We start from the raw sequence: 144,179 nt of genomic DNA on the forward strand, positions 1-144,179 counted from the left end.
TTATATTTTGTGATTAGCCGGGCATATTCTTTTTGCTCTGGTAGATAAAAGATTCTCATGCACATACCAAGTTGTGTGGCAAATGATGGAAAAGCAGTAATCAAACAACATCATTTTCAAGCAACTCAACCAAAAAGACAACCTTTGATACCCTAAAACATACAAGAGAAGATCTACTGTGCTGCAATACAGGCACTGCATTTAACAAGAAAAATGGAATCATTCACACAAAAGCAGAAAAGAAAAAATTGATGCTCTGTATATTCAACATGACTTCAATTTCTGTTTCAGAGGCAAAGAAAAAGAAGTCAACAATAAACACATTTGAATTGATGAGCAGTCTCTAAATAGCCAATATAATTTGGTAGGCAGAAAAAACCCCCAACAGAACAAAAACAAGGCAAAACAAAAACAATGTAAAGACAAAAGCAAAACCAAGCAAAACAAAGCAAGCAAACAAAACATGCCTAAAACAAGCCAAAGTATTGCCAGGTCACACATACACTCTGAGTCACTCATTTCACTGGGATCATCGTCACTTTATTCTGTATTTATTTTTCCTGTATTTGCCAAATCTTTCAAGAGGTATTTATTTTTGCGATTTTTGCAAGTGGGATGCTATTAGCAAACTTAAAAACACACACAAAAAATATTTTCTCTCATCGATGCGCACACATACATTTCTCCTTTCGGCACTGTACTCCACAATCACGAATGTAATCATTCATAAAATTGTAGGGGAGTACCGATTCGCGAAAAATCAGACTCGCTATTATATGACATGTACAGTAAATTCCACTCTTCCTCATTGTTGCCTCCATCTTCCAATGATCTTACCTGGCATGTTGGAGATATCCCATGAGACAAAGTCATCCAAGTCTGATCTACCAACATTCATTCATGATGACTTCACAGTGTGGTGAAACAGAGAGATCCTGCAATAATAGCAAAGCAAAGAAGAAATGAACAATGTGTGTATTCATTTACAACTACGCATCATCACAGATCCCATGGTAAAATGTGTGAAATCAAAACTTTGCTCTCTGAATCTATAGCCAACTTTTAATGTGACTTCAAAATGCTACATACATACATATATACATACATACAGTGTATGAATACCTGAATACAAGAATGACCCAAGTCCATATTTGGCTATCATCTTTGAAAGACCGTTGTGAAGAAATTATGTACTATTTTGAGATAATCGTTCAAATGTTTTGTATCATATACACATTCAATTTGTAAAAATTGTACATTGTATTACCTACAAACAATTCCCTTAACTGATATATTAAAAGCACAAGGGGAAGGGGGCTCAATATTTTCCATACAGACTTGGGTCTTTCTTACATTCTGATATTAATTTATTCATTATGCATCCCAACATCAAGATTTCAGCAGCTTTGAGAATGAGGGCTGCTGTGTCCTACTCAAGTGTTGATGTACAAATACATGTGTCTATCCATGCTTCTGGTGGGGGAAAAGGGGACAATAATGATTGCTGTAAGTTTATTTCCTTGGATGGTACAAAGCAGTGGAATAGTGTGTAACAGAAGAGAAAGAAAAAAAATCATGATGCCTGTTTGTTGAAATAAACCCTAAAACATGAACTTATCCACGACTTCAGGCCCTTGAAAAAGTGCATATTACATGCATCAAGAGATCTGTTTATTTTCTTTTTGTGACCAAAGCACACAGTCGAGAAATGTGAAAGTTTTGAAATCTCTTGACTGTTTGCTCAATGGCCAGTGACCTCAAACTGGCCAAATCTTTCCTCCTGCTCTTCAGAGCTTTGGCCAGATATTCACTAATCTGGCATTAGTCCGTGTATACTCGGGACTCGTCCTCAACGGGTTAAAGGGGATGGATAGTAACTAATCAGTGGGAATCAGTGGGAATGCTGGGGATGATTGTTCCAATCCTTGTGGGATTCATTTAAGAGTACATTATGTATCTATTGTTGTGTGAAAATTATTTGCTTCAGAATGGTCTCATATTTAAGTAATGTGCAGTTTAATCGCCCTGTCACTGTACAGGCATGTTAACCTGGAAACATTAAACTGCACATTATTGAATATGAGACCATTCTGAAGCAAATAATTTTCACACAATAGATACATAATGTACTCTTAAATGAATCCCACAAGGATTGGAACAATCACCCCCAGCATTCCAACTGATCCCCACTGATCAGGTACTAGCCATCCCCTTTAAATAATGAAAAGATAGCTTATTTAATGTGCCATTTATTTATCTTCATTAACATGACAAAGTATTTCACACATTAAAAAAAAAAATGGTTTGTAGCATAACTGATGTCATGTGAAAAATAGGAAATCCCTCATTCTCTTTACACAAATTCAATTTTCTGAAACGAGAAAGGCCAAAAGCTTTGAATAAACCCCATCATTCCTACTGACAACCTGTTTTGTGCATGACACCAATGACATTTTGAGCTGCCGCGGTGCCACAAGGGTTAAGGCAAAATGATACATCAATGTCCATTAAACACACATTATACACTTGGAATGATACATTACAGGTAGAGGAGGGAGCTAACAGCCTAAGGGTTCTGGGCTACTACACTTGGCTTACCCTACCACAATTCAGGCTCAGAGACAGGAAACCCACAAATTCCAAGGCTGCTACACTGATATTATGGAAGCAGGATATTCCGAGCCACGACTTGGGAGGTCCGACTTCCATTACAAAAGTGCGACTGGGAAAATTCCGCTGCCGTGACTGAAATTACCAAAATAAGGGGGATCGGACGCAGGAAATTTCCCTAATCTAGCACGAATTCGGAATGAATTCCTGAACACGTGTCAAGTTTGATTTCACAAAAGCTAAATCGATTTCAGAGGATTCACGCTACACCATGTGAAAGCTGATATGTGTGCAGCTACGTACAATAGCAACAATAATTGTACCTTACTATTTCTGCCAAACAATCCAGCAAGCTTCCAGAGTAGGCTGTCTGTAGTATTCGTAAAAGAACGACATTGCCTGTCATAATCACATTTCAAATTACCATTTATGCAACTTTGAAGCCAAAGATTGAATTAGAATACCTAATTACAAAATGAATGAGAGATGAGTCATCAGTTGTCAGCATTAATCATAGACAATATGATTTCAGAATCCCTGTCATCAAGAAATAATGAATCTGAAGGTTGCTGTACAGTCAACGTTTTAAGGCAAATTTGCTTCAAATTTTGCAGTCCACCAGATGAAGAAATGAGAGGATGTTGTCTATTTAGATTTGATCAAGGAGTAAATTACAGAAAGTTTTCTTCCCAGATCCTTCTACTTTCCAATAACTACAGTGCTGCTGCAAGTTTGTTTGTTTTTGGGTTGTTTTGTTTGTTTGTTTGTTTTTTGTCTATTTGTCTGTACATAAGGAGAATGATTGAATAGTACTGGAAGATACCAGGGCATATCTGCATGTCACTCTAGCTACAAGAAATGAAAATATCCAGAACTTAATTTCAGTGTTCATTGCAAGATCCCATTTCTGAGAAGGAACAGCACTTTATAACAGGTCTTTAAAGGACAAGTTCACCTTCATTAACATAAGGATTGAGAGAATGTAGCAATATTAGTAGAACACATCTTTGAAAGTTTGAGGAAAATTGGACAATCCGTTCAAAAGTTATGAATTTTTGAAGTTTTTGTGCAGTCACCACTGGATGAGAAGACTACTGCAGTGTATGATGTCACATGCGTACAACAATGTAAGGAAAATATAAAGAGAATTTCACAAAATTTCATCTTTTGAGAAAAGTGCACATTCCCTCGACTCGTTACTGACTTATATGTTATGGGTAATATTATTCCCATTGCCTTTAGAAAGAGGCAAGTCAAGTGCTCTTTTATTATGCGAAAAAAGTGAAAATATGTTGAATTTTCTTACATTTTCTTTATACTGTTGTACTCATATGACATCACGAGCCTCAGTAGTCTCCTCATCCAGCAATTCCAACACAAAAATTTAAAAAATTCATAACTTTTGCATCAATTGTCCAATTTTCCTCAAACTTTCACTGATGTGTTCTACTAATATTGCTGCATTCTCTCAATCCTTATGTTTAAGAAGGTGAACTTGTCCTTTAAAGGGAAGGTAAACCCAAAGAGCAATGTGGATTGAGTGAAAGCAGCAACATTAGTAGAACACATCAGTGAAAGTTTGAGGAAAATCAGACAATCGATGCAAAAGTTATGAATTTTTTAAGTTTTGGTGTTGGAACCGCTGGATGAGGAGACTACTAGAGGATATGACGTATGAGTGGACAACAATACAAAGAAAATAAAAAGGAAATTCAACAAAAATTCACTTTTCTAGAATTATGAAAGAGCAATGGACCAACCGCTTTCAGAAAGCAGGGGAATAATTGCTACCATTAACATATGTCAATATCAAGTTGATGGAATTTGTTATTTTCATGAAAAATGGAGTTTTGCAGAATTTTCTTTATATTTTCTTGGTATTGTTGTCCACTCACACGTCATACCCACTAGTAGTCTCCTCATCTAGCGGTTCCATCACCAAAAGTTTAAAAATTCATAACTTTTGCATCGATTGTCTGATTTTCTTCAAACTTTCACTGATGTGTTCTAAATTTGTTGCTGCTTTCACTCAATCCACATTGCTCTTGGGGTTTATCTTCCCTTTAAAGACATGATTCTTGATGATATAATCAAAATGCTAGGTGTTTAAAGAGGTTGAGCTGCTTTATCACTGATAGAAGCAGCTTGTGATACTTTAATATGACACCTCACTGAATGAACTTCTACAAATATTATGAAGTTTCCCTTCTAAAATCCATTGATTCTAGCTTCTGTCAGTGGCAGATGAGACCTTTAAGCAGCAAACTGTACTCTGATTTACTCGTCTCCAGGTTGAGAGAGAGATAGAGCATGTCACACAAGATCATATCTTAAAGGGAAGATAAACCCCAAGAACAATGTGGATTGAGTGAAAGCAGCAACATTAGTAGAACACATCAGTGAAAGTTTGAAGAAAATCGGATAATCGATGCAAAAGTTATGAATTTTTAAAGTTTTGGTGTTGGAACCGCTGGATGAGGAGACTACTAGAGGTTATGACGTATGAGTGGACTACAATATCAAGAAAATATAAAGAAAATACTACAAAAATCCATTTTTCATGAAAATTACAAATTCCATCAACTTGATATTGACATTATGTTAAGGGTAGCAATTATTCCCCCTGCTTTCTGAAAGCGGTTGGTCCACTGCTCTTTCATAATTCTAGAAAAGTGAATTTTTGTTGAATATCCTTTATATTTTCTTTGTATTGTTGTCCACTCATACGTCATATCCTCTAGTAGTCTCCTCATCCAGCGGTTCCAACACCAAAACTTTAAAAATTCATAACTTTTGCATCGATTGTCCGATTTTTCTCAAACTTTCACTGATGTGTTCTACTAATGTTGCTGCTTTCACTCAATCCACATTGCTCTTTGGGTTTACCTTCCCTTTAAAGATGATATTCAGCCCCCCCCCCCTTTTTTTTTTGGGGGGGGGGGGGCCTTTAACAGGAAGGATAAGAAAGGGGGATGGGGGAAGATAAGGGAGAAGAATCGTAGACACTGAAGCCAGCATGCCAGAAAGTCTGGAGTACACCATCTATATTGTAAGTTCCAATATGATAGGCACGTGTGCCAGTTGTTTGCAGTGCGCGACCTCGGGGGAGGGCTGACAAATTATGCAATTTGCATATGAAATCAGGCAGTAAATGAAGCAATTCTGCCCAAAAAACTGGCCAACGACAAGGAGCCAGTGGAAGTGGCAGGAGAACTGATGAAAAAAAAAAAAAGAGAAAGGGGAAAAAAAAAACAGTAATGACAGTAGCATGGACTCGGGAATCATTAAGATCAAGTCAACCGTATCGAAGGGAGGGAGACTGCTCCCACTCCCATGGCATACAAATGCAGTCCCACAAACGGAATGGCTCTCATCCCGTTTCACGACGGCTGAGGGAAATGAGCGTCCAGGGATTCATTCCACTCGAGACACGTTACTCCCTAGCGATGGTCGTTTGGGGAGAAGAGTCTGCGATGAAATGCACGACACCAACTTGCGGCGCCCACAATGGACTCATTTGGAGTTCTCAATTACAGATCATAAATTGAAGCAATTAGGGATGCACGCAACCAAGAACCCCCCCCCCCCCGTACCAAATCTCCCGAGTCCCCATGGCACCTCAAGGGAGCTCACTGTAAACCCATTGATATCCCTAAAGCTAATGTTGCTTGTAGTAACATCAGAAGAGTGGTTTCACACATATACTAAAGAACATGTTTGTTATCACACATCTGAAATATGTTTGCACGCAGATATTCATGCAGTTGAGTATCCACACTGACCACAATCTACAACCAGCATTCGTCCAAACAGCTGTATCATGACCCTTCAATCAAAGTCAATATATCCAACCCCCAACATGCTTTTCCATAACGAAAGCAGGTAGAAAGTCAAGACTACCTCATCATAAAAGCTGTTTCATAAAGCTGTTCATAAAGTTACGCACAACTTTTCGAATGACTTAAATATGGCAAGCCAAGTGGGTTTCTTCATCATTATTAATTTGCAGTATAGTGATTACTCTTACACATTGTAACACACACGTTTTTAGTTGAAAGAGTATTTTTGCCCCAAAATTGATGAAATATTGACATACACTCGTACTTTGTTAAAACGTAAGGGGAAAATGGGCACATAAATTATAGTGTATTGGCACTTCATATTCCAGTCATTCATAAAGTCATGCATAACTTTACAAACAGCTTTATGAAACAGGGCCCACGTGTCTCATCAAGCCATTCAGATCACATACAGCACACTAATATAGGTTTGAATCCTGCTCGAGTATGTACGCCCATGATTTTTTATCATCATGGCTACTACTAAAACACTGATCAATTCAGTGCTTATTTACGTCAATGTAGGGCAATTTGTCAATCAGTTGCAATGAAAAAATCTTGACGGAGGAATTTCATGAATTTGAATAAAACCTGATGTGTACAATTAATGATACCTCTACCAAGACAATCGTTTCTGTGAGAAACATCTTGATTTAAATTTGTTTCATACATATCAAAATATACCTGACCACAATTACTTCGAGATTAGAGATGCAAAAACATGTTTCAGCAGGTGCAAGAAAAAATTCTTCTCTCACTCTCGGTCTAAAACCCCCTTTGTGAGTCCAGGGTATCCAGACTCTCCTCCATACCGTTTTTTGTTTGTTTGTTTTAAATTCTCCTAAGCTTGTTTTTGTTTTATACTAGATTCATGAATATTTCATTCATGAAGGACAGAGGGAGGGTTTCACAGGTGAAGTATGGAGTCAGGATGCAAACAAGAAAACCCCAGAGAAACAAAAATGCTAGCTTAGACTGGAATGAGACCCTTGTGGCTAGTTATGGCCACAAAATGTGGCCATTCTCTGTCTAACAAGCCCAGATCATGTCACTTTCTCCCTCTCTCTTCACCTCTGTCTGTCCGTCTGTCTGTCCGTCTGTCTGTCTCTCTCTCTCTCTCTCTCTCTCTATACATATGGTGCATGTATACGTAAAGATGGTATAGATATAGGTACCTACAGATACAATAGATATTCAAATACATGATTACAGTGAAGAGGAAGGCAGACTTAAAGGGATGGGTATAGTTTCGGCTAGCTAAGGTTTGAGGTTTCCAACATTTTTCGATGATGATTTCCTTGAGATAATGAGAAACATCTTATGAAATATGAAAGAGCACATATGTAATCCTATAAAGAGAAATTCAAAGTTTATTTGATGAATATTGGTTTTGAAATGGCTGAGACATCCAAAATCCAAAAGTAATCCTAATAAAAGATGGGTCCAACCTTTTATTAGGATCACTTTGTTTTACTTTGTTTTTGGATGTCTCAGCCATTTCAAAACCAATTTTCATCACATAAATTTTTGAACTCCTCTTAGAATTGTATTAGTGGAAAAAAAATCATAAAGTGGTTTCTAAGTAGGCCTATCTCACAAACAAGAGACCTGCGGGTCTAGCGCTCACCTGAGTATTGCAAGTTCACCTTTCACGCAGTCACTAATCTAAATTTTTCACAGCTCTACTAAAATTTGACCAGGCATTCTCAAGTAGAAGATGAAAATGTAAAATAAGGGCCCATACTTTTTAAGATTCCTTAATTTGGGGGGATTGGAGCCCCCTGGGGCCCTCTGGGTGGGGCATGGTGCCCATTTTGAAAAATTGAGATCCTGACCCCCTAGGGATGCTACCTGCCAAGTTTGACGAAAATCCATCATGAGGTTTTCAGGAAGAAGATGAAAATGTACAATTCAGGCCCCCATTTGGACCTTCCCAACCCCAGCCCCCCCCCCCCCCCCCCCGCCCCCAAGAGGGGCACCCCTGGATCTGCTATGAACAAACTTGAAACTACAGTCATTAATGTACTCACTCATAGTATTATCTCAGCTCTATATCTTCTGATTCTAGAGAAGATTTTTAAAGATTCCTTCATTTTGGGGGATGGGGTTTTCAAGAAGAAGATGAAAATGTACAATTAAGGCCCCATTAGGACCCCTCCACACCCCCCTCCCCTGGGTCCCAAGGGGGGCACCCCTGATTCTGCCATGAACAAACTTGAAACTACAGTCATCAATGTACTAACTCATAGTATTAACTTAGCTCTATCACTTCTGGTTCTGGAGAAGAAGATTTTTACAGATTCCTTAATTTTGGGGGGTTTGGGCCCCCCCCCCCTTGGGGGCCCCCTGGGTGGGGCATGGTGCCCATTTTAACAAATTGAGTTCCTAACCCCCTAGGGATCCTACCTGCCAAATTTGATGAAAATCAGTCTTGGGGTTTTCAAGAAGAAGATGAAAATGTAAAAAGTTTACGGACGACGGACGACGCACGACGCACGACGCACGCCGGACGCCGGACGGAGGGCGATCGCAATAGCTCACTTGAGCCTTTGGCTCAGGTGAGCTAAAAAGTTAAAAGCTGAATTCTCATCTCAACCAATACTATGCCATCCCTCTAAATGAGACCTCCAGATGATTTTCAGACTTTTTTCATTTGAACAACTGTAAATTAGTTAAACTGAGTACAGAGATCAGAATTTATAGTGACTGGGATGAGGAATAAGAATGTTTTCAAAATGTACAATAATATACAAATGATGCACAGGATAGAGTGTGTTAGTGAAGGTGCGGCGCGCTCGAGAGTATTGACAATGGTGCGACATGCACGAGGCGCAGCCGAGTGCATGTTTGCAACTGTTGTCAATACTCGAGAGTGCGCCGCACCTTCACTAACGCCACGAAATAATCCTGTGCATCATTTGTTTTATAAAATGGGTCGAAAACTAACAGCATTATTCACGTACCTTTGTGGGTAAATACCAGTCAGCTACATGTAGCACTCGCTCAAAAGTCAAGATGTCCGAAGATGTTCGTCCCAAACATTTACGCACGTCACGCTCGGAAATCCCGCACATAAGTACTGTACGTACGTATAAGAGTATACGTACGCCACGTACTGTTATGCACAAGAAAGGCCGCCGGCTGTTGTGGCAGCCCGCGGCCCGAACTAGAAGTTGTTTACAGGATTGACAGCGCGTATAGTAGCGCGTGATGCACTTGTAACAACTGATTGAGTGCGCACTGCTAGTGTAAACATTGTGACGTACGTCAGGCCAGGGAGGTGGAAGAGAGACTCTTCTTAGTGCATACCTGAAGAAATCAATGCACGCACACGTGACTCATTTCAGCGCTTCCAATTGGCTACATTTTATAAATTGCAATGAACAATGATGATGACATGGCAGCCTCACCATAAGAATGCATGAGTTAGGGCTCAAGGAAGCAGAACAAAAGAAGAAGGCATGCATAGATTCTACACAGGTGAACTTGTTGTATTAAAAGCAAGTGGTATCATAATGGAATTACACTGCAACATTTCTGAAATATGTGAGCCTCCTATGTCATCAACATTGGTCAGTGTAATTTGTTAAAGGTTTTTCAGAGTATCAGTTCCTCTGCTCAAGGACCACAATAAATTTCACAAAACGTGGGGCTGTCAACTTGTGTATTACACAATGTGAAATTATGAAAATTGTCTGGAATGCCCTTTTAAAGAGCCATCTAACAACAATCTTCTTCTTCTCTCTCTTCTTCTCTGCCTATACCCCAATTCTACCTCTTCAATATTACAATCTTCAAAAGAGACGTGTTATGAATGACTCCCACACGTCCTCCCACATACTTGCCAGAATGTATTCTCCCCCTTGATGTGACACGTTTCACACGTCTGTCTTCTGATAGGATACTGAGAGTAGTCCACATGAGAATAAAATTTAAAAAAAACAGGACGCAAGGCCAAGGCCGCACTCGAGTTTCACACATTCAATGATTATCGGCATGCACTCACTTGCCAGTAAAACTTTGCTGTTTAGTTTACATGTACGTCTTTTGGATTGGTAACAGCCCCGTTTTATCGAAAGATATAATCAATTATAACTTTCCTTACCACACGGGCTGCCATAGACTTATGATAGAAATCAACTACATTTGTATATAATCAATTATAACTCTTTATAAAACAGGGCCAACATTTCACACAACTATAAATAATACCATGTAGTAGAGATATATTCATGTTTTACACTAATCCACATAATGCAGAAATTGCATTCTCACAACCTTGAAGAAGTGTGCACTTCTTTTACAAGTGTCTGTGATTGGATGGTGTAAATATTTCAAGCGAGACTCCTTCACGCAAACACATGGTGCACACCATGCCTGTAGGAGGTTTTTCTGTGACTTCAGGACCTGACTACATTACAGCAAGGAGCTTCAAATAGCTCCTTGATTACAGTATGTGGATATCTGCACAATCCTTGAAATGCGTTCATGTAATCCTGCCAGAAGAATACATTATTTGTGCGTTGATTTTATTCACATAATAGCAGCATGAAATAATATGGATAATTCTCGACAAACATGCTACAGTTGTACCAATGTTGTTGTGGTGCTCACATTTTATATGAATCCAGTTCTGCATTTCATCTTTCTTTCTTTCTTTTTTATTGGGGTGGGGGTGGGGAGGGGATTTATACCTATTAAGTTTCATCTAATTTGAAAATATACAGTGTATACCATAGAGCCTACATGTAGCTCCACTCTATTTGTTGTTGCTTATACAGAGTAACATGTATGGATTTCCTGTTTATGACATAACACCTGAGCAGCTACTTACAAATTTGTACTTGTGTTACAGAGAACCTGGGTTTATATGAAATATCCTGTCTCCTGGCCCATTCTAATACCAAGGACCTACCGAGTTCATAACCATACACTTGTATCATACAAGGTAGTATTCCCTCCTGAAGCTTTTACCAGGAATCATAAATCTTAACATGATTCTCCCCTGTAATAGGTATACCATGAACACAGCTGAGGACATGTAACCTGCCTTCTAGTCTTGATTATTTTCTGAATAATGTAATCCAATCCCTCTCTAGTCTAAAAATCATTTGAGTGCTAATATTGTAAGACTAATCACCCTTGACACACACATCCACACTCAAAGGCCCTGACATTGCACAAGAGGATCTTTAAATCCCTAGATTGTTTCAAGGTGTCATGTGGTTTTTTCTTTTCTTGTCAAATCTATTTATTCAATACACACAGACAGAAAAAAAAAAATGAATACAGAGCCTGGAATAGAAGACTAGTAAAACCATGGATACAAGACTCTCGGCTGGGTTTTGCTAAAGAATGTGAACATTCCCACTGTAATGCCAATAGGTCAAATAAATGTTAATTGAGCTCCTTGTGAACACATACCATGTGGTACCTGGGTATCCTAGATTTTATGACTTTGGAGTAGATTGAATGCCTGAGGGAAATTTGAAAGAAAGAAAGAAAGAAAGAAAAAAAAAAAAAGAAACTCTCATTCCCGCCTCCCAATAAAAATGTATCAAATGAGCAATATTGTTCAATCTACATAATACTGATTCCTTGGCCTACAGTGGAGTTTCCAATTCGTATTTAAGAGGTCTTTGTTTTGTTGTTGTTGTTGTTCACATTAATGCAAGCATAATAATGCAAAAACCTGTGATTTGGAAAAAAAAAGTCAGTGAGAATTTTTAGAGAAGTGTTCCCCTGTATATGCAATTACATTATTTTGGTTATCACTCAACATTTTCCACATATGATTAGGAAAAAAAAAATCAAATTAGATACAAGAAAATGGAATGAATACTGCCCGCATGATTCACTATGGTCTCTATCAATATTTAGTCAAAATATTACGCACATCACCTGAGACGCGCTGCCTTGACGCTTGATAAACAGCAGCAGCGGCTTCAGGGACAGCGCGTCTCAGGTGATGTGTGTCTTTTGCCTGAGACGCGCTGTCTTTGAAGATGTTGTTGTTGTTTATCAAGCGTTTTGATTATGAGATCATGTTGTTGCCAAATTTTTACCTCCACGAAATAATCCTTATTACTCTAAATCTCGTTCTTCAAAATAATCCCCTTAATCGAAAAAAAGCTACGACTATGGTTTTTAAATCTTTTTAAGATAATAAAGATACCACTACCTTTCGAAATGAATGATGTTCCTAGGTGTACTGAGTTTGTACTTAGCTCTCTTTTGTATCGTCATGTAGGGCAGCCATAATGTGTCCATTTTTATTGCGCGCCTTGGTATCTTGTTGTCTACTATCTTTGGTAGAAGTACAGATTTGCGGGCGCGCGCGCTCTGCAGTACTCGCGCGCTATCGGTAAAGGTACGGTAACAACGGTACGGTACGGTAAAAGTTGTGCCAACGGTAAGCCCTCTCTTTACGTGAGTATTTTCCCGGTAGTCATGTCAGCTTTGCAACGGTTTTCAAACGGTAATGCTTGAATGAAAGCAGATCGATGAGACAATATTTTACCTGTAAGGAACGGTTTTCCCGGTAGAGCATTAAGTTACTTCATAGCGGTAGTGTAGCATACTGTATTTGCTATATATGAATTACTGCTATATATGAATGACTATATATATATGAATGACTATATATGAATGACTATATATATGAATGTATATATGACTATATGAATGAATGAATATATATGACTATATATATGAATGACTATATATGAATGACTATATATAAATTTGCTATATATGAATGACTGCAGATCTGACACCGTAACAGAACGCCTGATCACATTTATATAATCATATATAATAATATATATATTCACATATATATTCATATAATCATATATTCATATATTTATATATTCATATATTCATAGTATGGACCTGTTGATCATTTGTGATTATTTGTAATTATTTGTAATTATACAGTTACAGACAAGCTTGATCTCACATAGACCATGTACAAAGTACAGCCGGGCCAAAGGCGGGGCCTAAGGCCGGACCCAAGGCCACGGGCCGAGGCCCAGAACCAGGGGCCCAGAGCCCAAGTGGGCCCAGTCCCGGGGGCCTGGTGGCCCAGGGGGCTCACGGGGCCCAAGGACGGGCCGAGGCCAGGAGCCAAAGTGCTGGCCCAAGGCAGGGGGCCCAGCCAGGGGCCACCAGACTGAGACCACTAAGAGTACCAGTCATGACTTGCTGTGATAATGATGTGACAGGCCTGTGCATACACATATTATGTAAATACACTGTACAGGGCTGTGCATATTAATGTAAATACACTGTACACTAACTATACACAGCCCAGTCGCTGTATAAATCGCAACAGGGCTGTACCTGAGCAGCCCACAACACAGAGCAAACACAAAGCAAATTCTACGATTGCATTTAGTTTTGATACTTGACATCATTTTTTGTCACCTCAAACGCATCAAAGACAATCTTTATTAATGAGACTTCATACCGTACCTGTTTTCCTGGGGTTATTTGTGGGAATTCTGCGATCTGGGTACTATTCGCAAATCTAACAACATGTGAAAATATCAACTCCTGATCATGTAACGGGCATGTGTACATTTCTGTGTTCACTGCTGTATTCCATGACCATGAATTCAACGACTACTGTTATATCCTGTAATATGAGCTGCCAGGACAAAACTCACATATGCTCTGATTCTGTATAGCAATCACTTTCAAAGCAATGTATTGATACATTGCTTTGAAAGTGATTATTTCATTTTTTATATACATTTTGTCTCTAAATAATTGTATTTTTTCAGGAAAAAAAGCTAAAAAAATGGAATTTATGTAAATTTATGCAAATTAAGCAAAAGGCATTAATTGTTTTTATTTCTAAATGTGTCCAATAATCTCATTACCCTTGAAAATATCAGGTTCAGCACTTAAATCACTTCAAATGGGTGCGCTAGCAGTTCCAAGACCTTTCTTTGGAGTATAATGCCTCTGTAAAACATGGAGCTATTGACCCCCTATTCATCGGATGTGCTGAAAATGTATTTTAGGACATTTCTGGAAGATTTCGCTGTAATTCTTCCCTTATTATCATTTCCTTGTGATTATTTCATTTTTTATATACATTTTGTCTCTAAATAATTGTATTTTTTAAGGAAAAAAGCTTAAGAAATGGAATTTATGTAAATTTATGCAAATTAAGCAAAAGGCATTAATTTTTTTTATTTCTAAATGTGTCCAATAATCTCATTTCCCTTGAAAATATCAGGTTCAGCACTTAAATCACTTCAAATGGAGAGTTTTATCCAATTTTTTGACAAAAGTCTAGAAGTTGGCGGCCATCTTGGATTTTGGCGGCCATTTTGAGTATTTCTTACTTGTGTGCTTGACACTCGAACCAAAATTGATCTATAGACAATTACCTTTACAATGGTACCAAAAATTAAACTTCTACATCAACTTGAACTGAAAATCAAAAATAACACATGCAAGGCCCCCCACTAAAATGGGTCATTCAACAAAAATGCCATGAACAGATGAATATACAGGTATGTGATTTGAAATGTTTTTATAACATCTTATAGTGAAAAGCCATTGCAAATAGTCTTTTTCAAAATCTGCCATGAATACATCTTTTCATGAAAACTTTGACTCTAGCTATTCATTTTAAATCAGGAATGATATTGAGGTTTGTTGAAAAAATCAGAAATCAAAATTTCAGGTGATTTTGATACATTGGAAAAGCAAAATGTGCATAGATTTGAGAAAAAAAAAAGAAATCTGAAATCAGATTCAAATCTACAGAATATCATGCCTGATTTATGAAATGATAAATAATCTGTGAGATACTTCATGTAAGGTTGCTGAGAGCAGGAGGAGGAGGAGGAAGGAGAGGAGGATCACAAACAAAAGGGTTGTGAAAACTCAATAAATCCAGCAGGGTGGACATGAGTTATCATTTGTTTCAAACATAATGCATAGAATGAATCACAGGTCATAAATTTACTGCAGTCAATAATTTCAATTTTGATTGAAAGGAAATATTTTTAACCTTACACTTTTTAATACTGCGCTTTGTTCACCGATTGGCATGCGTGGTGGAATGCTGTCTTCGTCAAATGACACAAACGTCCAGAAAATAATCAGCAATTAACAGAGATTATCTAATCCCCCTAATCATTATTGTGCTACAATGGTCTTATCCTGTTGGATTGTGGTATCATACCACAACACCTGACAGGACTTAATAATGGTACAATTACACATAATACAAATTGCAGGACAATTCTAAGATTGATATTTAACTGAATGAAGTGAAAAAGCTTCTTAACGCTAAGAGCCTGGTTACACTTACACAAAAGGACAAAATGTCTTAATCCCTTGATGAAGGCTCTGACCTGTACCAAGTGGACCCACAACCATCGAGTTTCAGTGTCATTACACTCCAGTAAAATTGTTCATTTTAATTTTTTACTGTACTCTACAGCTACACCAATATAAAGCTTTACAACCCTGCAGGCTGGATCTCTACTTTACCCTGAATCTATATTTCAATTTCTATATTCATCAAAAAACAAAAAACAATATGAGAGAATTGCTGCTTTATCCGAAATGTCCGTCTGTGACAAATGCCATATTTGAAACCAGCCATATTTGAAACCATTTTTTTTTCCTCCCAAGAAAAGAGCTCTCTTGTACCTCACAGACTCTATTGCAACAGAATGCCACTTTAGCTTTCCACTCTTTCTCCGCAGATCCAGCTCTTGAAATCTCAGTAGATTCTCTGCTTACGCGATTATACTTGTTGACCTTTTCCGCGATACTCTCCTTCTTCGCTGAAGAAGTAAGAATGGCCCTTCTTCTCAAGGGTGCCATATCCAACGTGCCGTCTGTAACCCCGCTTAAAATCGGTGACCATTGCCAGGGTAGGGAAACTCATACCCCTTTCAGACAGGAGGCTGATGATTGGGAGTATAAGAGGGGCCAGATTATAGTGGGAGGGTAGAGGCTCCGTAAAGCACTGGGGGTGGGGGTTCAGAACCAATTGAAGCTCCATACAACAATATCCGCGACTTAATTTGCTCGGTTCTTGGAGGTTTGGATGTTGCTTTACACACAAGCTCCCTGAATTTGATTTCTGTCAGTGCCAAATTAAAAAAAAATACTGCAAGATAGTGGCATGACTTTCCAAACCAAACCAATGCAAATACATACATGTAGGCCTATATCTGCAAGGTTTCAAACTGTGTGTGCCATGCATAGTTAGATCCAGAATATACAGACCAACACCCTGTACTCAGTGTGGAGCAAACATACAAAGTAAGTTATACATTATTCACCAAGGTCAGGAATTACAAAATATACAATATGTCTCCAATTTGCCCATGTGTGGGCATTACAATGTAGATCATTATTTTTCTTTAATACTACATGCATTTTAAACAGTCTCACTTTATACCACTTGGCCATTAGAAAGTCTTTTTGTTGCCCTGGGCAAAAGGGCCAACAGGTTTGCAGCACGATGGAAGGTATAGGCAGCTACCCATGAAAGAGACGTCTTTATGAGACATTCTCCAATAGCTAACTTCAACCACGGCATATTTTCATTGTATTCGAAACCCCCCCCCCCCCCTTGTTCTTGCACAATGTGTCAAATAAAATCAGAGCAAAAGGAGAACTTGTATGAAGAGTCCCTGTAGGCATGGACAAACTTCACATTGAAATGAATTTTGCACCTTTTTAGCTATGTAATCAACTTGTTACAATTTAACTAGAGACTTTACAACAAGCAGTCAAAAACAAACCTAGATTCACTATGTACAGAATTCAATTCATACTACATGTACCATAATCCTGACACAGGTTCATCCTGTGCACATGCTAAAACTACACCACTGGCAATCCCCAAATTTCAAATCTGAGTAAAAAAAAAAACCAACAACACTGCCAGAAAAAAACAACAACAAAAACGATCAATATGACATATATCGAGCAACATAATGTGGCACTGTGCATCCATCTACATTCACCATACAGTATTCTTGTTTACATAAAATGCACAACCTCTGCCCCCTATTACAAACATCCCTGGCGGTTGGGCGGGGCTGGCTATATCAGGAGTGAGAGACGTTTTGATTTGATGCTGTGTGTATACACAATACACTCTCCTGTGTGCTGATCCAACAGGTATCAATTTACAATACATAGTAATACAGTAGGCCTATATGTTCATGTGTTCAAACCATGCCATAAACCTACCCTGGGAAAAACTGCAATGCCTCCCAACTGCATTCCTCATTTCTTGGCAAATACTGTTTCAAAGACCTATTTTGTTCATCAGGTTTTGTTGTTGTTGTTGTTGTTGTTGTTATTGTCGTTGTTGTTGTTGTTGTTGTTTTTGTACATTTGTTTTTATGTATGTTTGTCTGTTCATTTTCAATGTACCAGTACATGACCAAGCAGGGAAGTGATTCTTTTATTATAGAAAGGAAAATCTGGGCTTAAAACTGATGACAGATTGGACACAGAAAAGGAAAAGGAAAAGAAAACTCGCATCAGACACAGCTCGGAGGAGCATCGATGATACTGGATCATGATGAATTATAAACAGTGAGACCATCTTGCCTCATATGATCGCTACTGTTATGGCAGATTCAATCAGTTCAGTGTGTCAAAATCAATATTGACCAAGTTATTTCTATACACTCAATACAAAGGAAGTATGATATGCAATTCTCCATGGCCTGGTTTTCACACTCGCCTTACATGCATCATAGCTACAAAGACATGTCTATGTCAAACACCTCTGCCCTTCATACATGTACCTGCGCAAGAACTGATTGTTTAAAGAAAGAAACAATATTGTCACACCGGTACCTCAGAAAACAATCATCAAGCTAGGCAGCCTTCTTTTATAGCCCTTAATGTCAATATTCATTCAATGCAATAAAAGAAAAAAGGCACGGTACGAATAGGATCCAGTGAGAAGGTGTATATTCAGATTTAATAAATGAAATCCCGCAATTACCTTCATCTTCTGAAATATAAGCAGTACTTTTAACTTCCCCACGATATTCCCTAACATCTTGTGCCAGTTTCTCTACTGCAGAGTACTATTAAATTATAGTACATGTTGCAGTTGTTTCTGTGTCATAATAAATGGTATGGAAAACAGGTCTTGCAAATAACAATACAATGTATGTCCATGAAACTCCAAGCACTGACCTGTTCTCACAGGCTCTGAGAGTTGTGGTCAAAATTTGTTTAAAACACAATAAACAAGTGAGTGTTTCCATGGTGGATCAGTCCATTACACAGAAAACTTTTGAACTATTTTGCCAACCAAATTTTCCAACTATAATGCAGTCCCCACTACTGGCTGTATCAAAGTTCCATCATGTATTATGTAGCATGTACTGTTAGTGCTGGTTGGAAATAATGTATCCAGTGACAGGGGTAATGACAGTCTGTAAAGCACATTGAGATACTAACAAGTGTGAAATGTGCTATATAATAAAAACCAGCTATTACCATTATTCACTTTACCCTGACTAATGACAGCAAGCATGGCCCAGCACTTTCTAGTAAATCCAAAATCAGATTGCACGGATTACCACAAGCCTCTAATCCCAACTGGTCTCAATCAGCTTCCCTTTTCCTTACCTCAAATTGGCACAAAAGTTGAGGACATGCAAATGCTTCAGCCCACAAGTACAGATGCCACCTCAGTCCCACAAATAACAGTCAGCCCCAGTTTGAACCTACACAGAAAGGTCTGTAGACTCAAGAAAGACTGGCACTTGCATAAAAGTGTACACGAACGATATCACACCCTGTGTATACAGGATCCCACTGAGTCACTGACTGTTGGAATGAATGGAAAGGATCCAAAGTTTGACTTTTTCTGCACTAATCCCCCTGGACAAATAGCAAACTTTCCGCAGTCTACCCAAGACCTTCCCATGCTTGTCAGCCTCAGTAGGCAAAAGCATGGAGAATTGTAGGGGTGGAGTGATGAATCACACAGTCCCACCTCAAATCCAGGCCACAAACTCCACTTTCAGTTCTCTTTAAAGGACAAGTCCACCTTCATACACATGGGGGTTGAGTGATTGCAGCAATATTAGTAGAACACATCAGTGAGAGTTTGAGGGAAATTGGACAATCCGTTCAAAAGTTATGAATTTTTTAAGTTTCTGCTCCGAGTCACAGCTGGATGAAAAGACTACTGTAGCTTGTGATGTCACATGTGTACAACGATATAAAGAAAGAATAAGAAAATTCAAAAAACAAAACAAAACCTGAGAATGTTTTCTCTCAATACTTTTCGGGAATTTGCATGTCAAATGTGCCTTTCATATGATGCTTGAGTAACAAAGAAAATTGTTTGTGGAATATTATGTCTACAGTTCATAGCAACATTCCAAATCTTGAATTGATACACAAGTATACAGAGAAGACCAACTCAAATTTTTATGTTGTGGACCACCCTGTAATCGTGTCCTTGATATAAATATTTCTTTGTTAATGCAGACAGAATGGATTTGTACATTTTCAGAGGTATAATATTGTTAGTTGATGTAATAATGGCACACTGAAGTGAAATGAAATCTGCATGATACAAGACCAGTACTCAATGCATGCAAATGTCATACAGTCCTTGAAAGCAAAGCTCATACTAGGATTATACAGGATTTACTGGAGACATACATTTATCATGCATTATACATTAAACGACAAACATCACATTTACAGAAACTGAGGATTTAACACATCTACAAATCGTTACCGGTATTTCCTATACAATTACACACCAAAATCTCCTTAATGAATTAAATTCAAAAGGGATAAAATGGCTTCATGCTAACATCACTAAATCCTCATGTCCAAAGAACATCAGATACCATCGATGACTCACTTACATTGGTCTTAGAGATAAAACAAAAGAGAGCAAAAGAAATGACTCAGTAACTTAATGAAATGGCCTGGCATTTTTAACATTTTTAATAACAAGATACAAATAAATACACAAGAGCACACACACAAACACTCACAATACAGTTTGTACTCTGAAACACAAAGAATCCAGAAGACTGCTTAAGTTTGAAGACATCTAATATCTGAAAGACTAATTTGAACAAAACCATACAGATTCTGTAGATTGATCTTTGCCTGGGGTGTTTGGGTTTTTGTTTTATTCGCCCCTCGGTTCTATCCAATCCAGACCCATTTATCAAGATTAGGCCAAGCATTAACTACTCTTGGACAAGCTAGGCATCAGTCATTCCACCTAATTCCAGTAAATCAATTAATGAAAGATGTCAAAAAACATCTAATCCATTTAACCGGTATGCATGTCCTGCTGTCACAGTGAACATACACTACAATGTAGGGGCTCAAAAGGCTTAGAGTGGGACTACAGGGAGGAGGGGTAGCTAGATGGTGGCAGAGAAGAAAATGAGAAGGGGGAGGGGTGGGGGGGTGGTGGGTGGGGTACTATAAGAACCCCTGATTCGTCTTGCAAAATCATTCGTCACTACAAAGTCCCCATCACAGCATCATGCTATTAAACAAAACCGCGGTGACAAAAAAGCACAAGAACGGGATAAAGACTGTTCTTGCCTCCCAGCATGGTGAGCTTCCACAAAGACACTGGTGTCGTCATCTTCGCAAAGTCACCCAAGACGTCATCCCAGCCTGCGGAGACTCTCTCTCTCTCTCTCAAGATCATCTCGCAGGGTATAATTGTGACAAATTGAAACCTGCTCTAGGCTGATGCCCAAGCGAGGGCAGACTCCTAAATTGGGGAGCAAATTAAGGGGTGCAATTGTCCCGCCATAAAGTTCTTTTCCACTGCAATACCAGTGATGAATATGGAAAGTGACTGCTAAATGGCCACATTCCCTTGATTGTGCAATGAGTAGAGATAGAGAGAATCCATGCAGTACCTCTACTCCATCGGCTGGCATAGACACATTTGATATTATTATAAGATGTTTTTAAAAGGTACATTGACAAATTAATGGCCTTCACAATGTTTCCACACATCACATCATGTTTATCTGTTGTCATACTGGTGAAGGAGTAGATAATAGACTATGCTAAAGCAACATTTCAGAACTTTTAAACTAAAATTTCCTTTGAATTTGATTCTGTTTAATCAGTTGACATTGTAGATATTCAGGAAGATCAACACCAGGGCCCCGTTTTATGAAAAGATAAAATCAATTTTAAATTTCCTTACCACACAGGCTGCCATAGACTTACAGCTGAAATCAACTATATAATCAATTTTAACTCTTCATAAAACAGGGCCGGTCTTAAAGATAAGAATGAGAACATTTGATCAAGAGTCGATGGTTCTTTCTTTTGCCACTTCAGGTAAAATGTCCACCATGAAATATAATTCCACTGTGCCTTAATAGCTGTAGACACTACTGTACAAACTAAGGTGGGCCTTGGTTCATACATATTGTACGTACGCAAGTGAATACAAATCTTGAGGTTTGCATCGCGATCGGAATCTCGAGATTTCTGCCCATGTGGACACAAAAATCCCACCAATTATCGCGATCAGCATCTCAATGCAAATTGCAAGAAATCTTGCGCTTATATCAAATTTATCCCGATAATTTGCCCCGCGGTGATGCCAGACCAAATAATCTTGAGATTTTATATCCCATCATTCAAAGCACACATCACCACAGCGTGTGCACCACACCACTGTGACGCGCAATGAACAAAGGGCAAAGAGAAGCACATGCAGTGAAATGCCAATTAGTGGGATATCTCTGTCTGTGTGAACGCTTGCAAAAAAAAAATCTCAAGATTTCAATAGTGATCGTTATCCCACTATTTCTGTCGGTGTGAACGCTTGCAAAAATCTTGAGATATGGATCGCGATCGTTATTCCACTATTCTGTATAGAATGTGGCTATTGTTATGCACTGTGTTGATGAGACATTCTTACTGTTCATGACATACATGTAGTCTTGCTTTCTGCTGGAATGCAGGACCCCAAAACTGCGACTGTACAAAATACTGACTGAATACAAATTCTACACATTCTGAAGGTAATTGCTCTCAAATTCCCACGTTATGGATTCACCGGTATTAACCTGACAATGGACTGGTATGTAGTGGGAAATCCCTGCAATGTGAAAATGACAAGAAGGAATGTCTCTGCTACTACACTACTGAGCTGACGCAAAAAAAAAAAGGGGGGGCGGGGAGATGGATGGTCACCATATTAAACAGACTATACTGTAAGCCCTAACACAATAGCCACGCTTTTTTGGAACACGCCATATTCAGGTTTAAGGAAGCTAAAATCTCTCATGAATATCTATTGACCTTGATGAAATTTCACATCACCTACGTTAACCTACACTTACATTGTCCATTTGATGGTAATATTCAATGTGCGATGAGTGACTTGAGAGTACAGTACATGGCAGATTACAGTACAAAAGTGATGCAAATGCTTCTTCGTTGTCACACAAGAAAATTTTTGTTACTTTTAAAATTGTTTGATAGCTACAGTTACTGATGACATCAAAATCATCTTCAACGACACCAAATTGCATTTTCTGGACAAAAACCTTGTATTATTCATTGCATCATCGATGCACTGTCTTGTTGTCCAGTGGAAAAACCGACTATGATGCAATTTGTCTGGAATATCATGACAACTCTTATTAGTCCTTACAACTGAGTTTAACAGCCAAGAAAAACACAAGATTACAATATCTATTCAGAGATTAGGGGATGCTTATGTTAATACTGTAAGTACAGTACTGGAATAACGGGTGCTGTTCGTTATTCCGAAGGTTCGTTATTCTGAAGGGTCGTTAATCCGAAACACGTAAATTCCCTATACCTACAGGTTCGTTAATCCGAAAATGAAAAAAGGGTTCTTTAATCCAAAAATTTGTGGCGTTATTCCGAAGGTTCGTTACTCCGAAGATTGGTTAATCCGAAAATGAAATTCGGAAAACAATGAACCTTTGGAATAACGAGCTGTAACTGGAATAACAAATGCACGTTTCACTAGGATGTTTTTTTAAAAAAAAGAAAGAATGTTGCCTTCCATCAAGATTTTAATGTAAAAAAAAAAAATCTTGTTTTCTAACATGGACCATTGGTAACAAAAATTTTTGGTAGCATGTCTTTTTTACTGCAGTAGAAGAAAAATCAAAATTTTGGAAACAAGATCTGATGATTTTCTGCAACTTACCCTTGCTACATTGAGATTTCCATGTGGTCATCAATATTAGCTGCTCCTTCATTAATTACATGCACATCACATTTAGGCCTACAGCAGGCCTAATGACTGCTGTACACTTCACTCTTTTAATACCTCGCAGTGAATCTTCTGAGATGCAGCTCTGGCAGTTTAAATGTCTCTTGAAAGAAGACATGTTATCATAGATGAACACATGCAGCCAGCCATACATAACAAATCACACGCAGTGGATATGACATCACGGCACCAATCTCATACATGTACATAACATTGTACTCCAGCCAGTATCCTTGACGAGGCAAGCATCATGATCGCAGACGATTTGTTTTCACAGCCATGTCGGCTGACCAAAAATGTGGAAAAGGACTTTGTGCCAGGCAGATCAGAGCCATGCTCATCAATGTTAAATATCACGATGCATCCCTCCCTATTTTATTGACATTTTTTATTATTTATTTATAAATGAAAATGTTTACTCACTGGATGGGATTCAGCATCTACCTAGTATCTTTCTTGACCCATAAATTACCAGAAACTACATTTCTCTGGCTTGGTGTTGTTCCTTTTTGTGATTATTCAGTAGAGTGAAATTTTTCTTTCACTTCAAAGCACTTTGTTACTCATACAATGTAGAAGGATGTTTGTTTCCATTGCAGAATTTTACAAGGACTCTTTAAAGGAAACCAAAGCCCAAATGTAAATGTAGATTGAGTGGAAGCAGCACTATAGAGTAGTACACATCAGTCAAAGTTTGAGAAAAATCGGACAATCAATTAAAAAGTTATGAATTTTGAAGTTTCGGTGCCATCATTGCTGGATAAGGAGACTTCTACACTCCATGATGTCATTATGGACAGCAATTTTTAAGAAAATAAATACAAAGAAAACTCAATATATTTTTACTTTTCTAGCATAATATTGAGCACTTTAATAATTATAAACCTCTTTCAGAAAGCAGGGGGAATCAATATTTATTACCACAAGTTGATGGAAAGTGTACTTTTCATGAAAAATGAAATTTTGTGGAATTCCTCTTATATTTTCTTTTTATTGTTGTCCAAAATGATGTCATGAAGTGCAGTAGTCTCCTTATCCGGTAATGACAGCACAGAAGCTTTAAAAAAATCATAACTTTTGAACGGATTGTCTGATTTCCCTCAATTTTTTTTTTCTTCAGAATCTTTCTGATTTTGTACAGTTTATTTGTTTATTTCATCCAATTCAATCTAATTTTTCCCCAATATATAATATCTACCATGCAGTAAACTTCAGAGCTGCCACTTTAGTAATGCCAAGATGAATGATATTTTCTGCAGCAAATTGCCCTAAGAACTTGATGTGGTAATTATGACATACTCTCTCATACATCTCTCATCTACCTATCTATCTATCTATCTATCTATCTATCTATCTATCTATCTATCTATCTATCTATCTATCTATCTATAGTACATGTACACTGTATCTCTTCATAACATTTTTTCCATGCTAGTCACTTGACTGTATGACAAGGCCATATTAAAAGAAATCTTTATGACACATAATGACTTCTTGTGCAACAACAATCAATTTCATTTGTAGGTGAAAGTTGTAAGTTCAATAAAGCAATAATATACTTTTCATTATTATCTGAACTTGTGGATGAATGTCACATTAGTGGTGGATTATGTAAGTATAAACTCATTACAGTCTTTAATACCCTTATGTTCAATAGGATACAGAACTGCTGAAAATGGAAAATATGGTGATTTGGCTTTGAAAAAAAAAAAACAAGATAATGTTTGATATTTTGACATTGAATACATTCTGTTTAAATTTCAAGTCTGTGTGTTTATGAAGAATGACACAATGGTGTTTTAAAGCAATATTGCTCCAATATTTACATCAGAAAATTTACACTTGACTGTCTAGAGTAAACATTACAGCTGACTTTTAATCAAAGAGTGTTTATCTTATTCCTGGCTTTCTTGTCATTTCTGTGACATTTTTTAATTGAAATGCCTTTAAAATGGATGATTTTAAGATACCAAAATCTGGATATTAATGTTTGTCAACTTTATTAGGCTTTTATGATAACAGTTCACATAAATATCTGCAAAAAAAAATGTGACCTTTATCTCCATCCATTCATCATGTTTTCATTCATATTGCATGCTGTGGTTTGTGTATGATTAGGTGAAAAATGAAAATAGAATAGACATACTGTAAAGCATTATATATTCGCAGCATGAAATTTTCATGAATTGCAGCCAATGGTCTTTTTTGCGTCATGAAATTTTTGCGAACTGCCACTGGCTTTAAATGCATATAGTGTAGACAACAATTTTCGCGTGCATCTTAATTTCGCGAATCTTGGCGCTCGCAAAATTCACGAAATTAAAATGCACACCAAAATTCCTTGTTTTACAGTAATGTCAAGGCTTCATATAATAAAACGATTGCAAAAAGACGACAGTATTTTTTGAAAATATCTTCGTCAGATACACAATGTTTTCCTGACAATATTGTGGGTTGTTGCTGTTTCTTTTTTACCTTTCTTTTAAAGTAACCTTTTGATTGCTCTGGCACGGCATGTTTCTGCATGCCTTGTTCAACTACAGTGTTCATCAAATAAATCCACACTTCAAAGCTGTCAGTGCAGAGTATACAGTAAGTATGGCCAGAGGTTATGGCATTCTAGGGAATTATCATATGACAAAAGAATTTTATACGCTTCTATTATAAGGCAATTTTCTGGTGCGCACTCTCATCAATCAAACCCTAAACAATCCCGGGGCAATACTGAATTATGCATGACAAATTACACTGCAAAAGTGTAAACAAAGACAACAACACAAAATCAAGTGAAGAAAGTAAACAAACTGGCATTGCTAGAATGCAGTACTATTCATTTGCCCTGTACAGAACTTTACATTGTACCAAAAGGTATGAAAGTCAAAGAACAGCAAAATTATACTAAATCTCTATCTATCTAGAACTTTAATAGTTTGCAATATTCCAACTTCCAACATCCAACATCTTTATCACTTATTCTCTTTGATACGAGTCACTGTGTTTTATAAAAAGCAATATTTTTTGCGATGGCATTATACATGTACATCATAATTCCTGGTATATTAGTACATGTGTACATGGTATTTAGAGAAAATTATTAAACCAGGAATCAGTCTTTGAAACAAACACTTGAAATGGACCAAATTCAGCAAATTCTGACAGTCAAAACAACACTTGCGTAGACATCGGAGATTCAAAGATTAAAGACATAAAGGTACCCGATGGGAAACTCTATAGTTCAAAGGTGATTCACTACAGGGATGTGGTCTGAGATGTCAAAGCCCTTCTACGATATTGAACCGAGAAACTTTGATGTAGATGAAGTGGTAGCACAGCATATTGTGAAAATCCCGTTATCAGTGGTAGCTGCGTACATGTACCTGTCTGACCAGACTCGTTTGCATCTTCACACGAGTGATTTGCATCAATTGCACTTTATCACTCTTTTGGTCTTTTGGACTGAAAGGAGAAAAATAATCCATGGTAACAGGTGGTGTAGTTGTTTGTTTGTTTGTCTGTTTATTTGTTTGTTTTTAAATTGAATCACATGGAGTTCAATGAGGAGGCAGAGCCTGAATTTGATGGGGTGGTATATGAAAGATACAAGACTGAGTGATGAGTAGTAATGGATCACCAACATCATGCAGCAAAGCACTGAAGACAGTGGTGAATGTACACTGGGTTTTATGCAAGAGACTACATTATAGTACAATTCATGCACTACTATGGCAGAATAAAAATGGCCTGGTATGGATGGCCAAGTGTTGTGCACTGGTGCGATTCGACGCTTCATGATCCCTTGATTTTTGTCTATTGTTTGTGCTTTGCATGAAAATGTGGTTTGCACAGAATATTACTAAAGCTTAGTATCATGAAATCAGGGACTTTACCTATAAAATGCTGCCATTGTCAACTTTGTATGTTATAAAAGCTCTCTGCCTACATTACAATTGTTCATTACACAACTGATGACCAAAAAGACAAAACACACACACACAAAAAAAAACAAAAAACATGAAGAACTAGACTCGGAATTTGTCAAGACTGACAAATTAGGTGATCCGATTTTTTTTTAAATCAATGATTCGAGTCCTGATCGCAATAGGCATGACCACATAGGTTTCATCTGTGTTTAGAGACATTGGCCGTGTGATATTTGGATTCTCATTTAGAAAAGAGAGTCAGGTCTGCCATCTTTGGTACCAAATTCGGTATACACTATAACGAAGATACAGAATGAAGTATATTTGACCATTGACCCAACTTTGCACAGCCAAGATGGCATCTGAGCAAAAAGTGGTTATTTTGCGAAATGATTCTTGTAACATGGTCTTTGCGTGTGCAAAATATGGGAAAGATAGAACATGTATTCACCAAGATACAGGTTGAAACATTTATGACCTTTGACCCTAAGTTACATACCCAAGATGGTGTCCGATCAAGTAGTTGTTATTTTATGAAACTAGAAATGTCGCTACGGCGACTGATGCCTCCGCCATAATGCATGATTCTCCCAATAGATGTATAGTACAATGTCTTGACAATGTGTGATGACAGTTTCACATAACTGGCAAAATATCGAAATAACAGGTTTGTCAGAAATATCTTGAATGTTCACTTTTCACGAACTGGGTTTGCTATAATTGTCTATTAAAGAGTGCAGGTACACATATTTGGGGAATTGAAAATTTTTACTTGACTTCTGACCGACCTTATTATAAGTTTATGCATTGAGTATAATTTTCAAGGTATGAAGAAAGAGTGTAATTACAGTACAAAATATTTTTTTTTCATTTAAACCTGACCTTTGACCCTTAACCTTTGACCTTTGACCTTCTGGCTGGAAATTTCCAAGAGAATCTCCATCAAGTAATACATGTACATATATTAAACACTTTTAAAACTAATAATGCAATCATTGCATGTAATATATACTAGTATACATGTATGAGGGAAATACAGTAGTAACATTTTGAGGAGTTGACCTTGACCTTTGAACCCCTGACTATTGACCCATGACCCCTAAATTCCCTAGATAATCCCTGCCAGTCAGTACATGCATATGTACCATGTTCCATGAAGATACATTGAACCATTTGCGAGAAAAGTGATATTGCAACATTTTCACCTAACCTTTGACCTTTTGACCTTTGACCTTATGACATGAAACTCTCTCTGGAGAATCCTTACGCAGTAGTACATGTCTACACTAAGTTTCAAGAAAATAACTGCGGGCATTGCATAGATATGGGGGAAATAGCAACATTTTTAGCATTTGACCTTGACCTTTTGACCTTTGACCTCTTGTCAATGTCACTAGAATCTACTCAACTAATTGTCCCATCATTCATCATCCTTGGACCAAGTTTGGTGAAAGCTGCTTCATCCAGTTTTGAGTTATCACATAAACAGATAAATTTTAGGATTTGACCTTGATCTTTGACCTTTGACCTCTGTCCGATTTCACTGAAAAACTAATCAAGTAATTGTCCCATCATACATCATCCTCCAACAAAGTTTGGTGAAATTTGCTCCATACAGTCTTGAGTTATCGCGTAAACAGATACAATTTCATGATTTGACCTTGACCTTTGACCTTTAGCCGATTTCACCCAAAATCTTATCAAATCGTTGCTCCATCATACTTCATACTTGGACCAAGTTTGGTAAAATTCCAGTAAATAATACTCAAGTTATCGCGTAAACGAAAGCGGACGGACGTACGGACGTACGGACGTACGGACGTACGTACGGACGTACGTACGGACGGACGTACGGACGGACGGACAACCCGAAAACATAATGCCTCCGGCACCACTTCGTGGCGGAGGCATAAAAATGTACGTAACGTGAACTAAACATGTTCAAAATATGAGGGTGATAGGGGTTGTCTTTCTTGAGTTATTGCAAAGAAAGTTGCAGAAAGAAAGAAATATCTCAATACATCGAAAATAAGCTTTAATTTCAACCAAATTTTTTGACGTGATGCCGACGTCGTATGAAGAAACGAAGGGCACATCAACGATAGCCCAAAGTCTCAGCTACCACATATTAAAATTTGGGAGAAATTCACCGAAGCATAAGTGAGCTAGTGCGCGAGAAAGATAGTCATGTCAATTTTCATTTCCAGAAAAACTGCACTCCCATAGAGATAACACGTAAACTGGTCAAATTTGACAAGATTACTTTCAATCCATTTTTACGAGATGATGCTGTCATCCAATCAAAATGTTGTTATTATATTACTGAAAGAGCATTTAATAAGCTACAACATACTGAAATCTAGGTGAAAATTGGCAAAGGATTAGTGAGATACGCTCAAATGAACTTAAAATTTGATGACGTCATTTTGAAAATTTACTTTTTTTACTTTATTAAGAAATTTGATATCTTTTAATCATTTTTTCAGCATCGTCAACCCATGAAATGACATGTACAACTCATCAGCTTTCAGAATATGTAAATAAAATGGGGGGTCACCGTCCATCCTGACGAGTAAAATCGGATTTGAAATTGGCGGTTTTTTGGCATTGTTGGACTGTATATCGCCATTGACGCGCGCGCGGAATTTCAACTTTGACGGTTTTGTATGACGTCATATTGAGTCGGATTGACTTGAAACTTTGTAGAAATATTCCTTGACATTTCAGGCATCCGATAAGTGTGAAAAAACGGGAAATTTCTATTGCATATGCGCGCGCGTACGCGTCCGTCCAATTTTTTCAATTTTTCAAAAAATGCTCCAAATGGTCTGAAACGTGTGCAAAAAAATTTTGAGCTCGATTTGAGCATACAAATATTTCAACGCGCGCGTACGCGCACGTTTTAAGAGAAAATATGAATTTTGAGAATATGTGTAGAATCCGCATAACTTGAAATATATGTGACGTAAATTTCATTGAAAAACTCCATTCCATTAATGAGATATGAATGAAAATGTGTTTTCATATAATGACGTCATAGTGACGTCACGGTCGACTGATCACTATGATTTTATTTGACCCGTCGTCTTTGGGACATGATACATATATGGTATAATTTTGACATTGATAGGAAGAATACTTTCTGAGCTAATCGATACACAAAATTTGTCCAGAAATAAAGAAAGAAGAAGAAGAACCTACAAAGAATCAGTACAGATACAGAAGGTGATCCGAGAGGATTCTCGGATCACCTAATCATTTTACAAAATCAGACAGTTTTTAAATGTAAAATGACTTGAGACTTTTTACTTAATGATGACAATACATTGTACAAATAGTTCTAGTCATTCAGGTTATAATGCTTTTAACACCACAACAGCGATAACTAAAGAATTGACACATTATACAATTCATTCAAATGCTTGCTTGGAAAAACTATCAACCAACTTTATAGTGAAGGTCAGTTCTTCAACAAGTTCTGCCATTTTGCAAAAATTTTGTTGCTCTAAAAGATCACTTTAGAATACATGATAATTATGATCAATGACTCACAATCTAACCAGTCCTTGTGAAAGTGTCTCTGCTCCTAATGCACATCCTACAATATCATCGAGGATTCAACATATCTATTCATTTTTAGTGCATTAATTGATGCGTGGTTTACAGGCAGGAAGTAGATAATGTTGCTAATGCACTCACTAATGGAAGGAAACTTCATATTCACATTTGACATTTTAAGTGGATGCATTAAAAAGTATCATACTTACTATGCATGCATACTTTCAAATCCCTATCATCTCACACTAAATCATAATTTCTAATTAAGTACTTCTGTTGCCCAGGACTCTAGCGGTTGCTGTCGCTGTACTATCATCACCATTATAGTAATTGTATTATTATTAATGTTATTATTGTCATTATTATTATTATCATTATTATCATCATTATTATTATTATTATTATTATTATTATTATTATTATTATTATTATTATTATTATTATTATTATTATCATCATTATTATTATTATTATCATTATTATTATTATTATTATTACTATGAAAGATGACCTACGCAAAGGTGCTATGGTCAGATTTATATGATTCGAGGTTTGAAGTCACTGGACTTGTTCACATGAACCTCTCATAACACACACACACACACACACAACATTCCCCATTCCATACGGTTAAGGTGATGTTAGGTTTCGAAAAGATCGGCAGGTGATCTTTTTTTTTTTTATTTATATGAGATCGGCAGGTGATCTTCAGTATGTATACTACTACAACATGGTAACTTAAAGGTCTGTGTGAGATTTCATTTGGGCTTCTAAATATGTAAGCTTTTTTCAGGTAAACAATAGCCACATACAAAGAATATGAAACTGGAGGAACAGATAAAGTGTCCAGTGACTGCAAGCAAAAATCTGAAAGGTCTTTTTTTGCACAAGAAGTCAATACGAAATTTTGTAAAAGATCTAATAACTTACTTTTTAGATAAACTATAGCTTCACATTCTCAGTCAGTCACCAAAAATAGTGCTCCATACTGTTCGGTGTCCCTCTGAGAATTCCGAAAAGAGCAAACATTTGGAGATCTACAGACAAAAAGACAGAGAGAAGAGAATTCTTACCCCAATGTTTCTCCCAGACGAGAGGGTTCGTCCGGTAACGGCTCAAGTTTCGCTGGTTTTGAAGGGAGGTGTTGGCACGATGGTCACGACTGCAAAATTGGCCATGCAAAGACAGTGAATGCACTTTGTAAATGTCATCGCGTAATGGAGGAGGGTCGAGTGTTGGGAGGGGGGGGGGGGGAGAAGTAGGGTTGGGGGAGGGAGGAACGGAGGGAGGCAATATAAAGAAGGGACAGTCAGCGGCGAAATTGCCACGTTCTCGGGGCATCGCTCAGAAAATATTGGTAGAGACACCGGCCTTTTTATGTGATTTCCACAAGGAATGGCTTAAAGTCTCCTGGGTACTGGACTTCAATGAATTTAGAGGGGGAAAAAAACACACATTTCACTAGATATTCACTTTCTCCCTTCTCTCCTTCTCTTTCTCTGCATGTGTAGTAGAGTAAAAATCACGTGCAAGGGTGTAGGTAAAACAGGCATCTCCAAGGAGCCTTCTAAAAAGCAAGCAGAATGGATAGCAAACTTTCTAATCAATCCAAATAATGAAGAGCCTCACTTGTGAAATCCCTTTAATCCCAGGGGGACTTGAAAGTTGTGATTATAAAACTTAGATTTTAAATCAAAATAACTGGGGTACCAGTGGCTTAGCCTACATGGAAGGAATATCAAATATTTCACAAATCTCACAAATTTGAATTGAACAGAACTAGAAACAAAACACTCTCATAAAACATTAATAGCTAATGGGAAACTGAAAATGTTCAGCAATGCTATGCTACAGGTGCGTTTGTAACAAAAGGGTTGCCCACTGAAAATTTCAGGTGAAAATGTGTGGCAGTGGCCTACTTAGGTGCATTGTCTAGTAATATAATTATGTATTGTGTATGCTGCTTTAATAATGAGCAAAGAATAATGAGATGGGGGAAAAGAAGTACACATAATACGGCCATCATAATACACGATGACAATAACATAGCGATGAAGCAACAACAGCAGTAACGGCTATGTCAACAACATTACAATAGTAATGTATTCATACTTCACGAACGTCATCATGTGAGAATCCAATGACGTATAACCCATTGATGGCTTGATATGCATTCCATGGCGGACAAAGCCCTTAAAAAACAAGCACATAGCATCCTAGATGGCATGCAATTTATATGTCAAGAAAGAAGAGTTGTTGGCGTGATTTGTTTGTATGCTTTTATAATTGTGCTGATGTGAGTGTGAACTACCACACACTGTGAACGTAAACTTTCACATTTAAATTCACCATATTAACTCATTTCATGAATCTAAGTTTCTGTCACAGAAATTTATGTCACAGTGTCACTATACATCAGCATCACTGCCGTAAGAACTGAGCAGTACATTTGAAATTAGAACTTCTGCATTTTGAGCGATATTTATGCATTCACTAGAAACCCTACATCACAGCGTCATCAGTCATACACAGTATGAAATATAAATGTTGTTGGGTTACATAAACTTTGACTCTCTGCTCCTGAGCATGAAAGACAGCAGACTACGCTCCCAGATTAATGACTGCGGCGCCTCCTTCTCAAAGCCTTTGCTGAATTCCATCGCACAGCCGTCTACTGAAGACAGCAACCTCTTCATCGGCAAAGCGTAATTTACCCCTAATTCCCCCTCATCCAATCCTATAAAGACCCTGGTGCACGAGTGAGCAAACACAATTACTTTTACTGGAGCTGGGTTTTCGTGGGACCCTCTCGAGCGGAGCTAATCATCATCTTGGTAAATTATTAGGAAAAAAGGAGGATAATCAGATATAGTGGCAGAATGAAGAAAAAAATGGTATATATCACAGATTCTTCTTCTTTTTTTTTTACTTCTTTTTTTTTTTTGGTGTGTGTATGGGTTTAAGGTCCATTTACTGCATCTCTCACTATAGCACCAGATGTTCCAAGCATCAAATTATCACTTACTACTGAACACAAATAAGAAGGAAAAAGAGGGGTTAGCCTTTTTTTTTGTCATTAAAAACTCAAGATATTTGTACATGTATGAGTAACAACAAAGTATACAGATTTAATACCTCTTTGCTCAGTTAGATTTTTTTTTTTCTTTTCCCTCGGGCGGTAACATTTTTTTACTGTTTTGTAAGAAATGCAATTACCAAATGTTAGTACCCCAGCTGTTATTATTTCAAAAGGGGTTTAAGTCCCTGGAGCACAGGATGATCTGACAGAGTTTTGACACCTTCCTTTGGGCAAGTCCCCCTGTTCTCATCCCTATGCAGGGAAACAGCAGCCGGAGGGGGGTAGTTTGGCCGATCCACCCCACTGGGGATTCCATCTGATAGACCTCATCCATATACCTCCACGGCAACCAAACAGGACCACTGCTTATTACAATCTCACCCCTCTCCCTTCCCTCGCCCCCCCCCCCCAATCTCCTCTGGAGACCATCTTTCAAGATGATGAATCAAGTCTCATCTTCCGATACACATCTTAATACTCCGCAATCTCTTATTTTACGGGGAGATAGAAAGTCAGACAGTCTGAGAGAGAGAGAGAGAGAGGGAGAGAGGGGAAAGAGGCAGAAAAGAGAAAATAAGAGATGAGATAGAGTGAAAAAGAGGGAGAGTATTGGAGGGAGATAGGGAAGAGAGGGGGAGAGGTGGGGCTGGATGAGGGTACATTAAACATGGAGCAGGGAGGTGTCCCATCTCCCTGCATGGAGGAAACCCTTGGCGCAGAAAGCGCATCGCGGGGTTAATTATTTACCAAGCTATATTCCGCTGCAATCAACTGAGCTCCCCGACGAATTAATGACATCAAAATTACGCTGCGGAACGCAGTTTACCGAGGATAAGAAAGCACACCAATCAAACTCTGTCATCAAGAAGATCAGGCATGCATGCATACCGCCTTTCATCTCTTCATCTTCTTCATTCCTCGTAAGGTGACCTCTTATTTTCAGAACGTGGCATCGATCTATCCCATGTCAAGAATCCACGAACATTTGTGTAACTCTTAACTTTATACCTTAAGAACAATAATTCACCAAAAAAGCAATACAAACAAAACAAAACAAAACCATGCTGAGACCTAAATTCTGCACAAGATTTTTTTTTTAATGGAAAAAAAAAAATCATGCCCTATGTATAGACTTGTCTGCATGATGGTTTTCATGGTATTATGTACCAGCTGGTAACTGTCAATTTGGTAACACTTTGTATTTAATACAACCCCTAGAAATACAAGGGAACATTTATAAAATGTTCTTTACTGTCAGGAGCTAGAACTGAGGATGTGGTAGTCTCTTTCCTCACATAGTCAATCAACATTTCAAAAAAACTTTGCAAATCATACTTTCAAGATGATACGTGCAATTTTGCAACACTAATTGTATCTTGGCAGAAAAATGCTGTTTATATTACACCTATGAAGCATCTCAACAATCTATACTCCCCCGCCTAATCCACACAGCAATAGCATGAGTCAGTCAGAATCTTTGTAAAAGTTTTCAAACTAGGGTTGGCTGTAAGACCCATCCCTCAATCCAGGAGTTGTAAATCTGTCTCCACAAGGAAAGACCTGTCAACATTGAACTTTACACAAGTAGAGGTGGTTGATTCACACAATTTCCTTGACACTCCATCACAGCCTACCAGCGCCTGGTCCATTACCTCCGAAAAAAAAACCCTCTTCTGTTCAATCAAAATGTCAGAGAGACAAATAATTGTTTGTTACACATTTATCTGTAACTGCACAGCATGAATCACAGCTATCCAAACAGAGAGGAGAGGGAAAATGACTGAGGGAGTAAAGAGAGAGATGGAGAGAGATGGAGAGGGATGGAGGAGAAGAGATGGAAACGGGCGGGGTCATGGATGATGTGCTCTCAAGACATTCCTCTACCTTAACCAAACTTGAAGCAGACCCTTGTAAATCTTGCACTTGGCACTCAACCCTCTTCACATCTCTTGCGCTTTGTATCTCTAGCTCTCTCTGTTGCACTCTTTCCTTGTAACCATGACATCATTCTCCCACTCCATCTCGTTACATGTATCTCTTTTCATCTGGCTTGTTCTAAATCTCTCCCTCTCTACCCTAACATCTCTTACTCTCCCTCTTTCCTCATTACTTCAGCAATGTTTGCATATTTCTATCTGTCCTGTTCCTCCTTCAATCATTGCCACATTTATTCCTACTCTTCTGATCTCCACCATCCCGTCTCCTTGATCAGCTTCTTAACCTTCATTCTTTATCAATCTCTCACTTTCTATCTCCCTCTCTTCTCCTTTGCTCTCTTCTAACTCTTCAGTTGCAGGTTTGTTAATTATTTGCCCGGGTTTTTATGTCTTCCATCCGACCATCCTCACAACCACCATCGGCCCTCGACGTGGCACTAAGCGAACAGCTCGTTATCAGTGTCATCAATAATACTCTTCTCCTCCTCTTCACTCACAGCCGGTAGCAGAGGTTAAGAAACATGCCCAGATATGTATCCACAACTGGTAAGACAGACTGTCTAACAAGAGGATTCGGGGGGGGGGGGGGGGGGGGGGGGTAGAATGACCAGTCGTGACAGGCAAATGACTGATCAAATTAGGACAACCTTGAATGTTGAAAGTGGCTCACTGTACACGTTCTTCAATCAATGCAGACTACACACCATTGCTTTTTCTATTTTATAAAACATAGAAATCTTCTTTCTGATCAATATCAATTATGATGATCCCCACCTGAGAAGAAAATACAAAGACAAAGTGCTACCAATTATTGTATGTACAGTTTTCATACTATCCATTCCAGACTTCCTCTTTCCTCAGTTAACTTTGTCTCTTACTGGTTTGTGTTCACTTTGAACATTGTAAAATTTATTCAAACATTAGTTTCTGTATGCTTCACAAACTCACAAGTTCTTTATATTGTGTAGTTATGTGTAAAATCTTCAATAGGACTTTCACAGGACATTATACAGACACCATGAGCTCACTAATGTGCAAATCTCCTTTTCATTCACACAGTAACTATTTGGTGTGTAGTTATACAGAGTCCACTCTAGCACAAGTCAAAGCTTGGTCTTTTTGCCCAAACTATGTCAGAAATTCTAACGGCACTGATTTTTTAATTTTTTTTTTAATTTTTTTTTTTTTTTTACGTGAATGCACAACAAAAGACTACAATCTCAAAAAATATGCCAGGGAATCCTAAACAATATACACTGCAAAAGCATTTAATAGCTGCTTTGGGTCAGTAGACAGCTAAACTGGGTATTGTCATTTCTCCTGACTGTTTTGCCAGTTTATTTACATTGTACATGTACATGTACAAGAGACCATACACGATGCCTGGATATTCAGTGTTATGTGGAGCTTTAAAGATGACTCCAACGTAATACAACTTTCTTATCATCTCTTCCCCTTCAATACCTCTCGACAGACTGGTATAGTTTTATACTGTGATGGCTTTCATGGAAGGCAAGACTAAAATGGTGCTACATCAAGTCTGATCAACCCATGCTACAATAAAGCAGAGTGTCTGCATTTAGAGGAGTGGGATGGGGAGGGGGTCTATATGATGATGCCGAGCTCTCGCCTTGCTGGAATCCGATTGATTGGGATAAATTGCTCAAAAAGGCGCTAAGCCATGACTCAATTGCAGGGCATATGTCGGCATTATTCACAGGTCAAACAAGGGGGGAGAGAATTGGCCACGAAGACACACAATAAAAGTGGGCAACACTTCTGCGCATTATATTGTATGTCTTTCTGCCTCCGCGCCACTGGTAAAAGGCAAGTTCTTGGCCTACGGGCCTTCTAGCTGAGCGATGCATCTTCATCAAATTGGTATCTGGGTGGGACTAATCTGATTTGGGATTAGACGGGGCATGCAGACGTGGCTAATCCCACACGCACGGAAACAGGATTTGCACATTTAGCCATGTTTTGACTGCAAATGGCTCAAAGTTCCTGTGAGACTGTGTGGTTTGTTTTTCTATGCATGAGTCACAGATCTTTTTTTTTTTTCAACTTTGTGGCTTCTTTAGTCTTCTGAAGAAAAAAAAAAGAGTTAGACAGAGATGCTACACAACCATTGCTCATTTAATGGACTGGATCAAAATCACAGCAATTGCTTGAATCTAATTCATTTCCATCATCTTTTATAGCAAAATGGCTTTTGTACAAAGAAGCATTATGATTTTTAGCGTACCCATCACATGATCCCAAAGTATGTTAGTGCAATAGTTTTCTGAAATTGACGCAAATTTCACTCTGATCACTCTCAATCTAATCCATTATACTACAGATTCAAAATAAATAGTGCAAGCCTGCATTAAACTTGTAGCTCACATCAGCTCCATAATTGCTGCACCTTTATAATGTACCTGTGATATCACTCATGGATAGCACCTCCCTTGTATCACACTAAAATGTCACTCATACATTTCTCCCATACACTGTACCATGTCCATGTACACTATAAATCACTAATTCATTATCCAAGTATCAGATTATGCATACTCCAGCATAGAGCAGGGTTGAGCAAGAATGTTTTTCATTATGTAAAAGGTCACATTATTTACTATATACCCTTACGGGAAAATTTCATGTGACATGAACAGCATTGGGTATTCCTGTGCAAGCTGGCTTCATACACTCTAGTATCAAGACAAGTGCCATGAGTAGAGCATGTCAAAGGGACTGTACATTTCTGGTTGAGGTGGGGATTCATGTTTTGAACATTCCTAGAGAGAACCCTCTTAATATAAAATATGAAAGAGCATGTAATTTTAAGAAGGATTCAACATTTATTTGATGAAAATTGGTTTTCAGATGGCCGAGATATCCAAAAAAGTGATAATAATTAAAGCGACAGGCCACGACTTTTATTAGCATCTCTTTGTTTCGCCTTGTTTTTGGATATCTCAGCCATTTCAAAACCGATTTTTATCAAATAAACTTTTGATAGCCCTAAGAATTGCATGCTCTTTGACATCTTATAGAGTGGTTTCTGAATATCTCGCAAAACGTTAAAAGCTAAATCCTCACCTCAACCAGAACTGTACACACCCTTTAATATCTTGTACAGGGGAACCTCCTGGTAACAAGCCACTTGGGACCTTTGAAATTTCCTCGCTGTATTGGGTATCTCATTATATCAGGGCTACAGGCAAAAGAATATAAAAGGAATAGGAACTTCAAAATTTCCTTGATATATCACTGTCTTTGACCTTGCTATAACGAGGGTCCACTGTATTGGTATGTCTGTGATGAAACAGGGTAATTGGACAAAGACATGTTTGTACAACTGCAGGAAAGGTGGTAGAATGGGGCAAAGATCTAACATTGGTAATAATATTATACAAAATTGATATTCAACTTGTAAGTGCCCTCATTTTCTTGTGTTCCTCTTTTGGGGGAGGGGTGTTTCTTGAGGAAGAAGTATTGAATACACTGTAGGTTCTCTCATTGATATTGGGGTATCAAATTGATACAATTACAAAGTGATCATTAACTGAATGGGAAAAGTCCCTGAAGTCTTTAAACTTAAAGGGAATGATTACTTTTTATTCATTCATTCAAGATAAATTTCTCTGCCACTAAGTATGACTGATCCGAATACAGGTTATTTCTTTAAAATAATGTCAGATCATGTTGATGATTCACTATTACTACAATGGGCTAGCTACAAAGTAACAGCCATTTACACCACATTCAAACTACTATTAAAGGCAGGACTCCTACGCAGTCCACATTCATGCCTGCAGAATTCCGATCACGTCAGCACCGAGTCTGCCTTCGAAAATTGTGCCGTAGAAAGGCCGTAGTAAAGTAGGTTGTGCACATCGGAACGGACAGGGACCCTACACGTCAGTATAGAGTATCAATGCTTTATCTGGAAGAAACACGAATAGCCAACTCTCCTCACCTTGCCGGCTTCCATGTCACACTGCTTTCGTAGACAAGAAGAAACTTATCGAGAGGCGATGACCGCATTAAGCGTATCACGAGTGCACATCAAGAGTATCTGCCTAGACAAGCAAGCCGGCCGTTCGATTAAGAGAACACACAGATTATCTTTGATTTCGTTCTCGCTGGGGAGAGGCACGGCAAATGCACGATTGTTCAACTGAGTATCGGATGAACACCAGCCCCCTGAGGGATTTGCTCGATTTTGTTGACAGTAGATCTGTATTAACCTGAGAGCTCCACAATCTGCATCTTTAATTTCGTATACTCAGATTGTCTTGCTGTGGAATTCAATCAATGCAGTTTAAGATTATGTACTCTAGAGCAAAATTAGGGCAAAGGCAAGGAATGTGAGCTAGGCAATATGAAATATGGAACAGAAAATATGTTTATAATGCCTAGCTGTGCTTTTACACGGTATGTCCTCACTCTTTAGTCACAGATGGGAAACTTCCCATTTTATGAAAGGAACATGTTAAAAAAGAAAAAATGAATAGAATGTGATGAATAGAAGATGACGAAATGTTAACGTTAATGCCTCCCTAAATCTAAAAAATAAAGAAAAATAAGACCGATTTAAAGGACAAGTTCACCTTCATTAGCATAAGGATTGAGAGAATGTAGCAATGTTAGTAGAACACATCATTGAAAGTTTGAGGAAAATCGGACAATCCGTTCAAAAGTTATGAATTTTTGAAGTTTTTGTGCAGTCACCGCTGGATGAGAAGACTACTGCAGTGTATGATGTCACATGCGTACAACAATGCAAAAGGAAAATTTCACAAAATTTCATCTTTTGAAAAAAGTACACATTCCCTCGACTCGTTACTGACATATGTTATGGGTAATATTATTCCCATTGCCTTTAGAAAGGGGCAAGTCAAGCGCTCTTTTATTATGCGAAAAAAAGTGAAATTATGCTGAATTTTCTTTATATTTTCTTAATTATACTGTTGTACTCATATGACATCACAAGCCTTAGTAGTCTCCTCATCCAGCAGTTCCAACACAAGAATTTTAAAAATTCATAACTTTTGCATCGACTGTCCAGTTTTCCTCAAACTTTCACTGATGTGTTCTACTAATATTGCTGCATTCTCTCAATCCTAATGTTTATGAAGGTGAACTTGTCCTTTAACTCCTATTAAATACCATTATGTTTTAAAATATGATGTATCTTGATACAATTAAAGGAGAGCTTGATGTGAAGAATGAGAAAATTCCTAATATTACAAGTACATGAAAGCAGTCTGAATACACAGAAACATCTACATGCAGTAAAAAGAAACAATCAGAAAAGTTCCATGATTCTGTATTTGCCTGAATGTCAATTTTCAAATGATCAAGAATTGAATTTGATATTATTAATAAAACATAGTCATGACACTAACTGTAAAAGTAATTCCCCCCCCCCCCCCAGTCACAGTACTACATGTACTTTTATCACAGAAGTTTCTTCTAAAAACATACTCTAGAGACTATTGGTCTGTTATATTTACCTCACATGTTTCTTCTGTTTTTCACGAAATTGAGACATTGGTCACAACACCAATTTTGCAAGCAGACTGAGGAGGCAGCCATTACCTCACAACTCTCCCATAACAATATCATAAAAAGTTAATCTAGCAGATAAACCTCTTCCCTCTAAAAGTAGAAATTGCACCATTTTGACGCCAACATTACGACATAAATTCGTATTGATTCCATGTGTTAAACAAACAAGAAAATCAACAAAAGGAGGAAGTTTTGTGAATACTGCACTATACCCAGGCACAGATCTAGATCAGTGGAAGACTTATGAGGTCGTGACATCCACACTTCCTGAGGATACCTGAGGAGTTGACTCTGAAACAATCAATAATCACTGGGAAATTTGGCGATTTTCAGAATGCTTTATATGTAAAATGACCTGCTTGCCAGAGGTCTGCACTCTCTGAGCGTATCCGGGCAATTACCCCCCCCCCCCCCCCCCCCCAGCCAAATACTGGTTAGTGGTAAGGTACAACTGTAAGAGTAAAGATTAGGGTTAGGGTTAGGTTTAGGGTTAGGAATTTGTGTTAGGGTTAGGTTCAGGATTAGGATTAGGGCAAGGGGAAGGGTGCGGGGTAATTGCCCAGGGGGTAATTGCCCTAGACCCCTCTCTGAGTGCTTTAATACTAGTCTGATCCTGTACACAGCAAAACTTAAGGCATTTGCTTACATTGCCACTGTAAAACCAGAGACATTTGTGGCATAAAACTTTTGTGAATTGGAACCGAAAGCCTTTTCCGCGGTATGAAAGTTTTGCGAATTGCCACTGTCATCCAATGCATTCTGAAAACAACTCTGTAATGCTTCAGTGAGTCTGCACTGTATTCATGGAAGCAAAAGTTATGGTTTGTATGATTTATGAAAAATGTGATCAGAAAAAATGCGCTCCTCATCACTTATCAGTGTCATTTATAATATAAAACAGTGTATAAAAAGAAACAACATATGTGTGAATAACACCCCGTAGTATAGGTATTGTAGCTATAAAAAAAAAAAATAAATAAAATAAAAAACTGCTGAAAACTGAGCTTTAAATCCAATAGTGGCAAGCCACTGGAGTAAAATGTGAGTCAAAAGGGGCCTGAGCTTTCGATCCTAGTAGAATCTTTATCAGAGGCAAAATGACCAACCCCTTTGACTCTAGTAGGGCCTATACAGTACCTGTACATTGTAATGTATACTATGTACTGTACGAGCTGAAATTTTCGCGTACAGATATTTTCGCGAATTGCTACTTGGCGGACATTTTCACGTGTTGTTAATTTCGCGGTTACGAGAGTCTAACTGCACTTAGATATTTGCGCGTTGTTATTTTCGCGTGTTGTTATTTTCGCGGTTCAAAGGCGATTCGCGAAATTCGCGAAAATAAAACCACCGCGAAAAATTTCAGCTCGTACAGTATTCAAAGAGCAAACACAATTTATAAGTGGAAAAAAGCATTTTGAAACAAAGAGCATCCTGACCTTTGAGCAGAGCAAAGGCCGTCTTACCCAATTTATAAAGCACGTACACATACAATGGTGTATAAGAGGAACAAATCATGAAAATGGTGAGCTTCACTCATGCCTCGAATATATATACAGATAATACATGCCGAGTTTTGTGATCTCTTATAACAGAAAATGGGGAATTCTACCCTGTGTCCTAGTCCTACTTGTCGTTGTCGGGTAACTACAATTGAAGTCCGCACAGCAAAGTGAATAGAACTAGAAGATCCCTGTAAAATGCTGTAGCCGAGTCTGTCTGTTGTGAGAGGCTTACCATTAGTTCACAAGAGGTCACCAAACAAGAGGCAGATTTATCAATCTACAGAACAGTGTTGGTCCATAGGGTGAATCCTAAAGATGTGGCTGATGATGTCTGTGTTCAAATGTACTACTGTTATGGTTCTGCCATAGACATTCTAGGAACCCTCTTATCTCTAAATTATTAACCCTAATCCCTTAATCGGTCAAGTGTAGTGAAACTATATTAGACACCAGTCTAGGCTAGGCAACCAGAATTCATTTCCAAACATCTTGATGGGGCTTGCTTGCAACATTTGAGTCATTTTATTATTTGGATGTTGTCGTTGTTTGTTTGTTTGTTTGTTTGTTTTTTTGTGTGCGTGTGATTTCACTGTGGAACCTAGTAGATCTAGATCTACAGTTCGACCTCGATTATCCGGCCTCCTTTTATCCGGAAATCTCTATTATCAGGACGCGTTCACAGAGTGAAGGACTTTTTTTTTCCATTAAAAAAACTGAGAAAAAACTGACATCTTTTCATGGATCTATTTCACTAATTTCATAAGACGTGCATGATAGGTTTTTCAATATCTAATGAGGTAAAACATGTATGATTTTCACATAAAGATATATTTATTTTTGTGAAGAAGGGACTACAATTTTGCGCAGGCTAGCATAGATTACACCATCGTTGTGGGGTACGCTACCTGCCTAGCTGCCGGTGCACTGGGACGGCAGCTTGGGACCGCAGCTGGGACCGCGCTATGTCTCCCATATCTGGCCACTTTGCTTATCCGGATGAGCGCCGGTCCCGACATGGTCAGATAATCGAGGTCGAATTGTAGTAGTCATTCATAGGCAATAGCCATAGATTCGGCAAAATCGTGATATAGGTTTAGATCTAGTCCCCACCGCAGCTCAGTGCGCGTACCGCGCATGCACCCAAGGTTTAGGGTTGTAGGTAGGGTTGTATCTTTTTAGTACGGACACACTGCGGTAGGGACTATATCACGATTATGCCAGAACATCTCTTGACAGCACTTTTGTGGAGTCTCACCTTCCAGCAAAAAAAAAAATAGAAAATAAAAAATATAAAAAATACAAGTAACGTTGTAACGTTAACATTGTTAAATTATACAACTGACAAAATCATGACAACAAATTTACTAGTACTAGGGCAAGGGCCTACTAACGTTAGATCTACACAGATTGCCGCACACTGTAGGGTTGGGGGTACCACGTATCGTCACCCTAAGGATCTGTTGCTTGTTTATTCTAAAAATATAACACAAATCCGCCTAATTCTTACCTCAAATATGCCATAAATACTGCAGTTTTGAATGTTGTGACCGTCTCGTTGATTATGAATCTCCGTTTTTTAAATAGCGCGATTTTAGTGCGTGCGTTCCGTTTTCTTCGCGTAGCTAAAAAGGGAACCTTGCGATCGGCACCCCCTCCCCTCCATAGGTATACACGTGAATTTCACAGCATAGCCATAGGTAATACACATGAATTTCACAGGCCATAGGTAATACACGTGAATTTCACAGCCATGCATCGTTACTGAGCGGATGTGTAATTTTTTTTTTTTAGCTTGGTTTGTTCGAGTTTGATTTTCGTTTCTTCGTTTTTATTGTCTTTAGATCTATAGCTAATGACACTTAATCCCGCGCGTACCTTTTCGTTCTATACGCAAACAGCCATGATACGCAGGGTGCCGATGGGAAGGTGCCCTGCCGATAGGTGGTGCCCCAACCATACTTGCCATTACGATTAACACTGTCAAAAATACAAAAGATTTCACGGTAACAGTCATTGTCTATCATTATAAGGGCACAGCTAGCTGTAACGTTAGACTAGTAGCATCACCTGCCTGGCTGGCTGTGCTGTGTTTTGTTTACTACCAGCAGCAGTAGTATATAGGCTACACTTGTAGGCTCCTAAACCAGTGATCAGTGTTGTACCACGGCCACACCACCACAGCGCACACACCGGTAGACGATATGCGATAAACTGTACAGCACACATATCACAGGTACCACCAGTTCGTTCCACTTCCAGCGATCCAGCTCTAGCTCCACAAACACTGCACTGAACAGGTGGGCACTCAGTGCAGTGACAGGACTCAGGAGGAATATCATTTTTACAGAATATGAATGTGACACCGCAGTACACATTTCTACATACATTACAGCATATTACAAATCATTTGAGACGTAAAAATGACTCACTTTTTGATTTGTCTACTGAAGTCACTTTTCGCTTCACCCATGGATTAAAGCTGTCATTTCATCGCGAATTTTGACACATAAAAATATAGGGCCTAAAGTACATGCAATACACATGTTTACGATGTACGTCTGCCCTGCGCCCGAACGTATCCGTACGGGATCGTTCGGTGAAATCACAGGGTGAAATCGAACGTACATTTTGTAACTAACCGCTTGAGAACAGGAGAGGAGACGCACGCACGCGATATTATCAGGTGACTTGCAAACATTTTAGAGTGCTCATCAAAACAGAATGGAAAAATGTAAACAAAAGACGATTTCCGGCCTTGAACAGAGTGCGAGTGGCAGGCTATGGTAAGTTCAAACAGATTTAAAAAAAAAAAAAATAGTGGTCAGCGTCAATGAATCAGGCGCTCAAAAGCTAAATAGAAAAATAGATTTAAAAAATTAGTTAAGTAAACAAACAAAACATACAATCAAAATGAAAAGGCGTATAACCAAAAAAAAAAAAAAAAAAAAAAAAAAAAGAATGAGAAAGGGAAAGAGAACTCAATAAATCACACAACATCTTCTATGGAAATGCGCCCAAAACGTCGTCGTACTTGATAGAAAATTTCGCGATTTATATTTACATCGACAGGAGATACTGCAATAATAAGGGATCGTTGGCTGCTTTATATAGTCATGATTGTAAATGATTATGGTTAGAAACAAAATGTTTAAACTTGAGTGATAGGCCTAGCCTCATCTAATAGCCCCTTGGACAAACAGCAAAGTTTGATGATTTTCACCTTAGTGTAAAAATCGAAGACAGATGTATCCGGAAATAAAAGAAAAAAAAAAGATACATAACTGATTTCGATCATGGCAAAAGCTTGTACATTATCTACATATATAGCAAAGTTTCACATTTTGCAACAATTAATATGCCTGCTACAACCGTACTGATTTATACAAACTTATGGCAGAGTACAGTTCTGTCAATGCTGACCAATTGTGGCTAAAAGGAAGCAGGTGACAGGTCGTCTAAAAACCTGGGTAAATGGTTATGCCGTATTATGTCCCCCAAAAAATTACAACGGTACTCTCCGCAATGATAACTTTAAAAATAGTGAATCAATCCAAAGACAATTTCAGGGTATGAAACTCATTGCCCACATCTTACAGAAAACTCCATTCTATTTGCTTCAGTGGTCAAAGAGAAATTATAATTTTTTGTGGAGCATGTCAGGAATCCCTTCCCTCAAGTTCTGTCTATTGTGTTTAACATTAATATGCATTTCCAAGAGCATCCAAGTGCTAAACTAAGAATCAGACTCATGACATGCTTTACAATCCACATTTTTTGTGACCGTTTAACCAAATTGAATGGGGTTTTCTGCAAAATAGAGCTAAGATGTGCAGTTTATTTTAACCCTGAAGTAGCATTCAGATGGTTTAATCATGTAATCGGGTGTTATCAATGCAAAAATCCGATTGTATTTTTTTGGAGGGACATACTGTATAATTCTTATTGATTTATTTTCCTTTTATTTGTTTACTGAAACCTCGGCGTTACTAGAGACTCGATGATCACGCAGTTGCAGCACACGAAGTTTATCATTTCACTTTACATTATCATATTAGCACTAATTGAAAACAAACAAAGATAATACATTATACAATAGACAAAGTTAATGTACAATAGATAACTAGAAATGTGTTTGCATGATAAGTCTATGTAAAATACTATTATATTTGAAGATGTGAATTAGTATGATATAGGAACCGCAAAAGGAGGGCTGGAAGTGTGAGTTCCATTATCTTGCAGAGGAGAGGACACAAAGTTGATGCTAATTAAACACATAATACATTGTACCTAGACGCTAAAATGGCACAGAAAAAAAAAGGCAGAAAGACTAAAGGAGAAAAAGAATGAGATGGAAGTGAAGAAGAACACGAGACTAGATAGGCATCTACATTTAACGTCATGTTTAACGACTTGGCAAGTTCCATTTGGATGTCAAGTTTCAGGAGATAATGATGGATTCATAATTTCATTGTATTGCATTGATATCAGTAGAGTAGAACTAACAGACACGTTTGCTCATTTTTACAAGTATTGATATATCTGTCACTTTCTTCCGTCGCCATGTATCTCGGTGTTTGTTTGTTTTTTTCTTCGATTAGTCATATTTCATTTAAAATCAGTGTCATTTATTATCTTTGATTTACAATAATTATCGCTGTACATCGCATCCATTATTTATTTCGAAAGATCTATACATGTACTAGTACACAGAATAGTGGCAGAGGCACCACACACACACACACACACACACAAAGAGTTATTACAAAGATAGCAATTCAAAGTTTGATTATAAACATCCGATCTTTGCACTTAACTTTTGAGTTAATTGGTTTTGTTGTTGTTGTTTGTGTTGGATATCCACAATTGAAACAGATCTTTTGTAGTAACTATTGTTATGTCATACCTTTACTATCGATAATGTCGGAAACACCATCGTTAATATCTATTATCATCATTGTTTTAGCAGTATTCATTCATTTATTCATTCATTCATTTCGTTTATTTCATTTCCAATAATGGAAAACATTTTCATACACAAAATAACAATATCAATACAATGTAGTAACAAAGAAAAATACGTGATGTTAACAATACTACGTATCACAAAAAGAATTTAGAACTGAATTAAAATTAAAGTTGCAGGAAATGGAGGAGACATGTTGAAAAGCTAGGCTTGTATTTTGCAGTCTCCTCGTGGACAAAAAGACTAACATCAAGGAAGCAAGTTGCTATATAACCATGCACAACACATACAGACCTATACAAACAAACAAACAAACAGACGGACAAACAAACACAAGGCTCTAACCTCTCTTGTTAAAGAGAAAGATAGAGAGAAAGAAAGAACACAGTGAAGGAAAAGAAGGAAATTATTTTGAAAGAATAAACAGAGAGAGACATGAGGACAGGAAAAAGGCGAGAAGGGAGAAGAGATGAAGGGTCTGTACCAGCACACGCGAGGCACAAGATGCGATGGATCACCGAGGTAAGTGTATGAAAGGAATATGATAGATAAAAGAAGAAAAAAAAAATGAGTATGACGAATAAGTATCATTATCATTATCCTTATCATTATTATTATGATCACGATCATTATCATTATGATAGAAAATACATGGCAGTTTGAAAATATACAGTGTAATCCATTTTGTTTTGGTTCTGTTTTTGTTTTTGTTTTTGTTTTTTGGGAAAAAAATAGAAATAGTGAAACAAGTTTGCTGCCCTCTGTCATCTTAAACCATACAATCGATGTTCAAGCAGACCCGGGAGTTCTGCTGAGTGAAGGAGATAATTATTATTACTTGGTTCTACCGTTGAACTAAATTTGTAATACATAGGTCTTCTCAGGAGTGATGGTATAATAAAATAATTATGCACAAGCACAGAAAATCGCACATTGATTTGTCACGCTCATTATATAGCTGTACCTCTTTATGCTTGCGTCCCCTCCGAAAGAACATACAGTACTGTACACCTTTTCTATACTCGTGTTTCAAAAAAAAATACATTTACAGTGTGTACGTATGACTATGATTGTTTTATTGTGTGTTCCTTATGTTCTGTGATACATGTACTATGTTGTAACGTAATGATACCCATGCTCATTTTTGTTTCCACGGCGCCACCAATATCTTTTTAGGTATAGAATGAGCCTTTTTGAGAGTCTACTATTATCATTATTATTCTCATTACTATCAATTTAGCATAAGACCTTAACATAAAGTCTCTAGTACAGAGTATTGAATCCATATCATGCTGTTATATAAGACACAAAATGGTTAACACTGAATAGACAAAGCTGCAGATAATCATCAGGTTAAATGTGGGTTGTCTAATAGTTTATGTTTGCTGGCATTTTGAACATTGACTGTAACTCATCTTGTTTAGGTAATGATTCTTGTCACAGTGTCTGCTCTCCTATCTTTTTATTGTATTCTTTCCCCCTTTTTTTGTGGGTGGGGTGCATGGGGTACGTGGGGACATGGTACGTGGTAACTAAGCTGTAAGGAGAAAGGGAATTTTGAAATAATGCGGATTGTGGTTAACAGAATCACTATAAAGTGATCCCTCTGTCTTAAGAGAAATCAGTATTTATCTTGTAAATATTGATATAGGCCTGTTTATAAGGCTGTCTGAGAACTTGATGGAAATGTGTTATTTATATCACGATTTTTCTCTCAGTGAAAAATCCCCCCCCCCCGATTTTTCTCTCAGTGAAAAATCCCCCCCCCCCCCAAAAAAAAAAAAAAAAAAAAATCAGAATTAACATTCTAAATAATTAAGATGGCAACCAATGATAAAACGATCGTGTGAACTTTTTAATTTAATTGCAGAGTGTAAAAAGCTTCCTAGTACGGATGGGGTTCGAACCCATGCGGACATTACGTCCATTGGAACTTAAGTCCAACGCCTTAACCACTCGGCCACCGTACTGCCAACGATGACAGGGGCCCTCATATGTTTATAAAATTGCAAACGTCACTCGGTAGTAAAAATGGAGTAAATAATGCTTTTATTCGATATGATAAGGAATGTTTCAGCAATATTTCCTCATTTTGCTTGATTTATGGCATATTTATATAGCGAAACTCATAAGTTTCGTTACCTTTGCGTGGATTGGAAATGCATACGAACGGGCTTATCATGATAAAACTGCACGCCCGGAATCCGTACGCACGCACACACAAATCAAGTCCATGCGTGCAAGCTAGCTGCATGCATGCAAGCTGTATCTGTGCTGTGAATGCTGCTGTCGCTCGGATCGCCAGACCATATTGGAGAGTTGCTGCGGTAACAAAACAACAACGCCGGTCGGATTTCGTGAAATCGCTATATCGTGTTGTAAAATAGGCCTACGGAGATTTCATACGGGACGACTACTACCTAATGTAACACTGTGCTTGGCTAATTGAAGTGTTAATGATCTTCAGATATCGACATAGCTCGTGGTGGTAGTATTGAAGAATTCGACACTTAGGTTTGGAAATTATCATTAGTTATCATATCTTCACACCTCATTATAAAATGAAGTCTCTTTCGATCATCAAGTGACTTCAAGTTCACGGAGACACTGAAGGTAAGTAAAACGCGTAGGCCTAGCCGTAACCTACGCTACGTTAGACATGCGAGGAAAACCTACCGAATGTGAATGCACTTCGCTCGATTATCAATCGCAGTCGTGCCCAGCAGACAGGACCCATTCCCTTCAAGATGTCAAAAAGATAGACATAAAAATTACAAGAGTGACAAGTGTAATGAATTGGTTCATAGGGTTGTCGGGGTTATGAAACCATTTGTACTTGCAGCAGAGATGCCAAGTTTCCCAACTGGCATGACCATGATGACTGGCGCGCGGGGCGGGGAGCAAGAAATTGCAATTTAGCGAAGCAACCAAACAAGGAAGAAGGGGTGGGTATAAAATGGGGTGAAGCGGGTGTCCCCATCCCCTGTTTCGAGTTTGAACCCTATTTCATTTTAATAAGAATTTGAAATTCTGCAAATCAGTCGCATACATTTTCATGCTTAACTAGAGTCTAACGATGTAGGCCTAAAATTCTCATCTTTTCATTGCATTATGGCACTGAGTGGAGATGGTCTGATCCTGCAAGTACGTAGGCCTAGTTTTTAGAGGGAGAGTGCAAGTTGTTTAAATTATTTTTTTCCCCCAAATTTTGATCAAGGGTGAATGAGACTGAGAATATTAACGTTAATATTCAATAATGAGACATGTTTATTGTTTGAGGGATGTTTGTCAGCAAAATGGGGAATTGGAATATTGTTGGGGTGTAAATTTAATTTAACATGTCCAACATGACTGATTGTGGATCTACATGTGATGTATGTGTTACTTTAGTGTTTGTGAGATTGATTTCGGGTAATGTTTAAGATTTAGCTATTTGAGATTTCTTTTTGTTGTGTTACAGATTTAACTGGCTTGTGGAATGTTCAGCTTGATGGCGTGCTGCTTCCAATGGGTCAAAGAGAGGCGGGAGCCTCGCAAGTAAGTTGCCTGCAATCCAGAGGTTAGGGTCAATGCACGGCAGTCATAAAGTCAAGTTGACGATATTCACACAGTTCACACAATGATGAGTACCGGTATTCATTTTATCTGGAAATGCATCGTTTCTGCTGTTGCAGTTCGTTGTGATGCTTTGGATGTCAGAGGTACTAGACTTTTAAAAGTGTCTCCATGGAAAAACGGAGCATTCTTGGTAAATGAAATTGCCACCAAATACATGTATGTAAAGATGAAGGGAAATTGTCTCAGCTTGTCTGATTATTCTAAACGATGTAATGGAATAAGATGGAATACATGAAAGATTAGTAGGCCTACTGTAGAATGGAATAAGAACTATTGAATACTGTACAAATATACATGTGTGGTTTCAAAGAGCTTATAAAGATTTATCATGCTATAAAAAAGTATATTTCATCATTAATTTACTTTTCTTTATCACCAGGCAAGTAACACTTGCCCTAATTGGACTGGACAATGCAGGGAAGACAACGGCACTAAAAGGAGTCCAAGGGGGTAAGGATCTCATTTCATTATAGTGTATTTTCCTCTTTTTTTTCTTTTTTTTTTCTTTTTTTACTGTTTTTTATAACTAAGAGCAATACACTACAGTATACGTAGTACTTTCCCTTATGGTTAAACAGAGAGCTGAAGTATGCATTTATCACCACATCACTGATGGATGTCTATCAGGCTTATAATAGCCTGAAGATACACAGCACTCTGTAATAAAGTACAGTGCAGTTATTTAAAGCTCCTGTGATGACAACCGCTACTCCTCCTCATTCCCTCAATGTTAGAGTAATGTCAGGGTGATGGTCAGGCCCACGGAGGGGCCCAAGACACGCCCATGTTGTTTCTCTCGTGCAGTGTGCTCCAATTTTCAAACTCTGATAGTGATACAGTGAAATAATATGGTTTCGGTAATATTCACCCAGAGTAGCCCCTTCATTGTGAGCACTGTTCTTCCAGGGAGCCATGCCATTGTTGCCAGATACTTTTTTGCACCTGGGTTGAGAGGAACATCATGCATAGGTACACACAATAAACATTGCATCCAATGTGCAATGACATGCGATCTCTGTAGGACTCGAACTGCGGACCTCTGTTTCACAGTCAAGAGTCTCATCCACTATGCGTACACTATGTCCCCAAAAAAATTTCAATCAGATTTCCGCATTGATAACGTCCAATATGATCAAACCATCTGAATGTTATTTCAGGATCTAAAAATATAACATCTTACCGATATTTTGCAGAAAATCCCATTTAATTTGTTTAAGTGGTCACAGGGAAATGTGGATCATTGTAAAGCATGCCATGGGTCTGTTTCTTCTGAGTATTTAATGCACTTGGATGCTCTTGGAACTGCATATCAATAATATGTGAACACAATGGACAGAACTTGGAGGGAAGGGATTCCTGACATGCTCTACAAAGATCCTCATTTCTCTTTTACCACTGAAGCAAATTGGATTGAGTTGTCTGTAAGATGTGGGTAGTGAGGTATAGTTTCATACCCTGAAATTGTAATTGGATTGATCCTTTATCAAAGTTATTATGACATTTTTAAAGTTATCATTGCGGAGGGTCCTGTCGTAATTTTTTTTCAGTACAGGTGGTACTGCTATGCCCCCACTATGATCTTGTATTGAAACCTTAACCACCTTGTAATATGGTGTATTTTTGTGTTACAGAATCAAACGATAACACGGCTCCAACGGTGGGCTTTGCTGACGGGGAGTTCAAACTCGGCAAGTTTGACGTGACTGTCTTTGATCTCGGCGGCGGGAAGAAGATTCGAGGGATCTGGTCAAATTACTACGCTGAAGTCCACGGCATCATCTTCGTCATTGATGCCAGCGCAGAGGATCGCTTGCAGGAGTGTAAGGAGTGTCTGGAAGACGTACTCAAGAAGGACAAAGTCCGCGGCAAGAGGATACTCCTGTAAGTTGGTAAAATGGATTCAACACCCGTTCTCTCCTGCGTTTGCAGTCATTGAAGTATGCATTACCCCTGGTAATTAACACCTCTGTGAATGTACAGCTAGTTCCCATGCAGTGAGACTGTTTGACTTTGGTTGCACAAGTAGAAAACAGCAACAACAACAACAACAAAAAGCAAAAAAAAAAAATAGCAGCAACAAAAATTGTGAGCTGTGCACCTAGGAGCGTCTGAGAAGGTCTTCAGCAAAGTGTGCATTTTTAGCACTCTGCATGTTAGGTAGAGGCCATACAAGCTAGCTGACTACTAGAAATTTTTAGGAATTCATTTTTTCTTGTGTAGGCTCGTTATAGAATAGGTGTGCCACTGAATATGCATTGATAATGTATGTTTATAGAATGTTTTTTTCTCTGCAATAAAAGTTTCTTCAAACTTGACTGTGAAATGGTGAGAGTATCTTTTGCTTTTGCATACACACCACCACCGTCCAGGTTGGCAAATAAACAGGACAGAGAGGGAGCCCTTGATGAAATTGACATCTGTGATCAGCTGGATCTTGAAGACATTGTAAATAACAGCAAGTGCCCCTGTAGAGTGGTAAGAATCAGAGAACTTTTTATTCTTGAGAAATACTGCTCCTCTGGAAGGGATTTTAAATCTTGCACCGAGGTAGTGTCACAGAAGCAGTAGATCCTTGCAATGAACGGAATAATTGAAGATTGCTACGAGTGGTCTGTATAGTAAATATGAATGTTTATAAGCCTTAATGCAGCACAGTTCAAAGGCAGCGCAACGAAATAGATGAACTAATGAAACTAAAAGCCAAAATGTTTGCTTGCTTGTGACACTGCATGCATTTGATAAAGCATTTCATGCATATGTGCAGCAGTGAAGATATGTTTTTAGACACAATGAACAAGATGTAGCAAGGACATAGTGCTATTGTGTTACCTGCAGGACACAGATTTTTTGTGCAACCTCCTAGAATTGAATGGATTAATTATTTCATCAATTATTTCATCTTTCATTGAATGAAATGGTCTGTCCATTGCGTGAATGGAAAACATTTATTTATTTTATATAACACCAAAAATAGATCGTTGTCATTTGATGTTTCATGAATTCAGAAACAAAACAATGTGCAAGATCTGAGATCGAGAGAATGCTCACTGAGCGCTATACGCTAGCGCGCCATGCACACTGCAAACGCAAGCAGTTTCCGTACGTAGTGTAGCTCTTGGCATGTGTGCAATGGGGCAAATCATATGGATCCAAGATGGCACAGTAAATGGAGCCATAATTTTGCTCAAATGATGATGCAATAGCAAATTAGGACAAATGATCAATATCAAACAACCAATCAAATGACAAGGATCTATTTAGTTGTTACATAGATTATGATAATGCATGACAATGTGAGTCATATATATAGAAGTGTCTTTTCATATCTTTTTGTTTTGTAGGAGACATGTTCGGCCGTCCAGGGCATCGGCAAGAACATGGACCCATCCATCCGGGAGGGGATGCAGTGGCTGCTAGACGGGATCAAGGCTGACTGGCCCCGCATCACCAAGAGGGTAGAGGAGGACACCCGGGAGCAGAAGGAGGAGCAGGCTCGGAAGAGAGAAGAGATACGAGCGCAAGTCAGGAAGCAGAGAGAGGAGAGGTGAGGACACAATTCAATTCAATTTCATCTACTGTAGTTTATTTCATGATTTTATTTATTTCCACACATGAAAGCAAAAACAAGTATTCCACAGAAGTGAGATTTTTTACACGATGAAATTATGAGGGACCAAATGAGGCGCAAAGGTTTGTTTTAAAAAGGTCCTGTGTAACATCTTGAAAGGAATCATGCAGTGACTTAAGGCTGGTTAGTAGCTGGTGTGGCTGCTTGTCTCAAGTTTGAGGTTCATATGAGTTAAGCTTACCCACTGCTGCATGCTATCCTTCTATCCCTTCTCCTAAGAGACAAAAACACACCTTTTAACGAGAGAAATTACCCCCCCCCCCCCAAAAAAAAAAAAAAAAAAAAAAAAAAAATGGATTGTGGCTGAAGATACTAATATGAGCTCTAAAATGCTGAAATTGAGACAATTGAATACTCCTTGGAGGGCTAAAAAGTGGGAGGAACCTTCCAGCAGCACGGAATGTATTTTATAATGCCATTTTCATTTATCCCTCCCCCCCAATTATTCTCTCTCCAGGCAGAAGCGAGAGGCCGAGGAGCGGAAGGCCAAGGGCTTGCCAGAGAAGGAGGACTCAGACGATGAAGACATCGTGGCTGGGGGTGATCCTTTCAAGAAAGTGGACAACGGTTATTTTGCCAAGAAGGTAGTTACCTGAGTGTATCATTTGGACAAAACGTCATATTGATAACGATGTGCTTACCACTTCGAGTTGCTCAAAAGTTTAAATGTGTTTGCATTTAAATCAACATTTAATGATTGGAAAATTAAAGGACAGCTTAAGAGGAAGATATTGTTTGAGGGAAGGAATATTGTATACTGGGCCGTTTCACCGCAGAAGTAACTCATAACCAACAGATCCTGACTTTACAAAGTTGCAATATCATATTGACAGAATGCTCAGAATTTTGTGTGAAAGGATGTTCAACAGTGATGCACTGCACCAGTTGTTATCTGCACCTTCCATTATCCCTAACAGGATAATGGAAGGGTGTTCATACTGTGCGTATCTTTTTCAGGAATGAGTTATGATGACAGGAAAAAAATATCCCCTTTCCTTGAAAATAACAGCAACAAAGGAATGTATTTCTATTACAACACCATCACTTTGCTACAAATAAGGATAAGGAAGCATTTTTTACCAAAATTTGAATGGAAGTGGGATTTATCATGTTTCCAATTATTGGCAGAATGCAGGTTGCAGAAAGACCCAACTTGCAGAATATAAACTGGCATTAGAATTTAAAGAGTGTTATTTTTTTTTTTTTTTTTTGGGGGGGGGGGGGTTGTTTTTGGGGGGTTTTTTTTGTTACAAGACAGTTTGCAGAAAAATATAACACATGCTTAATTTAAATTGCTATGAAATTTACAAAACCTGTTTTCAATCATTTGCAGAAGAACGATGATGAAGGAAAGAAGAAGAAGAAGAAGTCGAAGGAGGAGCCGAGAGAGGAAGAAAAATCCAACGGGAGCATGGAGATGAAGGAAAGTGGTGGTGAAGCGAATCCAGAGGAGCCTCCCTCAAGGACTCAAAATGATGATAAGACTGATGAGGGCGAGAGGAATGACGAGAATAGCGGAGCCTCGGACAGTGGGCTGGCCAGCCCCAAGGAGGTCACCTCGGCCGGCGAGGAGTCCAAGCAGGTCGTCGTCGGGTCGCAGGAAAACCTGCTGAATGCTCAGACGTCAGAAACCAGTTTAGGAGGTCAGTATGGGTGAGGGGTGCTAACTTTGATAGCTTAAAGTTGATTGGGGGGGGGGGGGGTGTTTCATCAATTTAGTCAGCGCTGACAAGTTGTCAGCGCGGACAATTTCAGCAACACGTGTATGGATATAGCACCGAGTCTGGCATTGCACAATTGAATGCACAAACTTCGGTCGTTCGGGAGTTTACGAAATAACATACCATTAGGGGTGACGATTGTCCGACTTGTCCGAATGGACTCCATATGATAGAGAGATCCAGAAAAAATGATGGCCAGATAACAGCGGTTAGACTATACTTGTTTATTGTTTTTCGGAAAGCCATGTAATGTTGAGCACACACAGTCATGTTCCTTTACCTTGATTCTTGACAGATGGTGAAGAGAAGAAGAAAAAGAAGAAGAAGAAGATCAAGAAGAACAAGACGGCCCCGATGCCGGTGGAAGGCATAGACGAGGTGACCCCGCCCCCTCTCCCCACCCCTCTTGCCACGCCTTCGTGGGCCCAAGCCCCGGGCCACCGCAACATTTTCAAGGCGTCACAGAAGCCCACCCTGGCCCCCCTGGTAGAGCAGAACAGTCCCCGCCAGACACTGGATCCCATACTGCCTTCAAGTACAAGTGAGTTTGACTCTTTATGCAAAAATAAACCCATCAAAGTGACATCATTTATTTTCTTTCATGTAAAGAAAAGGTCCTTCATAGGCTGTAACTAAATTCGCAAGTGCCTTTCATAAGTGTGCATTAACTGATGGAAGACAGTGCCATTTATCATGACAGAATAGTGTAAAGTTGCCATTTTTTCGCACACTCGTTGTTTGACACCAGATGTCTCATATGTGTCCAGTTAGGTCACCAGAGAAGATTCTAAAGTTCAAAGGTCAAATTCTTGAAAGGGAAGATTCACAGCTTCATTATGATACATAACTCGATAATATTTAATTTTTTCAACCCACAAAATGTTAAAGTATAAAACAGGACACCAGCCTGGAAGAATGCTATTTTGGTGTCTTTTGAAATGCATTGAGTCTTTTCTTCATTTAGTGCGGAACAGTCAGCAGAAGGAAATAAAACTTGGTATTAAGTGCTGTGAGGGGATTATCAAAGTCATAATGAGCTTAAACGTGGTGTATTTGTTTTACATAGTCTATTCATATCTATGTCAATACTGCTGAATACTCTTTCTAAAGTTTTATCATCTTTTATAGGATCTTAATACAGACTTTCATATACTTCGTCAGTGCAAAGGAAGCTATCCAACTTAAGATTCTGTAAACTTTGATTTACTCTACATAAAGTGTTGAAAACGCATGCTATCAGTAATTTGATGCTTAATTTCATATCTATGTAGAAGGTATACTCTTTGAGAAAATATGTTGCACGTAAACCCTAACTCGACCTTATTACCCTGTAACATTTGTTTTTATCTAAAATTATACACCACAATACTTTTTGATTGTGTTGGCTGTTACAGCGAACCATCGTAGGAGAGAGCTTCCGGAGCTCCGTAGCCTCCCGCTGAAACCAAACACAGAGGACGAGAATGACGTCATGACGTGACGAGAGTCAACGACCCCTGCCTGACCTCTGTGACCTCTGACCTGTCTTCACCATTTGCGCCTTGAATTGCACGATGCAGCGTGTGTGGTGATGAAAACTCCTATGTGAGAAAACTAACAAGCTTTTAAAGGTTGTGAGGTTGGACCATATTCTCGGTTACATTAGGAGCTAAAAGCACGGAGTCTCAATCCTCGGAAAAATCCTTCATGGAGAAATCTTACCTGAGAGCGGGAGTCAGAGATCTTGTCCATTTCCCAACCAGAGTCACCCAAGAGTCCATATCTGCATTCGTGACCAAAGAGATGATCCATGAAATGACATCACAGTCAATATTCACTTGCATAAAGGCACATGTGCTTTGTTAGTGAAAAGGGTAAAAAAAAAAAGAAAAAAAGAGGAGAACTGTTACGGTCCTCTCATTAGTCTTACGAACTGTTACGGTCCTCTCATTAGTCTTACGACAGTTACATGTAAGTCATGTGCTTACCTCTGTAAACTCTGTGCTCACCTGCCTGGTGATGTTACTGACATCACCAGGGAGAGAAGGGCATTGCCATAGCAACGAGAAAGTTTGTTCTGTCTTCAGAAATTCTGGCTTGCCGGCTTCAGTTTACAAGTTTTATGGATAACATAAGGATGGTAATGTGGGGTATGGGTGGAAATTGATGTGGCTACGACTTGGTGGCCATCCAAATGTTTACAGAACCAAAAACTGTGTTGAGCAGGCATCCGTAAGCGTGGACTCGCTAGTTTGTCAACCGAATCGGCCTTTTCATACAGTGATATTAAATGAGGGAATATGAATCGCATTGTAAATGGCCCGAGGGGGTCAAAAATAGTAGTTATAATTTTACCCCAACTCCAAACTTTCATCACCTTGATGTTAAGGGATCATTTCAGATGCTACAATAGGTAGAAGTGATCCAATTTGACAAAAATCATATGTGGTCCTATTGCTGTCGAGCCTTGAACAAGAACATTTTTTTTTTTTTTTTTTTTAATGTGTGCCAAAGATTTTATACAAGTTGTATATATTCATGTGTACTCATTGTAACGTCATGTGGTCTGAGGCAGGTTAGTGTTAATTCTGTAAACTTTATGCAGTGTTAACACCCATCTTCTTCTGAACTGATAGTATGTTTTTCCTTAGAGCAGTACAGTGCAATTTTTACAAGTATTCTGCCTAATTATGTGCATGAAAGCATTATCATTATGATTTTTAATTCTGAGCGTCTTCAGTCCTGAATGGTACTCTTTCTGATTGCTGTCAGTAAATTTAGTGGAATATTCACATGATAATGAAATTAAAGCTACGTGAAATAGTGCAAATGCTGCAAAGACTGTCTAGTGCACAGGTTTTTTACCACTGTTAAGCTGTTCCTTGGGGTAGGAGCTCACATTTGGAAATAATGCCTAGATTCATGTTTGCTGTATGTGCATGAGAATCTAAACTATTCTTTTTCTTGTGTGTGCTAACCGTATGAAAGACCTTATAAACATACAAGAATTAAAGAAAGAAAAAAAATCAAGGAACCCTTGCACTCCAAACTTTTTACTTTGAAATCTGTGCCATATTAGAGATAAGGATCAAATATTGGAAAAGTAAAGCTCTGTTTTCCTTGATAAGCATGGTTTCTTTCCTGCCTACTAGAATGTAAGATATTCTGAGAGTACTATAGTTTTTAAATCATTAACCTTAAAAATCTTGTATGGAAAATGCACATACCATGTACACTGACAGTTGAAAAGATGGAGTTGCCTTGTGCATACCTACCCCAGTTCCACTTATGTTTAACCTACGATCACAGTCAGTACACTGTATCCCCATTACGCCTGAGATGCATAGTACTAATGCACTGTTACTGGGAGAAATGAAAAATTCAACAAGTTTGTTTGAATAGTTTTTGAAATGTTTTAAAGTATCTGCTGCTTGTCCATGGCAGGAATCATTCAGGCAATGATGATGATAAGTAGAGTTTATAGCATAAACACAATGCTATGCTCACCGAAAAAAGTCACAACAGGGCCTCATTGAAGCCCCCATGATAATTTCCACTCAAGGGTAGAAAGTCTCACAATTTCAACTGCAATGAGCATTGCATTTATTGCTTTGCATTGTTTCAAACACATCTGGCAACTTCCAAGGCTATCGGCAGAAAAACGTTGGCTACTAATGTATTCATTAAAAATGCATACCTTGTCAGTAATCCCATGTACCTCCAGAACACCTCTTCTATAGAGTATGTGCTTAAAGTTATCTTCAATGGCAATGTAGTACAGTATGCACGAGGGAGCTGTATTTAGTTCTCTTGCACAAGAGATATTGGACATGATTCTGAAAGAGTATATTGTAGATATATGCCCTAATTACTGGTTAACAGATAATTGCTACTCAGTTTATTCTTCTGAAAGAGTCACTAATCCGTCCATGCCATGATGTGTTGTACATGTATTCATCATACATTTTGTAGGGGCACTTGCTCTTTCTAGACGTCACAGTCAGTGATGTATTCTCATGTATCTGCTTACACAGATTTGAAAACTTACACAAGTACATTTCTAGTCTAAGAATGTTGCTCATAAAGTATACGCGTCGCTTTTGAACCAGAAAGTGTTCACTCTATTGACATTGTGCTGCATCAATGCCGTTTTGGTTTGAGAAACATGATAGCCTTTTAGCACAGTGTGATGCATGCATGACAGATCTGAATGATCAATTCAGTAGTTTTCATAACTTTTTATAGGTCAGTTTATTCCGAGTGTAGAGCAGATTAAACTTATGTTATCATGCATCCCCCGTTGATTTGTTTTAATCAAACAATGATGACTCGAGGCATTCAGGTTTGTTTGATACAACTGAAATCTGAACTCTTCCTATGATGATAACCATTAACATTCCTGTTGTCAGCTAACTACATGGCAAAATCTTCACAAGTATGAATTCCCTTGACTCTACACTAGAGGCTTACAATCTCCTTGTAGTCACACATGGGTGGTACACAGATCAGAAGTCATGTACCATGATTGCAGTTATGATCCAACAAGTGAAGACAGTTGCAGAGTCAAGGGGTGACAGGTATATTGTGGTGTAAACCAACCTTCGGTGATTCCCATTCCCATACCCACCTGACCTAACTGCTTTTGTATGTAGCTGACCAAAGAAGTGGTCAATACTGTACATGTGCTCTGGATATATGTGCTGACCCATAATCAATAAATTTCATCAGTCAGATATTCAAAATATATACAAATAGTTTCATTATGTCTTTACGAAAATGAACCGTTCCCTTCATGCTTGTTGTACATGCATAAAATACATGTACTTTCTACAGCATGGGTAAGTCATGAATTCTTCACAGGGCTAGCGTACATCAGAAGTTTGCATTTATTGAGTGTATGAAGTGATTCCAGACAAGGACAAATAAGTTTGGAGACAAATGGCTACTGACATTCGCTTGGCATTAGCTTCAGTGACGTTGTCATGGCAACTGATACGGTATCACATGATTGTGCAATAAGCAAAGATGTAAAAAGAGATTTTATAATCTTTGTGATTTTCCCCCAGAATATATTATGTTGCTGATATGTGTGCCATTCAGGGGAGTGTTGAACAAATCAGAATTATATATTTGTGTAGTGTATATGTCTGAGATTTAGCAGACATACTTGTATGATACTCTGGTTTTCCAGTCTCTAGAATATCATTTGCAAAACTACTGATATTTGATATGTAGATTAAAAGTGTAAAAACAAAAAAGATATGCAGTGTGTCGTGTTTTCATGCATTTGCAGTAAGAGTTACTACCTGGTAGGCATGAATGAAATATGAACTAAAGAGACTGAAAGAGTGAAAAGTGAATGATAGTAATGATGACATTACTAATTAGTTCTTGCTACAGTCTATATAGCTGTGTGTGTGTCTAACTGTGTGTGATGTGTGTGGGGGTGTGTGTGTGTGAATCATATTTGGTTACATTAAAACGAGTGCTTGGAGTTCAACCAAACTCTCCAGGAGACATTGCAAGGAACAGGGGATAGATACATATTATTCATCTGGTTAAACCGGAGAGCAGGGCCCATCAATGTCAGATCTGTTAACTGCCACATCTCCAGTATTACAGCACATTGTTTGCAGAGATTGTTAGATTTGTTTGTAATTATTGTTGCTGTTTAGACAGTAAATGACTTTCTGACAATTCGTCATCGATGAGGGCAGCAAATAGGTGTTCCATCACGTTGCAATGTCGGACATCTTCTCTACAGTATATGTCCCCCCAAAAATTACAATCAGATTTTCGCATTGATAACTATCAATATGATCGAACTGTTTCAGTGCTACTTCAGGGTCTTAAAATACAAAATCTCAGCTATGTTTTGCAGAAAACCCCATTCAATTTGGTTAGGTGGTTACAGAGAAATAAGGTTTTTGTAAAGCATGTCACGGGTCTGATTCTTCTAAGTTTAGCACTTGGATGCTCTTGGAACTGTCTGCATGATGTGTGAACACAATAGACGGAATTTGGAGGGAAGGGATTCCTGACGTACTCTACAAAATTCCTCATTTCTCTTTGACCACTGAAGCAAATCGGATGGGGTTTTCTGTATGATGTGGGTAATAAATCATAGTTTCATACCCTGAAATTATATTTGGATTGATTTTCTATTTTATCATTGCAAAGGTTCTCGTTGTATTTTTTTTTTTTTTTTGGGGGGGGGGGGGGGACATACGGTGGATCCAAAATACAGTGCAATATATAGACGAGTCGTATCGTGAGTGCTTTTGACACACTAGAAGTTATAAATGTAGATTTTTAAGACAGAATACACTGCAAAAAGTCCGGTGTTAAATAGTGAACACCGAGCTGGTGTTAAATTTTCGGTGCTCATTTATGGTGTTAAATTAACACCCCCGGGTGTCATTTCCAAATTTTAAACTATTTTTTGAAGAGTTTCTTAGTAACTGCACTTCTTGTTGATTTTTAATTTTAACAAGACGATCAAGAATTTTACATTAAAATACTAGATTTTTGAAAAAATGTGAAAACAATTTTACACCAAAGTAACACCAGCTGGTGGTCCCTTATTGAAGCTGGACGGGTGTTAAACCATTGATATTAACACCAACAAGTATCAAATCAACACCATGTGGTGTCATTTTTTAATTAACACCAGTACAGTGTCAAAATAACACCTGGTACAGTGTCAAATTAACACCACGAAGTGTCAGGTGAACACTTTTTAACACCATCACAGTGCATTTTTAACACCTGTGGGTGTGGTCCTTTATTGAAGTTTGATCGGTGTTAGATTTAACACCCGTGGTGTTAAATCTAACACCCATGTTTTTACAGTGTAGCAGTGCCAGTGGTAGCTGAAGTTGGTTCCTATATAAGCAGCTACGAGGAAATTCACGGAATGGCCTCATTTTACTTCCCTCAAAACGCAATATCGGATCTGGTTGAACTTAAATTTCTTTACTTTACTTCAGGTTTTACTTAAGCTTAGCGTATTTTTTTTTTTCGGTGAGGGGACTTAAGTATGATGTAAATGACATGATCTATAACGTTATTTCTATTGCCATCATCATTAATAAAGCAATAATGTGTAACGTGATCATGATTATAATGTAATAACCTGTGAAATGATGACGTGAGAGTCAACGACCCCAATAGGGTCTACACATCGACTACAACTTACTACATGTAAATTTTAGTTTAAAATCTCATGAAATTCATGAAAACAACAAACTTCCATTTCAGGGACTCAGAGAGTAGTTTGTCAAAGCATCGGGACATTAACTTTTGCATCGTCACACATTGTAGGCTCCCAATAAGAAGTAAGGCCTATTTGGAAAACACAGATGCCTAATACATCATCATCATCATCATCAACAACAACCTGCACAACAACAATAAAAAAAAAACAACTAGAAAATCCAAGGTTCGGATCTTGAGCTTGATCGACAATGAAAACTGACACCTCTCCCTTTTACCACAAAATTCGCTAGACGATTCCATCTGTCAACTTCATGTTCTATCTTTTTCAAACTTTATAGTGAAATTACCAATAAGAAAGCACAGATAAAAAAAAGTAACAAAAACAGCAGCACCAAAGCATACTGTACCACATGCGAGGAAAATGGAGAAGAATGAGGGTTAAAGAAGAAACAGAAAGAAAAAAAAAATTGCCCAACTGATCACCTCCGGTGGGACTCGAACCCACAATCCCCGGTTTAGGAGACCGATGCCTTATCCATTAGGCCACGGAGGCTTCGGGAACCCATGATGATTAAGTGCAACTATTCTGTTATGATTGGTCGGATTTCAATGGGGAATACGCGGGAGCTGCATGCTGCCGCTGTCAAAGACCGTGCACCATGGGCGTAAATCCCGGGGGGGATGGGGGGGATATATCCCCCCCCCCCCCTGAAATGGAGGAGGGGGGGATGGCCTGTACAATCATCCCCCCCTGAATTTTGAAGAAAAAAAATGGAGGAAGCAGAAATGTAATTGTATCAATTTTGGCATATTGCATGACGTTTGTACGCCGGCCTTCAGACAGGTAACAGAGCTGAACAGTATTCTATCTTGTAGGAAATCGAATGCATAATTTTCTCAAGCGCTCGCTCGCTTCGCTCGCTCGCGGACATGGACATACACTGTAAGGTATGGCTCAGACGTTGACAACGTCAAATAGTGTAGGCCTACATGTAAACATGCTAAGACGAGAGTAACTTGGGACCATCTGCAAAATATGTACGAAAACAAACAAACAAACAATAACAAAACTATATTGCCATAATTGAACCCCCTCCATTTCCTGAATCATTCATGAGGAACGACAGTGACTGATAATTCAGTCAAGATACATCTATGGGTATACCCAGAGAAGATCAGGGGAGTCGAAAATATCTCGGGGGGGGGGGGGGGGGGCAAAGGGCATTTGCCCCGCCCCTACGAAAGTGTTTAGGCAGGCAAATCATTTATCCCCCAAGCAATTTCCGAGATGAGGACAAATTTCGAACTTTCTTAATGGAATTATTGTCCAAATACCGCCAGAACTATGCACCAAATCGTTGAATTGCAATCATAAACATGCAAAAGCTCCGCTATACTGGATCCCTTTCGATAAGTACACTGTTGAGATTGACGTATATTTCCCTAATTTGTCAAAGAGTGTGCAGCATATCTTTCACTTAACAAAAGCTCCCTCATATGCAGAGGCGTCGATGGGGGGGGGGGGATGGTTCCCCCATAAAAGTGGGACAAACCAAATCGCAAAAAAATATAGCTAAAAACGGCAGTTTTTGGGGTGTAAAATGTCAAAATTTTAAAGCTCGCTCGCTCCGCTCGCTCGCATTATTTTAAGCGCTAAGCCATTCCCCTGATGTTGCTACCAGTGATTGACAGCAGTTGCGCCCGGTGCGCCCCCCCCCCCCCTAATCTCCAAAGCAAAAAATATAGGTACAAATGGCAGTTTGGGGGACTGTAAGATGTCAAAATTTTTCAAGCTCGCTCGCTTCGCACACTCGCATTTAATCATTATGCCATTCTCATGATGTTGCTGCCATAAATTGCCAGCAGTTTTCGCCCGGTGCTCCCCCTTAATTTCCAAAGCTAAAAATAAAGCTACAAACGGCAGTTTTGGGACTGTAATAAGTCGAAATTTTGAAGCTCGCTCGCTCCGCTCGCTCGGATTTAATCATTATGCCATTCTCCTGATGTTGCTGCCAGTAATTGCCAGCAGTTTTCGCCCGGTGTGCCTCCCCTTAATTTCCAAAGCGAAAAAATACAGCTACAAACGACATTTTCTGGGATTGCAAAATGTCAAAATTTTAAGGCTCGCTTGCTCCGCTCGCTCGCATTAAAAATCGCTATGGCATTCTCCTGATGTTGCTGCCAGTGATTGACAGCAGTGTGCCCGGTGCGTCCCCTTTAATTTCCAAAGCGAAAAATATAGCTACAAATGGCAGTTTTGGGGACTGTAAGATGTCAAAATTTTCAAGCTCGCTCGCTTCGCACACTCGCATTTAATCATTATGCCATTCTCATGATGTTGCTGCCAGTAATTGCCAGCAGTTTTCGCCCGGTGCTCCTCCCTTAATCTCCACAGCGAAAAACATAGCTACAAACGGCAGTTTTGGGACTGTAAGATGTCAAAATTTTGAAGCTCGCTTCACTCACTCGCATTTAATCATTATGCCATTCTCCTGATGTTGCTGCCATAAATTGCCAGCAGTTTTCGCCCGGTGCTTCCCCCCCCCCTTAATTTCCAAAGCGAAAAATATAGCTACAAACGGCAGTTTTGGGACTGTAATAAGTCAAAATTTTGAAGCTCGCTCGCTTCGCTCGCTCGCATGTAATCATTATGCCATTCTCCTGATGTTGCTGCCAGTAATTGCCAGCAGTTTTCGCCCGATGCTCCCCCTTAATTTCCAAAGCGACAAAATACAGCCACAAACGACAGTTTTGGGGACTGTAAAATGTCAAAATTTTCAAGCTCACTCGCTTCGCTCGCTCGCATTTAATCGTTATGCCATTCTCCTGATGTTGCTGCCAGTACGAACTGCCAGCAGTTGCGCCCTGTGCGCCCCCTTAATTTCCAAAGCGAAAAGATACAGCCCAAAACGGCAGTTTTTTTTACTGTAAAATGCCAAAATTTTCAAGCTCGCTCGCTTCGCTCGCTCGCATTTTATTGTTATGCCATTCTCTTGATGTTGCTGTCAGTAATTGCCAGCAGTTTCACCCGGTGCCCCCCCCCCTTAATTTCCAAAGCTAAAAATAAAGCTACAAACGGCAGTTTTGGGACTGTAATAAGTCAAAAATTTTGAAGCTCGCTCGCTCCGCTCACTCGCTCAATCATTATGCCATTCTCCTGATGTTGCTGCCAGTAATTGCCAGCAGTTTTCGCCCGGTGTGCCTCCCCTTAATTTCCAAAGCGAAAAAATGCAGCTACGAACGACATTGTCTGGGATTGCAAAATGTCAAAATTTTAAGGCTCGCTTGCTCCGCTCGCTCGCATTTAATCGCTATGGCATTCTCCTGATGTTGCTGCCAGTGATTGACAGCAGTTGTGCCCGGTGCGTCCCCTTTAATTTCCAAAGCGAAAAATATAACTACAAATGGCAGTTTTGGGGCTGTAAGATGTCAAAATTTTCAAGCTCGCTCGCTTCGCACACTTGCATTTAATCATTATGCCATTCTCATGATGTTGCTGCCAGTAATTGCCACCAGTTTTCGCACGGTGCTCCCCCTTAATTTCCAAAGCTAAAAATAAAGCTACAAACGGCAGTTTTGGGACTGTAAAATGTCAAAATTTTCAAGCTCACTCGCTTCGCTCGCTCGCATTTAATCGTTATGCCATTCTCCTGATGTTGCTGCCAGTACGAACTGCCAGCAGTTGCGCCCTGTGCGCCCCCTTAATTTCCAAAGCGAAAAAATACAGCCCAAAACAGCAGGTTTTTTTTACTGTAAAATGTCAAAATTTTCAAGCTCGCTCGCTTCGCTCGCTCGCATTTAATTGTTATGCCATTCTCTTGATGTTGCTGTCAGTAGTTATTGCCAGCAGTTTCACCCGGTGCCCCCCTTAATTTCCAACGCGGACAAAATACAGTCACAAACTGCAGTTTTGGGACTGTAAAATGTCACAATTTTCAAGCTCGCTTGTAACAGTTTGTCAGAAATATATCACTCTCCTCCCACTTTATATTTCATGCAAAAGAGTGAGACATCCGATCCCTGTAAAGTGTGTGTGTGTGTGTGGGGGGGGGGGGGGGGTTACCAAGCTTCTCTCACTCCCCGTCCCCCTCAAGGCTGCGCCGGTTCGGTTATGGGCTTGTAATCGTGGTGATGGTGACTATCGCCGATCATCCCCCCCACTCCTCAGTATGGATTTACGCCGTTGCCGTGCACATGTACTTTTGGTAGCCTAGAGGTGCTTGTGGGCAACGACATTGGACTTTTTTTTTTTTTTTTTTTTTGCTTGAAACGCTTCAAACTTAAAGGACAAGTTCACCTTCATAAACATAAGGATTGAGAGAATGCAGCAATATTAGTAGAACACTTAAGTGAAAGTTTGAGGAAAATTGGACAATCGATTCAAAAGTTATGAATTTTTAAAATTTTTGTGTTGGAACCGCTGGATGAGGAGACTACTACAGCTTGTGATGTCATATGAGTACAACAGTATAAAGAAAATGTAAAAAAATCAACATATTTTCACTTTTTTTTTCGCATAATAAAAGAGCAGTTGACTTGCCTCTTTCTAAAGGCAGGGGTAATAATATTACCCATAACATATGTCGGTAACGAGTCAAGGGAATGTGTACTTTTTTCAAAAGATGAAATTTTGTGAAAATCTCTTTATTATTTTCGTTATATTGTTGTACACATGTGACATCATCAACTGCAGTAGTCTTCTCATCCAGTGGTTACTGCACAAAAACTTCAAAAATTCACAACTTTTGAACGGATTGTCCGATTTTCCTCAAACTTTCAATGATGTGTTCTACTGATATTGCTATATACATTCTCTCAATCCTTATGTTTATGAAGGTGAACTTGTCCTTTAATGCATATCAGACCTACCAGGTCTCACGTCTATGGTGTGAGTTTCACTCCTCAACAACCCATCTCACGCTCACCCGCCCAGGTAGCAATCATTTTCTCACACCTCCAAGAAAAAAAGAAATGCGGCAGGTATAATACATCGATAATGATTATTGGATTTATACATGTATGTTGGCTATAGATACCTAGGCCCTATTCATGCACTGAATCTTATGCAGCTATTTTCCTTTCTAAATATATAATTCAAAATCGAGAGGTCTCTATCAACTCTTACATCTATACTAGGTCATGTCAGTCATAATAACATTTTAGACTCTTTCATCCTTGATCCTTGATCAAAATGATCTCTTGCTGGACCATCTTCCATAACGAATGGATGAGAATTATGTAAAAATTCACAATTTCGAATTGCAAAATGAAACAGCTCAAAACAGCCCCTCCCCCCCCCCCTCCGTTTTTCGGTTGCAGTTGTTACTAAGTCTCTCACTCCCAGTCAGAAGGAAAAACTCGGCTTCTCAGTGCATACCTATACAGTAACTTGAAAATCGTTCGGAAAACTAACTGACTCCGTCAATATAAGCAAAATCTAAAGTAATGCCCGTAAAGCAATTGCAAGCTTTGACATGACATGTGGTTAAAGAGATGGTTTAGTACTGGTTGAAGTGAAGATTCAGCTTTGAACTTTTTGCAAGATACTTAGAAACCACTATATGAAATCTTACAGCGCATACAATAAACTATGAGGAATTCAAAGTTTATAAGATTAAAATTGGTTTTTGAAATGGCTAAGATGTCCAAAAACAAAGTAAAGCAAATCAATCCTAATAAAAAGCGGGTCCCACCTTTTTACATGTTTTATTAGGATCACTTTGTTTTGGACATCTCGGCCATTTCAACACCAATTTTCATCACTAAGCTTTGAATTCCTCTAAAAAATAAATCTTCTTTCACATTTCATGGAGGTTTGTCATTATCTCAAAATGTAATCAGCAAAAATCGGTGGAAACCTGAAGCCCCATCTCAACCGAAACTATGCCGTTGACGCCGAGGGAGGGGGGGGGGGGGGTACTAGATTAGTAAGATGTCAAAGTCCAGCTTCTGGATAACATGCGGGTCCTCTGTGTTCATTGGATATTATGAATATTATATAAATGTAGTCCTTGTGCCAAAATAACTCTCCGATTGGCTTGGGGTTAAATCTGGCGTTAGACATGGTTGTGTATCAGCACTTTCGTTTGTTATCTAAATGGACAAACAGGAAAAGAAACACTATGGAAACCCCGCCCCAGAATCCATAACGGAGTTTCATTTGCTGATTAACACGGATGCCTTTTCCATAAAGCTGAAGATCTATTCAAGTAAAGTAAAGCAAATTGAAGTAAGGTAACACAAAGTAAAGTGAAGTGAAGTGAAGTATGGTGAAGTAATGTAGCATTAAGTAGAGGAGAATAGAGTAATGTAAAGTAAAGTAGAATAAAGTAAAGTAAAGTAAGACACATAAATGTGGTTGGTAAGAACTATCACAAAGCCAGTTCGGAGATAGCTCATGTGCACATGGGTACAAATTTAATGACCTTTTTATTTTTCTCAGTTGATTAGGCACTTCCCTCGGTTCAAAGCGACATAATGCTTCAGCTTGCCCAACATAGCAATTTATGGAGCTCGTATTCAAACAAAGAATGAACCTGATGTGAAGTCAAGTCAGCAGAATAGTTCGTCAATCAACACTTCGGGAAGCATCCATTTCATTGTACTGTATTGAATATATTAAACTTTTTTTTTTCTGTTAACATTGCCAAATGCCAGGCTTGCTGTCAGGTGGATGGATATACTGTTAGTATACTGGCAGGCATCATTAATAAGGATTGCATGAATAATCATTGCATCACAGATACTTATCTGAGTAGATCTAAAAACGAACCTGTCTCTCGGTACAAATGACCTTTTTCTGCTTATGCGCAAACTGGAACCCCGAACTAGCTTATTGAATAGCATGTCACCAGTTCGTGGAAGAAACATTGAACTATTTACAGGCGCGGTGGAGCACCCCAATTTGCATCTCATTATCGCCCCGTTCTATTTGAATTTCCAACGGGCATCCACGGCTGCCCGAAAATGAGTGCATGAAAAAGTCAAATCTTTACCTTCTCCTTGTGCCGCTATGCGTGCCGCTAGTAAACTCAAACTTCCCACACTATCTAAGTTTTTAAAAATCTTCCTTTTGATGAAAAAATTATGAAATTTGCTGCACCAGAACTTGAGATATTAAAGCTTTTTGAAAATCACCTCTCGCAAAACATGCTCTCTGTTTTTTTACGACTGGACCATGGCCGGGCTCCAATGTGTCCGAAATTGGCAACATAAGTTCATCAGGCCTCAATCCATGTATGGTGAAAGTTTTCGCTTGATTCAACCTGTACTTTTTGAGAAATCAACTTGTTTCTACAGGGTTTGGAATAGAAAATTGTAGTCAGCGAAGCATTTGAAAATGACGTCATTTCTTTTCCCGTAACATGGGGATGCGTGCGTGGATACGTGAGATTCAGGATTTCGTGCGTTGTTGTTGGTTTGCATGTGACGCTGTGCGGCCGCAGTCAATTTTGCCAGCTGGGATTCTCGTGCTGTGTGATTTGGTAAGTAGGAAGTTTGATGAAATTTCATTCGTGATAATCATATTTGAATGTTGTATTTCTTACAAACATCTTAATGTTTCGTTTAAATGAGTAAAATAATCATAACAATGTAACGGTCTGACATGATGTGGTTTTGATCGGACTCTGCGGCGCGTCTCTGTCGAGGCCGAGCTCGAGGTTCGGCCCGGCCAGGCCGGCCCGGGCGGTGGACCTTAGCAGTTGGTAGAAAGCTGAGCGGAGCCTGTGATTGTGTTTGTGAATGTGTGAGGCCCGGGTGTGAAGCTTGTGATTTTGCGCGTTGTTTTTGCGATTTTGGTAGCACATGCGATTAACTTCTTCATAAAAATCATAAGCAGGAATGTGTTTGTTATGAAATTTTCTATTCCTAGTTATGAATTCAGCAATGACCATGGCCAGCAAAGCTGAATGAATAACACCGTATTTAAGTAACACTAACATTTAAACTCTAAATTATAATAAAATTCAAGTAGAAATCAAAGCACTCAATCATGCAGATCATCCCTCTGTTAACTTGTGAACTAGAATCTAATATTACTTCTCTCGGAATTAAAGCTACGGTCACAGATATCCCTGCAAATGCCGTACAAAGATTTTTGTCCATTTGGGGCTGTACAAATCGGTCATTTTTACAGTGTTCGTAAGGACTTCTGTGACCGTAGCTTCAGTGGGATGCATACTTCTGTTTATGCGTTTCTGTACGATTGATGTGCACCGAGTTGGAAGAGGCAATCATTGAGGAAAGTGATGTTGCTATTGGAATGTGTGAGAAGGATGCAGGGCTGCCAACATTGGAAACTACTTGAGAGTGAGACTCCCATAGGCCAGTGCTATAATTTCGGAGTCAAAATGAGTGAGATCAATAGAAATGCATGCAAATGAAATAAAGTTTTAGAGTGAGAAAGGACCAAAATGAGTGAGTCTCACTCTCAATGAGTGAGAGTTGGCAGCCCTGAGGATGATACATGATTTTGTAAATGTGGACAACATCTGAGAGGAAATATGGAAGGATTTGTTGGAAGAAGGTGCATACACATAATTGTAGCAAAAATTACTAGTACTTCATAATACATAAAAACACTTTAAAACAATGTACGTAGGAAGAAAGACAGTACCACACACATGATAGTGATAAACACACACACACACACACAAAATTAATGCCTACCTGCATGTACATCAATAAAGAACATGGCCGCTGAAAATAATTCAGATTTACATAAACTGGCCCCCCATCTGCTTTCGTCCAACTATGCCATCCACCCAGTAGAAGGTAATCAAAAAAAAAAAATAAATAATGATTTAAATAATAATCATATAAATAAAAAAAAATGATAAAGATTGGATTTTCTGTGTCATCGCATATTTATGAACAAATAGTTTTTCCTCCTCCCCCCTCCCCCTTCCCTAGGCCAAATTTTCTTCTTCCTCACACATGCCATATAATGTGACACAGGAGTAGATTTTTTGCATTTAGATCTATATTGTCTCAGAACACAGTTCTCAGTTTTTAGATTAACATGTCAGCTCAGTTCAGTCTGCATACTTCTACTTTCTCGTGTTTTTGTTTCTGTTAAACTATCTCCTTCGTAGAAGGTAAGAAATTACATTTATTCGATCAAATAAAAGTGCAGTGGCCGAGTGTCGCACGGCGGTGACTGCTGAGCTGCTGCCGCGCACGCTGCATGCAGCAATGCGTTGTGTGTGCTGTGACATGCAACGCTACAGTGACGCGATTATATATACATGGGACCGACCTGTACGCTTAGCGTTCGTGTCATTTTTGACATCACCTTCTGGTTTTTTCCGACACAACCATGGCCGGGAATATTACGGTATGACATTTAAAATGCAAGCAGATAAATAAATGTCGGTGTACTTTGTCCGAATGGCGCTTTTGTTCCGCAATCACACTTCGTGAATCTTAGAATGATTTTCGAGGCATATTTTTGGTAATTTTGCTCGCCAGGTTTTCGCTAAAATTTCACATTTTATCATTGTCAAATCCTTTGATATGTTATATGTGAATATTCGGACATGTTTTCAAATTCAAACTAACCCAATTTTAATCCAAAAATAGGCTTCCTTAAATTGTTATTAGCTTGAGAAGTTGTTTACTTTTTCTCAACTACGCGAGTACATGTTGTTTACTTTATGCAAATGAGGCTCGGCTGCCGATGGATTTCTGCGAGATAATTGGGGTGCTCCACCGCGCCTGTTTAACCATGAAGTTTATTCATGAACAGGGTATATCACACGATGATAGAAAGAGAGAGCTTAAACTGGTTGATCACGTGATTCCATAATAATCCTGTTTGACAACAATGGATGTAGAAACCAACTGCCTTCTTGTTATTACACCTGACAGCAAGTATATTTATACGTCCTAGATCTATAGGGCACTGAATCATGGTACATAGAGCATAAAGTAAAACTATGATTAATTATGTAATATTTATTATGGCACACGTACTAGTTATATGCACACACACACACACACACACACACACACACACACACAAATTAATGCACTCACAAACTCTAAAAACAAACAAACAAACAAACACTCAGATATTGATAAGGAAGGCAGAGGTAAAAAAACAAATAAAAAAAAATCACCTCCGATGGGACTCGAACCCACAATCCCCGGTTTAGGAAACCGATGCCTTATCCATTAGGCCACGAAGGCTGCGTTCAATGACATGTGGGTAGCTTAAGCAGTTTACAATCCAGATGTTACACATTTTGCTGACATTTAAGGACTGTATGACAATAAATCTGAGATACAAATAAGCCAGTTTACAGTTCCACTTTGCGCATGAGCAGAAAAAGGCCATTATCAGGCAGGTTGGTTTTTTTGTTTTTTTTTAATTTACTGAGATAAGCATCCCTGATGTAATGATTATTCATGTAACCCTTATAAATGGTGCTTACTAGAGTATATCCACCTGACAGCAAGCCCGGTATTTAGCAATGTTGGTATGAAAAGTATATTTTTGCATTTAACACAAAACAATAAAATGAATGCCTGCCGAAGTGTTAATTGACAGATCATGCTTGCCACCTGCTCTGCGTAAGTTCACTCTTTGTTTGAACGTGAATTCCATAAATTGAGGGCATGCTTATGCATTATGCTGCTTTAAAAACGAGTTAAGTGCCTAACCAACGAGAAAAAAAGAAATGTTATTTGTACCAGAGTATAGAAGCGCAAACTCATTTGATAATTTATATCCTATACTCTTTGATTGATCGGGAACTCTTTGATTGATAAGTAAAAACAAAGGACATGTTGACATATATACCAGGTCCATGGTCCTATTCTGGACACATGGCAGGCAATGACACACTTACAAATACTTACAAAGTGAATAAATAACAATATAGCTATATTCGCAACAGATTTGTGAGGTTGACAACAATTACACAAAATTAATTAATCAGCGTACATTTCCCCACGCAGTACACATACACTGTATTATCAATGACTCACTTAGTTATTTTGTCCGGGATGCTCCATCACATTTGCTTACAGTACTGATCAAGTGAATCATTATTGCACAATGTATAACAAGGCCTATGTGTGCGTGCGTGAGAGTGCGTTTTACAAGAGCGTGAGTGCAAGTGTGTGTGTGTGTGTGTGTTTGTTTGTTTGTTTGTGCGTGCGAGCATGTGTGTGTGTGTGTGTATGTGTGTGTGTAGGACTTGGGGATTTCCTTGTCGAGTCGGTCGCACGTTCACTGGATGATGAAATGTTACCCGGAAGTGACGTACGTGAGTTGATATGACGTCAGGAGTTGTCATGGCGACCAATGGATGGTTTCCACTGATCAGTGGAGGTATACGCATCGTCGATGGAGCGTGGTGTATTGCGCGCGCGCAAAAAAAAAAAAAAAAAAAAAAATTATTGCGAGCTGCCTTTGCAGACGGGTGTTTCTTGCACGATGGAGCGTAGATGAACTTTAACTCTCATTATTATGTGTTGAGGTCCTTTGTTTCCTCGTATTGTTGTACTCATTATTAATTGTAAATAAATTAATGGAAATTGAGATTAAAATAAGATAAGGTGTAATCTCATTTCACATTAAACAGTCATTGACAATTATTAATGGCAATTAGTCATTACTTATAGATGTGTATTCCTTGTTTGTAACAGTAAAATAGATACATTTTCAGACACAAACACATTCGCTTTAATTTCTTTTTATTTCAAATTCATGAATGCAAACGAAATACACCAAAATGATTTAGGTACATCGTTGCTGAAATCAGCTTAAAATTTGCCAAACTAGCAAAGGCTTTAAAAGGTCCGGTTAGAAAATAGTTTTGCATAGAATTTGATTGTGAATGAGACTCTTAGATAGTAGGCTTCTTTCAAACAAAGTCATTGACAAAAAAAGGGAAGTAAACTATGGACACAAGAGGTCCAACAGAGGCAAACATAATGATAATAACCCCTTTTCTACGTTATACGTTATAAGAAAAAGACTTACATCCCAAGATGTGAGTTTTATCTGAACCATGGCAGCTATATAGCTCTCATGAGATTAAGGGACTGGGTTGGCATTAAAATAGGTTTCATTCCTAAAAGACCCTTCTATCGGTTTCAGCACTAGGTGTTTATCTAACCTGATTAATATAACATGACCAAGTAAGGAAAGTCATATGTACACATAAGATACCGTAGTTCAAGTACACTTTATGCTCCTGGTGAGTGCGATAGCAAGGCAGGGAAAAACACTAACCTTCAGTGTACACTAATTGTAGAGTCTTATAGCAAAACGAGCTAAATCAATTCTTGTTAAGTTGATCTATTTGATGATGGGTTTACTTTTAAATGTTATTTAAAAATGGCGCTTAGACCATTTTGCATTGAAACTCTTCACTTATCCATCCAGATTATAAACCTTCGAGGTCGCACGAGCAAACGATTGACTTATTGTGTTTTTGAAGAAATTCACCACAAAAACTAAGTAGAAATTATCCTATTCTTGCTATTTTTTTTTCATTACAGTGCACTCACTTTATGACAAACATATTTATAACGAAACTTTCGTTACAACGACGTAAAAATTCAAGTCCGAAAATTACCATCTACAACTTGTGTCTCTGTCTGCTTTGCTGTTCGACTAGAACGAAATTTCAATATAACGACAGAAAACTGCAGGTCCCGAGATAAACGGGACGGGAGTGCATTCGCTGTATTATACAGAGTGTAATCATCTCTCTTCTTGATTGTAGGGTGATTTTTATACTTTTGGCGGGAACAATTACACAGAGAGTTATATCTGAGCGCATCAGTACGTGTCACGCGGCTTATCATAGCGTGGTATCCTAATGTCTCAACTTACAGTGGAATAATCGATACCTTGTATGTTCATTGTCATTAAAATGTCTGTTATTTTGGTTGACCAAAGGAGTTATACCTCCTTTTCGCATTCTGTACATTAAAACAATAGTATATGTATATAAAACAAAATTCAGCCTCAGTGAACGTTGACTCAATGATAAATCCACTTCCAAACGGTGCATTGTTATAGTTCATGAGTAGGTCCTTTTGAATGACGTTTTGGCGAGAGACGTCTCACGACACCGTCTGCTCACTTGGGCTCTTTCTGCTTCACCTTGAGGCGCTTCAGCAGCGCGTCCATCTTCCGCGACATCTGATCGAGCCGATCCTCCAAGCGCTCCTGCGTGGCTTGCATGGTGTCGCAGCGGTCGCGCAGCGTGCTCTGGGAGGCGCGGATCTGCTCCAGCCGCTCCGTCTTCTTCTTGCCGCCTTCGATGATCTCCAGGGTGGCGCGCTCCACCGCCCAGCTCATCTCAGTCAGGCTGTCCCGGATCTTGTCGTAGACGGCGTCCTCTGGCGACTCCTGCTGCAGGGGATCCTGAGATGAGTCACGTACAAGAAAGAAAGAAAGAAAGAAAGAAAGAAAAAAGACCAAAGCTACAAATCTGTTTAAATACACCATTAATATAAAAAATATAATGTAATAGTTTTGTTTCCAGTCAGTGAGGACTCTGCTGGCGAAGATCATTGCTCGATGGACCCTTGAATTTCAGAAATTTTTGCAATAGGCCTACATTGTCTGTCAAAAGCAAACTGTCAACTAAACTGATTAAAAGAAACATAATTACAATATCAAGATATCAACCTCTGGCGGTGTATACTCCTCACAGTCATATTATGGGATGAAAGGAAAGTGAAATAAAAAACAAACAAACAAACAAATCCACCAATGAATCGTTTCGTATTTTTCCATTAAGACTGTCTAGCTGTTGCCATGGTTACTGCAATCATGTATAGTGTGTTGCAATCGTTGATAATGAGGACAATTAGGAAGCGCAGGCCCCGCCCACCTGTCTGTTCTTGTAAACATGGATGGCCTTTTCAACTCGTGTGCGGTTGCTGGAGAACCGGTGGAGCCATCTCTTCAGGCGCGCGTCCGCGCTGGCAAAGGCGAACGTCTTGCGACGCACCACGGACGTACGCCACACCCAGACGGGGAACTTCAGCTGTACCTCCATCACGTTGTCCACCTGCGCATGCGCATTCAGGATGGAAAAAACGCTAACTTGTTACTGCAAATGTTCAACAGATACACTTCCTCTAAGACAGGCAGAGTTGATGATTCATACGGATTCAAGAAAATTCAATTTGAGTCCAGGGAAGCTCAATACGTAGTAGACCAACAAAACCACGACTTTTAGCACTGATTAGCAAGCTGTTACGTGGCCAAAATGTTATAAAAATGGTTGAGCCAGATTTGAAAGCTTCTTGCATTTACACTGCTCAAATTTATCAACAATCTTTCCTTCACAGATTGCTTTGATATCACAGACACCTCTTACAGTGCTAATGTATACACAGGGGCGGAGGGGTTAATCAGTTACCATGGTTATTGGGAAATAATGTCTTTCATAATGAATTCCAAGAATTGATATATTGCGGAATGTCAAACCTACCTAGGTCATTATCAAAATCAATATTGCAATGGTTTGGTTTCGACTGCAAAAATGTCGTGTGTATAATGCGTATTGTTGTACGTACCTGCATCGTGAGGTTGTGAAGTTTGGCCTTTTCTTGAATAGCTTGGATGTCATCTACAGCCAAACCTACCTAAATACAGAGTGGGAGAAACATGAGATCAATAACACGAATGTATACGATGAAATAATAATCGCGCGTGGTCTGCCATTATTACAATCAAACAAAAGACAAACGAAGTATTTAATGATTATGTCGGCCCCTATCTATTCTATCATTTCTTTATCTAGTTCTATCTATCTATCTATCTATCTACAGATCTATCTATATATCTATCTATTATCTATCTACAGATCTATCTATATATCTATCTGTCTATCTACAGATCTATTTATATATCCATGGACCCGTAGGGTCCATGATATATCTATCTATCTATCTACAGATCTATTCATATATCTATCTATCTATCTACAGATCTATTCATATATCTATCTATCTATCTACAGATCTATTTATATATTTATCTATCTATCTATCTATCTATCTACAGATCTATCTATATATCTATTATCTATCTACAGATCTATCTATATATCTATCTGTCTATCTACAGATCTATTTATATATCTATCTATCTATCTACAGATCTATTCATATATCTATCTATCTACAGATCTATTTATATATTTATCTATATATCTATCTATCTACAGATCTATCTATATATCTATCTATTATCTATCTACAGATCTATCTATATATCTATCTGTCTATCTACAGATCTATTTATATATCTATCTATCTATCTACAGATCTATTCATATATCTATCTATCTACAGATCTATTTATATATTTATCTATCTATCTATCTATCTACAGATCTATCTATCTATCTATCTATCTATCTACAGATCTATTCATATATCTATCTATCTACAGATCTATTTATATATCTATCTATCTATCTACAGATCTATTTATATATCTATCTATCTGTCCTTATGCTTGTTTGGATTTAATGTTTGGATAGTTCCATTAATTTCTTGGAGAGGATATCTTGATTTTGGATGCAGTCTGCCACATGTTAAGAAACAGTTTTAGGATGTCTTTTTTTTTCCCCCGCATGAATTGTGTCTTGTATTCATCACGTTCTTACTTTGAATCTTGGGTTTCGAGTTTCGTATCACATCAAAAAAAGAGAATCAACATATTTCTGATCTGAAATCATTTCGTCTTCATGTCACATAATTCTCTCTTCATTTAGAGTGTATTCAGTCCCACATTATGTAGCCTTTTGCAAAGGCAGCTCGCAATGGACTCGCACGCACACACAGCGATCTCGCAGCTCGCCGCTCGCGCGCTGTATGTACGAGTCCACTGCCCTCTGCGTGCGTGTCCTCAAAATATAGCGAGCTGCCTTTGCAAAAGGCTACTCATTATGTCACTTTCAAAAGAGTTTCTTATACAGGACCGTACAAAATAAGAAGACAAACAAAAGAAAATAACACTTACCAACATATTCATCATGAGTATGGACATGACGACGAGGAAGACGGTGAAGACCACGTAGGTGAGGCCGCTGTAGGGGACGAAGTTCATGAAGTAGGCCGCCTCGCCATCGGTCTCCAGGGTGTTCTCCGTACCCAGGTAGTTCTGAGCGAAGAAGATGTCGGCGAAGTCCAGCTCGCCGATCATCATGACGAACGTCTTGGCCATGGAGAAGCCGAGGGTGTTGAAGGGGTTCTACGGACGGAGGGGAAGATGGCGACGAGGTGGTGTTTCACAAAGAATTTAAGTCGATCTTAAATTTTACGATCAACCTAAAGGGTCTAAGACAATTAGCCCCTGGGCAATTACCCCTGACCCTATAACCCTCATTCTAATCCTGAACCTAGTCCTTATCCTAACCCAAAGTCTAACCCTAAACCTAACTCTAACCCCAATCTTTACTCTAACCTTACCACTATAACCAGTATTTAGCCGGGGGTAATTGCCCTGATACGCAACCTGATGAACTTATAACTGCATGTCGTCGATAATATATTAACTTTCAAACATAATGAAAATACAAATTTTGGAAAATTTTCATGCAGGCATTATAATGAAATGTAAGATTAGGGACAAATATTTCTTTTATGAAAATTTTGATAACATTTTGAAGCGGATTCTGAAAACATTACATAAAAGTGAATAGGGAAGCCAAAGGCATACCGTAATTTTAAGTCAATCTTAACTATTCTTCGTGAAATACCCCCAAGCAAATGTAGACGGCAATGCTCACGCTCTTAGGTCTTACATCACAGCACATCGGCCTGTAACAAGCCATAATTAAAGATGGAGAGCTAAAAAAAAGGATTAGCCTGTTACTGGTATCAAAACATCACCTCTTGTCCTCCCACTTCACTCATTGGGAAGCATAACAAGCCGGGTTGCCAATCTTAGGTGCACGCATAATGTTAAAATGATGTTGAAATAAAGCTACAGATTACATTTATAATTATATAATATGCATAAACGTGTATGTTATACAGTTGTTTACAATTGTAAAACATTTGGAGAAAGAGAGGGAGAGAAAGAGAGAGAGAGAGAGAGAGAGAGAGGGGGGGGGGGAGAGTTACAAAGCGATGACAAAAAGACGTGAGATATTTCATGGTAAATAACGATGACTGAATATGCTGAGGAATGAACATTACCTGGTTCATGAGTAGTGTGTAAAACGCCAAACCAAACGCTACGATAAACAGGAACAGGATGATGCAGAACCGGAGAAAAGTCTTTATGATATCTGCAAGAAATTGGAGTGACGCAAAGTCGATGTTTAGTATTTAATGTGGGGTTAATAAGTTCTACATGCGCATGCTTAACAGCCGTGATCTGGTGATCTGGCAAAACTACTGATATCGTTTGTGGCGATTTCGTGATGTTCACTTTTAAAGTTTAAATGCTTGATGATTTTCATATAACGATTTATATACTTTAGAATTGTGTTCTATAACAAAAAGTGAACTTAACATTTTCATGTAACTCGAAACACGAATTCACCATGAATTACACCCTTAAAGTGGGTTCCCGATAATACACGTGAATTCCGTGAACACAACACTATTTGGCTGTACACACTAATGATGTTTGAGGAAAATCAGACGAAACGGTCAGAGGTTATTAGCGATGTCACAAGAAGGGACTACAAATAATTCAACGTAACACCCTTTTTCTAGCAAAATGAAATGACGTCAGACCAATGAACATGGTGATGTTCCTATAAAGAAGACGATGGTGATGACGATTCATGGCATTTGTACGGCGCCATATCTGTTCAGAAAATATTAAATGGCGCAGAGTCCTCCAAGAAAGTTTGAATAGTAACAAATTGAATGTCTGGTGAAAAATATGAGTCTTCAAGTGAAGCTTTAAAGTGCTCCAGATTGTCAATTTCATGGAGAAATGATGACGTACCTCTACAGAAATGATGACGTACACCTGTACAGAAATGATGACGTACCTATGAACATTATGACGTAGATGCCAAGCTTCGTGTCTCTGATGAAAAGAAGGAGGTTGATCCATGAGAGGAAGACGGCCAGAGAACCACATTCCCACTGCCAGCTCTATAAAGGAGGGGAACAACGGGGACCAGTACGAGATCATCTGACGTTTTTTGATACAATCAAAATGACTACAGGTATATAAATGCTTCAATAATAGGGAGCTTTAGATTTTAGACGCGCGGACGTTCAAAGGAAAAAAACATGTTCTGAGCTTGCGCAGTAGCGCGCGTAAAGTCAATCTATTTTTAGCTTGCGTCGCCTGAGTTGTTTACTACGCGTACTGGGCTATTTTCACGTCCGCACAGTTTGCGACGTAGAGAGCTTCTTCATGCACTGATGATATGGGGGCGCGATTTCACTTTTTATACGTTGCGTCCCAGCGTAATCTAAAGCTACTTTCCTACACGACGCAGGGAGAGGAGAACGTCCAGCGCAAGCGTCGGCTCAAACGTCCGCGCGTCAAAATCTAAAGCTCCCTATTGATACATCACGTTGTGGATACAGAATTAATGATCTCGTCACCCAAACAAGTAAGACGCCATGCATCTCGCCTTTGTTGTCGTTATCATTGTTGTGTTTGTCTTCTTAGAGAGGGTAAGTGTATATGTAGAGTTTCATCGCAAAATGAGCTAAGAGTCACTTTTAAACATTTTAAAGTAAGTCCATCATAGAGTAAGTTAAAATCATTCCAATGATGCCTCACTTGTAACCTAACGAGAAATATTCTTGAAAGTATAATTACAAATATTCCATATTTTCATATTTTCTTTGTTTTTTTAGCACCCTTATTTGCAAACATTTCAATTTAACGAAAATGGAGTTAAGTTGTTTTGCGATCAAATTGTCCATATCAAAGTTTAAACAATCCTCAGCGGCCTAAAGAACTGACGCACCTTCTTGATGTAGCCGTCTTTGATGTACTGCACCCGTGAGAATGGCAGTGCGAAGAGTATGGCGGCGATGTAGAGGAAGAGTTCGAGCCAGTTTTCGGCGTGTTTCAGGTACTGCAGCAACCCTTGGACAAACGCCTGAGCAGCCTGTGAAGGAAGAACAAAATTCGACAATGTTATTGTCTGATTGGTAAGCCAATAATTCGATAAAATCATTGTGCTTTGTATCTGCAGTAGAAGGAAAGGCGCAGAGACCTTGTCGCACAGTCCAACCATGATTTCTGGCAGTGCCCATGTAAGATTAGTTCACATAGGAATAATGTGAAACTGAAAGATTTAGTCCCAGTGTAATGTAAGTTTATAAACTCTGTTGTCTGCTTTTTTACATGCATGTTCAGGTACATTATCCCATGATTTTCTCACATTACACAGTCATGACGAGAAATTGTCATTTTGGGTTTTGCTCGAGGTTTGTGCCATAAAATCGGCACGAATAGATACTTCTGTTGTATCGTTTGTTGAACTTTAACGACCCCCCCCCCCTCTTTTGGTTCGCCCTATTGGCATCTCATCATCACTAGGCAACTGGAAGCTTGGTGGGTAATACCTTTTAAGGACGTACTAATGTATGCTTTGCTTGAACTGTTCCGAAATAAATAGAAGCAAGATTGAAAAAAAAATACATTTGCTGAATGTACAAAGAAATAAAAACAGCATTTTAAAAAATGATGATAATAACTATGTTTGCAAAGAAGAAATACTGGAAAAGATTTCCGGTATTTTTGGCGATGATGTCGTTGAAGAACGCAGAGTGTAATGCTGCATACCTCACGGCATAGATTAAGAGAGGCGAGCGCGATGATGACGACGGGTCCGAGGCGGTCGAAGAAGGAGAGGACGGTCGGCGAGAGGCTCTTGACCCATCTCTCCTCGCCGTCCGCCCACCAGACGACCTTGGCATAGCCCTTGGTGTGATTGACCGACCGGAAGTAATAATTGGGTGGGGTGACCAGAACGTATCCGGTCAGCATGGCCAGGTAGACGAGGTAGAGTATGAGCGAGAAGAAGAACACGTAACGTCCCACGGCCTCGTACTTGTTCTTGAGTAGGGCGCCAACTACCGGATGCTCGAGGAGCTCCACGTGTTGTGATGAAGCCTTGTGTGTGTGTCGGGGGGGGGGGGGGGAGGCAGGGGTGCATGAAGTTTTGAAAGAGAAACGTATGATACAGTCATAATCATAATAAAACTTGATGGCACTGCTCCTATTGGTCATTGGTACAGCTATCAATTTCAAATACTTCATTCAAACGACGACCTCAATATCTGATACGATCACTACCATTACTCCACGATTCAGACCACGATTTCAACAGTGGCTCAGATTATTATTCATAAACAAAAATTCCACGATCAGATACTAAAATTCAATTGTTGCGAGTGACCGGTCATAGCGTGCGTAGCGGATAGCACTACAATGGGAATCCAAAATATAGAATTTACGGTTATCCGTCTCGGAATGAAAGTGAAGTGGACTTGGATATGTCTTGATTTGTGCAGAAATTATTTTGCGTCAATATTCATCCGTTCTTGCATTGCTTCATGATCGATATACATGTGTTTTATCATTTAAAAAAGTGGAAGAGCAGAGGAATAGCTTCAGCAGCGAACATGATGCATTGAGGAACGTGCGTGGAAGAATGTGATCCAACTTAAATGCAGTCCTTATACATGAATTATTTGATAAGCGTTAAGTATAATCATAAACACGTTCCAACGCCGGTCTCCGCATAATATTGTGACAACTTTTAATGTTTTTGTACTGACCATGATTTGAAGTGGATGGTTGAGGGCGCGTTCCATCGGGTCCGTAATGTAAGGCATGGCTTTCTTCTTGAGCCGGTCATTCGAGGTGTAGAGTTCGTCGTCCACAACTCGGAACGTCTCCCTCGCCGAAACTCTGCGGTAGAGGCTGTTGAAGACCCCCTTCACCGAGCCCCTTTTTGTGTTCCCGTTCATGTTCGCGCGGCTTTCTGTAAAGAATGACATTGCATTTTGTACAAAGTCACGAAAAGTGAATGCTCATGAACGCCAAGGAGACAAAAAAAAAATACATATATCTTCAGACATCTTTGGCCACTTTACAAGGGTAATGTAGCTTCTTCCTCTTTCGGTCATTTCCAAAGGTTGCTTAGTTAAGATTTCAGCGCCAATTAACAGAAAACTCCAGAGGTGATGACCTCATGATATTTTTCCCCACAAAGACACACAGACATTTTGTGTATAATGTAAAAGAACATGCAAACATTCAGGTACAATGTCACTCTACATAATACAAATGAATAATACGATTCGCCAGACAGCTACAAACATTCTAGATAATGAATACGATTCCAATTGATACTGGATACAACACCATTATTTTTTTACATACATATCACAACTATCAATTTTCTTCGCTGGCTTAAAAAAAAATGAAATATGTAACAAAAGATAATATGATTCATTTTGTTTCTGGCAGAAAACATTAATATTTTGCATAAAAAGGACATACATCGTAACATTTAAGGAATTTCTGTAGAACCAAGTAAAGAAGTACTTCTGGTAATTCGAGTTTCATTCTGTAACCTTATGCCGTGTCTTTGAGAAATATCTTCGTGTAACATCGCATTCCCAAATCAAATGTATAATTCTTTCTGTGGAGCTCGAATAAAAACTAACTACATCTGACAACCATTCGCTATGTTGTGGCAAATGGTATCACTTTCATCAATGAAATAAAAGAGACGTTGATCGTTAAATGTTTGCTTGTTGTATTCGTTCTTCCCCTTATTTTACTCCACCCGTCATAGTCATTTGGAATGTTGGTAAAAGGTATCCTAATTCCAAAACGTCGCCTCTATACAGGGATAGGAAACAAGCTCTGTCCACGTCGGAAAATCGGGGTCATCCCACATGACATGAGTCCTACAGCCCACGAGTTCGGCACTAAGCAAATAAAGCCCATGAGACCGACAATAGGCACGTTGATAGGTAAAAACAGCCCACGAGTTCGACAGATACAGCACGGGGTTTAATGTGTCGGTCTCGTGGGCTTTGTTTGCTTAGTGTCGAAACTCATGGGCTGTATGACTCGTTGGTGTCGTTCTGGTGACGTGCACCCGGAAAATCTTACCTTCGACGTCAGTCGGTTTCATCCATGAAGAGAATGCGTCCTCTAGAAACTCGAAGTAGTACTCGGCCTTGGCGTCCTTCAGTTTCGGGTGTTCCCCGGTCACAGTAATGCACTGATCGAGGACTATCTTGGCTACAGCTGATGTGAGATGAATATAATAGGGATGAGGATAAACTTATTATAGTCACTATTATCATGCACATCCCCACTTATCATCATCTCCATTTACATATTCGTCATTATCATCATTTATATACCACCATCATGATGATGACATAATTATCCCTCCTCCTCCTCCTCTTCCTCCTCCTCCTCATCATCATCGACATCAACGTCATCATCATTATCATCGTCATCCTCGTCATCGTCATGATCATGATCATCATCATCATCATCGACATCGTTGTCATAACCACCTTGATACCGTCACTACGCCATCACTGCATGAACATGGTGCAAACTGTCGCAAGCATCACCACTTTATGGCTGATATCATTTTCTCGGCTTTTAAAAGCATTGCTGGTACTACTTGGCATTCCTCAAAAAGAAACGATTAACATTGTTATTATATTTTGGGTTTTTTTTTCTACATGCTTGTATAGCTTAAAGATTACCATGTAGAAGTTCTAAGATTACGCAGTCATTTACATTTTGAAAGGGCATGTCTACATTAGAAAAATTCAAACCAAATTCCATGATAATGGCCTTGGACTTACGGCAAAATTCTAAAAAATGACGCTTAAGACATTTTGCGATAAAATTCTTCCTATAATCATCTCAAACAACAAGGACATATTCCAGCTCACCTGGCATGGAAACAATGAGCTTTCTCATGGGCGTGGTCCGGTATGATGTCTCCTCATCCACGCTGGACACTGACAAAAGTTCCCGCCATTTTTTGTGTCCCATCATCAGCCTTGCGATATTCCTAGACACAGAATGAGATAGATAGATAGATAGATAGATAGATAGATAGATAGATAGGTAGATAAATAGACAGATAGATAGATAGATGAATAAATAGATAGATAAATATATAGATAGATAGATAGATAGATAGATAGATAGATAGATAGGTAGAAAGATATATACATAGATAGATGAATATATAAATAGAAAGGTAGATAGATAGATAGACAGATAGATAGATATAGATAGATTGATCAATAGAAGATAGAAAGATAGATAGGTATAGAAACAGATATGGTGAGGGAGAGCGAGAATGGGGGAACGAAAAACAGAAAAACAGTGAAAATGAAATTGTAGATTATACAAGCCAACAAAACAGACAAAAACACAACATAAATCTAAATGACCGCTTATTTTTTCAACACGTTGTAAGAGCCTTTGCACTCCATTACACCGTTTTACCAAAATATGATGAAACTTTTGGACATAAATGGACACGCAGTGAGAAAGGAATACAATTCATCTCCTTTACAGCTGGAATTGCTGAAACGAACACAGGAGCTAAGATGATTTCTTTTATGACATCAGAGAGCTCAAGAACGACAATTGAAATATTCGGTATTTTATTTCATGTACAAACATCAAAAGAGATACTTCGGTGATTTTCCAATAGAAATATCCATACACTTTCAAAATGCATCCATCATATTTTGGTATCACATACACTGTATAATCATAAAGCCTTGATCAAAAAGGTCTAACAGAAAACATCTTTTTCTCTCACGTAATCATTACAAAACTATACATGCAACAGACGTGATCTACAATTTTGCCGAGATGTAAGTTTCAATCCTTATCCTGTGACTCACTCGTGGTCGTTGTCGATAGCGTGATCGAGGCAGTTCTGGTCGTTGCGGTCGCAGAGAACGACGTCGGCCGTCTCCATCTTCTCGCTACCTCCCTTGCCGAACATCAACATCTCGGCCATCTCGAATCTACCGTTTGCGCATGCGTGGTGCAATGGCGTCATCTACATGATGATGACATCATAGTAGTCGCAATCAAGACATATATACCTCAACTTGGGATCTGTTTGATTATTCGTGAAATCTTGTCAGTCGTATCTCGTACAGGTAAAGGACTATCGACCCCCTTCCGAAATTATCACCTGCATTGTGCATGATTTTTATAATGATTTCAGACATGTCAGAGTGATTTCTAGTGTCAAACCGTGATCATATCCGTTGTCACGGAACGCAGAAGTTACAATATTGTATGACGACTGATTACTCTTTAAACTTACCAATGCGTGACTGATTCCCTCCAATAGGTTAACTATTATATACAAAAGCAGGTAAGCTAACGTTCTTAGATGAACTGCCGAAAAATACATTTTAAAGAACAAAAGTTCTATAAATCATTCTCGAAAAAGTTTAATGGGTATGATACCAACACAAAAGAAAAGTTGTGATTGTCGATCGTTTCTATAAAAGCTTGACTGCTAAATACCAAATATTTCATTAATAATAATAATGATAACAATAATAGTTTATATTTTAAGAGCTCCTTTTCCACTGGATACAAAGCGCTCTGAGATGTCATCTCTGGTCGCCACAGGAGATGGAATTTATACAAATTACCAGGCAGTGACAGTACAAGTCCAGTGCATATCAAAGGGATATCAAACAGGAAGGTCTTCAAATTTTGTTCGAAGTGATCGAGTGTTGGTGATGATTTCAGAAGAGGAGGGAGCTTATTCCACAGCCATCGAATAACCCTCCTTTCCAGAAAGCATGAACAAAAACAACACGAAGGAAGTCATTATATTAGATCAAATTATTTTGCATACAGCCCTCTGTTTTTCGTTCAATTAACATGGCCGAGGATGGACCCTTCTTTTTTTTTTTCTTTTTTTTTCACACAATGCATATATTGAAAACCATTTCACTTTCGTTATCTTAACACCTATTGCAATGTATCGCCACTGTTAGTTTTTTTTCCTATTATTGTTGCCTTCTCTGTACAATTGTATGCATTGTTTTTGTCACTTAAGAAAGTGAGATTTATGTTTGTATATTAATTGTGGAAAAAAACGAATAAATATGAACTTGAACTTGAACTTGAACTTTAGAGACATACCTTTTCGCTGTCCCTCTCGTTAATATTCGCTTCGGCGTCCAGCAGAATTCGGGCTGTCCTCACCCATCCATTGGCCGCAGCGTAATGCAGTGGGGTTGTGCCACCGGTGCTGCTGTAATTTCTGAAATGATGCCAAGAACGACGAAAAGAAAAAGTGATATCCCCTACAGTAGTATTTATATCATTGAGTCAAAGGGGCGTGAGCTTTCGATCCTCGCAGTATATTTGCCAAAAAGGCAAACTGACCAGTACAATAAGATGATATATGAGTTTCATTGTTCTGGCTCGCTGTAATTGAATAAGCAGTTTTCTGCAGCTTTATCTTTTAATTTCTGCATCATTGTATGAAACAGAAATGTTTCGCCTTATCGTTTTACATGGGTGCTCATCAAATAACAACGTGTACAGCGGCAATCCGTTTTCCACAGAAACTAATGACTCAGTTTTGGTTTGCCTGTTAACCTTTTGTGTGACACGTTTATTTAATTTCCATTGGTGTGTCGGTAAAATTCGTGGACATTTGACTCCTTGGCACAGAAAAAAAAAGTTAATGATGTTTCGAATGCGTTTACTCACTTGGCGTTTACGTCGGCTTTGGCCTTCAGGAGGTGCTCGGCGATATCGTGACAACCGCCCTCAGCGGCGTAGTGTAGTGGCGTATTGCCGAGTGTGTCTTTGTGGTCGACACTTGCTCGATTCCATCTTATCAGAACCAGTACGGTCCTATAGTCAGAGTGATAGATAGATAGATAGATAGATAGATAGATAGATAGATAGATAGATAGATAGATAGATAGATAGATAGATGAGATAGATGAGATAGATAGATAGATAGATAGATAGATAGATAGATAGATAGATATTTAGATAGATGGATACATAGATAGATAGATAGATAGATAGATAGATAGATAGATAGACAGATGGATAGATAAATAGATAGATAGATAGATGGATGGATTGATAAATAAATAGATGGATGGACGGATAGATAGATAGATAGATAGATAGGAAAATAAATAAATAAATAAATAAATCAAAAAATAGATGAAGAACGAAAGAAAGAAAGAAAGAAAGACAGAGAGGGGAAGAGATGAAGGGAGAGTCACGGGGTTAAAATCCGAAATCTGTCTGGTCGAAATTAAATCAGAATGACTCAGGTACGGCGCGAATATTTTTCCATTGCCGGGCAAAATGGTACCTTACCTATTCTAAGCCGTATTGCTGTAGTGTATTACTGCGATATCTTTTCCTGAATAAGCAGCATGTTAAGATGATATTTCATATACGCAATATTTTAACAATGCTGATTAACATGGTCGTCTATTCAGATTATTAAGACAGAAAACGGAAGAGTGCCAGATGAACATTCGCTGTCATTTTGTTGCCACCAGACGGTTTCTCTGTTGAAAGACTACTGCATATTTCGACTAGTTCTTCAGCGTTGTGCAATGTTATGCACCGAATCGTTATTCTTTCCTTATAAAGGATAGAGAGATCATGGAAAGTAAAATGAAGCACTCCAAAAACGGAGGTCGTGTGGGTTTTACTTACTCCACAAAGTTGTTCTTGACCGCGTCCATGATGAAGCTCATGACACCGTCATCAGAAAAATCGTGAAGGCGAAACTCGTAGTCCAGAATCTTGGGAGAAAGCATTTGTTTTTTGTTTGTTTGTTTGTTTTTTTAAGGGAAAATCATCACACTGTAATTGTGCTTTTTTGATATAACAAGTTTAACAAAACAATTTGAGCAACGGTAATGATGATGATGGTGATGATGAAAAGATTGTACAATAATGCGAGAAAAATAACATTAGGACTTCAGGTATGTCGTAACTGGACAATTCAAGAATGTTTTCTTCGTACCCGTTTTTGTTAATATATCAAAAGTAATGCGTTTTATTCTTGGGACTATCATGCGTTTGAAGAGAATGATAAAAATGTTGATGATGAGTATCACGTCATGACTACCCTTTTCTCATAAAGAAATTTAATTCACTTGCTCAACATTCAGGTACAAATAAATGACAAATATCATATCATATGATACATAAAACAGATAATACAATTTGACAGGCAGTTGCAAACAGTCTAAACAAAATGATTCTAGTTAATGTAATACACCAAGCCTTGAGAATTCAACGTATGAAATAACTTTGAATCAAATCAATCTTCTTTTATGTACCGCCCATATTACAATACGAAGTCATATTACTCCCTACGTTATCTAAATAACGTAAAAAATTCATTTTCCTCTGTTTTGATTCTTTTGATATTCCTTTCACCCAACATGCCCAAGCGATTTTAAGTCCAGAATTTACGGATGGAAAATCAACATCTTCAAGCCTTCCTGACAATAATCTCCAATAATTATTCGTCGGTAAATTTTATCTGGTTTAGCAACCTAGATTTAAACAAAAATGCTATTGTTTTTGCTCTATTTCCTTTCACATGACCATCTTGTATTTATGTATGTTTGTATATTATGATCGATAATGACAGAAATCATTAAAGAACTGTACTTCTACTGTTCTAAGGAGGTGATATTGACAACAAAAAGAAAAAAGAGGAGATTATGATGGGAAAGAAAAGTTATTTGTTGCAAAATGAAGACCGATCCAACGGGTGGGTACCTTTCGGAGTGTCTCGGCCTTGTTGTGTCCAGCCGCCCAGCGGACCAGTTCCGTAGCTTCGTCCGAGTGTCCGCCGACAGCCATGGACAGCGTCTGAAGAAGTGACATCAGCGTGTTGTAGCTACCGTGGTTCGCCGCTACCTCAAGTGGGGTGTGGCCCGAACTGTTCCGGATGTTGGCATCGGCACCACTGGTAGGATCGAAGAAGTTAACAAACGTGCAGATTGGGAATGCAGCTGCTGGATCCAAAGTAACCTTTATATTTCCATTTTCTTCTCAATTGTTATCATTATTGTTATTACTAATCGTCGTTTAGGACGTTGTTATCAGGCCTACTTGTAACAACAAGAGGTACAGTGATGATACTCTTATCAAAGATTTGTGAAGAGTACGATGATACAGAATGATTATCGTCATGCGCATCATCATCTTCATCACCATCGTAACGGACGTGATTGCATCCACCACTGTTACGACCATCATCATCGCTAGCATCATCTACGACACAGGCAGCATGAATTAAAGTCATGAGGTGATGAGCGCATCTGAACCTCGAGAAACTGACATTAATGCCTTAGGAGGTGAATGTGGATTTTAGCGGCTAGAAATACAGATAAAAGACATAAAAAATATCATCAACAAGATTATTCACAGAAATACACACAGACTATCGCGCACAACACACACACACACACACATACAGACATGTCCACACACACACCATCACGCACAACTCACACATACACACATAGAGTGTCTGTAATCTCACTGTTCAAGCAGACAAAGTGCAATGGCCTCGTAATTCCTCGCGCACGCCAGATGCAGCGGCGTTTCGGAGTCGTTGTTGACGAGATCGAGCCGGGCGCCGCGGGAGAGTAGGGTCTGCAGGATCTCAATGTTGCCCGAGGCGCAGGCCACGTGGACCAGCGTGTCGTTGTTGTCGCCGGCAAAGTTGATTAGCTTTTCAATCTCCACCGGGTCGCTGTCGTGTTCGAAAACTGCGGAGAACACAATGTATTATACGTGTCTTTGATGAAGTTCATTTGGGCGACTGTATATATCGAATTTTTCCGAACTGCCCTTCTAACCATGCTAACGCACTTCCAACATTGCTCATTTGATTTCACAGTCTCTTTACACTTCTACGTTTAGCTTTTTGCGAAAAAATACCCCCAAAAGGAAAATATCAGCAACTTTTTTCTTTCAGTGGTAATCTTTTATCGACTGAGCAGATTGACGGTAACTAAACCGCAAACAGAAAAGTGTGAAATTTGTATGAAGGAAGAGTGTATAAAATCTATTCCAATTGCTCTTGTTCTTTTTGGGTTGACCAACACATTCAAGGAGTGACAGTGGAGCATTACATTAACAATGATCATCGACATCAAGGAGAATTAAACAAAAGTACATTTCAAGCACAAATTGAACTCCTTTGTGCTTAACTTTGTAACAAAGTTTGTATTTGAGAACTGCAAAATTTGGTCTAGGCTTGCTCAATGTGACAACATAAATCATGCAAAACTGAATTCCAAGAATAGTTGAATTTAAGTAACTCTTAAACAATGACCTAATTTGAGAAAAAATAATCAGTAAATCATAGTGTCTGTATAAAAACAGAAATTGAGATAGAAAACAGTTAAACACGTAAAATGTAATAACTATCAGTGAAATCCGCAATGATAGAAAACAGACTATGGAAAATCAACTTGATTCAAAGTTAAAGGTCTTGTAGGTTTACCTTTTGCAGCAGTGATTTAAGATATCACATTTTATGCATATGTGTAGGTCAGTTGTATCACAAAACATCCTACCATACAGAAATTTTGTAATAAAGCCTAAAATATAAGAAGATATCACTGTTTTTTCAATGAACCATAACTGTAGACGGTTTAGTCTGGAAATATTTGTATTATAACTATTGTTTACATTTTGCATATCGAACAATACTTAACATTGATTATACTGATTCAGATTTTTACATTGGTTGTTTCTATCCCTAACTTACATTTTTGAACTGATTTAAAGCACTAATGCTGGGTTTTTGTTTCATCTGCAAACGGTAAATAATGCCTTTAAAATCGTGTGTAATCAAGTTTGAATTGAGGGACATCAAACAACGTCATCGAGTGTAACATATCATGATCAGGCGACTCACTGTTGTTCATGCACAGCTGGAAAAGTTCCTTGTTTCCGCTTTTGACTGCATCATAGATCGGGATTGTACCTCTCAGGTTCTGGGACATTAATAGCTATGGAAAAAAACCCACAAAAACAAGACGGAGTAATAATCATCCATTCTCAATGACTGCCACCCCAAAATGGGCCATGAAATCAAAAGAAAATGTTTCAGGTTTTATATGGTCAAAGAGAGAAGAATATCCTCTGATTACAAAGGGCTGATTTTCTCAAAGGTTTGTAGCATAATGTCAAGAACATTGGTTCTGTATCATGATATAGTCCTCCAGTTTGCCTCCAATGAGAAGAAAAATTATTACAAACGTACACCGATGCATGTTAACGTGTATTCATTTTGATTGTGTGTTCATGTACTTGTATTCTGCATCTGTTTATTAATTCTTTCACTCAATTTACCTTTACATTTGTCAGAAATCAAAAGGTATGTTGGACAATTCAAATGATGAAAATTTTCATCATATTCAACAAAATCATCTTATTTGATTTTACTAAGTCTACATCTAAAGTAGATTTTTTTTTCTTGTAAAATACTGAAATAGCAGACAGGAAAACGTAGTAAAGATTATGCTGAGTAGGAAAGAATGAAACAATAAGAAAATAGACGGAGGGAAGGAGAAAGATAAGAAAAAGACACAGTATACAAAAAGAGGAGGAGAAGAAGAGATTCAGGAGGAAGGGAAGGGGGAATCGTTTACCTTGTTGATCTCGCCTTTAGCCTCAGCGATCTCAAACAGTGTCATAACGATCATGGTGCGAGAGTGGCGTACGGCGATGTGCATGGGCGTGTCTCCGTTGATGTCGGCTATGTGCGGGTTGGCCCCCTTGTTGAGCAGGAGCAGGGCGACGTCGGTGTTCCCCGCCTGTGTGGCGTGGGCAAGGGCCGTCATGCCACGCCGATCTTGATCCTGTGTTAGGGACGGTGAAATCTTATTTCGCCTTTTGCAAAAAGTGCGTGTTTTTCACCCGGGAGGACAGGGATAGTTCTGTGCATTATACTAACTTTGTTCAAAATAATTCCATTTCTGTCACACTTAATGAAAGAAGTAAACAAAAGAATAGCGTGATTTCTAGAAAACAAAAATTGCTCTAGAACCACAAGTTGGACGATCTGAAATTACACCGACATGATTGTTTATAACAGTTATTAATCACGATCTTACGATCAACTTCTATAATTTTATTTTTAATGAATGTGTGGATAATACCACGGCATCAACGCTAATTCGTGTATAACCCCTTATCTGAATTAACCCAGCGCTTTTTCTCTCTCTCTCTTTCTCTCAAAACAAACAAACAAACAAACAAACAAAACCAAAAAAACACAAAAAAGTATGCTTTCACAAACTGCGCTATTGTCTCATAGTCTCGCTAACGTACCTGCTAAGTGACATTGTATTTATGATTTATAAGACTCATTAATTTCATTTCCACTGTATAACTTATGGCATAACACATCATCCCCTTAAATTATCATATTTTGCTGTCTTTAAGCATCTTTCTTTGAATTTACAAAAACTCCCGTGGTAAAAGGTTTGCCATATAACATACAAACAGACAATCAAAACATGCAAGCAGAGTTAAAAAAAAGACAATCAAGAGACGACAGTTCCACTTACGTCAAGGATGATCTCCGGGGAAGCGAGCAAAGCTATAAAGATCTCCATGTTGCCCTGTACGGAGGCGATGTGTAACGTGGATCGACCCTTTGTATCACGCGAGTTCACGTCCGCTCCGTTGGCCAGCAGCAAAGTCACTGCGTTCTCTCGAGTACTAATACTCTCTTGATACTCTGGCTGATGGGGAGAAGGGATTCCACCAAAATACATTATATGCCAGAGTGGGTTGGGATTAAAAAGAAAGAAGTTTGGAGCACACAAACACAGAGATTTTTCTAACCAACATACACTATAGGCATGGGGGGTGATGACCTCTCTAGACGATAAGAAGAAAAGAGTAAACCTTGATTAAAGGGTCTTGGAATAGAAATAGATTAACAGCTGAATTCAGCTACAGTATCAGATTATGTACAAACTAAAAGGTAAAACGTGAAAATATATCAGTCATGTTTTCACTATTATCCATCCTATAGCTGTGCCATTTAAGCAGAAAAGATTGTGTTTGGTTAAACTTTCATAGTGATATATAGCAAATGACTGTTATTACTACTTTCGTTTAGGCTACAGTTCCAACTACTACAAACTACAATGTTGCCAGGCGTACTGCTAGTGATGTCGCTGCCTTTACCACTACATTACTGCTACTATAACAATACTGCTACAAAATACTTCTTCTTCCGCTACATACGAGCATATTATACAGGCACACACACACAGCGACTGCTAACACTCATGCTTACATTTCTGAAAAGACTAAAATTGATAACAAAAATAACGATATTTTTTCTACAGTTATTCTGTTAGGGGCAGCTGAACCGGACGGGGAGGGTTAGGGATGGGCTACACCCCCAACAATACAAACAAACAAACAAACAAACAAACAAACAAACAAAACAAACAAAACAAACAAAACAAACAAACAAAAACAAAAACAAACAAACAAAAAACTGTTGTAGGTGTTGTTTTATCCTTACGTTTTCGTCTCCGGAATACTTTTCTTTGCCTCGACTGGATACTGCAAAATGCAGAGGGCGCCGTCCACCTTCTCCAACATCTTCAATGTCTGGAGGAATAAATCAGAAAGAAATCTTTGTCAATAGCATTAAAAAATATTCACTCCAAATATATGAAAATTGTTTTAATATATGAGAAAGACCTTGTCGGATGTTTTTATCACTCTATTAGGGTGGATATCTCAACAAAATATTTCAAGATGTGAATATGACTATGAATAAAACAAAAAGATAAATGTCGACTTTTTTTATCATATCAGTCTTCGTAACATAATGATCATGTGCACTGGAAATTAGTCCAGTACCGGTATAGTAATAATACATTTTTACTATAACACCAATTGATCTTGGTGTGAAAATTGATAGCCCACAATAAAGTGTTTGTGTATCTTGTCGTATTTTGACACATGCATCCTATATGACAAATTAATTGATGATAGTTACTCGAAAGAAAATTTACTTTTCGCAATGTGAGCACTTTGTCATTTTGTCTGCTATTACAACGATATTGTTTGCAATCTTTCCAAATTTCATCCACCCAGCGTTGCCAGGTCCCAACAGAGGACAGAACAAAATCATTAAAAGGCATGTGCACAATCACCAAAAATCATTCAAAATCACCAAATTTGGAAAAGTGTAGTTTAGGCTTCAATGTCAAGACAAACACAAACTGATTAGTGACCGATCATGTCAATAAACCTCATATCAAGCACTCTGCATGATTGCATAGCGAGTCTTGGTGCAAAAGATGTACATGTTAAAAATGATAACAATGATAACGTTTCTACATGGAATTGCAATGTAAAACTAGTTTAGGGAGATCTTTGGGGAAAATACATTTTCGTTTTCATTCATTTTGATTTTCTTTTTTCATTGGTCTTGAAATCACAAAAATATACCAAAAATCAACAAATATTGATTTGATTACCAGGCTAAATGTTGTTACCAAGGTTTAAAAAAAAAATCGCCTAACTTTCATCCTTTTAGGTTAGCGAAATCACTATTTGGCAACAATGCATCCACCTACTTGCTCCGTAGCCGATCAGCAGCTTCATCATTTTGACGTCGTCGTTGAGGGCGGCGTAATGGAGGGGGCTATTGTTTTTGCCGTCGTGTTCCCGGATGATGGCGGCAAAACCGTCGGTGCCGAGTTTACTCAGCATCTTCGCCAGCTCCTTGAACTCCCCCGCCTTGACCGCCCGCGATACTCTCTCCAGGTTCGTGGAGTGAAAATTCGGCAAGCCCTGTTATCGCAGGTAAAAATGAGACAGGGAGCGGTGGAGGAAATGAGTGAGTGCGTGAGGGAGAGTGAGGCGAGGGTCTTGAAGAAAGAAATAATTGTACTGCGGTGTTATCATCATGGTTATGAACAGGTGACGACAGGGCCCTTGTTAGGGAGGTAGCTTTTGGTATTAAGCCAAAACATAGTTCTCGTAAGGTCTCAAAATTTCATCTTTCAACACTTGGAATTGTACATTGAAAGAATCTACCAAGAAACTTATACCTGCGATGGCTGACGCGATTCGTCAGGATGAGTTGTTTTGGAGTGTTTTGAGAGCAAAAGTGTGGAATGACAAATATTTCGATAGTAGCATAGGATTTTAGAAACACGAGAAACACGTGTTTCTTATGTTGACAAGTCAACAAAGCATGATCGAAGTTTTGCAACGGAGTTATTCCTTTAAGGGGTAATGTAAGATAGTAATATTGGACATTTTCTGATTAGCAAAGTATTGAGTTCTTTGCCTAGTTCTTTTTAGGTCTAAGTGCCGCCGCCCAACAGACCAGTCCAGGTCTAGCTTATTGGGTAGCTTGTATAAGAAGTTTTTTTTTTATGTTTGGTTTCTACTGAGAACGTTGTTTCTTTGAGAAACAAACAAACAAACAAACAAACAAACAAACACACACACACACGCACGCAATCTCTGAGTTAGAAAAGAAAGAATGAAATATTTAGCACTGCACGACGGGAAACCTGTCTGAACTTCGTAAAAAAGCGAGTCCGATCCAGGACTTTAAGGTGTCGTCAAGGATGACAAATACTGCTCTCTGTCATTGTGGCATTATACCTTTTGAACCATGTACGACGATATTCTATAAAGAGGACTATACTTAACGAAAGAAGAAGAACCCACCGCTTTAGCGTTACTTCTCGTCAAGCCAACATGCACTTTGTCAAACCCTAAGAATTAAAATGAGCTTTGTAACAAGTTTATGTCTTAGCTGTTTCACACTGAATCTAAAGCAGTCGGTCTGCGGGACGGTTTAATCCGCTTTAACTGCTTTAACTTTACCTGAATGAAAATGCTCTATTCGCATTTCTTTGAACTTTTCCCTCTTGTTTACGTGTGCTTTGTGGTTGAATTTGTTATTTATTTGCGGCTATACTGCAGTGACCAATCTCAAGGGAGTAGCTCTGGTCATGTTACTGATATTTCCAGGGATTTAATGACTTGAATAGCCACATCCACTCTTTTATGCAGTTTTGCAGTATGAATTGACGTTTAAGTCGACATAAGTTCATTTGTCAATTTCTTTGTCGCGTTATTTTCTTTCCCACAGTGGCCTAGTCCTGAAGACGCATTTGCAAATTAGGGGAATTGTAACTGAATCGAAAAGACAAAAAAAAAAGCCCACGGGAAAAAGACAAAGGAGGTTTTGGAAAATTTTGCATTATGACAAAAAGGGTAGATAGAATACTAACATGACTGCAAACATCCACGCGGCCCAAAATCAGGGACGATCCGCGGAGCATAAAGATTCAGGCTGATTCGAGTGTTAGACCCTACATGCATTTGAATGGTTGACATAACTGTACAAAATGACTGATGCACAGGACTGAGTGGATAGGTGAGAATTGGATGCGCGAGTTAACTTTTGATCTTATTAAACTCACGAGTGCAGCGAGTGGATTTTAGACCAAAGTTAACGAAGTTAAAGAATCAGATTAGTTACTAGGCTTACTTTGTTATTCATCCGTAATATCGGCATTGCCGTTCTCTTTATTATTGTAGCTATTGCTCAAGCCTTGATTATAAGATTTTCTTTAACCTATACTTCGCAGTTGAAGGGTTTGTTCTATATTCTTTTTTTCTTCTTCTCTTTCTTCCTCAAACCTCCGAGGATCGTTGTCTGTGTTGCATATTCCTGTCTATTCTGTTACCTCTTTATCACGCGATATTCTTGTTTCCTCTTGTGTCGTCAAGTCTGTTTGTTTCTTGTTTTTCCTCCTACAAGTAGTCTTGTTGCTGTCCCAGTCCTGTCACATGTTCATAACTCTGTTTGTTGTTGTTTTATGTATAACTGTTTGTTCGTCTGTCTCTTAGTGGGCTCCCAAACTTTTTTGTGACGAACTTTTTGTGCGGATTTTTTGCTGTTTTCAATTCAATTTTTACATCGGGCTTCTAATACCAGAGGGGCCCACACTCTACAAGCTCTGTCTTTTTAGTGGGTCCCTCTGTGTTTTTCACACAATGCATATATTGAAAACTATTTCACTTTCGTTATCTTAGCACCTATTGCAATGTATCACTACTGTTAGTTTATTTTCCTATTATTGTTGTCTTCTCTGTACAATTGTATGCATTGTTTTTGTCACTTAAGAAAGTGAGATTTATGTTTGTATATTGTGGAAAAAAACGATGTGACTGAGCTTGAACTTGAACTTGAACTTAACGAAAACATTAAATTCTCGCCAATATACGAATCAGGCCTGTGCATCATAAAGTTTTATAAAATGGGCCGGTACATTCAGAAAGTCAGTTTTTCCCCATCATGCGTCCGAGTCACCTACATCACTATAAAAGGCTTGAACCAGGTTTTTGGATTTTAGCGGACGCATTGCGTTGGGATTTTACCGGTAGCGTATATGGCTCAGTGTGGATCAGTGAATTTCAATGCATGATGATTGACCAATCAGATTGAAGAGATTCTGAAGCCCATTTTATAATGATTCCTAAACCATGGAGACTTTCACCTTCTCGTGTCAAGAGAGATATGCAGTTTGTGCACTAAGGTTCACCTTGTTTGTTTGTTCGTTCATTTCCATCTGAGAAGATGGCTGGATTGCCCATATTCAGCTGCTAACTTTAAGCTGATCTTCCATGGGGTCCAGCTGGATGTGAGGTGAGACCACTACATTCACCGGGTTATACACCCTGCTCTTTGCGATGAATAAATGAAGCGGGATCTTTTACTTGCATGAGTTGTGACTCTCTCATACACGGGACCTCCATTTTACAATATATGTCCTATCCGAGGGACAGAGTGTTTTGCCTCTTGCTAGAGGGGACGGTATGTTTACACACAACATTGCTCAATCCAGACTCGGGTTCGAACTCGGGTCCTTAGGATTGTGAGGCACACGCGCTACCAACCGAGCCAGCTCACCGCCCTTCCTTTAACCGTTAACCTTGTGCATGTGGCTTGAGTACCAATTGGTACCGAGAAATCTCCATAGGGTCATGCTGACAGTCCAAAGTCCCCGGCACTAAAAGGGTTAAAGAACCCTCCTTCAAATAATCTTCTTTCCACCTATACCGTGCCTACCACGGCCAAATGAAAAAAAAAAAAAAAAAACATGACAGATCGAGAGAAAACGCATTAATAACACTTCCGTGTTTTTAGAGTCCTGCAACAGTTCCGCCTAAATATGAAGCCTTTTTGTCGTCATCGACCTCTTAAAACACTCCCTAGGTCACGCACCATTCTTTCATGTTTGATGTTGTGTATCGAAAAGCCTCTGGGTAACTGACACATGCAAGGTAAGCACCAAATAAGCGTCACTTGGTGCACCCTGGCCTTGTATTGTCTGCGCGTTCTGCTCGACTGAGATGTTGCGAAACATAATATCTGAAACACGTTTTAGTCATCATGTTCGTCATGCTAAATCCCGCGGAGATAATACGTATATAATATGTCTATGAGGCCGGGGCCTGCAGCCTATTCAAGAAGACATAACCCTCTTCACGGTAGACGGTGCAATACCTTTTTCTGTCCTGTATGTCTATCTGCCTTTCCCCATTTCTTTCTCTCTTGTTCCCCAACTACCCGTCTTCCTTTCTTTCTTTCTTTAATCGGATGTAGCAGTCTCAGACACTGTTCACGTTTTAATCTGCGGAGAGACCTATACCTTTAGATGGCCGCTCGTTCATACGGTGTACTCGACTCCTATATCAACATGAATTTAAATTTTTTTTTTTCACTGTTACTATATTCTGCAGGAACGGACAGTCCAAACTAGAATACCCATACCATGCAAAATGCACAGTTAGATGAGTCCTGCATGGTTTTCACGTAGTCATCCTATCTCACTTTGGCCTTGTTAAACTTTCAGCATACCTTTCACTGCTTGAGAAAATCCACACAGGTTGGTCGATTACTATGAAATCATATGGGATGGGATGATTTTCCCATGGTAAATACGCGATGATCATAAATACTAAAGGACTGTAACGTCATCAACGTGGAAGTTCCACTACCACAACTATTACTTCTGCTGTTACTACTACTACTACTACTACTACTACTACTACTACTACTACTACTACTACTACTACTTCTACCTTTACTAACACTTCTACCACTACTACCACTATTCATACTACTACTACTACTACTACTACTACTACTACTACTACTACTACTACTACTACTACTTCTACTACTACTACTACTACTACTACTACTACTACTACTACTACTTCTACTACTGCTACTACTACTACTACTACTACTACTACTACTACTACTACTACTACTACTACTACTAACACCACCATCACCACTACTACTACTACCACAACTACTACGTAATGTTCTACTACATAACTACTCCTTCTATATACTACTTGCTAATACTTCTACTACTACTACTACTACTGCTACTACTACTACTACTACTACTACTACTACTACTACTACTACTACTACTACTACTACTACTACTTCTGCCACCACCACTACCGCCACCAAATCCACCACACCACTGTTCACACAACTACACAAGACGGGCCGGTGGTACATTACTAGTCTTCACACCCATCATTGTAGCTCCTGTTTGCTTGACGCAATTGTAATTGTTCGTTTAAAGGAACCCTGTCATGATTATCATTAGCAAATTATAGTTACCAATCTTTACACCTATGATAGGCCAACAGATACTTTTGGGGTAAAACACCTCTTTCAAAGCCAAGGACATTCGCATTGGGCGTGATTCGAACTCGGTCTCTCCGATTTGAGAGCCCAAAGCAGTATCACCTACAGGTGATTATGTGCTTTTAAGGTCACGTTAGACGTCACCTATTTCAGCGCCTATGCATTCGATGAAACACTTTCCCACTATGCCACTTGAGAGAATACACACAGTGTCCTTCTGAGAGGTCGTCTGCAAATGCAATTTTAGAGGAAAAGGAAAATAGCATTTGCTCATGAGATTATGCTCTTTGAGATGAATGAAAGGACAAGGAGCAATTATTCGTGAAGCCAACTGCAGGCGAGATAAACCCCCTTAAAACACCAGGCTCTTACGTGGGCAATCAATGCAATAGACTGCAACTAAATCCGGATTTAGTGCCACAATCATAATCACTGTTGCGGATTAAGTCGTGAATGTCTCACAATCAAGAGACAGAAAACGTCACTGAAATAGAGCGTAGCCAATAAATCTCCGTGCAAGAAGCATGTCTAAGAACATTGTATAATCGTCCGTGTCGTTGAACGAATATCGATTTCCATCCACCCGCTCAGTTTCTACATAAAGGGTCACCATTAATATCCCGTGTTCATTGAGCTGACCCGGCGCGACACCATAAAAAGGCGCTATTCTGCGCTTGATGTATGATACCAGATTCCCGGCAGGCCTGAGGTACACGGAGTGCTCGTCAAAGCATCGTCAAGGACCTGGACTATATTATTAGTCTGTATCAAGTAGGATTTTGTGAGTATATACCTTCCTAGGTAGGAAACTCGCTGGAAGCCCCCCCCCCCCTCATTGCACGTGTTGTCACCTCGCAGCAATCCTGTTACAATGCACTCCCGATGTAACGGACACGGTTATACAACGAAATTCCTTTTAAACCGAATTAAAAAAAGAAGTCTCCAAATCAACATTTATCCTTTTTTTTTTTTTTTTTTTGGATACTTTACTGTCCGGCTACAATGAAGTTTCAATATAACAAAAGAAAACTACCGATCCCGAGGACTTCGTTATAACGGCAGTCGCCTATGCCAAGGTTGTTGTGTGTCTGAGATATGATTATACGTAGACATACATGCAGACAGAAGGGGGAGGAAGGATATCATGATGGCAGCGAGACATGACAACAATATTGCAGCTGCATATAGCATCATTTCAACATGAAAAGAGAACGCTACCAACTATAAACCATGGATAGTTGGTATAGCAGTCGTCTTCCAGCGACCACTATACTACTCTAATGGTGGCATTAAAATGGCAGCACGTTATTGCAAACACATTGGACGAGAAGACTGGTAACCAGTGACTAATTTGAGAGTCACTGAGAAGACTGGTCACCAGTGACTAATTTAAGAGTCGCCGAGAAGACTCGCTGAGATCGATACTGAAGCGTTATTAATGTGTAAGAATGTCACACAAAATCATGTTCACTCGGTGCCATGAATGTGCATGACAGCAACCGACTAAATCTGGGCACGAGGAACAAGTTTTTAGTTAAGATATACGACGTAGGGCTCCATAAGCTCGCTAATATCTCTATTGCCTTTCCAGATAACATTGTAACAACCCTTCGAGTTTTGTTACCATTTAGCATCCGTCATGACGTGAACGTGGGCATTTTAGGATAAATCTCCGAACTCTGTGCCAAGGATGGTATCTGACTAAGATTTCTCATTAAGGTTATGTCGAGTCCTAAACACTCTGTCGAGTACCTGTAACTTCTCAAGGGTCTTACAGAGTTGGGTTTAACAACCGTCAGGCTACCAAGTTTAACTGATAAGTCATTATAACTTGGCTTCATACTTCACAGGATGTTAATTGCTTTTAAAACTTTTGACCTTGAGAGGGGAAAAGTAGGGGTTAACTGGCCGAATACGCGAATTATTTAGCATCAACATGATCGATGCAAACAATCCGGACTATGATCATGATGATGAGCTGTAACACATCTTATGTCTGTATTAGTCCCTGCAACCAACTGCAAAGAAGCGGAAACCACACGCGGAGACACGGACACACTAGCACACACACTAGCACACACACACACACACACACACACACACATACACATGTTAACTTGACTCTTCTCAGGAGAGATCCTTATGATAAGGAACAAGAAAAAAGGAGAAGGCAATAAACTGTACAGAGATGGACTGAAAGTGTCCAACCCCATTGATACTCTTCATCTCATTCTCTGCAATTCGCTGAAAACCTTTGAAGCGTTCTAATCTGTTGAATATCCAGTCATGACATTACAATAACAAGAAGCAGAAGCGAAGCTGTTGTAGACTTATCACGCCCTTTATTAAGACTGCAATCTTCTTGCCGCACGATGGGTAAACTTCTGAAGACTTACGGTCATATAGGAAAGGACTGTAGTGCTGCTGCTTTAGTGGTTACGAGGATACTGCGAACAGGCCTGTGTCGAGGAATAAAAGCAGGCATTCTGCAGCACTTTTGTTCAAGTAGCGAGGCTTGGCTTTGATTGTTTCCTTCAATGCAATGGGGAGATCTGGGAAGCATAACGCCTACGTGTGATTTGCATCAATGATCATTGAAGGTAAATATCCAGTTTGTTCGTTTGTTTTAAAAAAAAAACTGAAAAAAAAAACAGCGAAAAGAGTAAAACAAAGTTTGGAAGATCATCAGGAAATAGCCATCACCAATTTTAAGAAATCTAAGAAACACATGATCACACACAACACACAAGTCTGTCTGTCCCCCTCTTTTTTCCTCCTTTGGTCGAAATAATAAGTATTCCTACATTGTGATTGGACACAGAAAACACCTTTAACAGTGTAGAGCCTACTGCAGTCTACACGTTCACTGAGACAAAAGATTGAATACCAACAGATTTTGAATAGAATTGTGCATTACTCTGGCTTTCGTCAGTGGCTTTGCGCCTTAGCGAGACGAAACAGGCTCGCATGGTAAATTCAAACTCAGGTCGAGGTGCTCTACAATCCTTTTATCCCGGCGCTCGGTACCATGGGGGCCACGATGTGGCACAGTGGATAAGACTCCTGACATTCAAACGGAGGACCCGAGTTCGAATCCCGTCCAGTGCTGACGTCTTTTCATGAGACGTTTTACCCCGATGTTCCCCTCAACCAAGGTGCATTAATGGGTACTTGCATGGCAATGCTGGGGAAAAGATGATAGAGACAGGGCCCTCCGGTAGAACGGTGGCAACACTCCGGAAGCCACCCCAGATGAAGAAGATCGTACTTATAATCTTGACTGGTGTTATGAAACTATGACTATCAATCTGCCTTGATATCTTCGACTTTCTCAAATTGCCAGTATTATACCACCAAATGGAAATATATCATTTAAGATACAAGACACTTGAAATCTGGCTTTGTTTCGAATTTGTACTTCTCTCTCTAATCATAATACATGAAAGCGATAATGTTTGATCTCATCGGGAAAATGCGTGTCAGACAATTTTGATCATTAAGCTTCACTCCAGTAAAGAAAAAAAGTAGGAAACAACGAAACAAAAAGAAAACAAAAAGTTTTCACCTCTGTGGCGATCGGAATATATGAGCAGACTATAATAAGAGCTAGCACAGAATTTATTTTAACTCCTTGGTTCGGATACCACCACTGAGATTCTTTAGAAAAACCATATAACGGTATTCATAGATTTCGGACTTATTACAATGTTGTACGCTCCGCATGCACCAGGTAGCGAAATCGTTCTCTTTCGTCACTGATGTGAACATGCTTGATAACAATGAAGTTAGGGTTGCTCCCTATGGAACAATGATAGTGTTGCAACTGATTGACAAATTGCCCTGCATCGACGTAAATAAGCACTGAATTGATCAGTGTTTTAGTAGTAGCCACGATAAAAAAAAAAAAAAAAAAAAAAAAATCATGGGCGTACATAGCTCGAGTATGTACGCCCATGATTTTTTATCGTGGCTACTACTAAAACACTGATCAATTCAGTGCTTATTTACGTCGATGCAGGGCAATTTGTCAATCAGTTGCAATGAAAGCATCTCGACGGAAGAATTTCTTGACTTTGAATGATAGTGTTACCACATAATAGTTAACACACACAGTCGGACAGTGACAACACATTGTGCTCACAGCACTGTGTGAACTCTGTGAATATGGCACGTGTGGCATGGGGTGCATGTCACGAGACCGACACCCACGAGTCATACAGCCCACGAGTCATATAGCTCACAAGTCATACAGCCCATGAGTTATACAGCTCACGAGTCATACAGCCCATTAGTTCGACACTAAGCCAATAAGGCCCACGAGACCGACACATTTCGCGCCGTGTTGTAGCTGCCGAACTCGTGGGGTGTTTTTACCTACTGTAGAACTCATGGGCTTTATTTACCTAGTGTCGAACTCATGGGCTGTATGACTCGTGAGCTGTATAACTCATGGACCTGTTTTCAATGTCGAACTCGTGGGCTGTATGACTCGTGGGTGTCGGTCTAGTGGGATGACCCCGTGGCATGTATGTGTCTTGACGTTTACGGGTCACCATCCACACAAGAGTTAAAACACGCTTGTGTGAGCACTGTGAATTTGGGACGTGTCATAAACCTGTCTTCTTACCACAATGGCGATACCATACTGTTATAATGGCATTCACACATTCACATAATTATTTACCACACGTTTTTAACAAAGCTTACCACACGATTTTAACAGAGCTTACTACAGTGTTGCGAGCGCAGTGTGTCGTCACAGTGTGATTTAATCATGTGGTAACACTACAGTCTGTTCCATAAGAGATGGGTGGGGGAACTCCCGTCACATAAAATTAAAAGTAGACGGAACATATATGAATGATGGAAACATATGAATTATCTCCCAGTAATATTTCAGTGCAGTGTCGATATTGGTAGATACTTCCGGATGGGTTAAGGAAAAATCTGTCAGAAATTTTGCGAAATTTCACTACCACTAGTACTAGGAACATTCAACTATCAATTTCAAATGGGAATTAACTGTCTTTCTCGATAGCATAATGAGACGCTTTGCAAGCTAGTCATGTTGTGATATACTGCATGGGCTAATAATTCTGCATCTTCTTCCGGATACAGTCCACCATTTGAATAACAATATACTGTACGACAGACTAAGCTCATCGACACAATAACGTCAACGTCAAAGACAAGCCCTATCATCCCCCAAACTACATGTAGGTATACCTCTTAATAAGGATGAGGGTAAGGGAATGAGACTGATGATAAACACACGACAAGACTGAGGTACTTTGAAAACTTTTTACAGGGATGTGTAAGGATGCCAAATCTCTGAACAATTTCAATGCCGCGCGGAGACCACAGACTAAGAAGAGGGAAAAACAACAATATGTCATCAGAAAAGGTTCCTTTTCACTCCAACTCGTCTGCCCTTAATCCTTGGATTAGACTTTCCAAAGAATCTGGCGAGCTTAATTGCGGGACGCACGTAGGTGGATTAAAGCCTGAGTTAACGATCCCCTTCGAAGCAGACTGCATCGTTTCAATAAGGAAAGTCATCGAACCTTTGGATATACATCAAAGGTCTCGCGAAGATCGATTCTTGGTAGATGATAACTATAGGAACACAAAAATGTATTTATACATTTCTTGAAGAGGTGAAAACGTACGAGATAGAGAATGACGTTCAACAGAGTGGAGCAGCAAAGTAAACACTGACAGTTACCGTTTCATGAACTGTTTGTCGAGTGGTATTTGTTAATCAAGAGGAAGATGATTGTTACATTAGTTAAGTGTTATAATCAGAAAATCTGGGAAGTGGCGGTAGCAACAAAAGAAATGTACGAGAGAGAAGACGCGAGGTTGAGGTAGGAGTTTGAAGAGTAGTAGCAGAAGAAAGGGAAGTTGAAATTAAAAGCCCAGAAAACGAATAAAGAAAATGAATAACAAGCTGAACTAAGATGAAGAAATGATAGACAAACAATCACGAAAAAAAAAGAAGATAGAAAGTGAGAAAAAGCAAACAAAGATTAATGAAAAGGATGGAAAGAAAACGAGGAGATGTTTTAGATGACACATAAGACGAGGAACAAGAAGCAGAGCAGAATAGACAGGAGGAAAACGAAGAGGGAGAAAAAAAAACAACAAAAATAAATCGAGGCGAGAAGAGAAGTAGAAGAAAACTAGAAGAAAAGACAGTAAAGCGATGAAGGAAATCACAAAGAAGGAAAGAGACGAAAAAGCTTGTGGAAGCAGAGAAGAAGATGGTGAAGAAGAAAGAAAGAAAGAAAGAAGGAAGGAAGGAAAGAAGGAAGGAAGGAAAACAGCGGAAAGGAAACCAGTCCTATATGCTCTAACTGCAAATCAATTTGCTGGCTAAAATGCGAATAAGGCAAAGGCATGAAAAGGAAGAAGAATTTGATGAAAGTGACTGAACATGAGTGATCGTTTGCCTACCGAGGATCTCGTCTCGAACGACGAGAAGGACGTCACGGATCCGAAAATCTGACTGGCAGCAGGGGGAAGGTGGTCCACCTCCTTGATGGGGGTAGTCTCCATTAACATCGTGCTCTGTGCCGGAGGCAGCGTGCTGGACGACCCCGGGCGCTGCACATTCGACATCTCCACTTCTTTGCTGCTCTTCTTCCCAGCCAGTCGCATGTCCGACAGCGTCATCAGCGAGCGAGCCGCCTTCAACGCCATGTTTCCCCGCTAATGACAAGAGACACAGCTCCAGCACCTCACAGCGACGACTGCTTGTAGTTAAGTGCCCTTTAAGTTCGCCTAGAGTGTGCTTCAAACTCACAGATTCAGCCAAGTCGACGAAGCGTACGACTGAATTGACTAGTGACTCTCCTACCTAGAGTAGTTTGCATTATCAGGGATAACAATGGCATAAGTTCCGTCTGCATAATCAGCTAGCGAAACGAGGAGACTCGTGTGTGTGATAATAATATTCATGATTCAGTGTTTCCGCAAAAAAAGAAAGAATCCACAAAACAAATAAACCCATGCACGCCTTGAATAAAAACAAATGTTAATACAAAACATGATATTCTATTTACAGTAGTCAGTATGCATTGCTTCCATGTATCCTGTTGTATCACCGCCCTATTTACAAAAACAGGGGGTGGTTGTTTTGGGGTAGATTACCTGAAAACAGGACTTACTACTTTATGTCAGAACCATATAAAGGCTATCTCAGAACATGGTTATGTACACCATATGCATGCTCGTCAACGTGCCAACCAATCTTTATGTCTCGGTTTCAGGAATGTGGAATCAAGTTCAATAGTGCTTTTTTTTTTTTTTTTTTGAATAGGAAACCGCTTGAGCATGATGTGACGATGCTTTTGTTCAGAATCTTCCAAGGTTAAATAAATAAGTTATGTGTTCAGCATTTTTGTTTTGACTGGAGATGTAATCACAATGAAAAGAAATAAAACTATCGGCGGTATATTTGCCCCAAAAAAGGAGAAACAGGAACGTCTAATCGTGAAGATATTTCGCTTATTGCTTGTATTAGTAATTGTCTCCTTCTATGATAGTGATGATGTTAACGTTGTGATTTTGTTGTTCCGGTTACAAACTTTCTTTCTACCACATAAGTATTATGGGTAAATTGCATATCTCTTTTCATACCATGTCTGGCTGTCACACCAAAAATAGTGTCGCTTTCTTCATGTATTTATGTATACATACTGTGGATTATTCACCTAGTGTGATCTTAAGTTCTGGTCTTTAGACAGATCGTTAACTTACTTTAAAAAAAAAGCCTTCTGTTGTTGATTATGCGATGCGCGCCTGGGGTGGGATGGGGTGGGATGGGGTGGGATGGGGTGGGATGGAGGTAATTTAATACGATATCACTTCTATCTGCAATCAGCAAAAACTGAGAATACCACCATTTCTTACATGCAAAATCTCACATTATTTGTAAATTATAAGGTCTCACTGCCTAAGGTGGTTTTAGAGTCATCGTCTTTGTCAGATTTCGGTCCTTGCAAGGTGTTCTTCATGCCCCCCCCCCCCTTCTCTCTCTTCCACTTCCCTGCTTCTATTACGCGGGCTCAGGAGTACACGGCGTGGATCTTGAGAGAGCTCCAAGTATCAACAAGCACGCATCTCACTATCTCTTGCTCTACTTGACCAAGGAGGTACTAGGCGAGCTCGCCTAGTACCTCCTTGACTTGACTGAACCGCAATCTTGTTTTTCTTTTCCTTTTTTTTTTATGCCAGTGTGAATAGACAACAATTCCTGCTCCTCCTTCATACGCGAGTATTAATCCCAAGCTTCTTTTTTTTTTTTCTAATTTCAAAGGGGACAACTCCGAATAGATTCGATTAATCCTTCTCGTTTCAGCCAAACCCTTTGTGAGTCAAAGTCATCTGATCAGCAGACAAGTATGGGTTCAGACAGAAGTTAAATCAGACACTGTACAAATCCAATGTTTATCACGCACCTGCGTATTTCACTCCCCTCACGATCTTTCTTGCACGACGTGTTTAAACGATTACATTTATGGGAACTTATCTGACGAATTAAGCGTTCGGTTATACCACTCGTCTCCTATTACCAACGTTTTGTACCTCGATGCTATTTCCACTATTTGGTTTGTGCATTCGTTTGAAATAATGAGCGAGTTGGCTGAGGATTTCAGTTCAGTCATCCGTTCATGAATTATTATCTGTTGGGCAAACAAACAAGCACATCATACACGCACACACATGCACAAGGTACAATGGTGTGAGAGAGAAAGAGTTATGTTTCATGTCAAGTTCATGAGTTAGCAACAAACACCAGCCATTGCCTTTGATTTGATCTTGACATTCTTCTGTCCCAATTAAAGGGATCGTACAGTTTTATTTGAGACTTAAATTCATGTTTCTAATATTTTTGGTGAGATAATGAGAAACCTCTTATGAAATATGAAAGAGCATGTAATTCTATGAGGAATTCAACATTTATTTGATGAAAATTGTTTTTGAAATGGCCGAAATATCCAAAAAAGAGTGATTATAAGAAAGAGTAGGACCCACACTTTTTTTTTACGAATGCTTTGTTCTACTTTGTTTTTGGATGTTTCAGTCATTCCAAACCAAATTTTCATCAAATAAACTTTGAATTCCTCTTAAAATGGTATGCTCTGTACTATATCATAAGTGTTTTCTTGGTATCACACAAAAAGTTAAAAGCCCAATTTTCATCTCCACCAATACTGTACCATCCCTTTAAACTCTATATAATTAATTCAGCTGTACTAAACTTAAGATTCTGACGTAACGATGAATGGATCCATTATCAGTGTGATATCAGGATGGAATCAATAAATATTGAAAGCCTTCTAGGCTTGTAGTGACTAGTATAGTATAAAAGTCTGTCACATATCTGTACCCTGCCAAATCTTGATGTTTGCGAGTTAACATGTTTGGAATGCTATGAAAAATGTAAAATTTCTATTTGTTATATATTCAATATAGGTTTGGTATTCAATATAGGTTTGGATACACTATGAACATTGATGAAAAGAGTTTAGCCCTATATATCAACCTGCCTTTCATCATCTCAGTTGGATAGTTGTATCAAAGTATCTAAAGAGAGGAAACACAGACGTGATCGACGGAACGGAAATTACAAATTAGATGTTCATCTCATGAGACGAAGTTAGATCAGACTTCCATTTGAACATGAAAACTGATAAAGAAAACGGTTACAAAAGAACTGACATGCTAATCGAAAATCAAAGTCAAAATCATGCGAGCGTATTTATCTAAAATCACCTGCCAATTTAAGGCTTATGGGAACAAGAAAAGACTGAAAGAAAGAGGAAAAGAGAGGGAAAGGGGGGGGGGGGGGGAGGGGGAGAGAGAGAGGGGGGGGGGGGAGAGAGACGGGCAGATAGAATCGAAGATAGAAATAAAAAAGAAACAAAGAATGATAAATTATTGGCTTCACTAACCTCTATATCCACTGCATTGCCAACTAGTATTTCTGGGTATTTTCTCCGTGTTTTGAGTCAAACCGATCATTGGTGAAAGCTATACGCTTTTACTCTACTTTTTCATCACCAGCTCCACTGAAGAGGGAATATCTTAGGAAGCAATTATTTCAAAATTAGTTTAATCACGCAGTTATCTCACGGCCAAATAAGTTTTACTTTCAGCGAGGAATGTGGCATAATGTTGGCAGAGTGTGAAATGTTCGCAGGTATATGGCAGCAAGGAAGAACATGAACTACTGTTGTCTGAAGTTACGCCCAGGAATGTATGATCCATTTGAAAATAGACTAGCAACGACACAAACAACAGAACAGCAACAGATTGCAAGAAATAATCAATATCAATATCATTCGGACAATCATACCGGGCATTCACACGTACCGAGATTGCTTGATTTAATTTAATCAATTTTGTACTTAAGCAAACTGAAATCAAGTTTGTAATTAAGCATCTCGTTACGTGTGAAAAGGCTCACAGTTCACCATCAGTTGACTATCGAGTAAAAGAGATCACTACCAAGGGAAAGAGAGCATGAATCCCGCAAGTATTCTGTGTATACACCTTTATTTTATTTCGAAGCAAACAGTGTTTACAATCCTTACTGAGTGAAAAATCGAAAATATCATGGATCCAATTAATTAACTGATAATCTCTGAAAGACTTGTTACATCGAGATTTACTCTAGAAGCTCCTTATTTGCGATGTTTTATAATCCTACTGCTAAACCCAACACTGACACATTCACGTTTGACCAGATACTCATATTTCGTAAAGTAAAGTATTCAGAAAGTTCATATCTCCGTAAGTCCTTAAAGGGATCGTATAGTTTTTGGTTGAAATGAAGACCAGGTTTTAACTCTGTGTGAGATAATTGAAAACCGTTTATAGAACCATAAAGGTTTTTAAAGTTAATTTGATGAAAATCGGTTTCAAAATGGCTGACACATCCAAATACAAAGTGGTTCTAATAAAAGGCGGGAAACACATTTAATAAGGATCATTTTGATTTGCTTTGCTTTTCATCAAATAAACTTTGTATTCCTCTTAGACTTATATACCCTTTCATATTTGACATAAGTGGTTTCTAATTATCTCACAAAGACTTAAAACATGAATCCCCATCCCAACCAAAACTATAGTCTATATCATGCCTTTAAGTTTAAATTTATGGTTAAAGTGCGTACTAGTAGTCTCCGTCACTGCAGAACCATTCATGGAAATTCATGTAAAGTCATCATGACATTAAAAAGTTCGGTAGCTTAGCTGTTGGAGTTCATTTTGGTATCTTGGAGTGCTGTTATTGGAGGTACGGGAGATATTCTGACTTATGGGTTGTTGAATACGCATCAGGTGACATTAATCGTTTTCGTTATGTTGCACGGTCGTGCATCACGACAATGAATTATTGTACGGGGGATCAAAATTACAAATGCACTTTATCTACGACAGAAATAGTGCATGAAATGAAATGCAGTATTCTAGATCATGTACAACGCGATCAAAATGCATAATAAACCCCTGTCTAATTCTATTACCAAAACTTGAGCTCTTTCTGCTTTATGTCGCGCAATCTGTCATTGTGTATTCAAGATCATGCAGTATCCGTAGCATGTCTAACTAAACGATACCATTTATCTATGTCAAATATCCTTTTTTTCTTCTTATTAGACGAGAAGTTTGAACCCTCTGCGCGTGCCACATTAATAAGCCTGTTCGGGGTAAGCTCGACCTGGGCACATGGGTACAAATGACCTTTCTTCTTTCTCAGTTGCTTAGGCACTCCACACGTTTTCAAGCGACATAGGGCATAAGCTTGCCCGAGTAACAACTTATGGGATTCATCAGTCATGTTCAAACAAAGGATGAACTTGCGTAGGCCAGGTGACCAGAATGATCCATCAATTAGCACTTTGGAAAGCATCCATGTCATTATTTTGCATTGAATGTATTGACAGTCTTTTTCTATTGATATTGATATTGATATTACATCACAGATGCTTATCTCAGTGAATTTAAAAACCAACATGCTCTGCTGGTACAGATGACCTTTTTCTGCTCATGCTCAAAGTGGAACCCCGAACTGGTTTATTTCTCGTCCATGGGTATGTATGCGAAATTTGTGCACATTTGATTCCTTGGCACAGAAACCGTTAACATTGGTCTTGCATCAACAACTATGAATATTAAATCGTTTATTGTTCCATTAACATCAAAATACGACAAAGCTGACTGTCTTTGAGTTCCACTAGGAGGCATTACTTATTTTGGCTAGGATGAGTTTCTTCATATCGCCGAAACTTCGGCTCGCATAAAGTGATATATATGTAAACGGACATAAAAAGAGTATAGCTGTAGACATGAAACCAGGGCTCCTTTAAACACTGGGCGTGCTCTAAACAACACAACAATTTCATTCCATATTAGAACTTTCTTTGGTCAACAGCTAGATCTATACAAGCGGATTGTTACTTCTGTGTAAAAGTTTACCTCTTGACTACTTTTGAGCAGCAGCCATATGTAATTATAATTGATACAAAATAGCATGTTATGAAATTGTATGAAATTCATCCTCAAATTATTTAACAAAAGGGCAAATGCCATGAAAACAAAGTAAGTAAGTTTCAATAAATAATTCAATCCGCGTAACATCTCTTATTAGTAAAAGGAGTGCAATCACCTGTACATTACTGGTCAATACACTTTGTAATAGACTCGGATAAAATGTAGTCATGTGTATGGCTTCGATAGATGGCCGCATTATAGTAATGTGATTATCTAATCATAGATGCAACAAACTTTCCTGGTTGTATTCCCCTTGTGTCATTTTACCAGTGTACATGACACAATGATCAATTTTATTCATTCCAATCGGCAGTACTAATTATGTGTTTCTTTCTAAGTTAACGTCAAAATGCAGCCTTTCAAGATTTCTCGGCGAAAAGGTTGTACGACCTAAGATGACATTAAAACATTGCAATCCATCAACTTGATATTTTCGTTCAACTCTATTACATCCTCTGCTTACTTCATCTCTTAATATATCTTGTTTTCCCATACTAAACGATACATGGGTCTTATCTAGATGATACGATATTGATTTGGTGGCATCCTCTAACTTGACTTTGGTATAATCATGCCGTATTGGATGCAGAATTCTAATAACGTATCCATTGAAGTACAAATCAAATAGTACTAAGTGATACTTATAGTAGCATTCTATTTCTACAAACTATGCAAATGTCGAAACTGTTGTACTATTTGTACAAACGAAATTATGTCAATACATCAGAAAAGAAAATGTAAACGGGAAGCTCATATACACAGTAGGATCAACAGACTAGATTAATGTCAATGAAAAAGCAACAGAATCTTTTCTCTTTGTTTACATAATTTCATACCTGTTGAGAATAATCATACAATGTTACGTTTATTGTAAAAAGAAATTTCGACAGAATAAAGCATTGACTGAGAGCTGTATTGGTTGATAATAAACGAATATCCACTTATTCTTTTGCAGCCAGACAATAGCACATGAACACATCGAGCCGAGACTGATAAATCTATTGTTGACTTGATCAGAAGTTACAATCATTCACTGTGAAATAAAATGATTTTGATGAACAGTTTCAAATTCATTGTTACTTCCAAGCCCAGAAGCTGATCGGTATAAGATTTGACCTGAGACATTTTCCCCTATGTATTATCTACTTTATAATGATATTGTCCCCTCACGATTTAGAGATTTGATGCCTCTTTGGCCTCCAGACATAAAAGATTACCCTGCCCCAGATGCGAACAAAAGATGACGAAAAGGGACATTACTAAGTACCGATGTTATATCACCGGTGACCTCCAAACAATCACCTATCTGATCTTTTGTCCCATTGTCATGTTATGGGCCAAACGTTGAAATGTGCCCAACATGATACTCTTTAGTCAAGGGGCGACACCACCTCATTGGACAACTTCAGGAACTCGAATTTCCAGACATAGCCTCGCTGTGTAAAATTTCACATTTTGCATTCAAATTTGAATTTGTTGTTTTGTCATGTACATTTGATATCAGATCTCCCTTCCTATGAATGTGATTTGTTTTTTTCCCACTGTATTGCAGTTTAAGTATGCTGAAATGTATCACAGCAGTCTTGAACAGAAGCTATTCATCTGTATAAATTACAGATTGTCGTGGTTTCAATACGTGATCTAAATGTTGACATCACCAATGCCATGACATCTGACAACAAAACGTTTGGCATTTGTAACTTTTAAGAACCATAATACAGAGCGGCTACTCTCTTCATGGTTTGGACTATCTTTCATCGTCAAAGCTGAAGAAATTTTAAAGGGATAGTTTAGTATTGGTGCAGATGAGGATTGGGCTTTTACCTTTTTGTGATATACCAAGAAACCACTTACAAAATAGTACAGAACATACCATTCTAAGAGGAATTCAAAGTTTATTTGATGAAAATCGGTTTTCGAATGCCTGAGACATCCAAAAACAAAGAAAACAAAGCGATCGTAAAAGGTGGTTCCCATCCTTTTATTAGGATCGCCCTCTTTTGGATATCTCAGCCATCTGGCCATTTCAAAACCAATTTTCATCAAATTAACCTTGAATTCCTCTAAGGATTACATCCTCTTTCACGTTTTCATAAGATGCTTCTCATTGTCTCACCAACAAATGTTATAAACCTGAAGTATAAGGTATCAACCAAAACTATGCAATCCCTTTAAGATTATTAGGACTGAGTGTCCATTCAGCATCTTGGCATATAAAATTGGGGAAAAGATAATGTCGTTTTGCATTGCGATATGGCATTAACGTCACAAACAAGCACTCTATTCTCGACGAGTTGACATGTGAAATAACCTTAAAAACAGAAAAACAAAATAGAAACAAACATATGAACAGTTTTATTGCTTTCAAGCTTTTTGCTGGACAATAAAATGTCATCGTAATTTTTAACATGAAAAACTTAACACAATAAACTCTCTGCTAAACTCTGTTGTGATCTAACGACATCAGCTTAACCCTCTAGCGACCGCCATCCTAAAATCCTATTGACATTATACATAAGCATTTTGTCTGCGGCATGGAGAGAGTCAATGCTTGTCCTGGTCGTTCAAGAATTCGACCCAGTTCAGCATTCTCGATCAAGTTCTCGATGCGCCTGTCTCATTTCGCTGCTTCCCGGTTACTGTCCGAGGCGGCTTCCAGCTTCACCCGCCGGTTACGGCTGGAGAGCAGCGCGTCCACTTTGCGCTCGAGGCGTTCGAAGCGACGCTGGATGTCATGATCTTTCTTCGATTGGTCGCTGGTAGCCGAGTCCACCTTCCGGTCGATATCGTCGAGTTTCTTGGTCGCGCCGGCGTAGAACTGATCGCTGGACAGTCTCTCCTTGTACGTTTCTCCCTGCTATGAAGTACACAGCGGAAGTGTATTGAAGAATTAAAACAGCAAGAAAAATAATAACAACAACACAAGAATGAATATGTCGATCAGGCGACGAATTAAAGAAAAGTTTGCACCGGTAAAACGGTTAAAGAGCTGTAAGATGAAAAGACAAAGTACTTATAATGCGTACTGTACGTATAAAATTAAGGATATCTGTGAATTTCGGTAGACATAAAAATCATGTCGACAGAATATCCAGATTATTCAAAATAAACATGATAAACAGACCATCTCGAGATGTAGCACCTACATTATTGTCACTCCTTTTGTTTCCCCTTTTTGTCGCTTTTGAAAGTCCGTATTCTTTTCATCTCTTTTAAATGTCTGCTTTCGAAATTGGGCAAACTACGTCCTCATATTTCCATTTTGATATAGGTAGGGCCTATATAACTGAAACTGCAACTTTTACCTCTGACAACTTCGATATAATAATAATGATAACAATAAATATTTCTAATGCGCACTTTCTGACAATATGTCACTCAAGGCGCTACAATAATTGCTTCATTATAATTACTCAGCAACATAATTCAATGAATAAGTTAAATAAATTGAGACATCTAACAAAAACACGTATATGCAAATGATAACTAGGATGTTCTATACTCCTTGATAAACAGATGATACTCACGGCGTGACTGAAAAGTTTTGAGGTTATGAATGTTCCTAATGCTACCAGGTAGCCTGTTCCACATGGTTGGTGCTACATTATATTATAATAGACCTACAATCTTCAACGAAAGGGAGCTAAACGAAAGGGTCGAAGATCTTTCCCCGTTCCGTCGGAATTACATTCGTCAAATTTAAATGCAGAATTAGAGGAGGCGTGAAAAGTGAAAACATGTGCTGATCTTTATTTCCTTTCCTTCGCATAATTCAGGCGTCTCAAAGCTGCCAAACATAGAAGAGTATAATTACAAAGCAAGAAAGAGTAATATCCGTAACATCAGATTAATTTGAATGTTTTGCGAGTCACATGAGTTGAGTCCGTGAATTTCTATGAACAATCTAATTGGTGCTAATAGACAAGCTCAACCGTATGTTGATGCTTTTTTTTTTTTTTTAAATTGGGAGCTCATCGTATAAATCCTTTTACCTCTGCTCATCATACAAATCCTATTACAGCCAAACTGGAACCAAACCTCCTATTTAGGAATAGGGAGTTTGATTCAGTAGTCTTGGGAAGGTTAACGTGTGTACGAAATCCTGTCAGCATGGAGAAAGAGGAACAGGATGGGATTGTAGCACAGCATTTTGTACTGAACAGCCGTAAAATTACGTCACAAACACAGATGTCTGTCCGAAATACCATTTATTGTCCAAGTATTGTGTAGACCATGAAAGTGTTAACCCAAGCCAACTCCTTATGTGTCTTTGTTTTCTTGAATGCTTGAATAAGGGTCGGGCTCCAACCCAATGCTTGAATCATAGCAATTAATGCCTTTAGTCAGACTCCTGGTTCAACTTATAGTTCCGAACCATTTACCGTGGACGCGTTTGCCCAAAGCAACTTCGCTTTGCGCTCGTAAGTCTTTTCAGTCCAGATGACATACTATAACACAGTTTAGGCTAATTCCTCTAGTCACTACGCAGCATGGCCATATCCTACAGACCGGATGGTAACTTTAATCCGTCGCCTGCGGGAAACCAACAAATCCTGGGTAAAGTCTACGGAAATTTTAGAATCTAGTAATAAAATGGGTTAAAGTGAAGAGCTGTCTCGTAGTTGGTTTACATGATTACGTGAAGCGTGACACGGCATGAAACCCATCGAACACTTCAATAACCTTCAAGCCTAACAGACTTAGTACGCAGTTCGCAGTGGTGCAAATCATCGCGAATTTTGAACCGGGGAGAGGGGGTAGGGGTGTAAATCTAGATATCACACAGTCACGTCATCCAAATTGCTTTTATACTAACAAGCTCCAATGTTTAGAATGTCCTTTCACTGCAACGTAAAGAAAATTATTCAGGCGCAGTCAAAATTGTGTCTCATTATCGTTTGTTCTCAGATGACCTTAAAGGGACTGTACAGTACTGGTTGAGGTGGGGATTCATGTTTTGAACATTCCTAAGTGAGATAGTGAAAAGCCTCTTATGAAATATAAAAGAGCATGTAATTTTAATAAGGATTCAACGTTTATTTGATGAAAATTGGTTTTCAAATGGCTGAGATATCAAAAAAGTACTAATAATAAAAGGCGACATGCCTCAACTTTATTAGGATCTCTTTGTTTCACCTTGTTTTTTGATATCTCAGCCATTTCAAAACCGATTTTTATCGAATAAACTTTTGATACCCCTTAAAACTGCATGCTCTTTGACATCTCATAGAGTGGTTTCTGAATATCTCCCAAAACGTTAAAAGCTAAATCCTCACCTCGACCGGAAGTGTACACACCCTTTAATCTGCTCATGCGCAAAGACAACTCCAAACTGGCTTACTGCACATGCGCGATGACCGAAATAATTCTGAGAGAAAGTGCGCTGAAAGTTTGCTGATTTATACCTTCTACGTTTTGTGCAAACATTGAAATGAGATGGCGCGTTTGTCATATTTGTCTTATTTTTTTTGTACGTCTTTGAATTGTGTTAAAAGAATAAACTCAGTGTCATACCTTTTTTTTTTTCAGATAGGAAAAAAAAATGAGCATCGATGACTCATCATTTCAGATTTGTAATTCTTCATAAGCAACTGCGATTTTGGTTCTCTGCCTCTAGATTCGGGTATATCATCCCTTTGTGTGCACGTTCGCGGGACCGGTCCGGGGCATTCGGCAATGGAGTTACGGTTCGACCTCGATTATCCGGCCTCCTTTTATCCGGAAATCTCTATTATCCGGAATTGTTCACGCAGTGAAGGACTTTTTTTTTTCTTCATCCAAAAATTGAGAAAAAAACAGTGACTTTAACATCTTTTCATGGATCTATTTCACTAACTTCATAAGATGTGCATGATAGGTTTCTCAATATCTAATGAGGTAAAACATCATTGTATGATTTTCACATAAAGATATACTTTATTTTTGTGAAGAACTGACTACAATTTTGCGCAGGCTAGCATAGATTACACCACTGCTTAGCTGCCAGTGCACTGTGACGGCAGCTTGGGCGGCAGCTATATACATTAACACTGTGTCTCCCATATCCGGCCAATTCGCTTATCCGGATGAGCGCCGGTCCCGACATGGCCGGATAATCGAGGTCGAACTGTATACTGATAGTACCGTTTTACCACTGCACAGTTCAGTTCGTGGAATTGGTGGTCTGGGACATCATGCAATTAGAAAAAACTTACGTCGCTGGTGGCGCTGTTGAGGCAAATCTTTGTGGCTTCCTTCAGAATCTTGGCGTCACCATCGACCTTCCGGCAACACCGGGTAACTTCGGGGCAGCATCCTCCGCTGTAAGGGTGGAGCCGTTTCCTAGCAACAATCACGGAACGCCAGATAGATACAGGTAGCAGACGCTGCATCTCAAGAACCGTCTCCACCTATTGGTTTGTTTTATTATTGGAGGGGATATTATACAAAGAATGAAGATTCAGGCTGAGATAATTGTATATATGTAAAAAACAAAAATAATGTTGAGATTTGCTATGTTCTGGTTGATGTCACATCACATCGGGATTTCGCAATGAAACATGAGATAATGACATTGAAATTTCGTGTACCATGCATCATCATTTCTGCACATAGAGGATAGGAGCTTGCAAAGAGCATGCAGAGTGTAACTGCAAAGCTGCTAATTCGATTTTACTCCATTCTTCACAAAAGAACTCACAGGAAATATAAAGTTCGATATAAAGTCGTTATGACAAATTAATTCGTTGAACGTATTTTTCTTCCTCTTTGTTTGTAAGGTAAATTCATGTGTATTTTTATATGTAGTTTTCTTTTTGCTTTGTTCAATAATCGAGCTAGAACGTTGTAGTCTGACACGACCTGTGAAGTTACCAAAAATAAATCGTCACCCATTTTTACATGCAAAACCTACATGCTTGATAATAGCAGATTAATTTTCATCTCCACGTTTGCATTCAAATAAGTACATTGGTAAAGGTGAAAAAACACCACTGTCATTGTACTTAGCATTAGTTTACCTTTCGAACTTGAAACATAACTTACCTGAATGGCAAGATGATGGAATTTCGCCTTTTGTCGAATTTTCTGCACGTCGTAGACAGCTACGCCAACCTGTTTAAAAAAAGAAAATGATGACACGAACGGGAATGTAAAAATTTGTCCGGGTGGGGGCTCCGTTTCGTTGAAAAAAATAAGAGTTTCCCCCAAAATAATCTATGACCACAGATCTTGTGTTACATGATAGTAGCAAAAACTGAGGCAAAATCAATCTTGATGCTAGCATTTGACGGTTGCTCTTGTAAATGACATCGTGTTCAGTTTTAGGGTGACAAATCTTCTATGGAAGGAGGCTCTGAGAACATGCATTCCACGCCGAGTCATATTCCCGGCATTTGTGTTTTTCTTGGGAAACACCATTGCACCAATTATGATTATGATTATGACTGACGATACTACTTTTTTTTTGTGGGGGGGGGGGGGGCGGGTGAATGTCATGCTTGTGAGAAATTACACTGAAATACATCATATTAATATTTTGCACACAATTAACTCATTGAGAAGTGTTTCTATTGGACATTAAGGAAAGGTACAAGGGTGTAAATAGTAAATGTTTACTGTATGATTACAGCTATATGTCAATAAAGTGAACCATTGGTTCGCCAAATGACTCTTTCATAACTCTAATAATCAAATTCCTCATGGTAAATTATGCCATGTAAATAAAGCTGCGACTTTACGAAGGTCCTCAAAATGATTATACGCATGAGTAAAGACGCTCACCAAGAGATTTCCGATTAGGATTGTCATGACAACGACAAAGAGCGCGAACATGGCGTAGGTGATGCCCCGGTAGAAGGCCGAGGCGAGGAAATTTTCGTCCTCGTCCATTGCAGCAGTGTTCTCAGTGCCCAGGTAGTTCTGGCGGTGAAACAGCGTGTCAAAGGTCAAATCGTCCGCCATCATCGCCAACGTCTTGAGCAGCGAATGCTGGACGCGATGGAAAGGTTGCTGTGTGAAGAAAAAAAATGGTGATAATAATAGCTTTAACATGGAGCGGCGAGAGTATATGGCAACGATGGTAGTAAACTTCTTTTTTTCTTACGATGGTGATGATAATGAAGATGATGATGATGATGACGATGATGATGATGATGATGACGATGATGATGATGCTGATGATAATGAAGATGAAGATGATGATGACGATGATGACGATGATGATGATGATGACGATGATGATGATGATGATGATGAAGATGAAGATGAAGATGAAGATGAAGATGAAGAAGATGATGATGATGATAATGATGAGGAGGAGGAGGAGGAAGAGGAGGATGAAGAAGAAGGTGATGATGAAGATAATGTTGGTGATGGTGATGATGATGATGAGGAGGAGGAGGGGGAGGAGATGGAGCTGACGAGATGGGGAGGAGAAGTTTTAGTGATGACAGTATTTTGTTGAAAGCTACCAAGATTGCACTAATGCTCTTGATTGCACAAGTAAATGCAACTGTACCAATATAAGAAGACTAGAGGACAGAAGACGATGAAAGGTTAAGGATTCAATAATAGGAATAAAGACGATAAGAAGGAAAAACTAAAGATGTAGAAAACGTGAAAAGATTATCATTATGAAAAAGTGTAAAGAGTAACCTTCCGATTTTTCATGTTTTTGCATTTCATTCATGATGTTTGCTTCTAATCAGAGTAAAGTTGGAGCAAAATAAACAACCATTTGCAAGTGGCGACACTGTTATGCGTACCAAAGGAGATTCATGGAAACTTTTGACAAAGTTTAGCATATCAGGCATTAATCTGAACATGCAATGATAATGACGATGAAGTCAGGAATGAAATTTATAACGATTATTACAATGATATTGAAATAATTCTCATCAAGAAGAACAATTTCGCTATTAATGATTTGCGGACTCTTGATATTTCCTTTATTGATAAATTGATCCCTTTGTTCTCATAATATTGTACGCAAAAAGAAAACAAAAATACCATTACTCCTCGATGACATTACTCCTCATAGTTATGTATTATTACGAGGTCCACGCACTTCCGCACACAGCACGATGCACCTTGCACCATTTCAGGCACAACACTCCTACTCTTCTTCGATTCCCTTTTCTCCACTACCAGTCTCTCAGGCCACTATCATTTCAAGCACACGCTTACGATATGTGGTCCAATGCATTTATCACCTTATAAACATTCCCTTCTATCTGGCGTCGTTTATCATCGTTGCTAATAGATTTGCAACTTATGTTTGCACTGTATATTTTCTCGTCCGTAATGTTGAAAAATATTATTGGTGATGTCATTTTGTATTGAAAATCTTTACAAAAAAAAAAAAAACTTTTCATGACGTTATTTAGAATCGATGAAAATGCAGAAATAAAACCAACCAAACATAAGTATGGTAATTGTGTAGAATGAAAACTATACCTGGTTCATGAGCAGCATGTAGAACACCAGTGCGAAGCCGAGGAGGAAGATGAGAAAGACTTTGACGAACTTTAGAAAACTTTTCATGATTTCTGAAAAAAAAAAATGAAGAGAATAATTATGGTCAATAACACGCTACATGAAAGACATTCAAAGAATTTGATGAATATTGGGTTCAATCAAGATTTCCTATCTACAGCTCTCTATTCATTAATTTGTTTATAATCGTCGTCGGCATCCTTCCGTCTTCGTGAGACGATAAAGTAGTTCCGTAACTTAGAGTTTTGTTTATAGACATAATGAATAAGAGCATACGTCATATTTATGCAATGTCCTATAAAACCCTCATCTCTGCCTCTTCCGTTCTGCATGAGAAAAGAAGGGAGAAAGAAGGGAAGGAGAGGGGAGGGGGAGCTGTACTTACTTTCAACTATAAGGCCCGAATTCACGAAGATGGTACAATTGAAACAATGGTTTAAACCATGGACAATTTGTATGGAGCGCCAAGTGTCGCATGGCCTATTTCGTGACGAAATCAGTAATTTCGTCGACGAAATGATCATTTTGTAACGAAATGACAACATTTCGTGACGAAATGATCATTTCGTAACGAAATGACAACATTTCGTGACGAAATGATCATTTCGTTAACAAAATGCACATTTCGTCGACGAAATGACTGATTTCGTAACGAAATAAGCCATGCGACATTTGGCGCTCCATACAAATTGAAGAATGGGCCAGAATATGAATATTCACGAATATTCATGAAGGAGGGGGTGGAGCATCTCCGACTAACCAGTCAGCATGATGACGTAGATGCCAAACACGGAGAAATGACGTAGGAACAGGAGCAGGTTAATCCAGGCCAGGAACACAGCGACCGACCCACACTGCCACTGCCAGTCCTAAGAAAAGTGTTCAAAACGTAATGGACGTTACACGACAGCAATCCTGTTAGATCCTTTAAGTTGTTCATTGATGTAGGGGTTACGCAGATCATAGACATAATTGTTTTTGGCATAGTGTAGTGCATTGTATTTGTATGGTATTTACCATAAATGACTTTTTTTGCGATACAAAAGAGCCATGGCATACGCAAAAAAAATGCAATACTAACAATCAATACACTAATAAATCTACACTATACACAAGAATTATTAAAAAAACAAAAGAACTGAAAAGAATGACACTAGTACTGGACCTAATGGTTAAAACATGACAAGTTACTTCGATACAATTAGTACATCTTTTAAATAGCACACAAAACGATACAAAAGTTTGATTTTTTTTCCTTAGGAACAGCAGACTCTGATCAAAGAATGTTGTATATATATATATATATATATATATATATTATATGCGCCCCAAATATGTACAATTTAAAGGGATGGTACAGTATTGGTGGAGATGAGAATTGGGCTTTTCACTTTTTGCAAGATACCAAGAAAACACTTATGATATAGTACAGAGCATACCATTTTGAGAGGAATTCAAAGTTTATTTGATGAAAATCGGGTTTGGAATGACTGAAACATCCAAAAACAAAGTAAAACAAAGCAATCATAATAAAGTGTGGGTCCCACACTTTATTAGAATCGCTCTTTTTTGATATCTCAGCCATTTCAAAACCAATTTTCATCAAATAAACGTTGAATTCCTCATAGAATTACATGCTCTTTCATATTTCAAAAGAGGTTTCTCAATATCTCACCAAAAAATGTTAGAAACTTGAAATTAGGTCTCAATCAAAACTATACGATCCCTTTAAATCAAATTTGGAGATCCATAGAATGTGGATGTGACGACAATCTTCGAGCTTTACGGGGGTTCTTGACATACCCTTCGTAGTCTCATCCCGTCCCCAAAGCGAGACGGGTCGCTGGGGATGACGAGGAGGATGGTAAGAATGTGGAGAGTCCAAACCATCATACTCCTGACCCGGAAGTAATACTGCCTCTCAATGGCCACGAGGATCACCTGGTTTATGGATTGATTAAGTGGGTCATTGATTTAAGTCACGACAAATCTGATTTATAATTACACCCTAAAGTTACAACAAGCTGAATGCCTATGTAATGAAGGCGAAATTCAATTCAATTCAGTTCAATTCAATTTAATTCAATTCAATTCAATTTAATTCAATTCAATTCAGTTCAATTCAATTCAATTCAATTCAATTCAATTCAATTCAATTCAATTCAATTCGATTCAGTTTAATTCAGTACACATCAATAACCACTTTCACATATGAATAAAACACAAAACAAACATACTGAGATTGGAAAAATAACTGGTCATGAATTAAACATGGTAAAACAGCTAAAGAAATACACGATTTACATGTAAAAAAAGAACACTGCCGCTACAAAAGTAGATTAAAAAAGGAACGAACGAATTATGCTGTGTCAAAGTCGTATTTTTCATGTAGTCGTTACACAATCATGCATCAACTCTTGTTACTGCTATTCAAAAACATAATTAGCAACCAATGTATAAGATCAAGTCATCTATACCATCATAACATTCCACTTTTGTAAAGTCTCCGATTAGTTGAAGTGCATAATTTCTCAGGTCTAACGTTGCTTTCATCTCCTGGTAATAAAGTAGGGGTAAAATGTTATGCGATGATATTAGTATGTTACCTCGCGGAAAAGACTAAGAACAGAGAAAGCCAGAATAAGCCAGTGTCCCACAGCCGCGAAGAAGTGCCGAGTGGACGATGTTAATTCGTCGACCCAGCGCTCCTGACCGTTAGCGAACCAGTCGATGGAGTTCGGGTCGCCGTTCATGGACATCGCGTAGTATGGGGGCGGGGTTACCACCACATAACCCGTCACCAGGGCAACGAAGGCGAGGTAGAAGGCCAGCCCCGTCCAGAAGAAGTATCGCACTAGGTGGCGCCATTTGTGGTTGACGAGTGTCCTCGTTAGCGGGTGGTCGAGAAGCTCGGCACGACCTGCCGAGACCTGTCCTCGGAAGATCAGATAATTGATTAGATTATCACATTTATCCCTCACTCACAATGCACACCAAACTCCCCTATGACTGTTGAAATGTGTTATGTGAATATTGACGGTTGAGGAAATTGATGTAGTTGTACCGTACCACGTGGTTCTCTAATGTGCATGTTTGTCTGTGACTTATAGTGTAAAACTATGCAGCCATTGGTTGGAAGATCTGATATTCTTTACCGCGACGTCCATACCCGTATCAGGCCGATTACCCTTCCCCCTCCAGGGCAAATACCCCCAGTTAGATACTAGTTAGTGCCTTAAGGTTACTGTAACGATTAGGGTTAGGGTTAGGTTTAGGGATATGAGTTTGGGTTTGGGTCAGGGGAAGGGTCCGGGGTAATTGCCCCGGGGGTAATTGCCCTAGACCCGTCTCTACCAGCTTACCATCTCACTGAGGGGATGGTCCCGGACTATTTTGGCCGAGTTGCCTGTGTACGACTTCGACTCGGACTTCAGTCGACCGTTCTCCTTGTATGCCGACGTGGACAGCGGCGACATCGGGTCCCGTTCCTTCGCGCCATCGGCGCCAAGTTTCTGCGACTCGACATCATCGACGCCGGGCGTGTATCCCGCGTTGGCCTTGCCGTCAGGCGGGTGGCCTCCGAAGGACGTTTCTTGGATGCCCACCTCTTGCCGGAAGGTAAACCTTCTCTCGCCCAGGCCGTCTTTCTTGTCTGTGTTTTGAGCTGCAAAACGTCATTGCATGAATTTATCACCTGGTTGCTAATTGAACTTCGTGAATTTCCACTTGTTCCAATTCACCTGATCAAGAATTTAAGTCCCTAGGAATTGTGAATTGTGGATGGGAAAATTGTGAATATGTTAATAATGCAACATCACAGAAGCCAAATCAAAAGATCTATAGTGGCTAGGTGTCTGTTAGTTTTCCACTCAATTCGCACACAAAAAAAAAACAAACCCTGGTATTCACCTTCTGTTGTTTTATGTGGGATTTCTTCATGACAATTCACAAGGTGAACCGAGGATACCGTGTTCCCTTGCCCTTTTAGAGATCTGAAAGTCAGTTCCCATCCATTCAAAGTCACAATTATGGCAAATTTATGACAAAATACATGACGATTAAGCACGAGCGAGAAATATTCATTCACGCCAAGAACAAAACCATTTTACTGGGGGGGGGGGGTCAATTTGACCCCCCCTTCAGATCTCGGCCGCCGATCGTGCGATCGCCGCAAAAGTTTGCCTGAATATCGAGCGGGATGTCAACTACAAGATTACATGGTCATTCAATAGAAAAATGTTGATTTCATATTTTTTAATAAATTAATTATGCAAATTAACGCATGAAATCATATTTTCACCTATAACTCCATCAAAAAGACTGAAGGATTATCAAATCTTTGTGTCAGAGTTCCTCAAGACACATCAAACAATCTTCTTGTAAAAAAATAGCGCAATCAAAATCATTTTCTTTTGTTTTTTATTGTTTTGTTAATTTCTTATGTATTTTATTGTTTTTCGATCTTTTGTTTTCTATTGTTTTTTCCAAAATTTGTTGGAGGCACTTTTTAAAGCTTATCTACATTAGAATTGATTTATTTCAATGGTTAAAAGTTGAGATAATCTAATTTATATCAATTAAACAAAAAAACACAGTTTGCATTGGATTTGCACACGAAATCATGAATTTGAGCGGTTTTGGGGTTGACATGCATATGCAAAACATTGCATAACTTCAGAACGGTGTACCCGGACGTCGCAAATTTGGTCTCAAAATATGCGGGAGACTTCAATGAAAAAAGTCATGAAACGACGCGGCAAAATCTTTGCGCGTTGCGGAATCGTGGCGCGAAACGTCGAGGGGGGGGGGGGTCAATTTGACCCCCCCCCCCCCCCCCCGTTAGAATAGGGTTAATGCTCATCATATCTGAGTACTGGGCCAATTCAATCGAAAGAAAAATAATCTTAGCGCCATTTACAGCCAATTGAGCCTTAAAGGTACTAGCCCACATTTGCAAACCCACGAAAATCAAAACTGCATAAAACAGGTCCAATATGACTTCAAGTACAAGTTATAACAGTAACATACCTCACCTGTTGCTCTTTGTCTATACCATTCGATAAAAGAGAGAAAATCATCGTTTTAAAATCAATTTTCAAACCGGGTCAACCCGACCCAAAATCGAATTGCGAGCGCGGGCTAGCTACGTACATTAACTTACACATGTATCGCATGCATGTAGTACGCGCGTGGACCGGAGCTAGCGAGCGTTTTTATACGCATGCATACGGTGCATTTTCATTTATTTTTATGAAAGTAATGGACTAATTGGAACGAAATTTTGCACAGGTGTTACTGCAATCATACCCAAACTCCATGCTAACTATGAGACCAATTGCTGCAGGTTTACAAATGTGGGCTAATACCTTTAAGAGATAAGCATGTGCTTAATCATGGCTTCGTACCCTTATGGGAGAAATCCGGATGGTCCCATCCCGAGAACGAGTCGTCGATCAGCTCGAAGTCGAACTCGACCCAGAAGTCGGGATCCTTGCGACCGACGCCCAGGGGTGCGGTCAGACACTTGTCCATCACGCTTTGGGCCACAGCTACAAACATGAAAAAAAAAAGAAAAAGAAAAGAAGAAGCATGTTACAGTAGATATTACCTGCCAGTTCAACAATACAATAATGGCGTACAAGGAATGCTTGAAATACTATCCACGTCTAGGGTCATACCACGATTCTATAGTCATTCTTCAGGCAATATTGTAAGAGTCGTTCAAGAAGTCAAGACTACTGTTGCCCTTGTGAGTACAATATTTTGAATGAAATTCCCCCCCCCCAAAAAAAAAAAATACACAAAATACACATAGACGTATAAGATAAGATGCATTGTAATACAAAATATCCTGTCTCAAGGAAGGAGCGAGCAATATCGACTTTGTTAAATGGCGTTTATTTTTTGCATGAAATTGCAAGTTATAGCAACTATAATGGGTATCTCTATTTAGAGGAAAGAAAATGTAAAAGCAAACACAATCTCAGCATAACATTAGGAAACTGATATGGGAAAACTCCGATTACACGTTTCTTTAGATACTTTGACAAGGCTGATGCTCTGACACAAAAAAATCTCATTTTATGTTAGGAAGTTTTTTTTTTGTTGTTTTTTTTTTTGCAGATTGTAAAGGCCTACTGTTATAACGTCATGTCCATTGAACAAAATCTTGTGTACAGCGAAAGTGACAATGAGAAATCAGTTTAAACTAAGGTAAAATAAACGACATAGAAGACTGCTTCACCATTCACATGAATGGTTGAATTAGATGTTCCACTTTCCATCACATCTCCTTGCATTATACTCGAATTTGCTTTCTTTTGTTTTCTCTTGTTTTCTCCTCCTCAATTTCTACTGCTACCTCTTTCTTCCTCCTCCATTTTCTTCCTCTTCTTCTCTTTCTCATTCTTGTTCATCACAATTTCTTGCCCCGATTTATAATTCTAATAATCTTATCTATATCATTGATTTTATATTGTCACCATGTTACCATGTGCCGTGCCTCGTGATAAATTCGTTCAATGTCAAAGCGCAATTGGCATTGTTATTGAACTTATGTTTAACCAATCAACCAATCTCAGTTGATACTCTAGCACATATTTCGATATGTATTCTTTAGGATTCGAGACTGCCAAGTGTAATTTTGTTGTTACCATATATACGGATATTAAACCGTCTTTAATCAAAGGGTGCATGGTCAGCGAAACTTTATCAAACATACCGGGCAGTTTGGTGATGAGCTTCCTCATCGGAGTGGACCTCCTCTTCGTTTCCTTGTCCGTGGTCGACGAATGCATCAGCTGCCTCCAGTGCGGATGGCTCAGGAGGAGATTGGCAACGTTCCTATGGCAACCATGAATATGATTGGTATTACGCATGCTCACTTAGCATCTTCGGGAGATAAACCTAAAATTTATATAAATATTAATTTCTGTTTTGAACAAATGTCTTTGTCGCTTTTAAATTTCTCATCGAGAGAGACCAAATTTCTGTCTTGGGGAAAAATACGCAAAAACTAAATAGTCTTCGCCCATTGAGGGCAGCACTCCGGGGATTAAAGACTTCAGACACCAATAACAAAGTTGCATGCTAATATCCATCTGCCCCCTGAAATTTTTAAAATGTAAACAAATAAAAAAGCAGTAACTCGACTGGCCTTCCATATCAAATTTGTAAAAAAATATTCTTATGAAATGATAAATTTATGCGTAGTTAATTGATACATAAAATTAGTAACTGAGATAAAGCTCCAATTTCATACTCACGGGCAGATTAAAAAAAGAAATAAGTTCTTTTTTTTTATTCTGAATTGTTTCGTGTCGTTTTATTTTTGTAGTGATGATTTACGTAATGTGAATTCACAAATAGGAAAGTAAATATAAGAAAACCATAAAACCAGAACAATAAATTAAGAAAACCATATGAGTGCAAAGCCAACGGAAACGCGAAAGAAGTAAATGAATAACTGAGGATGAAATAACCTCAGTGATTGGAATCTTTGCACAAAAAGAAGAAACAAGTTGATTTGAAAAGTTATCTGAATCAAGATTATATAAGCGACACATGAATGCTGTTTTCATAAGACGTACGCTTGTTCGTTGTCGACGGCGTAGTCGAGACAGTTGTAGCCGTTTTCGTCGCGAGCGGTGTAGTCGGCGTCGTATTCAAACAGGAGAAGTTTGACGGCGTCGAAGTTGCCTCCGTCACAGGCAAGATGGAGAGGGGTAGCCTGAGGGGGAGGAGGGGGGGGGGGAGGGGTACAGGGTTGATTTTCTGTTGGTCAGACTCTGTTCTTTAGCCATTTCGGAACACGTAAGTTATAGGTCTATTTAGATCTAATTTCAGCGCTCACTTCAGTCATGTAGGCCCTACTGTTCAGTGATGAACGGACTTATCATTATTTTAGTCGTCCTTCGTTGAAATAGAATTGATATAAATATGGAGTGACATAGTTTTGATCCTCTCGAATATTCTTGGGGTAAATGAGACTACATCTTGTTTTTCTTTCTTCTGTCTCTTTCGGTTTATCTGTCTGTCTGTCTGTCTCTTCCTCCCTTTCCTTCTTTCTCTCTTTCTCTCTCTCTCTCTCTCTCTGCTCCTGTTCCTTGCAGAGATGTGATGAGGCACACTTTTAAAACTGAAAATCCTTGCAGTGCAGTTTGTGTTGGTTCCTTTTTTTTCTCCCTTTATATTTGAAGATTTTTTTTATTTTGCAAAATTAGCTAAGACCCATTTTTAAACATTTCAAAGTAAGTTCATCATCAGATATAGAGCAAAATTAAACCTTTCCAGTAATACCTCACTTGTGACATAACAAGGAATATTCTAGAAGTTATGATTAAAAATGTTCTGTATTTCTTATTATTTTCTTTGTTTTTAGCAGCTTTAATCACAAATATCTAAACTTAGCAAGAATGGAGTTAGTTCGTTTTGCGATAAAACTCTTCATGTGCATTTACGGTACGAGACAGTGACTTATCGTGACGAGCTTGGGTGTCGTCGTACCTCCTGTGCGTCCCTGCTATCAATGTTCCCTCCGGCCTTCAGGAGGGCCTGCACTGTCTTCACACAGCCGTTGGCGGCAGCATAGTGCAGGGCCGTTTTACCTTCCGACTTTGTTGGTCTCCTGCGTCCATAGGAAAAACGGAAAAATAAAATTAAGGGAAAAGACAAATTACTGCGATGAAAATAAATTACTGCGACAAAATGAAAAACAGAATATTAGATGGTACAGAAAAATGTAATTTCAGGCTAAAAATGAGGCAGAAACCAAAACAAAACCCAGGAATCTTCTTTTTTCCATACACAGTAAATTTCAGCTGTAAAGAATAAAACATGCTTAGAGCACAGCCAATTAGGCTTTCCATCTCTTTTTTTTTCAACGAAACCAAATACATTGCACTATACTGATGCATCGAGTACATTCAGATGGTTTATGTGATGTAAGCTTTGTTAGTTTCCACATTTAAGGTCCTCTATATCGTAGCTACTTTGCGAAGGGGGAAAGGGGGGGGGGGGGGTTGGACACCTGCAATGCATTTGAATAGGAAGGATAAAAACCAATCAATTACGGATTTTCGTCCCCTGATTCGTCCCTGCTGTCCTTCTCCGCGTCGACCGCCCTCTCGTTCACGTTGGCGTCCGACTTCAGGATCTCTTGCACCGTGTCGCTGTGGCCGTGCTGGGCGGCGATGTGGAGGGGAAACTTCCCCTCGAGGTCGGTCGACGAGACGACGTCGGGCTTCCAGCGGATCAGCGCGCCAACCATGCTGTCGTTTGCGGGGTTTGTTTTAAAGACGAAAGAATCGACGGAAATAGTATTACCTGGGGCTTGTTTCATAAGGAGTTAAGATTGATCTTACGCTCGATTTATTGAGCGTAACTCAGTGAATCGAGCGTATGATCGGAAGTCTGTTTCGTAAAGATACTTTCGCTTGAATTAAAGCACAGATTTGATAGCAGATCGAGCGTCACTTTTTTGAATCGTATCAATCGTAAGATCAATCAAACAGGCCGATGTATTAGAATATGAAAATGATTCTAAAATATATCAGTCCCTGGAAGGGGAAAACATGTCACAGCCTTTTGTACGTTAAACTTATGAAAAGTTTCATTGAATCAACAAATCTACCTCCCCTTTTCACCTTTAATGTCTCGTTGAGTTTGTCACTCGAATTGGAATGAAATATTAGATGTCGATACGAATGAAACAACAACGACAACAACAAGAAGAACAACAGCAAAAACAACAATGCCTACCTATGATTTTAGAATAAAATAATGTTAGTAAAATGATAAGTATAATGATATACACTATATGATGAAAATAGGCATGCTTGCATGACCCATACAAAATATTATGCGTACTGAACAAAACTACAACACTGTCTGTTATACTTACAGACATTCGCACACCACATACAGACACATGGAATTTGTACTCTCTTTCTCCCTCTCTGCATCCACTAAGCTACATCTTCTTAGCTATCTGTCTATATTTTCATCAGTTTGTTGTCTTTGTACTCTTTATCTTTTTATCTGTCTGTCTACACTGTATCTATCTATCTATCTATCTATCTATCTATCTATCTATCTATCTATCTCTATCTATCTGTCTGTCTATCTATCTATCTATCTATCTATCTATCTATCTATATATCTGTCTGTCTATCTATCTATCTATCTATCTATCTATCTATCTATCTATCTATATATATATCTATCTACTAGTATCTGTCTGTCTATCTGTCCATCTGTCTGCATCCCTGTCTATTGGTACATATTATTCATTGTCCCTATAAACAGACACTGGTGAGAGATACAGAAAGGGGAATTCCCGCAAGGTGGGGGGGGGGGGGGGGGGAGGGGGTCTACTCACTCTGTGAGCCCGTTCCTGGCAGCATACATCATATAGCAGTCGACATCTTGATCCATGACGTCATCTAGCTTGGATCGGTAGCGCAAAAGGAGCTGAAAGGAACATAAAATGATCGAGTAATTCTACTGCAATTTATCAAATAGTAAGAGAAAGAAAGATATTACATGGTGTGTAATGCATGGTTCTGCTTACAGCTTTAAAACCATGGGGGAGGGGGGGGGAGGGACCTTTAGGCACTCCATGGGATCATTAAAACTCAACATCGTATGATATTTCCTTCATTTATTTTCGCTAATCACGGCGATAGAGTCTTCCATATTTTCATCTAATGTAAGAAGTCTCTTTCAACCAAATATTTAAGTTTACCTTTAGGACTTTAGCCTTGTTCTCTGTGACAACCCACTCGATGAATTCAGCTAGCGCTCCCTCGTCGATCTGCGCACCTGTCTCGCGTTCAGTCTCTACAACCGGACCGACGTACGCAGCTGCACTGTCATTGACTTTTTCGGAGGACTTCCCGTCGATACTTTCATTGACGATCTGGTCAGCGTCGAGCAATTTCTCGCTTCCCTCTTCAGCAATCGCACTCAGGTCGCTTGATTCAGCAGCAGCGGCTTGGCCCGCGGTTTCGTCGTCGTCGCTCCCGCCGCTAATGCTGCTTCCGCCAACGATGCTTCCGGCAACGCTGCTTCCACCAACACCGCTTCCACCAACACCGCTTCCACCGACTAAGCTTCCACCGACTCCGCTTCCACCCACCCCATTATCACCAAGGCCGCTTCCACCCATGCCGCTTCCTCCACCGCCACTTCCTCCAACTTTGCTTGCTCCGACGCCGCCTTCAGTGGTCACCGTTTCGAAGTCCTCCTTCGAGTTGACGTTGTAGATGCGGTCGAGCAGGGCGATGACGACGTTGAAGCTTTCGGCGTTAGCGGCGATCTGCAGAGCGGTCAGGTAGTCCGCGTCTCGTTGTTCGAGACTAGCTCCCCTAGAATCACGTGATTACAGGACAAACAGTAACAATGTGTCTGAATACCGAGTCCATGTATTGCGAGGTAACGTACCCATGTGTGTATGTGAGTGTGTGTGTGTGTGGGGGGGGGGGGGGTGCGAAGAGTCTTCATGATAAATGTGCAAGTATCAAATATACCAGACATTTCCTTTAAGTACTATTAAGTGTATTAAAACTGAAATGTAAGAACATTCTGCTTCTTTAAAGTGGGGGAAATTCTGACCTTTGTCATCAGTTGCAATCATCAAAGGATTTTCAGTTGTACTCGTAGACACACATGAGTGACGTTCCGTCATATTTTCCGTGAAGGAGATATCATTGGGATAATGTTGAAAGTGTATTTCATCTGTCTGATTTCAAAGAGTAATTTCTACCAAATGATAACATTTATAGATGCTGCATGTTGCCATGGTGGCGGATGAGATGTATCAGCTTGCTATTCTGCTGGTTTTGTCATGTGGAAATAAAAACATCAAATACAATTCGTTAAAATTTATTTTCTACGTTCTTTGAGTTTTTGAGTCTCAAAACAGTGACTGCATTGTGAAAGAGAGAGCTCTTAACCCGGTGGCATTTTATTTCATTCTTAATTCAACCATTTTAATTCTTGAAGATCTTGTAAAGACAATCTCAATTTTGTTGGTTAGTTCCACAAAGGTTCAAGTGTTGCTCAAACAAAAACTAATCACCGAACAATCTGCTGTTACAAATACTTTACATGGTACTCACTTCTGCACAAGATACTCTACAACCTCGCTGTGGTTTTGCGCGCATGCGTTGTGCAGCGGAGTCCGCAGGTTGGAATTGGTGCTGTCGACTTTGGCGCCTTTTTCGACGAGCAGACGAACCATGTCCAGATTACCGAGAGTGGCCGCGATGTGGAGCAGACTGTTGTCGTCTTCACCGGGGAGATCCACGATGCTGGTTTCGACCTTGTCCTCGTCATCCTCTCCCCGTTTCTCCCTGGCTCGCTGCTGACGTTGCTCGGCTTGCAGGGCTGTTGGGTTGTTTTTACACAAAAGAGTATCGTTAGCAGCATGACTGTCGGTCGTGGTTCTATAAATGACAGCCGTAGTGATGGTGGTGGTTGAAAAAGGCTGTTGAAGATATGCTACATATCGTACAAATCGGATATCAGATTGTACCAAGTTTCAAACAGTGATACCAGTCACAACTTGTCTCAAATATCTGATTATGCTATTTCCATACAACTCTCCCACTGGTCTTTACTAAAGAATGATATTCCTTTATCGACTGATCTTATTTGTGCATTTCACTTTCATACATAAAATGATGCAACATGGAGAAAAAAAATTATTAAATATTGTTTGAATCCGACAGTTGAAACAGGTAGGTGATCTAAACATTACGTTGTGATTGGTAACATAATGATGACATCATAACAATTATATAACGACTACAATCCCCCGCCGTTATAATTCAAGATTACGCAATCACAATTTCAGGCAAAAATTACAACTGAACTCTTTGACTCCTTCCAACAAGTGAGAAGAGTGAGGGAATTTTAGTCCCACTTTGGGCGTAAAAGGGACATCAGTGAGGTCCTGAAATCACCATCTAATTTGCATAAGTGGTTGCCATCGATAGGATGGTAGGCCCTAAACCTGTCTGAGATCATGTCTGGTGTTAATGAAACATCCGAAATCTTTTGTGTGAGTATGCGTGTGATTAGTGTGCTGCAGTCATCTTTAACACGGCATGGAGTTTCATTTAAAGAAGTAAAAGCTCAGGGAAAAGAAAACGTAAGTGCTACTTGCCATATATTTTGTCATTTTTGTCGCAATCACTGAATGTGTATCAAGGTCATATTCTCGTCATTATGTCCGTGTTTGCGCTGGCTCACGTAAACAAAAAACAGCAATCCATTCTTATGATTAATTTTCCACACCAGAGCATACCATAGAGTTTAAAGCTGCGCTAGGCAGATGAAATTGAGCGTGTAATGGCGAATCCCATTAGCCTAATAAAGTTCAAGTACAACAGTCACAGAAAATATCCATGTAAAATTTGACAGATAGTTAGACTCAATGATTTCAACAAACTCCTGCGTAAAATGCATAAGCTTGCATGGATCACATAATGTGACATCTTTCCTTTCTTTTCAATCTGTCATAATCATATTGACTGAGTGCCATCTTCCCTTTGACGTCACAATTAATTGGTACCAGCAATGTGACTGCCTTACATCCACGTAATGTCTCTAGCTCTATTATCATTATGGACGTACCTTGATCCAAACATTTGCGGACAAACTCGGTTTTTCCGGCTCTCACAGCATCGTGGATAGGAGCCACCCAGTTCCAATTCCAGGATGTCAACAACTGGATGACGAATAAATCGAACATGGCCAAAAAACTGTTTAAATTACTCCACACCCCAAACAAAAACAAAAACAAAAACATCCCCCACTCAACAAGACACTCAAAAATTCAGCAGGGACATTATTTCGTACTGTGGTTGAATAACCGCTTCCTCCTAGAAACTTTGGTTCTGGATGTCAGGATGTTGTGTTTTGAGAGTAAAATGCTCATAAATATCGGTCGAACTCAAATAGTGGACTTGGATCCCTGTTCACGATAATTACGACTTGCTCAAACGTGCACATAGAACAGCGTTTAGAATTGAAGAGACATAAATGAACTCAGTAAGCTAAACAAACACTAAAGAGTAAACAAGATTGTTTGTTTGTTTTGTTTTTGACTGCCTGGTAAGTGCAGTTATCGTCTTTGGAAAATGAGGTTTGTATCTATACAGTGCACTCCCGTTATAACGAACATGGTTATAACGAAATTCTCCTCGTTGCAACAAAGTAAAGATTCAGGTCCCAAACTATATATCATCTACATATCTTTATGTACTTTACTATTCGCTTATAACGAAATTTCGATAACGAAAGAACACCGCATAACTTCGTTATAAAGGGAATACTCTGTATTCACAAGGCTTAGTTCATCTTGATGTGATTTTCGACAGCCAGCGGTGTAAATATGGCCAGGGAGACAGTGGAGCACAGAAGGGAAGAGTAGAATGTCGACAGTGGTCAAGTAAAGATGGCTGTTAAAGGGGATGGCTAGTAACTGATCAGTAGGAAACAGTGGAAATGCTGGGGGTGATTGTTCCAATTCTTGTGAGATTCATTTAAGAGTACATTCTATATCTACTGTTGTGTGAAAATCATTTGCTTCAGAACGGTCTCATATTCAAGTAATGTGCAGTTTAATGCCCCGTCACTGTACAGGCATGCTAACCTGGAAACATTTAACTGCACATTACGTGAATATGAGACCATTCTGAAGCAAATAATTTTCACACAACAATAGACATATTGTGTACTCTTAAATGAATCCCACAAGGATGGGAACAATCATCCCCCAGCATTCCAACTGATTCCCACTGATCAGTTATTAGCCACCTCCTTTAAGATTTTAGGTTAATGGAGTTGACGATAAAGGATAAAAAAAGTACGAACAGGAACAGCACACGTTTCATGAAATTTGGACATAACCCAAGATATTCAAGTAATTATGAAAGAAGTTGGTGTTAAATTTTAAGGTGAATGCGGGTCACCAAGCCATGTTGTACAGATGGAAAATGAATACAAAGAAACAAAGAAAAAAAAAGAAACAAATGAACAGACAAACTAACAAACATACAGACAAACAAACCAGGATTAGTAATTCATCCGATTTTTAAACCGATCAGAGCCTGCCTTACGTCTCTCAGCTGGTCTGTGGCCTTTGCTTTCTCCAGAATGTCGTCGGCGATCGCCAGGTTGTCCCTCCGAATGACGATATGGAGCGGCGTGTCGAAGTTCTCGTCCCACGCCGTGAGGTCGGCGTTGTGCTTGATGAGCTTGTGGGCGATCTCCGTCCGGTCTCGCTCGCAGGCCAGCAGCAGCGGCGTGCGATGTCGACGGTCTTCAGCCTGAAAAGTGGAGGTGGTTACGAAAGTGGTATATAGCAGTAGAAATAGTAGTAGAATTAGTAGTAACAATAATAGTACAGTGTAGTTGCATAGTAGCAGTAGTAGTAGCATTGGTAGTAGTAGTAGTAGTAGCAGCAGTAGTAGTGTGGTAGTCAGTAGCAGTAGTAGTAGTAGTAGTAGTAGCAGCAGTAGTAGTAGTAGAAGGATTAGTAGTAGTAGTAGTAGTAGTAGTAGTAGTAGTAGCAGTAGTTCCTGTAGTAGTAGTAGTAGTAGCAGTAGTTCCTGTAGTAGTAGTAGTAGTAGTAGTAGTGGTAGTAGTAGTAGTAGTAGTAGTAGTAGTAGTAGTACTAGTAGTAGTAGTAGTAGAAGGAGCAGTGGTATTAGTGCATGTAATAGAAGGAGTAGTAGAAGTACTAACAGTTGTAATTATGAATAGCATAACTACAATCATTAGTATCTTTGTGACATTGATAATGACTGCAGAGAGAATACACTGATAATAATCATGGTAGGGATGGTGCTAATGGCTCTGTCTCTCACGTCAAACTCGATGTCCTTCCGGGACAGGAGCTCTCGAACTTCCGCCACGTTGTCCTCCTCGACGGCGATGTGGAGTAGGGTGAGGCCCAGGTGGTTGCGGGCGTTCACGTTCGACGGCTTCTTCCGCAGAGCCGGCGGCAGCATTCTCGGCGTGGCGCTCTGTAGAGGATGAGATTGAGAGGAGGATGAAGCTGATGACAATGATGACGATGATGACGATGATGATGATTTTGATTATGACTTTTGATGATGATAATAACTGCTAAATCACTATTACTAATGAAAATAAAGCTAACAAATTACGATCATTAAGGCAGTACCCCTGATACCATCACATCTCGTTTTCATTTCTTTCAGTCTGAAACTCCTGCCTAAGTTTTGCAAGATAAAACACCCCATTTCTGTTAGAATAAAAAGTAAATCAAATAACCAGGTAACATAGTACGTCATCAATTATGTAAAAAAGGCAAATAGGATTATTTAACGTCCAGCCGTTTCCTATGTCGTATGCAAAGACAATGGTGAATTTGTAGTATTGTAAGGTAACTGGTGCGGACACACAAAAAGATGGCCTGACAAGTCTCGTCTTCTAGTATATTCTACCGAATGAAAATATCGACAACGATATCAATAAAGAAAATAACCATCATCATCATCTTCAGCAATCGTCAGCAATAGAATCATCCATACAATCAAAATCAAGTATTCTAAACACTCTAGATACATTTTTTTTTCTTCACCCGGTTTAAGCACTATCATATTGTTATATTTTCATTCTATTATCATAGTCCCCGCATTCTATGTGTGAAATTACTTTCTTGTGAAATAGGGCCCCATGGAAAACCCGAAGTGGCATTCATTGCCTGTACTGAACGTGACTACCCTCCGTATATTTTTTTGGTCATGACCTGTATGTAAAACATTTATCTTACTGTATGGAATATGTTTATTTCTTTTTTTTCCTACGAAATATGACAAACAAACAAACAAATAAACAAATAAACAAACAAACAAACAAACAAACAAACAAACAAACAAACAAACAAACAAACCCTGAGGCCTCTGCCGTTATCATCCCAATAGTGTCAGCCTGTAGCCACTGTTTAGAATTAGGTCAAGAGGGAGAGCGTGCATAAGAGAAGGCCAATCATCCTTTAAAGAGATGACATAGTTTTCGTTGAGATGGGGCTTCAGGTTTCCAACTTTTTTGTGTGAGATAATGAGAAACGTCTTATGAAATATTAAAGAGCATACAATGTTTAGAGGAATTCAAAGTTTATTTGATGAAAATTAGTTTTGAAATGGCTGAGATGTCCAAAAACAAAGAGGTCCTAATAAAAGCTGGGACCTCCTGTTATGAAGAACACTATGTTTTACTTTGTTTTCCATATCTCAGCCATTTTCTTTTTCAAAGAAATCTTGAATTCCTCTTAGAATTGTATGCTCTTTAATATTTCATATGTAGTTTCCAATTATCACGCAAAAAGTTAAAATCTGGATCCACATCTCAAGCAAAACTATTACCATCTCCGGGTGAACTCCCTCTGGGCATAATTAGATATCAGGATCTCTTTGAGATTCCAAAGCTTATCCTCCCTAACACGGGTCTCTCATGATGACGAAGAAAATGTGGATGGCCATGGTGACTGTCATTTTCATCAGTCCCATATACTGTGATTTTCGTGACCGCAGTTTTTGTAACATCTTAAATTGCGAGTTTCGAAGAGAGCAGCAGACAGTTTAAAGGTCGGCTGAGTCGTAAAGGTGACTTGATCATCGTGAGTAACATTGACCTCCTGCCTATCCTTCAATCAAAGACAGTCAGTTCTGTAGTCAAGCGAACTTTTTTTGGGGGGGGGGGTGGGTGGGTTGAGATAATCATAGTTTGCTGTGCAAAACATAAATTTATGTCTAAGTCTAAGACTGATTCAGTGTATTTCGTGTGCTGTGCTTTCCTGTTCATTAGCAACACGCATGAGCATGTATTGTGTTGTGCGTACTTTGATATGATTTTATTATCATTACAATCAACATCTGATTAAGATTTATTCGGAAGCCAGTGCTGCTTTCACGGGATTAAATCACCTCTTTGGGGACTCCTGCGTTATAATATATTTAGTGGATGAGTTAAATAGCATCTCTTGACTCTGCGCGTCATATTAATTTCTTGTCCATCGGTTTGTGTGTGAAATTTGTCCGCATTTGACTCATTGGCACGCATAGGATTAATTCATGTCCAAATCATCAATACACTATCCTTTTTTTTTTACTTCATCAAAACAAGTTTCTCCTTGACGAAATTCTCTGTTTAATTAAGTACATTGTTGACGTCATAATCGACCATGGTATCGTGATGATCTTTACATTGTCAACGGAAATGTTACGTTTAACACAAAATTTACCTTCCTTTCTATTGCTCGTAATCACTCCTCTTGTTTACCTTTGGGCTCTAGCGCGCTTTATAGTGTAATGTCCAACCTGACGTCACACACTTTTCACTCAATACCAAACTATTTATTGACAATGGTGATTGCTGGGTTAATTGCGATTGTTCCGCGCCATTTGTTTCATTACTAGATCTCACGAATGAAATAACTACGCCATGGAAAAGTAGGTCCCGATGACTGATGACTGCTCTAGGCATGCTTCACAGTATCAACAAGTCAACAATTCATATGAGTATTATGGAATTACGATGATGTGATTCAGATAAGTCTATCACAGGGGTACGGATAACATGTTAGGTATTGCTCATGAATCTGGGACTCATAAAGTAAAGAATGTTTGATTCGATAATATTCTACTCATACTCTGCTTAAGATATGGAGGAAATATCGCTAAGACCTCTAAATTCTTCACAAAGGTGTCTGTAGAAATATGTGAATTAAAAGACGTTGCATACTGATAGAAATTGGAGAAGTGGAAAATAGAGCAAATACTGAATAAATGGGGTACATGGTCGACAGATTTTGAATCCACTCGACATGTTTGGGTGGGGTGTTTTATTTTTCACAAGAACGTCATGATTGTTGCACAATAATGCGATTACGTGGCTTAAAAGTTCTCATGCCACATTGTAATCATTTTCA

General features: G+C 38.9%; 2 protein-coding genes, 1 long non-coding RNA gene and 3 other non-coding genes across 6 annotated transcripts; 1 reads left to right on the top strand and 5 right to left on the bottom strand.

The window, feature by feature from the left end:
* Positions 1-844: 844 nt before the first annotated feature.
* Positions 845-45,830, bottom strand: LOC140242673 (uncharacterized). The gene is made up of 3 exons (XR_011902145.1): positions 45,718-45,830; positions 32,282-32,370; positions 845-935 (listed from the first exon to the last, which is right to left on the bottom strand). It is a non-coding gene; the product is annotated as an uncharacterized lncRNA (long non-coding RNA).
* Positions 45,831-50,137: 4,307 nt separating this feature from the next.
* Positions 50,138-50,221, bottom strand: Trnal-uaa (transfer RNA leucine (anticodon UAA)). The gene has a single exon. It is a non-coding gene; the product is annotated as a tRNA-Leu (tRNA).
* Positions 50,222-51,709: 1,488 nt separating this feature from the next.
* On the top strand, positions 51,710-59,500 carry LOC140242705 (uncharacterized). Its single transcript, XM_072322464.1, has 9 exons — positions 51,710-51,788; positions 52,249-52,319; positions 53,501-53,750; positions 54,239-54,344; positions 55,211-55,413; positions 55,955-56,081; positions 56,831-57,140; positions 57,514-57,759; positions 58,613-59,500. The coding sequence occupies exons 1-9, from the start codon at positions 51,730-51,732 to the stop codon at positions 58,696-58,698; spliced, it is 1,458 nt and encodes a 485-aa protein (XP_072178565.1). The 5' UTR covers positions 51,710-51,729; the 3' UTR covers positions 58,699-59,500.
* Positions 59,501-64,895: 5,395 nt separating this feature from the next.
* On the bottom strand, positions 64,896-64,968 carry Trnar-ccu (transfer RNA arginine (anticodon CCU)). Its single transcript has one exon. It is a non-coding gene; the product is annotated as a tRNA-Arg (tRNA).
* Positions 64,969-74,533: 9,565 nt separating this feature from the next.
* On the bottom strand, positions 74,534-74,606 carry Trnar-ccu (transfer RNA arginine (anticodon CCU)). Its single transcript has one exon. It is a non-coding gene; the product is annotated as a tRNA-Arg (tRNA).
* A 2,746-nt stretch (positions 74,607-77,352) lies between these two features.
* LOC140242906 (transient receptor potential cation channel subfamily A member 1-like) lies at positions 77,353-109,882 on the bottom strand. Its single transcript, XM_072322652.1, has 23 exons — positions 109,637-109,882; positions 98,052-98,268; positions 96,986-97,074; positions 96,012-96,188; positions 95,091-95,300; positions 94,355-94,448; positions 92,969-93,197; positions 92,200-92,389; positions 91,120-91,208; positions 90,142-90,288; positions 89,566-89,686; positions 88,296-88,456; positions 87,324-87,445; positions 86,518-86,655; positions 85,170-85,375; positions 84,172-84,501; positions 83,348-83,491; positions 82,409-82,514; positions 81,600-81,691; positions 80,419-80,649; positions 78,966-79,034; positions 78,275-78,454; positions 77,353-77,802 (listed from the first exon to the last, which is right to left on the bottom strand). The coding sequence occupies exons 1-23, from the start codon at positions 109,880-109,882 to the stop codon at positions 77,515-77,517; spliced, it is 3,876 nt and encodes a 1,291-aa protein (XP_072178753.1). The 3' UTR covers positions 77,353-77,514.
* Between the last annotated feature and the right edge of the window lie 34,297 nt (positions 109,883-144,179).

Source organism: Diadema setosum, chromosome 19 (assembly GCF_964275005.1).
Source record: "Diadema setosum chromosome 19, eeDiaSeto1, whole genome shotgun sequence".
NCBI classification, from domain to species: Eukaryota; Metazoa; Echinodermata; class Echinoidea; order Diadematoida; family Diadematidae; genus Diadema; species Diadema setosum.

What these genes read in the sequence shown, in the direction of transcription:
- LOC140242705 (XM_072322464.1), top strand. Translation starts at nt 51,730, where the DNA reads ATGTTCAGCTTGATGGCGTGCTGCTTCCAATGGGTCAAAGAGAGGCGG. An exon ending in GAGAGGCGGGAGCCTCGCAA is followed by an intron (nt 51,789 to 52,248) that starts GTAAGTTGCCTG and finishes CTTTATCACCAG; the next exon opens with GCAAGTAACACTTGCCCTAA. An exon ending in GTCAGAAACCAGTTTAGGAG is followed by an intron (nt 57,141 to 57,513) that starts GTCAGTATGGGT and finishes GATTCTTGACAG; the next exon opens with ATGGTGAAGAGAAGAAGAAA.
- LOC140242906 (XM_072322652.1), bottom strand. Translation starts at nt 109,882, where the DNA reads ATGGCGTTGAAGGCGGCTCGCTCGCTGATGACGCTGTCGGACATGCGA. An exon ending in GCACTTTGTCTGCTTGAACA is followed by an intron (nt 92,390 to 92,968) that starts GTGAGATTACAG and finishes CGATCCTACCAG; the next exon opens with TGGTGCCGATGCCAACATCC. An exon ending in CTCTTAATCTATGCCGTGAG is followed by an intron (nt 83,492 to 84,171) that starts GTATGCAGCATT and finishes CTTCCTTCACAG; the next exon opens with GCTGCTCAGGCGTTTGTCCA.